Source organism: Crocodylus siamensis, chromosome 7 (assembly GCF_052110815.1).
Source record: "Crocodylus siamensis isolate JL-2025a chromosome 7, ASM5211081v1, whole genome shotgun sequence".
Classification (NCBI taxonomy): domain Eukaryota; kingdom Metazoa; phylum Chordata; order Crocodylia; family Crocodylidae; genus Crocodylus; species Crocodylus siamensis.
In genome coordinates, this window is record NC_143401.1 from 65729007 (window position 1) to 65873185 (window position 144179).

At 44.1% G+C, this 144179-nt stretch overlaps 1 long non-coding RNA gene and 2 pseudogenes across 3 annotated transcripts; all 3 read left to right on the top strand.

Annotated features, from left to right (window-relative positions):
• Positions 1-58481: 58481 nt before the first annotated feature.
• On the top strand, positions 58482-59722 carry LOC149859904 (uncharacterized; annotated as a pseudogene).
• A 987-nt stretch (positions 59723-60709) lies between these two features.
• Positions 60710-77195, top strand: LOC149859905 (uncharacterized). Of its 3 annotated transcripts, XR_016443589.1 has the most exons (5): positions 60710-62389; positions 66475-66590; positions 68591-69122; positions 69305-69385; positions 76425-77195. It is a non-coding gene; the product is annotated as an uncharacterized LOC149859905 (long non-coding RNA). The 3 variants fall into 3 exon arrangements; XR_016443587.1 differs by having other exon boundaries at positions 69305-77195; XR_016443588.1 differs by lacking the exon at positions 69305-69385.
• A 24373-nt stretch (positions 77196-101568) lies between these two features.
• On the top strand, positions 101569-103965 carry LOC149859906 (uncharacterized; annotated as a pseudogene).
• Positions 103966-144179: the final 40214 nt, after the last annotated feature.

A 144179-nucleotide genomic window follows, 5' to 3' on the forward strand; every position in this document is an offset into this window, starting at 1 on the left:
CTGCCCAAAGATGCACGACCTCATGCAATGTGGCACAAGCAGCACTGGGTGCCAGGCAACCTGGGCCATGCCACGCCACCCGCACCGTGTGGGGGCTGTGCCAGAAGGGCCCCAAGTACCCATTGGCTACTGCGGGGGGGTGGGACTGTGGGGGACCTATCACACAGTCCCCCACACCCACACAGCCCCTGCTCCATTCCCCCCCACCATCCCCAGTCCCTACTTATCTGGGGATGGAGCCTGGGTCCAGGTCACTGCAGCCTGCACTGCCTCTTGCTCCACCTGGGGAGGCAGTGCGCTGCAGCACTGGGGCAAGGGCAGCCATAGAGGTACTCTGGCCAGCTGTCAGAGCATCTCTTTGGAGGACCCCAGCCTCTAGTTGCCTCAGAAGCCTCAGAACATGGCCCGCTTTTTTTCTGCAGGATTTTTTTTTTTATACCCATATTTCCAGGTATCAAATTTTGAGTCCACACTGCAAGTATGTAGTGCAGGGAACTAGTTTGAGATGCTGCAAGAGGTATGTATAGGCTCATCTGGATGTACCCAATGTACCCAATGTAAAAAGCCAGTAGAGGTTCTTCATAATTTTGGCAGTAGCAGTGGGAGCAACCACTGTGCCTAGAGAAATCTGGTGTGCTTACACACAGTCCACTTCTACTCTTAAATGCTTCACTGATCTGGAAAACTACTCAATAACACTGCTGAGTACAACAGGACTGGGATTTCAGAAATCCCAGAATGTAAGACATGCTGTGCCTGGATGTGTCAAAACCATGCTCTTGGAAACAGCATTTAAATGCAAAAGTGAGACACAAAAACATATAATTCAATCACTGCCTTTGCATCTGTTCCCCCCCCCCCCACCACCACAAATTTACCCTAGCGCTGTCAGGATTTTGATTTATAAGTTTTTAGAAGTTTCTTTACAGGAAAAAATTAAGAGATCTGGTGTTTATTGACAAAACGTCTACTGAATTCAAAAGATTTTTGCATACCTTGATAAATATTTAATGCATGTTCAATATGATACCATTTCAATTTCAGTCTCAGTAATTTTCTGTGGAAATTAATCTTAATGTACTCTTTGGGTTTTTCTTTGAAAAATATTTGTTGATGGCTTCCTTGAAGTTAGCTGCCTAACAATTTAGCTCTTATGTTATGGTATGGTATTTGATTTATGACAGCATCTCCACAAATCCTTTCTTCCCACCATCCTTTGTTTAACTTGGAGCTGTCCTGCTGCTACCCTGTAGGCTGTATGAAGCCTTGAAGGATTAGCGTGTTGCTTGTGGGCTCCTGCCTGGCCACCACTCCCCCTGCCCACTGTGGCTCCAGCTCTGGCAGCCAGGACTGTACAAGTCCTGGCCAAGGAGCTAGGCTACCCACATTGCAGTGGGGTGATGTGTATAGATGGGAGAGAAAGAGATGGGGTCTGCACATGTGGTAGTTGGAGCTGGGATGCCTGTCCTGCCCATACAGCATGTATGACTGGGATGCCTGCACTCTGTAAGGGCAGGAGAATTGGTCAGGGGTGCCAACCCAAGAGTTGTGGGTTTGTTGTGTTTTTGTTTTGGGGTTTTTTTTACTGACAATGTACCAACTTTTTACTGAGAACCAAACTTTTTTTACTGATGCATGTTTTTACCGACATGTTTTACATAATGTAAATATCATCTTTCTGCTAGGTCCTGGATGGCAGTAATAAGATTTGGGTTCAAATTTAGGGTTTAATCACTAGGGATCCTGGTTTCCTCTGATAAAAAAAATCTCAAATTCTCTGCTAAAAAATTACAAATTCTCTAATAAAAATCCCCCGAACCCTCAAATAAAAATTAAAGGCCACCCCTCCCACTCTACAGGTGCCCCTCACTCCCCACCCACTCCCCACCCACTGCCCCCTGGCCTTGCTCATGCCTCTCACTCCCTTCCCCCATAACCCCAACAGTCCTGCTGGTGCCACTCCCCCTGCCAGAGAGGGCTCTCAGCTGCCAGGGCAACCGACCTGGGTCTGCAGTCGCCTGCACCCCCTCCCCCCAGAGTGGGCTCAGGTGGTGAGAGGTGGCTCCCATCACCATGCACACTCATGGGGGGCTGAGAGGACCCATTCCCCCAGATCTGTACATGGAGAAGATACTCACCACTGCAAGCTCTACACTTCCCTGGCGACACACCTCCTGAGTGTGCTGCTACTTTGAGGAGTGCAGGTCTGCACTGCTGCTCTCAATGCAGTCCTGTGTGCAGGTAGCGTGTTGCACATGAAGCTTCTCTGCCTGGCTCCACTGCTCCATGCCACACCAGGTCATGTCTGCCAGGCTGCAAAAGCCCCAGGGAAGGGAAACAGGGCAGAGCTTGCAGTGGAAAGTAGCTTCTCTGAGTGGGCCTGCTGTTCCTTGCCTCCCTGCTTGCCTCCCCTGGGGCCTCTGCAGCCCAGTGGGTACAACCCAGCATGACAGGGAGCAGAGGAGCCACACAGAGTAGCTGCTCACTGCTGCAAGCTCCAAGCTGCCCTGGCAATGTGCCTCCTGTGTGCAGGGCTGCAGTGAGAGCAGCAGCATGGGGTTGCACCCCTCAAAGCAGCTGCACATGCATCACTAAGGCAGTATGGAGCACATAGTGGTGAGGAGATCCTCACGTCGTCCCACTGCTCCCTGCCAGGCTGCAGAGGCCCCAGGGGAGGGAAGCTGGGCGGGAGCATGAGCCCGCATCCTGTGCCTGCCCCATGTACAGATCTGGGGGGCGCAGCCACGCATTGTGGCCCTGGGCCCCAAGCACCACCTGCCCAGCTGTGCAGCAGCCTTAACCCTGCCCAGCTCCCTCCCTCCAGGGGCCTCAATTCCCCTCTCCCCAGCACTTACCTGGTGGAGCTGCTCTCTGGGCTGCCTGGGGCCATGTGCATGTACATGCTTGTGGTGCCCCATCTCACCACCTTCCTCCCACCCCCTCCCAGCATCCTGCAGGCTAGAACTCTACCAGCCTGCATGGAGCTCATTGCAAAATTGCAAAATCCACATGTTACTCTGATAAAATGTGAAATCCACATTGCATAAAATGAGAAGTCCTGGTAAAAGTTAAAACCTGTGGTTTGCTGCATTTTTCCATGGGAAATAGAAAACCCAGATTCCTGTCCTCACCAGCCACAACTCAAACACCAGGTGACACGGCTGTGCTCTGTCGGTCCATCAATGCTTTGCATCCAGCCTCTTTCTAGTTACAATGGTTCAATCAAGCTGACAATAGCTTAGTTATTTTATGGAAAGCTCCATTTTTATGGACTTTATGGGTAGGCATTTTTAGCCTCTTTTTATAGATTTTCCATTGGCAGCTCCAGGGAAAATGGTCCTGGGTGAGCTTGTATTTTGGCGCACCCTCCCCCCCCCCCGAAGTCAGTGGTGCTGCTGCTGCAGGCAGAGACAGGTGGGCAGGCGTATGGGACATAGTTGGTGAGGAGGCAGAGTGGCATGGTACACCAGGCAGCTGGACAGGTAAGCACTGCTGCTACAGTGCAGGAGCAAGGCGGGCAGACTGAAGCAAGCACCAACCTGCCTGCACATGCCCAGCCTGGCTCCTCCTAAGCAGTGGCTGGAGGTGGGGGTGGGGAGGGGGGCAGGCTGAGCTGAGCACTGCTCCTTCTTCCTGTAGTGGGATTGGCTGTGGTGTGGCAGGTGGAGAGCACTGCTGTTCACATGTGAGTGGTGTGCATATGCATGGCACCCCCTTGACCATGACACCTGGGGTGGTTGCCCACATCACCCACCTATTAGGCCAATCCTGGGCAACCCTGTCTGTGGCCCATGCAGTGTGTGGTCCCCAGATGCCCAGAAGTTGGACAGCCCTGGTTTAACTTTAAATTAAACTTAAGAGTCATTCAGAGTTATGCCCTTTGTCACTAACGGACCAATTTAATATTTTATATGAAATCTTTTGCCAACTGTTCAACAGAATGATCTAAATGAGACAATGGGCAGGACATTAATGACTACCATGTAGCATCCAGGCATACTGAAAACGTATGCATATGAGGGCTTCATTGTTTAATCTGTCTAAACTTTGGTGTTTAATTTTTTCATAAAGCAAGTACGTTCTTTGTAAGAACTGGATGTAAGCTGTATCTTTTTACAAATCAATACTAATTTCCTCTCTTTAGATTATATTCAACAACATGAAGAAAGAAATTGTTGTCAATTAAAAAGTACGCAGTACCTTACACATAAATCAGGTATAGAACTATCTGTAAAAGTTAAAAGGTACAAACCAAGCATTCTGGATAATATGCATTCCTACAAAAACCAAGGGATTTGGTAAAATAAGTGTCATGATTCAGAACTATGCTGTGAAAGTTAAATGTATTAAAGTAAATTTTAATTTATATAAATATTATATAAATGTATTAAATGGAATGTACATAACTAATTATTTTTTAATTAAAGGAAGATAGAAAAGTGGGTCCTAGCAATTACTACTTGGTAAGCCTAGCTTTTAATTTTAGTAAAATAAGTAAACCAATATGGAAAAAAGAGTACTGTTCCATTTCTGCTACACATCAATAAAATGATGCAACTGCAACTGAACTCCAACTAGCTTCAGGCATCAAGGACAACAAAAAGTCCTTTTTCAGATATGTGGGGAGCCGGAGGAAAAGCAAGGGCAATGTTGGACCCCTGCTAAACCAGATGGGGCAACTGACAACTGATGCCCAGGAAAAAGCCAACCTATTAAATAGGTACTTTGCATCAGTCTTTCATCAGTCACACGGGATGCAATGGGACAGGGAAATCTGGGTGAGGGGGATCCCCTACCCTCCATCAATGCTGACCTCGTGAAGGAACACCTTGAGAAGCTGGATACCTTCAAGTCAGCTGGCCCTGGCAATCTGCACCCCAGGGTACTCAAGGAGCTGGTGAGCGTCATAGCCTGGCACGGATCTTTGAAAACTCCTGGCGCTCTGGTGCAGTGCCCGAAGACTGGAAGAAGGCCAATGTGGTGCCGATCTTCAAGAAAGGGAGGAGAGTGGACCCGGCTAACTACAGGCCCATTAGCCTGACTTCTATCCTGGGGAAGATCTTAGAAAAGTTTATTAAGGAGGCCATCCTTGAGGGACTGGCCCAGGCTAACTTTCTAAGGGACAGCCAGCATGGGTTTGTTGCGGATAGGTCTTGTTTGACCAATCTCATTTCCTTCTATGACCAGGTGACCTATCACTTGGGCAAGGGAGAAGAGATTGATGTCATATATCTTGACTTCAAAAAAGCCTTTGATCTGGTATCCCATGATCACCTCTTGGCCAAGCTGCCCAGTTGTGGCCTTGGCTCCACCACGATCCACTGGCTGGGAAATTGGCTTCGTGGTCGGACCCAGAGGGTTGTGATTGATGGCAGTCACTCATCATGGTGCCCTGTGACCAGTGGGGTCCCTCAAGGCTCTGTCCTGGGACCCATACTGTTCAACATCTTCATTAACTATGTAGACATTGGAGTCAGGAGTGGACTTGCCAAGTTCGCCGATGACACCAAACTTTGGGGCAAAGCATCCACGCCAGAAGATAGGCGGGTGATCCAGGCTGACCTGGACAAGCTCAGCAAATGGGCAGACGAGAACCTCATGGTGTTTAACACCGAAAAATGCAAGGTTCTCCACCTTGGGAGGAAAAACCTGCAGCACCCTTATAGGCTCGGCAGTGCTACGTTGGTTAGCACTACAGAAGAAAGAGACTTGGGGGTCATCATTGACCACAAGATGAACATGAGCCTGCAATGCGATGCTGCGGCTAGTAAAGCGACCAAAACGCTGGCTTGCATCCATAGATGCTTCTCAAGCAAAACCCGGGACGTCATTCTCCCCTTGTACTCGGCCTTGGTGAGGCCGCAGCTGGAGTACTGCGTCCAGTTTTGGGTTCCACAATTCAAAAAGGATGTGGAGAAGCTTGAGAGAGTCCAGAGGAGAGCCACGCGCATGATCAGAGGTCAGGAAAACAGATCTTACGATGACAAGCTGAGAGCCACGGGACTCTTTAGCCTGGAAAAGCGCAGGCTCAGGGGTGATCTGATGGCCACCTATAAGTTTATCAGGGGTGACCACCAGGATCTGGGGGAACGTCTGTTCACCAGAGCGCCCCAAAGGATGACGAGGTCGAACGGTCACAAACTCCTGCAAGACCGTTTCAGGCTGGATATAAGGAAGAATTTCTTTACTGTCCGAGCCCCCAAGGTCTGGAACAGTCTGCCAGCGGAGGTGGTTCAAGCACCTACATTGAACATCTTCAAGAGTAAATTGGATGCTTATCTTGCTGGGATCCTATGACCCCAGCTGACTTCCTGCCCTTTGGGCAGGGGGCTGGACTCGATGATCTCCCGCGGTCCCTTCCAGCCCTAATGTCTATGAAATCTATGAAATATATGATGAGAAATATGAAACATGAGTTTAGAAACATTAGTTGTTATTACTTTGTAAAGATTGGTCCATAAAACACTCACGCTTAACTAATGGTCAAACTTTGAACCCAAAATTTAGATCCAAATTTTGAAAATACCTCTTAAGTAGCCCCACTGCAAGCAGACCAAAAACTTTATTGGCACAGGGAAAATTGTATCTGTCTTGATCTGTGCCATACAGAAAATCTGGATTAACAGACTGGAAGACAGACAGTATTTTATCTACTGATCTAGGTTTCTTTATGGCCTCCACTTAGACCCTTTTACAGTACTAGGTGTGGCTCAAAACCTCAGCAAGGTATAGAATGCAGTTAGTTCAGTATGTAATGGTAGCATTACTGACATACAGAACAGGCAGGCAAAACTACTATTGCCACATTAGAGGCATTTGAGTCTTCACTGCAGGTCATCTCCAGTAAATAAGAGAGACTTGTTTCTGCATACCATGATGTATACTTACTATTTGCATTGCTCTCATCCTGGTATTTATCCCAGCTCTGAGCAGTTCTAGTGAGTCATGTCTGAGAGCTCTCCTATGTATACGTGGGAGGGGAGCTGTTAGCAGTGTCTAGAAAATACTTTGAAATATAGGATTACTGGATCAAAATAGCAGTTCTCATACTTATTAAGAGCAACAGGTAGAAATGATTTACTTTATGCAGGAATAGTTTGAATTATTTGTGAGAACCTACAAAAAATAACCCAATTTAATTATGCACCTTTGCTTTCAGCAACGCTAAATTGTCCTCAAAAGTGTTTTTTGGGGTTTTGGTCTTTTTATGAAACAGGTGATGTATTGTTACATTCAGTGCAGCTGCGTTTCTATTTCATTGCCATGACAGTAACTATGGTAACATTTGAAATGATGGTCACATAAACCAGATGCTACATAATTACATTTCCATATGAACTGAAATAAAGATTTGTGCCAAGCCCTTTCACTATGCACTTGTTACACACCCAAGGAGTCGCTTGTATAGGCTCTTTTAATGTTATTACTAGAAAAAATTCCAGAGAGAGACAAACCAATAGGTAGATTAGTTTATTAATCTCCTTATTTATTCATGTAGTTCAAGAGACAGGGCCATAGGACTTGCAGGTTCTTATGAAATCTCATTAGATTCTAAAATGTTAAAATACTGTGTGAGCTGGTCCAAACCAAACACAGTTAAGACCTGTACACCTCCTTCATGATTGTTTTTGTTCCACTCTTTCCGCCATCATGGGCACATACAGCTTTGACAGTACATTAAGCATTAATGGTGGAAAGTAAGTGGTGCTTTCTTACCTTGATTGTTAATGAGAATATTAATAGAATGATATAAGAGCCCTTTCCCATATAACTTTAGAATCCTACTAAAGAGAGTGAGAAATCATTGGAATGCCACATGGATTGGAGGTTCTGTTAGTGGATTCCATTAGTGCATGTGAGGCTTTACAATAAAGCTCAACTTTCCTTTTTCTTTTTTTTTCTTTTTTTTTAGCCCAGTTTCATGGTAAGTAAATACAGCTGGATATGCCATAAATAATGTATTAAAATAGCAATATGAAATTATACTCTCCAAAATAAAATTAACTTTAATCTTTTTTCTCATACCATTTTTATGACATGAATGGAAGCATGATGCCTCATTTCCTTTTACTGTTCTCACTTTAGTTCTGGCAATGAAACATCAGAATGAATAATGCAGTTAATATACATTAGTATGCATTCATATATATCTTATTTCAAATTAGGTAATCCCTATATATTTCTAGAGATTATGTATCCCAGCATCTAGTATTTTATATTCACAGAAGCATTTTCAAAAATTAGGTTACAGCAGCCGCATCTACACAAGATGTTGACTGCGCAGTTGTTTAGTACCTTCATAACCAAATACCAAATAACTGTACATTCCTGCATGACTTCTTGGTGATGCTGACTGTGCAGTAGTTGCAAAGCTGTGCAGTAATAATGAACTAGTGCACAGTAAGCATCCTGTGTAGATGCAGCCAGCTGTGCGTAAATATGGGGTGTGGGGGTCGGGGAATGGAGTTAAATCAGCTATCATGCTGAGTTTCTAAATTGTAGTGGAAGAACTTGTATATATCTGCGTCCTGAAGGAATGACAGCTTTGGCTCTAAATTAAAATGTCTTTTAATTGAATTTATAAATCAACATAAATTGGAAAACTAAATTCAGAATTGAGCTGATCAGGTGCAACTCAGAGAATAATAAGCTGAACAGATGCATGTTTGGATGCTGATATTTTAGGCAGAAAGTTTGTGCCTATTGCTGTACCTCTAGGATATTTTAATTGCTCAAGGCCCTTTGCCACACTTTTCATGAGATATTAAGGTGCCAGTTAAAGAAACTTATGCTTTAAGGACATGGAAATGATCATTCTTATCTCAGTTAACCAGGATAAGTTCAAGGACAGCTGCTTTGCACACAACATGGGAGAGACATTGGTAGGAAAAGAATTGTTTGCCAACTTCCCCAACATCCTGGAAAATCAGATGAAAGTGTTTTCCCTGCTTCCAGCCTAGAGTAGTAAAAACTGAAAAACCCAGCCCAAGCAGGAACACCTGGAGAAATAGGGTTGTTTTCTTATAAAGATTTATATATGTGAGAGGTTTTCCTGTTAGTCTGCATGCAGCTTGGTAGGGATGAAAAGGCACCTGGGAGAAGTTTTCTCAACATCACAGTCTGCTTTTATAGCATAGGATTTTTCTTAAATGTATAAACTAGTTTAATCGCTTTCAGATAAGTGGGTTGACACACAAGCACTTTCTCTAAAACCATTTATGTGACTTATGTACAAAAGGAGCATATTTATAGTAATTTTTTTGGTGCTGCTTTTCTATGGAGGTGACAAATTACTACCTTTATATCAATGAAGTTGCAGAGAGAGTTTCAGTCAGAATAGATTTGTAATTTAAATGTAATTTAGGAGCATTAGGGTACAAATACCTCAGGCTTCTGTCTAGCTTCAAAATTATCGCAAAAGCATTTTAGCTTCTCCATGAGGGCTTTTTCTTTGGATTGAAAAAAATCTCAGCATGTGTATATTTTAGATACCAAGTTTTCATTTTCCTCCCCACAAGCATTGATACTGAGAAGTTTTTCAGGAAACTTGAAGGTAAACTTTTCACACGTCCATAGCTAAAATTATAAGGATTCAGCATACGCTAGAAAAAATGTCCTTATCATATGTCTGAAATAATTGCAGTCTCTGTTGTCTACCATACCTGCTGCTGTAGCTGTTGGCATGCCTGTATTTCTGCTGTAGTTGGGAAAGGGAAGAGTTTGTTTCAGTCTATATAGATCAAAATGCCTTTTCCTTTTCTCTAGGAGTCATAGGCAGCACCCCTACCTTTGACTACTTGGAAACAGTTGCAGCCCATGGCAATAATGAACAAATTTTAAAGGTTTTCCAATTCCAAACACCCATTTCTATTTCTTTTTAAATCACAAAGCCCAAAACCTGTATATGACTGCAAGAACTTTCTTTGTGCATTAAGCCATTAAGTAAACATAATATAAATACTGGATATTCTGGGTTACTTGTGCAACAATCATATCCTTTACAATCTTACCATTATTATTTTGTATTCTGTTAGCATCTACAGACACTAGAAAAGTGCCTTGTATACTGTGGAGACACATTCTATATCCAAGGAAATCGTAGTCAAGACCTTGATGTGTGTGGTTAAAGGGTGGAAAATGACTAAAATACATGATTATAACGTGAATAGCTGTAACATGTACCTTGAACACTTTAAACAATTCTTCAAAACACTTTCACCATTAGTAGTGGTGTATTTTTTCGTAATTTGTGAAGAAGTTTAGTGTTTTAACACATGAATTTAAGGCAAGCATTCTATGTTTATAAGACATCATGGAAGAAAAGGTAAGGGCATCTGTTGGCTGTGGGAAATCCCTTTTGCCTAACAGAGTCATACTCCACTTCCTTTTAAATTTGCTAGTTTATCTCTCTGGTCATATTTATTATAGTAACCACCAGCTATTCCTTAATATGAAAGAAAATAATGTGTTATTTCTAAGAAAATATCATGAGTAATATCATATAATGACAGATACAGGAAAAGAATAGCTAGTGGGTGAGGGGCTAGAGAGAGAATTAAAGAGCAAAACAGCTTGAATGGTTCTCCCTACCCTCCTCTTATCTCCATTACTGTTATGATCACAGGGAATTTTCCATATTTATGATGAAAGATATGCTAATGGATGTAAGTTAAAATTGACCTCAAAATTGATAACATACTTTTCAGCCTCTCAGAGTCAGACAATCAAATTGTTTGGCCACATGAGTTTTTAATCTCCTTCCTAGATAAAAGATGTGAGAGTCAAAAGCAAAAATTGAATGTTTATAGGGATGTTGTATGTAACACTCTGTGTAGGATGTGAAGAAAAAGAGTAGAGTATACTAAAAAAGTAGCTTCTCATCTAGAGGTATAATAATGATAACTTTCTTCATGTCATTGAACTATTTTCAAATAGACTGTCAGCATTACAAATATATATAACATGAAGAGATGTATAAGTTGTTTAGAACCTGATGTCTCAGCAAAATGCTACTTACTCTCCTTATAACGTTAATTTCAGTTTTTGTGTTCATACCCTTCAGATATTCTTTACTATGTGCCTGGCAGAAAAACTTCTGAAATCACAGTCTGAATGGCACAACCAGATGAATGCATATCATAAAACAAGAGAGATGTACTTTAAATGGCTACAAGGTAGGGGGCATATTCTGCGACTAGCATGTACAGATATTAATAGGCTTGGGGCTGCAATACATTAAAAGTTAAACTGTGTTTTTCAAAATTCCATACTTGGAAAGCAAGGGTGAAAAAGTTCTTTGTACAAAGCACAAGAAAATCACTGAAGAAAACAAGTTTTCCTGTGGCTGTAGTTGGATCTAAAGGTCAGCTGAAATATACAAATGGAGAACATGGATTTGCAGAGTGAAAACGGCTTATATTCTGGACATGTTTTATTATACAGTGTGGCTCTGATTTCTGGAGTGCCACCAGGGTAAGCTGCCCAAGTATCCTACACCCTGCCCTGCTCTCTCCTGTCCCTAGCTTTTTTTTTTTTTAATTTAGAAGACAACAACGGAATCTTCCATTTTATATAGATGATACAAGATAAGCATTTTGCTTTAAAAAGCCACAAAAATTTCTAGTCATGATAAAAGATATGCAAGACGCATAACAGAGCTCTTTGAACGTAAGGATTACTTACTAGTTAAAGCATACTGGTCCTGAAAGTTCAATATTTATATTTTCATCTTTACAAAACGTCTTAAAATAAGTCTCTGGCTCAATTAAGTTGGTTATTTGATTAGTAAGTGTGTGTGAGGGCTAAGCCAGCCTTTTCTAGCTTAACACTGCAGTGCACCTATTACAACAAAATTTAGGTGAAAGAGGCAGCCAAGATCAGTCTCTCAAGTTTACGACGCTGGTGGGCCAATAGATCTGTAGTGTTCTTGAGCTTTGGGGTCACTTTTACAACACAGCTAAAGCCATGCCTCTTCAAGAAAGAGTGAGTAGACTGTTGAAGAAGTTGCACTCCATGATGGAGAGTTGCAAAACCCAGTGAAAAGCTCAGAATAATTTAAAGAGACATATTAAATAAGAGTTGTTTGCTCTTCCAACCTTGATTCCTACAGCACTGTCTTCACTATGATCATCTTTTTATTTATTGTTTTAGTTCTGCATACCTGTCCAGATTGTTCTGTTCCCCTTGGCCTTCCTACATGCTCCTTTTAAGCTTTACATCTGTAGTGGACATTTTCTGAAGCATCTAGAGTTCAAGAACATGACTTGGACAAATACATTATTTGGTTGTGCAAGGATTTCACGTGGCTGGACTGGATTGTGGAATAGGGTTTGTTTTTCTTTTTCTTAATTACAGTTTTACTTTCTGAAGATCTTTTTCTGGCAAAACTGTAGCTTTGTTCAGTTTGTATTCATTTACTTTATAAGCCGATTAACTTAAACCACAAAAATGAAGACTGTGAGTGAAATGAGTGTATCCACATGGGTGAATTAGTAAAGAAAGCTGTTCCAGTTTAAATTCTCACTGGCTTTCTTATGCTAACTTCTCCATTAATTTTTCTGTTACATGGTGGTTAGCTTGCAGTTTGAAGTCTGCTTGAGAACTGTGTGTTGTGATGGGGAGAGAGGTCTTTCAGCCAGGAGTGCAAGGGGGACTTCTGGCATTTGATCACTGTCAACACACAGTTTATTGTTGAGGGAACAAGGCAGGCACAGGCATAAAATAGAAAAGTCTAGTGGTCAGCACCCAGAGAGCAGGAAACTGGGAATTTAGGGGGTATTTAAGAGTAGTTTGGGGAATTTTCTCTTTTTATTTTTCCTTTTGTTTTCTTTAAAGATGGAAAGAAAGAAAATATGGGAGGAGCAGGATTACTTCAGAGGCTTCACAGACAAGTGAAAATGTACAGAGGCTTTTTGAACAAGAAGGATGAGGAAGGTAACCCAGAGAAGAATGCAACTTAGAAATGTTGTAAGTGCAAAACGTTGTAACTCGAAACATTGTAAGTTGAGGACTGCCTGTACAGCCTGTCCTACAAGAAGAAAAGAGGAAACAATGGAGGTAACAAGGGCCAGGAAAATGAGTATGATACACAGGACATGGATAGGCATAGAACAGAAGAAAAGGTGATACACAGATGCAAGAACAGAAGGCAGAGGACCAGAGATTCCCAGTGGGAATGTTTCTACATGCACTTGAATGCGCAGTAGACTATTTTACTGAACATCAGAGCTTCATGGCAAGACCTGTTCTAATACACTAATGCGCAGTCAAATTAAGCTACTGCGCATTAAGGATCACTTTAAAAGTGTGTACTTCCACTACTGCACATTAGGAAAGCCTAATGTGCATTTAGTTAGTACTGTTAGAGGTACTAAAACATAATGCACAGTAACAAAAACGCATTCATGAATGTGTAGACACACCCAGTGACATCCAGAAGAGGTAGATTTAGGTGACTGATTATTATGAATAGTAATCAAGAGTACCAGAATGGCACCAGACACAAAGTTAAGGATATGGTATATGGACTGGAGACTGAAATATTATCCTGATGGGAGCACAGAAAAAAACACTGTGATTACCCATTGTGTTAGGTCAAATCATACCGCCAAAATCCCCATAGTAATGAACAGGGATCCTGGTGTTCTCTGTTTAAAAATCACACGTTCTTTGGAAAAAAACCAAAAAAACCCAACAAATATTCTGATTTTTAAAACCCCAAATCCAAGTTTTTCCATGATTAAAATGAAACGCCACTATATGTATGTGGAGAGAGAGATGTATGTATGTATGTATCAATTGAACACAATGCTTTATTGATATATTTACAATTTTAAACCAATTTGGAAGTCCACCAGTGCCTCAATCATGATAATAAAATGAATTCTAAAAAATTATATTTTGGCATCTGAGGCTTTTTTTGGGTTTTTTGTAATCACAAAAAGTCAGAGCTTTTGGGTCTGCTGCTTTGTGGCACTGAGCAGCCCTGATATACCAGTGTTCTACCCATGCTGTTGACACAGCCCCATCCAGCCCTGCTGGTGCCCCTCACTCCTGACCTAGTCACACACACCCCCAGGCCATGCTGGTGCCCTACAGTCCCCACCTGCAGCTCCCTTCCCACCTTCCCCAGCCTGTTAGAGGGCACCCACCCCCCACCTGGTCTGTCCACCCAGGCCAGAGCACAGAGGTTGTGGCAGCTCTGACATATCTGGGTGGTGGCAGAGCAAGTCTGGGCCTGGCATGGGCTGGAGGGAGGAAGCGGGAAGGCCTGTTGCACCCTCCACCCTAGTCTGGGGCTTCCACACTGTGCCAGGCAGCCTGGCTACCCCCTCCCCCGCCGGCAGTGTGTCCTGGCCACTCTGCTCCTGCAGTGAGAGGTACCAGCTCTGGTTCTTCTGGCCCAGCTATGCAGCTACCCACTGCCCCAAGGGCACCCTCTCTCAGTCCCCCGCTGAACAGGCAGGTACCTCCTCCCCTGTCTCCATGTTCTGCCACAGACTCATACCCAGACACCTTCCCCCAGCACCGGCAAGTGCACACACAGCCTTTCAGACAGTCACCGAGACCCTGGCCCTCCAATCCCCATCCCCCACAGACTTACCTGTATCCAGCTGCCAAGGCTTCTCGTATCACCCTGCCTGGCTATATGCCAGCTACATGCATTCACACGTTCATGTGGCAACCCCTGCTTCCAATCACCCTCCCCGCAGTCCCCACAGCCCCAAGCAGCTCCTTGCAGTCTGGAAGGCTGCCAGCCTGCAAGGGGAAACCTGGTTTCTCATTGTTTTCTCCATTAAAAAGGAAAATCCACAATTTCTTCTTTTTCTTCAAAGGAGAAAAATCCATGTTTTTTGCAGCAAATGGAAAACCCAGCTCCCCGGTAATAAATAAAGGACAGTAGGCTATTCCCAAAGAATGTGTGGTTCATGTGATCTTCAGTGGTGTTTTGGGTGCCTGTAAAAATAAAATAAAAAAGAGTGGGGTGGAGGCATAAGGAAATGATAATAAGAAAGATGGCTTGAGGATTAGGAAACTATGAGGAAGGGTTGGGATTTGGGATAATTGAGAACTATTCATGGAAAGAGGACTCCTTGACAAACAGACTCCATCAGACTACCTGGAGATCAATAAGAAGAGCTTTAAACTACAAATGTGGGACAGACTTGTGTAATTTACTTTTCTGGTTTTAATATGCAGCAGGTGAAGAATCAGGTAAATAAAGACACAACAATGTATAAAGGAACCTCAGAAGTTAGGATGATGGACAGTAAAAAAAGGAAACAAGTTTTAGTATTGATGAGAGCAGTAGTTAAACAGGCAATACAGTTAGTGAAAGGACTGTAAGTATTCCAGTTTGGAACTGGAAAAAAATTAAGTTAGAGAGAAACAGCTAAGATGCATACAAATGCAAGGAGCCTAGATAACAAGATGGAGAGATGGTGGAAGACATGAAACTGGACATTAAAGAAGTAGAAACTTGTTAGCATCACAATCATAACTGGCACACAGATACTGAGAGGTAATTGCTGTTCAGGAAACAAATTTTATTAAAGATAGAATACTGTACATCTATATAAATGATATTGTACATCAATTATTGATATAGTCATAAGCAGGGATGCTGATTTCCTCTGTTAAAAATAAAAAATTCTCTAGTAAAAAAAAATCCAAGATTCTCTGATTTAAAATCCCCAAATCCATGATTAAACACTACTATATATATAGTCTATATATAGGTATCAGTTGAACACAATGTTTTATTGATATACTTACAATTTTAAAGCAATTTGGAAGCCTACCAGTGCCTCTATTAAAATACAATAAATTCTAAATACCTATATATTCTGGCATTTGATTTTTTTTTCCATCATGGAAAATCAAAGCTTCCTCTGCCCCCTTTGCTCACCAGGACATGGGTCCACCTGCGGCTGTCCCCCACTGCTGCTTTGTGGCATTGAGCACCTCTGACATATCAGTGCCCTGTCCCTGTCTATACCATTGTCCCTCACTCCCAAGCCACAGCCTCACCAGCCCTGCCAGTGCCCCTCGCTCCCAACCCTAGGGGGTGGCTGCGTGGGAAAAAGTGGTGGGGCAGGGGCAGTGTGGAGCTTTATGGAACTTGGTCCCTACCCCAATGGTTCAGGTCTCGTCCTTACCAGAGCTTGGCCCCTGATGGCCCAGACTGGCTCCAAACCATTGCCCCCCCACCCCAGTGGTGTAGGGCCAGTTCAGGCTTGCCACAGCTTGGCCCCCAGCCCCAATGGTGCAGGCACAGTTCTCAAGGCCTGGCCTTCCAATGCTCCCCTCCATCACTCCCAAAGATTTACCTGAATGGAGCTGCTATCACCACCTGACCTGGCTTTATTGCCAACCCTACACAGCCATGTGTGTGCACACATAGCCCTGCCTCACCGCCCTGGATTTTTTTTCCCTTTACCTCCCTGCTCCCTTCCTCTCTTTCTATAAATAAAATTGATGAATGCTAAATCTAGGGCGGTAAGTGCCCCCACAGCTCCCCAACATGTTTCCAATGCCCAGTAGGATGCACAGTGACAACAGCAGCAGCTCCCACAGGGAGTGCAGCCTGCCATGTCCCATGCCCGCCAGTCTCCACTGCAGCCTCTTTGCTCCCAGGCATCCATGCTGCTGCTACCCTGAGCCCCTGTGCCCATCCCAGAGGAGGAACCCGGATCTGCCTCTGATCACCTTGCCTCTGCTCCCCTCAGGCCCAAGCAGCTCATTGCAGGCTGGAACTCTGCCAATCTGCCAGGGGAAACACATAGTTTCTCATTTCAAAGGGGAAAATCCTTATTTTTTCCACACAAAGTGAAACCCCCCTGGTCATAAGGCAGGTGGGATTACCCCTTATAGACTAACGCACGCAGCGAATCATGAGCTTTCATAAGCTACAGCCTACTTCCTCAGATGCTATGACACAGTGGCATGAGCTATCATATGAGACAGGCTATGAGAGGCATGAGCTTTCATAGGCTACAGCCTACTTTCTCGGATGCTATGTTGTTGTCTGTGTCTGAGGTGTGGTTGCCCCTCTGTACCCTGTATCTACCCATGACTATAAGGAATCATGTCAGTATAGGAGACTTTAATTTTGCAGACAGCAAAACAAATGCTAATCATAATGACAGAACAAAATGTTCTTGATGTGGCTGGTGACAAATTTCTTCATCAGATAATCATGGAACCTAGAAAAGGTCATTGTGTTGTAGATTTGGTTTTGGTGAGTAGTAAGAACATTGCAGAAGAGCTGGTCCCAGTAAAATACTGTGGACTGAATGATCTTGAGTCAGACAAAAATGGGGAAAATTTTAAACACTTTTTAGAAGTGCTATAATGTTTCATTGAGCCCTTTTCTGAACAAAATGTTTTGACTTTTAATTTCAAGATAAAAATTTCTCATTTGACATTTACCTAAATTATAAAAAAAGAAAAATGTTTTTGAGCTAAACAAGACGAACGTCTTTCATTTTTTCATTTCCTCAGAACAATTTATGAACCAAACCTATCTTTCTTTCCGAGAAGAATGGCTGCTGGATTGAAACGTCATTATTTGCCCAGCTGTAGTTGGAAATAACAGAGGAGGAGAAAGACCTAGGTTTATTATTTTACCATCGAGACCTATGAGTCTCCAGTGTGATACCAGTATGAAAAAAGGGAATGCAATCATACGAGTTATTAAATGAGGTATTTCCAAAAGACATAAGTAGTATTACTTCTATAGTGTAAAGTGGTTTGTGACTGTTTTGGCCATCCATTTTTAAGAAGTATTAATTCAAGCAGTAATAAATATAAAGGAGGGCAGCAACAATGATCAAGAGAATGAACCAACCTGATATATAAGAAGATTTTAGAGGAGGTTGGCTTATTTAGTCTAGCAAAACACAGACTGAGAAGGCTTCTGTTTACTCTCCTTAAATACATCCAGTAGCAGGGATTGGAATAAACACCAGAAAGAGAGAAAAGCTATTTGAAGTAGACAATGCTGAAAGAAAAAAAATAGGCTTAAACCAGTCATGAATAAATTTACTCTGGAATTTAAAATGTTTCCAACCATCAGCAGAAAGAAATTCATGAGTCTTCAATAGCAATAAAAAATTCAAGAAGATTAACCAATTTTGAGATGGAAATTGGTTGCCTGTAGTGGCAAGGGAATAGACTTAGTGATCTAAGAAGCCCCTTCCAGGCATCTCTTTCTAATTTTTCTGTGGAAAGATTATACATGATCTTTATGATGGGACAATTAATCTGGGGTACCTCAATTTTTGTGTGCCTGATTTGGAAACAGCTTAAAAGCCTTAATTAAAGAATGTTATCTAACCACATACTATCATTAAGTCAGGACCCTCTAAGGTGTGTCAAACTGGATAAATCATTAGTCATTTTTTTAAAAATGTAGACCAATCCATGTAAGCTTTAATATTGCACCTGTCATGGGTTTCTAGAGATTGTCTATTGCTATAGGCACCATTAAGTACATCAACACGTGCATATGGGTTTGAATAGTGCTCTCTTCTTTTCCTTCCTTGAGTTTTGGATTTCCATATTCCAGGTGAGTTTTTTAGCCAACATGTAGTTATCTATTCTTGGAGGGTTGTCTCTCTCTAAGTATGCCTGCACAAGCAAGTTACTGAGGTAAGATAGATGTGGGCGCAGTACAGGGTAGGGCTGAGGGGCCCATCGGCCCTGTGCCCAACCAGACTGGGCTGTGGGGGAGCAAGTGCAGTTGATCTAGTCATGCTATAGAGTTGCCAAATTCTCACCTGCCATGACTTGATGTTGGATGGTACTTTACATGGGAGGTGTTCCATTTCACTACAGCTTGTCTTTCATGTGCTAGGATTGGGCCTTCTTCTTGGGCTCCTATCTCTCCTATACCCCAGCCATGAGCCACCCTGATGTTACAGCATCAATCTCGTCCTTGGGTCTTACCAGGTGACTTCTGTTCTTTTCTTCAGATTTCTAGGCTCATGGTCTACTTGAGCCAGTCTTCCCCGTATAACAGCCACCTGTGCCCAAACAGCCCTCTGTTGGAGCATTGTGAAAGTAAAGGAAATTAAAGCAGAACACAGGACAATTAACTTGAACTAAGGTAAGTTTCCCCAGTGTTTGGGCTCAGCAGCTTACAGACAGAGTCCCTCTGCTGCCATCCAGTGAGGCTCAGAGGGTGCTCGAGGCTCTCCCCTCCTCACTGGGCTGGTCTACTCTGGATGACAGGGAAAACAAAAGAAAAACTCCTGGCTGGGCTTGTCTCCCTTTGATATGGAAGCCCCAGCCTTAGGTGCTTCTGTGCTGGCCTGGCATCTCCCAGTCTTGTCCAAGTGCCCCAAGATGGGGGCCTTCCCTTGGCCCTAACTGTTGATGGGCCTGGGGATGAGAACATGGCATTTTGCCTGCATCTATCCCCCTGCCTTTGGCCCATCTCCAGTTCTTCCCTCCTTGATCCCAGAGTCAGGGTCCAGCCTAGCTGGTGGCCCTCTGACAAACCCTGGCATCCTCAAAGGAAAACCAAACACACAAGAGAAAAAAAAGTAACAGGACCTTCCTGGACTCTGCTACCTCTCCCGTATCCACCTTATCCCCCAGCAAGGCTTCCCGCCAGCTTCTGCCGCTTTCCTTGTGGCAGGCTCAAAACTGGCATCTCTGAGCAAGGCTTCCTGCTGGCTCCCAGGGCTTTTCTTATGGTGGACTCAAAGCTGGCATCTCCTGGCATCCTAGAACTGGCCAGCAGCCAAGCTCCTACACTGGCCAGCAGCCAGCTACTCATCCTCTTCTCCAGCTCCTGTGATCTCCTGCATCTGGGATCTTTTCTCCAGCCTATCCCCTCTCTCTCCCAGTCCCCGTGGTAAGCCAAAAATATCTGCACAGCTGCAGGGATGTCTGATCTAACCAAACAGCTGCTGATAAAACATGGTTCCCGCGGTGTCCTTTTGTTCTCGTTGCTGGTTCCAGCATGGCAGATGGGACTCCGGCTGTTGCACGTAGGAAAAGGTTCTTTCTCTCTCCTTTACAATAGGATATCAATTTACAACATAGTTGGTAATACAACCAATCTTCATGTGTGTCTGCAGTAAGTGCAAGGTAGTGTGCTCCTCAACGGAAGTGTGTACATGTGAGAGGGCATCCATATGAGCACTTACTCTGGAGTGGCTAAGACAATGTAAAGTTAATGCTCCTTGCTTTCCTGTCAGTAACTTGCTCATATAGTCATTCTCCTCTTTCTCTTGATATTTCCCTTTTTGATCAGAAATTCTATCTTGGACCTGAGAGAATTTTTCCTGTCAAAACTGGTATTTCCATTGTCACAGTTTTTTGTTTTTTGACTAATTAGTATTTTTTTCAACCAGTGCTTTGTAACTGTTTCTATTTGTGAATGCAAAGGCTGCTGTCTTTGAATCTGCCAATCACCTCCTAATCCAGAAGTGGGCAAAATATGGCCCACAGGCCTCATCCAGCCTGCCAAGGGATTTTGTCTGGTCCGTGGCAGATCCCTTGGTCCCGTCTAACCCAGGCACAGGGGACAGGCTGGACTGCAAGTGGCTGGTTCTGCCACCCCTGGGTATGCAGCAGGGCTGGGGTGGTGCAGCGGCTGGATCTGTTTCCTGGCATCCTCAGTGGTGGTGACTCCTTCTGCCACTTCTGGACTTACCCTTCTGCCCAGGTTCCTTAGTAAGTCTGGCAGAGGCAGGACCTGCATGGACAGAGCGCATGGTTAGACAGATGGGATGGGGCTGTGGGTGTGTGGGGAGTAGGATGGACAGGCAGGCTGGGGCTGGGGTTTTGGGGTAGTGATAGTGTGGGGCCAGAGCTCCACAATCCTAGGTCTGGCTCCACTCATCCCACTCCCAGTTGCCATTCCCTACCCACCTACAGCCCCATCCCAACCAAGCCCAGAGAAGAACAGTGATCCACTGCTCACACGCACCTATGACGGGTGCCAGTTCTGCAGGCAGGGGTATGTGGGAAGCAAGTTGTGGCTCTTCTCTGAGCCCTGGCACCATGCTGTCACTGCCCTGTGATCTTGGGGTCTCCATGGAGACCAACTGGGATCTGCGCAGACAGGGCACACGGCCAGGTGGATAGGATGGGGCCACTTAGGGAGTTCCAGTGAGCTGTTGTGGGGGAAGGACAGGGTGCTGAACTGACCCAGCCTGCAACAGCTCAGCAAAACTCCCTGTGACCCGCAGGCCCAAATAATTGCTCACCCCGTCCTAATCTCTCTAATCTCCCCCTACTGGAAAGGATGCTTCTCAAATTAGCAAAAATATTTCAGTTATTTTATTTTCTGACAATAATAAAAGTGGCCAGTGAAAAATCATGCCAGAAAAAGAAAATGACTCATTAAAAAGTGACTCATTCTAAAATAAAAGTTCTTTCCATTTCCTGGTAACTAAGCATATACAGTCCCTTACTTTCTAGTCACAAGCGTAACAGCTGACTATCACTTTCATATATCACAGTAGGTTTCAAGTTGTCCTAAAAACTTGCTTTTTATTGGCTTCACACTGGCTCATAACGGAGTCCCAAGGAGACTCACAATTGAATGACTCATACCTGACTGCTGTCTGGAAACTACCAACCAGGAAAATCAACCAGAAATCTCTCTCTAAGAAGCTGCACCATAATTATAGACAGGCATGAAAATGAGATAGAAGCCACCTTTCTCTCTTGGGAAAGCTACACAAAGGCCATCTCCAACTCTGCTATCCTGCAAGTGTTCCTTAAAGATAATAAATGCAGGCATTCAAAAGTGGCACTCTCATTTTGGTAGCCAAAAGTCAGAAATATGTTTCTAAATTATAGCATCAAGTTCCCCGTCATTAAGGACAGCATGATCTTAATGATAGCAAGTACATTTCTCTTTTAGAAAAGTCATGGTATTCATAACATTCTAAAAGAAATCATATTTTTATAACAATTTGGATTTGGATTCCCCTTTGATTTCTCTTTGTTTACAAGGTAATCTTCGCTGTTTCTCCTCATTGTTATTCTAAATCATTATGATATAGCTTGCACTTATCGTAGCTTGGATTTTTTTTCTAAAAAGTTAATTTGCTACTGCATAATCTACTGATCTGTGAATATTCTTGAACTATTCTTGCATATTTCTAGAGATGTAGAATTTACAGCTATCTTTAAATTCACTCTAACTGATCCATTTTATGTTGATTGAGCTTGTTTATTACTTCAAACTCCTAAAGCAATGTTGATACTGATAAATAAATCCCATTGATATCTCTGAGCTAAACATCATGTTGTTTACTTTGAGACCTAATGGTAATACTTGGCAATCTTTTAAAATGTCGGCTTTTCTGAAGTTTGCTAGAATGATGTGACACATAAATCTTATCTAGCTTTACAGATAGAGACAGATTCACTTTTCCAACCCATGTTCTTCTATTTTCCCATTAAGATGGAAGATTTGTGTTGAGAAGGGATTAATAAAGTTATTAATTCAACTTTTACATAGATTCATAGTTTCATAGTTGGTAGGGTCAGAAGGAACCTAAGCAGATCATCTAGTCCAACTCTCTGCCATGGGCAGGAAAGCATGCTGGGGTCAAATGACCCCAGCTAGGTGACTGTCTAGCCTCCTTTTGAAGACCCTCAGGGTAGGGGCAAGTACCACTTCCCTTGGAAGTTGGTTCCAGCTCCTAGCCACCCTGACAGTGAAGTAGTGCCTCCTGATATCTAGCCTGAATCTACTCTCAGTCAACTTATGGCTGTTGTTCCTTGTTGCCCCTGGTAGTGCTCAGGGGGACAGGGACCCTCCCATTGCCTGCTGGTCCCCCTTGGCAAGTTTATAGGTAGCCACCAGATCCCCTCTCAGCCTTCTTTTGTGGAGGCTGAACAGGTTCAGGTCCTGTAGCCTGCCCTGCTGCCCCCTAATCATGATAGTGGCCCTTCTCTGAACCCTCTCGATGCTGTTCACATTCCTCCTGAAGTGCGGCGCCCAGAACTGGATGCAGTACTCCAACTGCGGCCTGACCAATGTCATGTAGAGGGGGAGGATCACCTCCTTGGAACTGCTCGTGATGTATGTATGGATGCATGACAAGGTGTGGTTAACCTTCCTAACCATATCCCCACATTGGCGTCCATGTTCATCTTGGAATCAATAGTGATTCCAAGATCCTTCTCTGCCTCTATGCTGATGAAAAGGGAGTTCCCAGCCTGTAGGTATGCTGCTGGTTCTTCCTGCCCAGGTGTAACACCTTGCACTTGTCCATATTGAAACCTGTCCTATTTTCATCTGCCCACCTCTGTAACCTGTCGAGATCTCTACATGAACCAGTCATCTCATGTATATTAAAATTAAGTTGGTACCTTTAATTTTACACCTCTAAACAAGATTCTTCAGTCTATCTTTGGCTACAACCATCTATAATTCCTAAGTTAGGACCAGCTGTTGCATTTGTCCCTGGATAAATTGTGTTTTGCCTGTTTTCTGTCCTGAAATAAAATACCCTGGGATTAGTGTGTATCCCTGGGATACACATTACCATTATAATCAGGGTTTAGTGAGTGGCTGAATGCACTGTCACTGTTCTGCCATTGATTCAATGATGCCATCTCAGGATAACATTACAGGTTTGCTTTATAATATCCTGTGAAAAAATGTTACTACCTCTTATCTGGGAAACTGTTTTAGCATTTATCCTGGGACAATGGACATGTATATCTATACTCTTGCACTTTGTCCTGGGATAAAATGGTTTATCCTAGGATAAACATGTCATCTGTTTTTAGCCTTAGGTGTATTGCCATCACTGGGCACATCTATACGTGCTATTAAGTCAAAGTAATGCACTCCAGCATGATAGGCCAAGCCCTACGAGGAGAGACTAGGGCACCTGGACCTCTTCAGCCTCTGCAAGAGAAGGTTGAGAGGTGACCTTGTGGCTGCCTATAAATTCATCATGGGGGTGCAGAAGGGAATTGGTGAGGCTCTACTCACCAAGGCGCCCCTGGGGTCACAAGAAATAATGGCCATAAGCTAGCAGAGAGCATTTAGACTGGACATTAGGAGGACCTTCTTTACAGTTAGAGTGGCCAAAATCTGGAATGGGCTCCCAAGGGAGGTGGTGCGCTCCCCTACTCTGGGAGTCTTCAAGAGGAGGTTGGATGGGTATCTGGCTGGGGTCATCTGAACCCAGCATTCTTTCCTGCCTATGCAGGGAGTCAGACTCGATGATCTATTGAGGTCCCTTCTGACCCTAACATCTATTCATCTATGAATCTATGAGTTTATTGCTTCCCAGGGGGCTGCTTCTACATGTGTGCCTTGGAGTACAGCATGTTGAGCCAGGTCAGAACAGCCCCAGTTGGTGGGTAGCCTGGGGGGTCAGCCTGCCAGCCTCGGGCTGCTCTGACCCAAGTCAACGTGCTATAGAGGAGCTGGCTGGGGCTTGAGGGTGTTCCAGTGTGGGTCTAGCCAGCAGGCAGCCCTCATGCCCCAGCCAACCCCTCCAGCATCTACACTAGTGTTGCTGCAGAGTAAGTTTAGTATTTACAATTCCTATCCTGTTATAGAGTTAATTAGTTTACACCTGCCTAATAGTGCATGTGGAGACAAGAAAAGTTTAATGCAGAGCTAATTAGTCAACTCCTCAGTAAATGTCTTCTGTAGACATGCCCACTGTGGAGCTTTTAAAGGAAATAATTGCTGAATGTACTAAGAGACTAACTAATGCTATTAAGTTATGCTAATATACTAATAGGGCTCCGATACACATGTACAGAGCCTGACTTGATGTGCTGAAAATTCAGCATGTCAGAGCAGACTCAATTAATCGAGTCTGGTGGAGCATGGAAGTTGACACACTCCAGCAGCCATCCACGCACATCTCCATCCTGAAGAAAAGGTGGTGGGGTGTAATGGCCAGAACCAAAGAAATTAATAAGCAATAAATATGTGCTTCTTACAAGCATTTGGAACTTTTGTCTAATATAAAGCTTGTATTTTTGTAACCCGCAAATGTAACTTGTAACTGTTCGTGAAACTGACTAGGCCTCAAAGACAAAGCTATAGCTGTGAAATTAGCTGACCTAATAGTTCTTTCTTGCTCAGAATTTAGTGTTGATGATGATAAAAACTGGATTCAACTGCCTAGCTTATCCAGTACATTTCAAGAAAGGACATCTCAAAAAAGCATAGTCAGAGAGTTCTGAAGGGGCTGGATTTAGGCAGGGTAATGTTAATTTCAAACCTGAAGATGCTGTGTGCCTCGGATAATATTTTATTATCTGCTTATTGCATTTATCTTTCTGTTAACAGTTGTGTGTGTGTAAGCTATAATAAATTTGCCATTGTTTACTCCCAACTCTGCCTCCTCGATCCTGAACCAAACAGCCGAGTGGCTAAATTGATATACTCACAGTGCCCAGCTGGCCTGTGACAGTGGGGTGTTTGAAATACAACAAGTTCAATGAACTTTAATTCAGTGCACCCCATTGCCATTTTTCAGTGTGGGGACACTGATACACGTGACGCAAGGGCACTTTTAATTAGGGCAGCTCACTAATTAAAGTGCCTGGCACTGCATCCCACAACACATGTAAAAATGTCCAGTGACCAACTAATGACACTGAGGAGTATTCAGGATCCCCCCCCCCCTCAATATTGTTGTTTATACATTATCATCATTAGGAACATACATCATTTTGGGAGAAAATTTGTGGTGCCCATGTCTGGGATAACCTAGGGCAGGACAATTTCTTTTTAAATGAAAGGGAAAGGATATTACTTACAGACAACTAACTTGGAAAAGAAATCAAATTGGCCCTTGCCCTTACCTGACTTAATATTCAGCATATTTGACTATCATTAGCAGCATTTCATTTGAGTTGGAGTATTATGATAAAGGCCCACTGAAGTTAATGGGATACTAAGCAAATAGTTGTGCTTTAGACTGTCAGAAAATGTTTCAGTTATCTGTTTTCAGGAATATCTGCTACTGCTACAAGAGCCACCTGAAGATAAATGTTAAGCATCTGGATTACAAACAGGGTCTTATGCAGGCAAGCAGTGAAAGTAAACTCAGCTGGACACACTTAGGACCCAGCTGGTGAATAGCATATTGCCTCTTCTATCTCCACCTTTAAATCAGAAAAATGATGCAAACTGGTCCTAATATCTTTCTTTACACTGATACTTCATGCCTGGTCTAAAGGACAAGGACATAATAGCTTTTTCAGAATAGGACTTTCCTTAGCACACTGACAAGGAATTTGTAATGTTCCTGTACAAATTACTTGTTATGTTAGATAATGGCCATAATTTTAAAATGCCAGCTATGGCTATACACTAAAATAGTATCTAGTAATGTATTATTGTACATACCATATGTAATATGACTGAGCAGCCTAATGAGAACCTGAAACATGATTTCAAGAAATGGATCGTGAGTCAGTGACACTACAGTAGTTATGGTGTATTTGTATTAATGAGAGAGAGGCCTTGGAAGTTATAATTAGCTTCCTAGGTAGGAGGCTTATATCTTAAACATCTGCAATAGCCTCTTCTGTGTTTTCAGTTCTTTAGAACAAGCCACATTAGGCAGAGGGGACTTCAGCATCTCATTAGATAAAACTGTCAAAAGTAGCTAGGAGACCATTATCAGAGTTCAGGAAGGTAAAAGACTAATAGCAGGGTACTTTGAGTTTCCCAGTTCCTGGCTGATGTAATCAGGGACAAACCCTGGGGGGCTGCAGTAGTGTAGTCACAACCCCTCTTTGATTCCTGCTCCACCCAAACTTTGAAACCTATGGGAGAAGCAGTGGAATTTCTAATGAGGCAGCACCAAGAGAGTTGATTGACTTCATGGCTCATTATCATCACCCTAATTCCTGCTACTCTCTCTCCACTCTACAGGTGTTAAAGACCCTCTCTTCTTTGTTATGGTCTTGTTGTTCCATTTATCAAACTATCCTTTCTTCTACAATTTGCTGTCTGTTAGCCATCCTGGTAATGTCTCTCTCTTATTTCACAGCCCCTAAAGACTTTTTCACTCTGGTTTATATATTTATTATAATGATTATGAAACTAATGACACAGTATCTTTTGACTATTTTGACTCTTTTTTGCCTAGTTTGTTGTTTTTTTAAAATTTATATATAAGCTAGCAAATTAGTGCATGTTCCAATAGTTGTATTTGTTTTTGCTTTGATCTTAAACTGAATAATATAATACTAGCCCTGTAGTAATAAAGCTTCTACATCTGCCTATTGTGTAGTATCTATTAATGACCTGGAAATGTGGGGGAGGGGGGAGTTGTTAGGCAGGAAACCTTACAGGTCAAGAAATAGATCTAGTAAAGACTTTAGATGCCCAGTCCCTTGACTGGCATACAGAACTTGATTTAGGTGTCTAGGCTCCCTAGCCTGTGAGTGGGTATGGACAAACAGACTTAACAGCAGCTTCAAAATGTGCAGAACTGTGCAGCAGCTGTTCAACCCAGCTTTATCCTGGGCCAAAGATTTAGCTAGTGTACATGTAACAGTTACAGTGTGCCAGTTCCTGTGCCCTCCTGAGCAACAGCTCCCCATCGCCTTCTGAAGTAAATGTATGTTTCTCCAAATCCTCCCAACAGGATCCAAAACAGTCAGCAGGTTGAGGAGTTGCTGATCGAGCCAGTAGGATAGATTGAGCATTGTAGCACATGTCTGACATCATGCTCTTCTCTGGGCCATGCTTGCCTCACTCAGGGCTGGTGAGTCCATGAGCTTGGGATCCTTAGCCTGGAATCTTCTCCTGAGGGCGGCTGCCTTCAACTGTTCTTTCAAGGAACAAGTAGGACTCTCTTTTCCTTGAAAATACTGGTGGTACCTCCTTTCTGTATGTGAGTCTGGCCCTATGCATGGCCTATAATTCTGTATCTACTATCCTTGGATTTTCAATCCATATTTATAATTAACAGTTGTAAACATTTCTAATCAAATCCACCTGGCTATTTATGCACGCGTGTACTAGTTTCGGCACAGAGTGCTTTAGTTTTGCAAATCCTAAACAGAAGCATCTTGAAGAAAGAAGGAAGTTAAGAGGCCTCTGCGAGTTGGCAGCGATCCAATCCGGCTTTGGATCTGGCCTCTTTGGATGGCCACGATCCGATCTGGAGCTCCAGACTGGGTTCCCACCTCAATCTGGCCAAAGCGGCTCTGCAGCTTTGGAGCAGCCTCAGAGATCCGGCCATAGGGTATAATGGGAAATCAATGAAATAGCTATAACTTTGTTGGGTTTTTTTCTGATTTGGATGAAACATGCAGGGATGGTAGCCTCTGCTGAGAGCATGAAACCTGCCAAGTTTCGAAAATATCGGTGCAGAGGTTTGGGGGGAACTGTACCCCAAATTCTTGAAAGCAAAACTCATGTCCCATGTATGTGTTACAACACAGGGGGTCAAAACTGCAGGGGTGGTAGCTCTTACTGATGCCACAAAGCCTGCCAAGTTTCAAGGAGATAGGTGCAGGGGTTTGGGGGGAACTGCACCTCAAGCTACAGACAAGCAAAACTCATGCCATGTGTGCTTGTGGGACTGACTGTCTCTGTTTTCGGGCTATGAGACACTACTGCAGGCCTGGCTGCTGAGCTACTCTGTTACCAGTCAATCATTGTTCACTCAGGGACCAGGTCAAAAAGGTGTACTAAACAATGCATTGATTGTTGAAATGATTATGAACAGTAGGCCATGGGTGTGTGGTGGTTTTTTACATGGCAAGCTGGTCATACCAGAAACTTATTTTTTCTCCTTGCAGTTAAGCATTCTTGAACAGCCAGGAGATTGGGGTTTCTTAAGAAGAGTGTAGTAATGATAGTTCAGTTGTGATTTGTTTTGTCATTATTATATTAAATCCCAAATTAAATGTGAGCTCAGGATTAATTTTTGTAGGAAGCATTGCAGGGAGGTATTTGGACAATACAATTTATTTTATTTGAGAAAGAAATCTTTCTGATGGTGGGGTTATCTGCAAGATTATTTCAATACAAAGGGCTCAGATAGACAAGTGGAGAGATTTTTCTAGTAGTTGACAAACATTTTCTTTGAGGTAGCATAAGTATATTGAGAAGCCCTGATTCTGAAAACATACATGTGCTTCACTTTCATCTCTGAGATCACTTAAATAATTAGTGTAAAGCAACTGTGGGCAAAAATGTTTCCAGGATAGGTGTCATATTAAGTGTGTCAATAAGATTTATTAATTTTTTGGAAAGCCTTTTAGTAGACATCTCCTTGAACTGCACAGGATTCCTTTATTTTGTCATTTTATTATTTTTTTAACTAGTATAAAAATGTCCGTCTTTTAAATGACCTCCAAACTCCTCAGTTGAAGAGAAAAATACTCTTAGCAGTCATAGTGTAAGCTGTCAAAGACATTTTAGTATAGAAAGCCTCAATTCTAATTTTAAAAGTTGACAAATCCAGCTGACACTGTTATGAAGGCACTATTGTGTTTTGCATACATGGACCATGACGTTATCCTACACTACAGAAAAGCATAGGAGACATTGCAGTTTTAATAATAGATACTCTGCAATTTAAAAATAATGACTGAAGTAATGGGTCCATATTTTATTAACAGCAACAAAGCAGAACACATGTTAGTCTGTTCATACATTTTTGTTGCCTGTTCTGCTGTATGTCACATCCTTCGGGCACTGAAACCCCCACAGAGGAGAACTCAGATTTTCTTAGTGTGCTGACAGTTGGTCAGTGTGGTAAAAGCAACTGCTCAAGAAGTTGATGTACAGATGCAAAAATTACAAGATAGAAATGATACAGAAGTACAAGAAGTTCAAGATACAAATGATACAGAAGTTGCTGTACAGATGCAAGCTGCATTACTTTAGGCCAATTAAGGTGACTATCCTAACTCTTTACAAAGAGTGGTGAAAGGTGTAGCGCTCAGTGACTGGGGACATAGAATCTAGGAGACATTTAAAACTGTAGATGCCTTGTAGTCAACAGCAGGGAGCCTGGGAAGACTGTTGGCCTCTTCTGCCCCTGCACATGCCACAGGCTATCTGTGCCAGCCTGCCTGCACTCCAGTGTGACTACCTGGCACCACAGTACCACATGGCTGCCAGGCCTGCACAATACAGCCCTGCAGGGTGCTCCAGGCTCCTGCCAGGCCTGCTAGAACCCAGGTCCCGCTGTAGCTAGCTCCTGGCCACTGGGGCCAGCACCAGCTGCCCGCAGCCAGCCCCCAACAGTCTGCCTGGACCCTGCAGGTGCTGCGGGACACCTACCTACCTGCGGGACACCTGCACCCACTGTGCAGCTCCTAGTCCCATGCAGCGCCTCTATGTTGGTGCTGCAGGTACCTACCTAGAATTGGCAGCACAGGGACAGCTGAACAGAGGCCCAGAGAGATGGTGTGAGAGCCCCAGTGGCCTTATTGCCAATACCACATGCCACCATCCAGGGCCCCTACTGGTCCACAGAGCAGACTGGTGACCTTTTGGTACTGTAGGGATAGGTGGAGGTGCAGCAGCAGTATAAGTGGGGCAAGTGCTGCAACACCCCTCTATAAGGGGCTGTAAGCCTGGATGTGGGAGTGTGGGCATGACTGGCCAGTGTGACAAGTGCTCCATAAAAGTCAAGGCCTTATGGGCATAGTGGATCAACATCATCGACCACAGTCATCCACCGGAGAGTTGCCCGTAAGTCCATGACCTTTATGTGGGAACTAGATACCATCCTTGTGCCCTGGAACCCAGACCACAGCCATGCTGTGTACAGCAGCACGGGTGGGCTGCTCAAGCCCCCACTCCAGCCTAGCACCCACAGTGATGTGCCACTGGGGGAAGGCCCCTTGGGGTGGCATCAGCATGTCCCACCAAGCTCCCAGCCCCTAGCCCCCACCAGCAATTCAGGGAGCTCAGGCCAGTGCTTGCCCTGACAGCTCCACAGAGCCATGAGGCACAGCCAGTCATGTCACCGCAAGCTGCCAACAGTGCCAGCTCCTCTCGGGGGTGGGGCCTGGCCAGGCACTCAGACTCCATGCCCCACCACCTAATAAACCCACCAGGAGCTGCATGCCATTGCCACCAGCTGGGACTGACTGGAGCTGCCGTGCACACCAGCCACATGTGTGCTGGTGGGGGGGCCCTCCCTGGGCCCTGTGGGGAGGACCCAAACCCCCACAGCACACAGGGAGGCAGAAAACAGTGAAAAACTTTGAGCAGCCTGTTCCTCCACAGCTAGATAGGCATGGGTCTCACATGCCAAAGAATGCATTGATATCAGCAGTGATCTCCTCCTCAGCTGCGGGGGCAGGGTCATGTAGTGCAGCCACAGGTAGCCCTCCAGGCAGTGGCAGAGGTTGTGGGACAGCCAGGACTTGCCCCCTCCACCATTGAAGCTTAGGGTCCCATGCCAGGTGTGCACTTTCACTCAGGACACCATGGGAATCATCATCAGCAGGGTGTAGTGGGTCGGGCACCCCTCAGTTTGTATCAACAGCTCCTTGTGCAGTGCCCAGGACACATGCAGCAGAGACGTGCTCGGAGTGCAGCGCCAGCATGAGAAGGAGTTGGCTCTGGGTTGCCTCCCTGGAGAAGCCCCCTGTGGGGAGGGCAAGGGCACAGGCAGCTTCTTGTCCCAGGCATCCAGGAGCCCCATGCCCCCTGAGCCCAGGCACTGTGGGCTTGGTCACAGTACAGGAGACTGCCTGGCCTCCAGGAGGAGAAGGGGGGCAGCAGGGCCTGGAGCTGTGGTAGGCCTGCTCTGGGAATGGGGTGGGGGATGCAGGCTGCCCTTGGCCATGCAGTAAACTTCACTACCTCCCCTGGGGACTGAGCAGGGATGGGGGTAAGCTTGACCAGTTACCATGGTCCCTGGGCACCCGTGCATGTCTGACCCCCAATCTGAGGCCAGTCTTAGCTAGTCCTCAGACAGCTAGTCCTGGATGTGGAACAATTACTCATTACCTTTTATAGGACAAATTATTTAAATGACAACTGTGTGGCTGCAATGAACTCACTGAAATGAAAACAAATTTGTTGATATCCATGTTTGACCCAAAGTAAATTTCCTAGAAGCAGACACCAAACAGCAGATACTTGACACATATTTATTAACATCTACTAATGGAACAAAACTGTTTCTAAAATAACATGACTCTTTTGAAAACAATGCAGTCTAAAACAGCAATATCATTTGTCAATTGGACTGTTCCACTCCCATTTTATTCAAAAGATTCATTTAGAAAAAATACCATATTGTCTGATTCTTGTGACATGACTAATTTGTGTAGAGTAGAAAAAGCCAATTTAAAAATCATCATCTGCTTTCCATGACTTGTCTAAGAGAAGTTCTGTTTTTCATACTTTTGTCAGCTGTAGTGACACTAATGAAGGTGTACATTTGCAATATCAATGGGTGGCCTTTGTGTAATGCTTTTAAGGTTTTTATCTTGTAAGCTGATTCTTTTTTTTAAACAAGAATGGCAGCATAATGGAAAGTGCTTTTTCTCTGAAATGACACCTCTATGGACTCAGTCAAAAAGTTAGATATTTGAGAAGACTGAGATGGGTCAGGATTGTAATACCAGACAGCATAAATCTTGAGTGGAAGATTATGAAGGCAGGCAAAGAATTTCCGTTAAAGGTGAGTGAGGGTATAGGGACATTTCCTTTCCTTGGACACACAATCCTCTCTAGTAACTAAGTCTTGTTGTCATTTATAGTGTACGCAATGTATTCTGTATGAAGGGGATGCCCCCATTCAGCTGTAGTTAAAGCTATATGAATAATTTATTTTTTGATTTAGTTCTGACCCAAAAATTGTTTTTTGCTTATCCCCTGATTATTTTATGTTTGATTTTCATTTTATACATTTTTAATAAAAGCAAAGCAAAGGTTTAGATTTGACTGGGGGAGCAAAGGACTACTCGCAAACCTAGTAGGGAGACTCTGTCTCCCCTGTTGAAGCTTTCCCACTTTGTATTAAAATAACTTAATATTCATTGAAACAGGGAATGGAAGTCAGGGTGTCCTGTCTTCCAGCTACTCAGAGCCCAATATTTATGATGCCTGGGATGTGGGAGCCCTTAGTACAAATACATACTTTGATTTGAAATTTCCAAAGTTTTTTCTTTCCTTTTCTCTTTTAGCCATGTCTTTATGAGGCCCTAGATATAGTCCCATAGGAAAAAACTAAGAGTTAATGTAGCTAGCCTGTATACGTCTTCCAACTGGCCAGATAACTTAACTCCAATTTCTGCTAACCTGGAATTCTAATAGAGAGTATAATAGATAGAGTGGGCATGAGAGACCATAGATAAACTCCTGTTTCCCTGCTTTACCACTTCATACCTATCCCTGGCCTTCATAGTTACTTCCTCCACAGTTGCCAACTGGGTAGGAAAGCTATGAGGAAGATGATCTTTAAGTGTGATAGGGTGCACTGAGACTTCTCTGTCCCTTCAGAGGGCAGACTTGACACACTTAAAAAATCAGTAACTGTCATTATAAATAAATTACATTTCTCCAGTTTTGTATATGTTTTTGTTTATGCATTGGCATTGCACAAACATATGTTTTAGCTCAATACAGAATTACACCCATATTTTCTTCCCATAAATTCAAAATGAGTGCAGGATATTTCATATATATTGGGGCTCTGTGTCCACCATTTTTTGGCAACCCCAAATGCTTATGCATTTTAGCTTCAATGGGTGCATCTACATGTGTGATTAATATGCACAAATAAACTCCGGAACTTATTGCTGTGGAGTTTTTCGCTCCTGGATGTGCCATTTGAACACATGCCCAGGAGCAAAATACTTCAGAGTATATTGCTCCAGAGTTTATTCATGAAGCAGCATGTGGAGCCCAGTTGGAGCAGACCCAGGCTGTTGCTCTGAGGGTGATAGATTCATAGTTTGTTAGGGCTGGAAGGGACCTCACAAGATCATCAGGTCCCTGTCCCCCTGCACAAGGTAGGAAAGAAACTGGGGTCAGGTGACCCCAGCAAGGTGACCATTCAGTCTCCTCTTGAAGATTTCCAAGGTAGGTGATTGAACTACCTGTGGAGGGAGCTTATTCCACAGTCTGGACACCCTGATTGTAAAGTTTTTCCTACAGTTCAGCCTGAAGTGGTCTTTCAGGAGTTTGTGGCAATTACTCCTGGTTTTCCTCAAGGATGCCCTGGTGAACAGTTGTTCAATGAGTTCTTGATGTATTCCCCTAATGTAGCAGTAAGCTGCTACCAAGTCCCCTCCTGGTCTTCTCTTTTTTAGGCTGAAGAAGCCCAAGTCCTTCAGCTTCTCCTTGTAAGGTTTGCCATGCAAGTCTCTGATCATATGGGTAGCTCTTCTCTGGACTCTCAAGTTTTTCCATGTCCTTGTTGAAGTGAGGTGTCCAGAACTGGACACAGTACTCCAGCTGTGGTTTCACCAGTTCTGAGTACAATGGAAGAATCATTTCCTTGGTTTTACATAAGATGCATCAGTTGATGCATGCCAGAGTACTGTTTGCCCTGCAACAGCATCTCACTGATGGCTCATGTTCATGCAATGGTCAATTATTACCCCTAGGTCCCTATCGGTTGTGGTGCTAGTCAACGTGGCACCACCTAGCCTGTAGGTATGTTATGGATTGTTTGCCCCCCGATGAAGCACTTTACGTTTCTCAGTGTTGGACTTCATCTGGTTCAATTGGCCCAACTCTTCAGCCTGTCCTGGTCTTTCTGAATCTGCAGCCTATCTTCAGGCTTGATTACATTCCCCTATAACTTGGTATTGTCTTCAGACTTGGCCAGTGAGCTCTTCATCCTCACATCTAAATCATTGATAACGATGTTGAAAAGCACTGGTCCAAGCACAGACCCCTGAGGGACATCACTGGCCATTTCTTGCCAGGACAACACAGATCTATTCATAAGAACTCTAGGGTCCTACCTCACAGCCAGTTTCCTACCCACTTAACCATGAAGCAATTAAGCCCACAATCTTCCAATTTTTCCAAGAGAATAACATGGGATACTAGATCAAAGATGGAAGTTCTAAGTTGTTTAATTCTGAGTACTTGGTACATGGCTTTCATTACCCCCGACATGAAATCACCAACACACAGGCTATCACCAACACACTTACAGGCTGGGGGATGACCCTGTCACCAGCACTGTAGCAGAAAGGGATCGTGGAGTCATAGTTGGCTGAGAGATGAACATGAGTTGTCAATGTGATGAAGTTATCAGTAAAGCCAACCGCACTTTATCATGCATTACCAGGTGCCTCACAAACAGGTCCAGGGAGGTGATACATCCCCTCTATGTGGCACTGGTGAGGCTGCAGCTGGAATACTGTGTGCAGTTTTGGGTGCCGTACTTCAAGAGAGATGTGGATAACCCTGAGAGGGTCCAGGGGAGAGCACTCATATGGTTAGGGGCCTGCAGGTAAGGCCCTACAAAGAGAGATTGTGAGACATAAATCTCTTTAGCCTCCGCAAGAGAAGGCTGAGAGGTGATCTTGTGGCCATCTACAAATTCATCGGGGGGGAGAGGAAGGATGGGACAGCAAGGGATAAGAGATGCTGTGTTTACCAGGGCACCCCTTGGAGTAACTAGAAATAATGGCCATAAACTGACAGAAAGCAGATTCAGATTAGACATCAGGAAGAACTTTACAGTAAGGGTTGCCAGAATCTGGAGCGGGCTTCCAAGGGAGACGGTGCTCTCACCTACCTTGGGGGCCTTTAAGAGGAGACTGGACAGACACCTAGCTGCTCATCTGACCCCAGTGCTCTTTCCTGCCCAGGGTAGGTGGTCAGACTCGATCTGCTGAGGTCCCTTCTGACCCTAATATCTGTGAATCAATGAAATTGGTACCTTGATCTGTGGGGATCTCCCAGGGGATCCCTACCGAAGATACCCACTTGACCAACTCCTCAGCAGTACATGTCACTGTGGCTGATCTCAAGGGAATGGCTTTAGAATATCTAGTGGCATAATCCACCATCACTAATATAAACTGATAGCCAGCAATGCTCTTTGGTAGATGATCCGCTATATCTAAGGCTACCCAATCAAAAGGGATATCTATAATTGGCATAACTTGTAGGGGAACCCAAGGTGGGTGTTTCTCATTAATCCACTGACACTCTCCTCAGGTTGAACAACAGGGTGCTACTTCTTCCTTCAAGCCAGGCCAGAAGAACCACCTACTTATTTTGACTGTAGTCTTGCCTCAACCTAAGTGTCCTCTGGTAGGTGTAGCATGGGCTAATTCCCACACTGCTTGTCTAAAAGGCCTGGTTACTAACAGTTGCTCTATTACTACCCCTTCTTAATTGTATACCGTAAACCCCAATTTATCTCATAACAAGATTCACTTGTGCTTAACTCAGGATGTACTTCATGCCCTTCTATTCATGATGCCTCCTGGTCCCGTATCTGTGCAAATTCATCCCCCTCCTCCTGTGTCATCTTAAACTGGGGCCCACTGGTAATACCTTCTAGGTTTACAGGCTCTTCTTTATCCAAGGAGGAGACAATATCTTCCTCACCTATCCAGCCCTCCATGCTAGGCCACCATTTCCATTCCATTACAGCCCTACGTACTTCCTCCAACATGTCATATAAAGGAGGCCAATCTATAACAATTATCATCTTGTAATTGAGGTCAGGAGCTATTCGTGCCCATATACGCCCCTGTTGATTCTCTACTTTCAACTGGAGGAACCCTGACTTATATTTGTCTACTCCCCCAAGGATAAACCTCTTCTGTACAAGCTTGCTCCACTGTATCTTTTCTTGGAGCACTGGGTCAGCCCTGATGAGGGTCTGAGCACAACCTGTGTCAAGTGTGTCCTGTATTGCATGTCACAGGCTGGCTAGGCTCTGTGAGCTTATCAGGTGTGAGGCTGCTGGGTTCAGGATCGAGGAGGGGAGTCAAGAGTGAAGTAAAGGCAAATTTACTTATAGCTTAGTCCCTCTATGCCAGGTGTATGCCAAGTTGCTGCAGCAAAGTCAGGCATCCTGGTCAACACTGTTCGAGAGGTCACTGGGAAGGTCCCTTGATCAGAATCCAGACCTCACTCACACTGGGAGTCCGGGGTCCAGGCTTGGTACAGCGATGGTCCTTCTTTCCCATCCTTCATGCTGGTCACCTGACATACATGATTCTTTATACCTTATCTTATGCTAATCTGTTGGCTTTAGAGCCACTCACAATCTCGCCCTATAGTTGTTACCCTATGGGATCAAAAGGTGTTAGAAATTATCATGAAAGATTACTGCCTGAACTCGGGTTCATCCAATAAGCAAATTACACCACATTACTTTGAGGTTTGAAATTAGCATTACCTGCCTAAGCTCAACTCCTTAGTTTTTTATTCCTGGATTCCTTGGAATGTGCTGATTATATCAGGTGGTCAGATCTGGTTATGTCTTGACCTTTAAAAAACCTGTTAGATCAGCTAATCTTGTAACTCTGCTTATTTTTGGGGCTCAGGGGTCCCATGATCAGTGCAAACAGTTAGATTCAACACTTGAGTTAAATAGTGACAGACAAATTCCACTTGCAGGTTGCAAACTTACAAGCTTTGCATTAGCTAATCTTAACGGCTTAAGACAATTACCAGATGCTTCCAAGAGCATATATTTTTTGATTTAACCCCTCTGGTTCTGGCTACCACAATGGCATAACTTCCAGGGAAGCCCGAGGTGGGTGTTTCTTATTAACCTGCTGGCACTCTCTGCAGGTTGAACAGCAGTGCGCTACCTCTTTTTTCAGGCCAGGCCAGAAGAACCACCAACTTATTTGGCCATAGTCTTGTCTTGACTTAAGTGTCCTCTGGTAGGTGTAGCATGGGCTTTCCAGCAACCCGTGCAGTTACTACCAGTCAATCCCACACTGTAACCTCATCTCTGCAGCCAAAGTTGCAAGCCATAGCTTCAGCTGCCTCCGTCTCAGGCAGTCTCTCCCTAAGGACATGCTGACCACCCTCATGCTTCCAATGCTCATGTGCATTTTGGGGGCATTCCTGAGAGAGGAGTCTATTACACCTATCACAGAGGCACCCCTCCCCCCAGATTTATTAACTTCCCTTGATTGATCCTCATCTCAAGGCACATTAATTGTGGTGCTCCTATAATCCTTTTCCCCACTATAATCTGCTTCTGAAGCTGCAAATGTTTCTGCTTACCTCAGAGCCTCCTCTGGCTCCAATATCTTGGTTACCGCCTGTAGGGTCTGAACCAATATATGTACCTGGGACATTATATTTACAACTACATCTGATTCTTCCTCCATGGCTGGGTCTGTAATTTCATTCCTAGCCAGTGCACCAACCTATAAATATCCATGAGTTGTTCTAGCCAGATGTTGACATCTAGAGGTGGAGTCTTCTGTACTCATGCCCTTGGGACTGGACAGTTTGACACGAGTGGAAAATGTACTACAGTGCAAATACTCTTTTTGACCCACCACACTTGATATTGAAGAGGAGGAGAGCTCTTAATTCCCATGCACCAGGATTTTGCTCAGTTGCATGATGTACCATGGGGCTCCGCCTCCCCTACACCCTGTCCTAGTGCCAACCCGATATCATCAGTCACCATCAGATAAGTAGAGCCACATGTGTGTCCACACAATCTTTCGATACTTGGTGCAAGATGCATCTAAGCTAGTAGCCTCAATTCATCAAAGTCAATAGGCTATATGACTGCAAAGTCTCTAGTTCCTCTGATAGGGCTTTCCCCATGGACCCTTAAATACTTTGAATTGCTTAATTTCCTACACTCTCTAAAGATGCAGGTGGTGGGGGAGGGGGGAGGAGAGATCTTTCTCTACTTCCCTGTCTCCACTCACAGTTAGATATCTTCTTTGTTCCTTTTTCAGGACAACAAAAGACTCTCTAGCAGCTCTTTGGGTCCATCCACTGCCCCAGTCCTTCTGATAACCGCTTTACAGGTGAGTTTGAAAGCTCCTCTGAGCCTTCCTACAAAACCTCCACAAATTTCCACTGCTTGCCCCCTGCCCCTCTGGAAGCCATATCTCTCCCCTGAGCTTCCGCTTCCCTCTGGCACTTCCAGGGTCAGGCACATCTTTATGATGGAAGCTGGTCCTTGCCCAGCCAGCCAAAGCCAGCACGCACCAATAAAAGCATGCCAGGACTGGAGCCGGGGTTTTTCCCTGCTGTCTGGATGCTGCACGAGTCACTAAGCTGCCGGGCTGGGGTTCTCTCAGCACTTCTGGCTTAGGTTGGGGCAGCTCCCATCTGGCTGCCACAAACTGGTTTCATGTTTTTTGTTTTTCTTTTTTTGCAGAAAACATTGCCATTTTGTAAAATGAAGACAGCCATACTTGGCCTAAAATGGATTAATTTCAAGATGGCATGATGCCGTACCTCACTGGCAGACTATGCACCCTTTGTTCATAATGCACTTTACTTTCAATAGCCCTGATTTGAATCATGGTGGTAATAACTGATATTAAACAATGAGTTTCTTGATGATTATGATGCTACAAGAGAACATCTCCTGGTAACAGGGAACAAAGTTATATTCAGATTGTTTTCTCTTACTTCTCTTACCATTAGTCTTCCATTGTAAAACCAGTACCAGGTATGCACAGTACATTTTAGATTTTATTGGATATATAGTTGTTAAATTAATCAAGTTTGTCCTCTGGCTCCAAACATACTATACCTATGTTATACATTCTTCCATATTAGCTGACTTGGGACAAAATATTCAGTCAAATTAAAATATATTTGCTAAATTGTGGGTATTGTGTCCATTCTAATTCCTTGTTATCATTATTTTTTTTCTGTAAGGGGCTGATTTTTAAAGCATGTAGGAAAAATTGTAATTTATCTTATGTATAAGGGCATTATCCTAAGTGGAGAAGTTTTATAATGCCAAAATATTAGAGACCTAGTTTAAATAAATAAAAGTAATTGGAAGGTTTTCTGCTCTAATGTAGGTCAAGGTTTTGGCAGTGGGTGGAATTTGAAGTTGATTTCCCAGAAGTATCTAGCTCATCAAGATTCATATGTGTGAAAAATGTATTGTACAGGACAGGTTTCTTAAATAACATATATCTGAGAAAATTCTGGGATATCTCTAAAACTGTTCAGTTCTCTTTATGGAGGCAGGTTTTCCATTAATTTTAATGGAAGGTATTCCTGGGTCAGAAACAGAGTGCTAATAAAACATACTTGCAAGAGAAATGCTGTGATTGCAGGACAGGATGTAAGCATAGAGTGCCCAGTAGGATGAGAGGTAACTGAGGAACAGAGGGCCCCAGTACAGAAGAAAATATTGTTCATTCATCTTTAATTTGTAGGAACAGTACATGGGTGCAATCCCCTCACTGAGCTAAATTTTGCAACCCTCACTTGGATACAATTCTCCATTGGATTCAATGAGATTTCTTTCTGAATAGAAACTGTAAAAATTAAGTGCGAGCTCTAGGATTCGATTAATTGTTGTCACTCTGACAGCAATCTCGACTGATTTTTCAATTATTATGTGACGATAAAAAACAGAAGTGAAAATGATAAGGAATATGACATGTGTTGTTCTTCCGTGAAAAAGGAGGAAAGAGATAATTAAAGGAAATTTTCAATCAAAAACATTAATTAGTCATATAGTTAGGTATTGATTAGTACTTAAATAAATGCTTAAGTACTTTGGTGACTGGGAGCCAGAGGACTGTGCTTTTTATTGCTAAAACATTAATCATCAAGAGGTGTAGTAAGCCTTCAGCACACTAAAACTATCTTTTTCCCCTATCCAATGACTGTTTAGTCATTTATGAATGTATGGGATGAGCTTTTGCTAACCTGTAAGTTATCTCCTACTCCAGGGGCAGGTTGTTTTGCTCGTGTAGATGTTATTTTATAAATGTAATTTTGAATACTGTGCATACACATAGTCAGCATTAATATAGTCTCTATGGTCTTATTATTTAACAACTAATAAATAGTAATTTACATTCTACTCAGATATTGATTTTAAATTCAGGGGTAGTGTTTGTTATTTCATAATTCTTGGAGGGGCCATCAAAAACTGTTAATTTGGAAAAGCCGTGTTTGTTAAAAAGACAAGGACATAAAGTTTATACTATTTGGGCATTTTAACATGGAGATTGTAACATTGAAACATGTAACATATTTTTCTGAAAAATATGTAGAATATGAGTGAATGCCCAGTTCCAAATTACAATATTGTGAGAAATAACCAGCTGTTCTTTGCAGCTTTGACAGAAGTGGCTTTAACATACAGCTATAAACAAGAAATTACAGTTAGTAAAGGAAAAGCAGTAGACAGCAATCAAAAGGAGTGTACTGTCCTTTCTCACATAACTAAAAATGTTACTTACTGTTCTCTAGAACATAGAGCAAAGGGCAATGAAATACCTTAAGACTCCAACTAAACAAAGTACTTGAGCATATGCATAACTTTAACCATATGAATAGACTCTGAATTTAACAGGACTATTCAAATATTTAATTAATCACATTCTTATGTACTTTACTGAATCCAGGTGTAAAGTTTTGTGCAGTGGTGCTTCATTTCAATGCTTTCCACATATCCACAACTTCATGGAGATTTTGTACCCAGATGAAGGTCTATATAGCTCTAGGAATTGCAGCCCGAGAAGAGAAGCAGCATAGGGATAGTTTTAGTGTAATTCATATTTTTATCATGATTGGACAAAACAAAATTTTCTTCCTCATCTCTTCCGGAAAAATATGGAATGATATGATAGTATTAGTAGACAAAAATATTCTTCAGAGTAGACTGTGATAATAAAAATATAGCAGACTTGTGCTAGAGGAGACATGACAAATAGTTCATTAAATGTTAATGTCCCAAATGAGAAACTATAAAGCTGTTGTTTGAGAATTTAAAAAAAAAATCTTCATAGAAAAGGCATCTCTTATTTTTTCTGTGTAATGATGATTTTAATTAAATCCAGAAATTTGAAGTAGGAAACAAATGTTGATTAATAGGGTATTGTTAACATAAAACGGACCTACATTCAGTTAGTATACAGACACCCAGAAATATCGAATTTTTCAAGAGATGACAACAGACATAGAAGAGAATTTCTTAATTCCTCAAATTTGAAAGGTAGAAGAGAGACTAATGCAAAAATTATGATCTGAGTTAGCTCATCATAATTTTGTAGTACTCCATCTGACCACCTGACTAAGAAACAATTAGGATGAGACAGCCTACAAGCCTAACCTGTTGTTTGAAAAGTCGTGTGAATAAATACACTGATGTTAGAAAGCCAGTGGAAAGAATTTTAGTGCAATGTAAACATACACTGTATAACACACAGTCAGTGTGTGAAGAATTGAACAGACAGATTAATGAGAAAGTTAGAATAGGAATGGCGTTAAAAAGAAAAGAGGAAATGCTTCTTACAGATGTATTAACACACAGCATTTGCCCATATTTCCTAGGAATATTTCTGGGCAGAGATCATCTCATCCTTAGTTTATGAAAATAGCATCCACATCGCTTTTGATAAATAGCAGTGAGAGACTTGAATGAAGCTCACAAGTCTACACTGCAGCAGCATCATGTCTTGGCATTGATACCCCTTTGCCCTCATTGTGCTTGAGAACAGTATTGCCCTCAAAATGTAGTACTATGGTTTTAAAATACAAAAAGGTCCACAAGAGTATCACTTGACTAAAAATTAAGTTGCTTTGCAAACTGGTGAGGAAAGGAATTGGGAATATAGAAATGCATATTTGGGGCTAACCAGAAAGTATTTTTTATAGCCCTACTTGAACAAATCACGTAGTGGTACTTTTGGTATTATGTGAGACAAATGAAACAGGAGAGAAACGGGGGACTGAAATCAATGTGAGAATATTATGCAAGCTTAGAGAAAAAAGTTGATCCTATGGATAAAAAAGCTATTATTGAAGTACTTAGCAACAGGTTTTCAAAGGTCATTGCATTCCTTCCGATGCAAACAGACATCTAGTAGGATTTTCCAGAACCCATGTCTATACCATCAGAAGGTGACTCTAGAAAGCATCACAATGAAGCAAGGTGTGCCCATGTACAATTTATCCCAACACAGATGTAGTGCAACTGCCTTTAGAGAAGAACTGGATACTTACTGGTAGCACACCCAAGCAGATATAACTGAGAGTGCATTGGCATGTGTGGAGTGTGCTCAAGGGCAATTACGCTGCACACACTTTGCAAAGTGTGCAAGCACAGGGCAGACATGGTACACTTTACTGTGATACTCTTTAGCACATTATCTCGATAATGTAGACAAGCCCCTGTGGCAGTAATTCTCAAAGGATGTGCCACAGCAGATTAGTGTGCCACAAGAGTGACAGAAGTGTGCCATGAGATCCCACGTGTGAGGAGGTAAATGCTCTCCTCTCCCATCTGGCACCTGGAGCCTGCCCCAGCTATTCCAGCAGCACCTGGGGCTGCTTCTCTGGGGACTGCCACCATTGCTGCTGCCTTCCCCTGCCCTTCTTCACCCCCAGACAGCCCCTGTGCTGTCTTCCCCTTCCCCCACTTCTCCCCAGTACTCCCAGAAGCGTGCTTTGTTGCAAGTGGGCAGGCAGGCGGATGCACAGACAGAGCCATGCTTTGCAGCCTGGCTCATGCCTCTACTCCTCCCATGCTCCAGGGGTTGACAGGAGGGGCCGTGGAGGTGGTTGCCATGTGTAAGATCCTGCAGGAACAACCTCAGCAGTGGAGGCTACCCTTGCCCCCTGAGGTAAAGACCAGAGCTCAAGAGGAGGAAAACACTGAAAAGAGCATGGCACAGCAGGGTGAAGTCCTGCCCCCACTGGCCTTGAGTGGCACCAGTTACATTAGTGATTCTCAGCTTTGGTGAGAAGCACATATTTTCTTATTTTAGATCTGTCTCAGTGATTTTCAATGGGGGTGCTACAAAATTTAAAGAAACTATGGAATAATTTTTTTAACAGTACATCTCAGCACTGCTATGATTTTCTTTGACAGAGGGATGGAATATGCTACATATTTTGGGAAAACGCACATACGTATACACATACACATATACTATACATACACATATATGTGTGTGTCACATACACACACCTTTTTGGGTGTAAGAGTGAGGTGTATCAGCAAATTTAATCCAGAAAAAGTGTTCCCCAGTTATCTAATTTGGGTAAATACTGTCCTAAGTGCTATGGAAAATATGGGCTGTAGAAGTCCACTGTGATGTAGTGAGAGTCAGCTTGTGCAAAATGACTGGGCACGGCCCTATCACAAATAATGCGGGTGCACGGTGGCTCACACATGCCCCTGATGAAGGTCATGCTTTACAGACAGGGTGTTTTCATAAAATAGAAAATAAGGAACATTGTACTTTGTTTTGGTAATAAATAGGATTTATGTCATGAACAGTCTGACCATATTATCTGCCTTGTATATGATTCTTCAAAAATGTGGAAGCAGAAGAAAACAAACTGAATCGTACATCTATAAATCATGCTATCACAGAAACTTGAGGCAGCTGCTTTTGTAGGGCTCTTTACATCAATCTTACACTTCAATCTCCATAACAGTTTTCAAATTTTTCTCAGATGAGGTAATTTCTTTTGCATCCAGTTTGCTCTCTACTCCGAGAGATTAACTTAATGCTTTTAGAGTACTTCTTGTCTATGCACTTGAATGGATTACCTGCTTTTGATTCATCCTTCTCATGCTTCCACTATTATAATTAGTATTTTCAAAACCTATGTAAGTCTTGTGTACATCCTAGAATAGCAAAAAAAAATATTTTCCTCCGAATAATAGCTTCTCAGAATCCACATGGAAAAAGTTTGTTTCTAGAGGAACAGGCATTTTCAAATGTAGTGCCCCTACAACTTAAATCAGGAGATGTTCCACTAGTTCTCAATAGCTATGGCCCCTAATATGTATATTTATCTGGCCTCTGACCAATCAAGGCCATGATAACTTTTGACCTTCAGCACAATGTTCTGGTGCTATGGAGCTTTTTGCCAGCAGGTACATACTAGCCTGAATCAGATGCATCAATAAAGTGTTTGAAGAGAAAGGAAAAATGATTGTGCTCTGAAATGAATGACAGCAAAATGACTGTATACCAGGGGGCGGGCACTTTCAGAGAGAGGGCTGCTTAATGAGTTTGGCTGAGATTTTCAGGGCTGCAAGTGTCTTGCCCCCTGCTCGCCATGTTGGGACCAGAAGTCCTGCCTCCTAACCCCTGAACTTTGCCACCAGAAGTCCCTCCCTTTGCTCCTAGAAATACTCCTTTGTTGTGGGGGAAGGAGTTGCCATCTTGGAACTAGAAAAAAACCCCAAATTATATACTAAAAATCAAACATTCATAGTAACATATTTTAATTTTATTTTAAGAAAATATTTTGTCCTGAATTGTGTTTGCACTGTGTTTATAGAGGTGATTGCATAATAGCTCAAAGTGAAGTGGTGGAGGGTGTGGCTGTGGGGTTTGCAAGGGAGGGTTTACAGGTATGGTAGGACCTCCCCATGTATGCCCCCGTGAGCCAGTCAGCACCTGCCCCTGCCCTGCAACAGCCTGGAGCCCAAGCTCCACACAGTACCTCCCTGTCGCTGCCAGCAGCGGCCAGTCCCAGTGTGCCCCGCACTGCCTGGCTGTGACACGTCCTACTGCTCCTGGGCACACAGTGGGGCTGGGGCAGCTCTGCAGCTGGATAGCCTTTCTAGGCAGCCCAGGTGGGGGTGGCTCCTGGCTGCTACCACCTCTGCCCTCAGCCCCGCAGTACTGGCAGGCACCTACACCACATAGCCCTGACCTGGTGTGCCCCTCACCTGCTCCAGGCTCACCCATCAGGGCTTAGCAGCAGCAGCAGCAATGGCGCCAGACAGAAACTGTTGCTCGGTATGGGGGGAAAAGTGGCCCCTCCTCTTTGCTGCTTATGGGCAGTACTCGCTGGAGCCACCTAGAGCCCACACCATGCCGGGCTGCCTTGCATCTCTGTTGCCACCGATGCAGCACCACCTCTGGGCTTCCCAGCGTGGCAGCAGTGAGAGCACAGAGCAGCTGCAGGGAAGCCCAACACTAAACAACAGTTTCTGCCTAATGCCGTCACTGCTGCTGCTGCTACTCAGCCCCCATGGGTGAGCCTGGAGCAGGTGTGGGGTGCATCAGGTCTGTCCATTGGTACTGTGGGGCTGGGGGCAGTGGCAACAGCAGCTGGAAGGAGACATCTGTGGATGCCTAAAAGGCAGTCCAGCTGTAGAGCTCCTTCAGCCCCACTGCTTGCCCAGGGGGAGACAAGACACACCATGGCCAGGCAGGACCAAGGGACCTGGTGCGAGTTGGACAAAGCCCCTCCACAGGCTGGATGTGGCCTGTGGGCTGTATTTTGCCCACCCCTGCTATATACTGTTTATCTGGGGTTTTGATTGGAGTCCAAGGGAGTGAGACACCATCTCCCATTAACTACCATGGACTCTTTTGAAAATACCGCCCTTTTATCCATGTCTTTGACCCCGCAAGATTAGGGAAAGCTTATGCTAATACAAAATGTTGGCACCCACTTCTTGAGAGGAGCAAGTATGTAACATCAACCATTCAGCCACTGTACTTGTGTCCAAGTTGTTGGTGATATCCAACCTGGTTTGGGACACAGTTACCTAAGGGCCTAAATCTCTTCCTGGGCCATGCAGTCACACTTGTAGTCAGTGGATGTTCACAGGCTGATTATAAACCAAAGTATGCAGGTGGCACAAGTTTTTGCTGTGAGAGCTGGCCAATATACCTTGGTGTTTTGTTCACTAGATCTGGATTTATTAACCTGTAGGAAATCTGAAGGTCCAAACTTTATCTCCAGCATTTGGAGATGTTTAGTGTTTATGTAGAAGTAAAAGTGTAGAAATTAATGGAGGTGAGACCTGGTCATGTTTGGTATTCACTGTTATAGTTCATGATGTGGTAGATGGAGCACTTAGGCTTTTCTCGAATTGGGGGTGGGTGAGGTTTTGTATTTTTACCAGATTGTGTGTTAAGTAGAGACTTTTAAAATGGAAATAAGTAAACAAAATGTTATGATCAAAATATTATACCAGTAAGTCTTACATTTTCCTTTTTTTTTTAACTTTTAGGAAGTGCCTTAATTCATAGGAGAGCACTAAGAAAATAAAATGTGGTAGTAGCCAATAAATATTAATTCTACCAGCATTCTTCCAAACATCTATGGTAATACCTAGTCTTGTACTCATATTTGTTTTTTCAGTCTAGTTTTCAAAATACTGTACCCATTCTTAGATTATTTAGCTACCCTAAACGTTCCACAAACACTGTCAATAGCATCAGATATATAGCTTATACATTTGTATGCTGTCCATATGCTCCCTCCTTCTCAATAGGTGCTATCCACAGCTACCTGAGTATTCTTGCTTAATTTTCAGTGTTAAGATTTCTTAAATGGTAATATTCACTCTAGTGAGAACCATGCTTCTAGATGAACAGTGTCCAACATTTAATTCTTTACATCTTGTAATAATTCTATTATTCAATTCAATGGAAGTTTTAGATTGGCATTAGGCCAACAAAATATCTAAAGACCAAGTATGTTAAAAACAAAAGAAACTACATTAAAGCTAATTGACTGAAAATGAACAAAAAATAAAAGTTATGAGACAAATGTAGTATGAAATGGTGCAGGGACTAGATAAATTGTTAGAGTACTGGAGTGGGTCATGTTAAATGTCACCATTGATATGTCTAGGAAACTGACTCTTATTTAGAGCTCCATACTTCTCTGTTACTTTAAGATGAGGACATCAGATCATGTTTCCCAAATACTTTGTTTCCAAAGTTGGATTTATACATGCAGATCCTCTTAGAGGAAGTTATTGCTGTTGATTAAATTGAAATGTTAAATAAAGCTCCCAAGTAGATGTCTTCACCTTTGAATTCATAACCCTGTAAAGGACTGAGCATGCCATGTGTTGGGGTAATCATGGAACAAGTTTTAGAACTAAGCACAAGAGATGGAAAAGGAGCTATGTGATGAAGAGGCTCCTTAGCCAAGTATGTGAAAACTTTTAGATGGGCTTGGGGTTTAACGCCTGAACTGAAAGCAGTTCAAATACATAGCATAGCTGGTGGGGCAGTCAAAAAGGTTATTTTTTTAGGAAGCACCTCACTCACTCCTCTTTTTACTCTTCATAAACATATTAGCCATTTTTTTTAACCCCCTGCACTAATACCTCCCTCCATCTCCTTTCTATTGCTTCCTCACTCTTTCCCATAAAACACTTGGAAGAACAGGATTATTCCAGCTCAGGCACCCTCCTTACCCATTGTTCTAATGAAGCAGAGTCAGGACAGTGTTAATGCTACATATGCATGATTTATATAGCTGCTTCTCCTTGTGTAATATAAGACAGGGGCTTTGCCAGCCCATGGTTGATTTGCTGCATGTCGAAAGCTTGACTTATATATAAAGTACAATATATCAAACAGAAGTCATACTTTGTACTTTGATAGGTCCCCCAAAACCATTGAATCCAGTTCTAATTAGTAACAGGTATACGTAGAAGCAGCATGAAAGGTAGTTCCAAAAAAACCCAAAAACAAAACACCTGGATATTGTGTCCTGTGGTGTGAACAGCAATTACAGTAGAAGCAGGAAGCAGAATTGCCCCCAAGTCAACAAAGTTAAATAAAGTGAAGTGCTTTAAAAATATGTATAGCCATTACAGATAGCAGGAGTTCTCTGTGGCTATGCTCTCATTCTTCATAGTTTCATAGTTTCTAGGGTCGGAAGGGACCTGAGTAGATCATCTAGTCCGACCCCCTGCCATGGCAGGAAAGAGTACAGGGGTCAGACGACCCCAGCAAGATGTTCATCTAACCCCTCTTAAACACCCCCAGGGTAGGAGCCTGCACCACTTCTCTTGGAAGTTGGTTTCAGACCCTAGCCGCCCTGACTGTGAATTAGCGCCTCCTGATATCTAACCTAAACCTACCCTCTGCCTGCTTGTGACCATTATTCCTGGTCACTCCTGGTGGTGCTAGGGGAAACAGTGACTTCCCCAATGCCTGCTGGTCCCCCCTGACTAGTTTATAACAGGCCACTAGATCCCCCTTCAGCCTTCTCTTTTGGAGGCTGAACAGGTTCAGGTCCCGTAGCCTCTCCTCATAGGGCCTGCCCTGTTGTCCCCTGATCATACGAGTGGCCCTCCTCTGGACCCTCTCCATGCTGTCGACATCCCTCCTGAAGTGTGGCGCCCAGAACTGGATGCAGTACTCCAGCTGCGGCCTGACCAGTGCCGCATAGAGGGGGAGGATCACCTCCTTGGACCTGCTTGAGATGCACCTGTGGATGCATGACAAGGTGCGGTTGGCCTTCCTAACTGCCTCTCCACACTGCCGGCCCATGTTCATCTTGGAGTCAGTGATGACCCCCAAGATCCTTTTCCACCTCTGTGCTGACAAGAGGGGTTCCCTAACCTGTAGGTATGGTGCCGGTTGTTCCTCCCGAGGTGCATGACCTTGCACTTGTCTGTGTTGAAACCCATCCTATTCTCGTCCGCCTTGTAACCTGTCGAGGTCTGATTGTAGCCTGTTGCATCCTTCCAGTGTGCCCACGTCCCCCCACATCTTAGTGTCATCAGCAAATTTGAACAGGGTGCTTTTTACCCCCTCGTCCAAATCGCTGATGAAGATGTTGAACAGTGCGGGCCCGAGGACCGAGCCCTGGGGGACCCCACTGCCTACGTCCTTCCAGGTTGAGAAGGACCCATCCACTACCACCCTCTGGGTGCGGCCCTCCAGCCAGTTGGCGACCCATTTGACTGTGTGGTGGTCTACACCACAGCCCCCCAGTTTCTTAATGAGAACAGGGTGAGAGACAGTGTCAAAAGCCTTCCAGAAGTTCAGGAAGACTATGTCCACTGCTACCCCTGCATCTAATGATCTGGTGATCTGATCGTAAAAGGCCACCAGGTTGGTCTGACAGGACCTGCCACTGATGAACCCGTGTCAGTTGCCCCTAAGCATGCAGTCCCCTGCTGGCCCCTCCTGGATGTGTGCCACCATAATTTTCTCAAACAGCTTGCCTAGGATCGAGGTAAGACTAACTGGCCTACAGTTTCCCGGGTCCTCCTTTCTGCCTTTTTTGAAGATGGGAACCACGTTGGCCCTCTTCCAGTCCTCCGGTACCTCACCACAAGTGCTTGTAAAGCCGTGCCAGGGGACTTGCAATGACCTTGGCCAGTTCCTTTATAACTCTAAGGTGGAGATCATCCGGACCGGCTGACTTGAATACATCCAACCCCTCCAGAAGCTCCCTAACTAAATCCTCGCTAACCCGTGGCCCAGGTGTGCCTCCCCCGGGGCCCGAGGGGGACCCAGCAGGGAGGTGGCTGTTCTGGTCCCTACTTAGGAAGACGGAGGCAAAGAAATCGTTAAACATGTTAGCTTTGGCATCTGGTGTGATGACCAAATTTCCCAACGTGTCCTGCAAGGGCCCCACATTACCCGGGACCTTCTTTTTACCCCTATGTATTTAAAAAAGGACTTCTTATTGTCCCTAATCTGGGAAGCTAGCCCCAGTTCCATCTCTGCCTTGGCCTTCCTAACTACCCCCCTACATCCCCGAGCAACTACAGAATAGTCCTCCCTGGTGATGACCCCTTCTTTCCATTGGGTGTAAGCCTCCTTTTTAGCAAGGAGACATTCCCGGATGATTTTGGTGAGCCACAGAGGCTTGTGTGCTCTTCTGCTCCCTTTGATCCTGATTGGGATTACCTTCCTTTGGGCTTGGAGGATCGTCTCCTTAAGGAGCGACCACTGTCCTTGGACATCTGGCTCCCCTCCCCTCCTGGACCTCAGTGCTTCTCCAACTATCCTCCTTAGCTCATTGAAGTTTGCCCTCCTAAAATCTAGGGATGCTGCCTTACTGCATGCCTTTGCCACTTTGCGCTGGATGGTGAATTCCAGCAGGTGATGATCGCTGTCACCCAGGTGGTCGAGCACCCGCAGGCCCCTCACCAAGTCATCACCCGTGGCCAGCACTAGGTCCACAAGGCATCTCCCCTGGTGGGGCTGTGCACCTCCTGGGTTAGATGGAGGTCCTGCACTCTGGCTAAGAACCTACGTGAACGTTCAGACCTGGCTGACTGCTCTTCCCAGCAGATGTCCGGGAAGTTCAGGTCCCCCATGACTACCACATCCTTAGCCTTTACTACCTCTGTGAGCTGACCCAAGAATTTCTGGTCAAGCTCTTCTCCCTGGTTGGGAGGTCTGTAGTAGACTCCCACCGTTAAGTCTCTTTCCCCTTGACTGCCTTGTACTCTAACCCAAAGCACTTCAGAGTGCCCCTCCCCTGACTCCTTGCTAATTGACGAGGATGTGTATTTCTCCTTAATATAGAGTGCCACGCCCCCACCTCTCTTTCCTATCCTGTCCCTCCTGTACAGCCTATAGCCCTTGACATTCACCGCCCAATCATGCGTTGTGTCCCACCACGACATCCCACCACTTGTGTCACACTGCAGAATTTCAGAGAACTACGGAGAACAGAATTCAACACAATTCTCTCATGCCCAGGGCTGCCTGCTTCCCCATCTCCACATGCTGCGGAGCCCCTGCACTGAGACACCCTGAGCCCCTGCTCTCTGGCTGACTGGGGTACAGGGTGCCTCAATACAGGGGAGCTGACAGTGCCACTTTTTTCTGGCTTGTGCCACTTTTTTCTGGGATTTTGTTTGTTTGTTTGTTTTGAGGGGTGGGGGTTGCTAGTGGGAAATCCTGGTAGCAAATATTGCTCCAGCACTGCTAATTAGCAGCGCTGCACACTGATTAATTTGCAACTCATGAGGTTTGCGGAACTGCAAATAGGTTTGCAACACCACAAACCACACATGCCTACATATCTGTATTCAGCCAGAGGGTGCACACTATTACTGCAGAGCAGACTAATTAGGTCCACAGTAAATATCTTGGGCACGTCCACACACAGAAGCATGTGCACTTGCAGCAGCTCAAATAGAAACAGTGCAAATTTGAGCTGGGGCTTTTTGCCTCAGCACACGTGCTTGGACATGGACCAAATTGTGCCACTGGGGCAAAATAACCCTGCCTGGCTCCTCCTGGATCTGTAGCCAGGGGGAGCTAGAGCCTGGGGCCAGTACCTGTGCTATCCCCAGCAATATAAAAAGCTGCCCTGTCCTGGCCCCAACAGTACAAAAAGCTGTCCTGACATGTAGCTTCAGGGCTACTTGCTCACAGGAGCTTCTGGGGCTCAGCCAAATAGTACCTGGGGACACTACCCCTCATGCCAGCTGGACTGCTGAAGCATCCCTGAGAGATCCTTGCACCCTCTACCCACTGCAGCAGTCTGGCAGTGGGGGCTGCTGCCTGGCTGTGACCTGCTGCACACCTACCAGATGCGGATGAGGCATCTGCCCCTCAGGGCCAGCTGCCAGTGGGCTGTGCTGCAGAGTTGGTCTTTATGAAGCACTTCTTCCATGTGTGCCCCCTGCCCAGCCATCTGGGCAGCTATAGCCCAGAAGATGTTCTGGGTGTGGTGGCCTGCTTTGAATTGTCAAAGCATGTCCTCCTGGCCCCAATCAGCCAGGAGGCAAACCACAGCCAGCTGGGTCCAAGGTGCCAGCTCTGAGCAGGCAGGGTCCTGACACTGGCCTCCCGAGCAGGAATTCTGGTGTCCCCTATTGGAAAACTGAAAAATCTGTCATAAAAAAATCCCAAAGTCACTCTGTAATATATCCCAAAATCCATGTTCCTCCACAACTAAAACAAAAGCCCACTGTAAAAGAGAGAGAGTGAGACAGAGAAACAGTGATCAGTTGGGCAATGTTTTATTGATATATCTACAGTGTTAAAGTAATTTGGAAGGCTACCAGTGTCTGTATCATAATAATAAAGTCAGCTCTATATACATGTTTAATGAATTCATGAATACATGAATATATATTTTGCTACCCCCAACAGGGAATTCAGCCCCCACCCAGGGGTTACAGCCCCCCCCCCCCACAGGGGCTACCTCCACCTGCACGAACCATATGCCCTGTCCTACCCCTGCATGCTTCCCCAGTCCCCTAGATTGGTGTCCTGCCTGGCCCCATCCCCTGCCAGCTCCTGCAGCCCCTCTCCCAATGGCTACCCCACCTAGCCCCCCCACTTCTCCAGACCCCTCAATGGCTGCCTGTTCAGCCCCATCCCCCACTTTCACCCCCAGCCCCCCATGGCTGCCCCCCACAACCCCAGCCTCTGGCACTTAAAAAAAAAGAAAAAAGAAGATAAAAAGCCTCTACTTACCTAGTGGGGGGGGTGCTCCAGGGCCTCCTGGCATAGCCCCACTGGGCATCAGGGGGGCAGCAGAGCCTGGGCTGGGGCACGGGGGCTGTTGCCCTGTCCTGCCCTGCACTGTGTGGGTGGCGCCCCAGTGACCTTGATGGCAGCTTGAGCTGCCAGTAAGTGCCAAGGGTTTTTTTGGCGGGGGATTTCCCCAATGCTGGGCAGGGGTCAAGGATCGGGGTGGCTCAGGGGGATGGGATGGATGGGGCTGGGAGGAAGGGATCGGGGAGCTTAGGAAGCTAGCGGGGCTAGGGCTGGGTGGGGAAGGGATTGGCGGGGCTTGGGAGGGATGGGGCCAGGTGGAAAAGGGATTGAGGGCCTTGGAGGGATGGGTGGGGAAGGGATATGGGGGGCTCAGGGGGGCAGGTAGGGTGTGGGGCCAGGTGAGGAAGGGATCAGGGGGTAGGCAGGAAAGGGATATGAGGGTTTGGGGGGCCAGGCGGGGGCTGGGACCAGGTAGGAAACGGATCAGGAGGGTTGGGGGGCAGGCAGGGGGTGGAACCAGGCTGGCCAGGGCTGTGGGAGGCAGGGGGAGTGGGTGGGGCCAGCTGGGGTCCCCACCATAGTCCTTTTCCCCCTCATCCAGCCCCCCGACCTCTTACTTACTGGCACTGGAGCCCTTCAGTACCAGGGTGAGGGCCAACTACAGAGCTGCTCTGGCAGCGAGAGCGTCTGTGTGGAGGACCCAGCCTCTGGTTGCTTCAGTCCTAGACTGTGCCCCGTTCCGCTTTTCTTAACTCCATTTTTTTTTGACCCCTGAATATCCAGGGGTCTAATTTTGCCCCCATGCTGCAAACTTGCAGTAGGGGGAACCTTTCACAAACGGGTTTGAGATACTGCAAGAGGCATGTGTAGGTTCGTCTGGACGTGCCCATGAAGTCCATTCCAGCCCTACTTTTCTATCATCCTTCCTATATTTCTATGACTTTTATCAATTAAATGTGTTGGTCGTGTTAGCTAATTTTATATATAGTGAAATTACTTTGTCTAGTTCTGATTATTTGTATATATTGATGCTTATCTGCTTACATGCTTTTATCATTAGTTATTTTTTTCAGTCTAACTTTTTAACTTCTTGTTTTTCTTCTTTTTAATAAAGAAATCTTAGAAGGAGTTGAGCAGTAATTTTAGAGTACTCTTTAATCTTATCATCCTACTCCTTTATTTAATAAGCTACTTTTTTTATCTCTGACTGCTTTCCCATGACATTTTTGTAAAATCTTGTTTTATACCACTTAATACCTTTGGCTGGCTTTAAGTCATTTTAGATTTCTGGGACTTCTTTGTTGCTGCTACTGTTTTCCCCTTCTTTTCTTTTACATCTTCAAACCCTAATTTCTTTTATATGTTCTTATTTAATTGATTCTGTTTCCTACATGTTATCCTAGGAGTTCCTTTCCTCCAGGCATTTCAGCTAACTGTAGATCTAGCTAATGGGGTGTTATGGAAGTTAAAAGGAGGACCTGCAGAATTCTCTGCTGTGCATTGTTGTGCTGCCATAAAAGCACCTACTGCCACCCTAACCTCCATTAGTGATTCATGGGTACAGGAATTTCCCAGGTTGTGGACCAAACTTAAGGCTGAGTGTGGAAAAATAAATGCTGAAGTTTTGATTGAAGGAAAAGATCCCCCTCCTCAAAGGCAGTATAAATACCCAGCTGCAGCAGAGGAAGGCATTAAGGATACCATAGACTGTCTCTTAGAACAAGGAGTGCTTGTGCCTATGCAAAGTATTTGCAATTCTCCAGTATGGCCAGTCCTTAAAGCAGATGGGGTCACTTATAGGATGACAATAAATTTCCATGCTTTAAATACAGCCACCCCTGCCGCTGCTCCTGTAGTAGCTAAATACAATGAAATCTTGGCAGCAGTAGCAGCTGGCTCCAAATGGTTCTCTGTAATCGATTTGGCTAATGCTTTCATGGCTATCCCCCTCCATCCTTCATGTTGGTATAAGTTTGCTTTTGCCTATAGAGGACAACAATACGCCTTCAGCCGAACTCCCCAAGGTTTCCATTCTTCCCCTAGTATTTGTCATGCCCATGTCACTAAAATGTGGAACCGTTTGAGCCCTAAACACCACTCACACGTGATTTCATATGTGGATGACATTTTGATACACACCCCCACTTCAGAAATGAACAGAGAAATCACTAAGGAGGTGCTGACTATAGTACCAGGAAACTGAATTTAAAGTGAATAGAGAAAAGGCTCAGTTAGTGCAGCAACAAGTAAAATACCTAGGTGTATGTCTTGGAGAGGATGGCAGGTCTCCAGATCAGCAAAGGGTAGAGACAATAGGAAAGCTGCCTGCTCCCACAGACACACACTCTTTGCGAGCTCTTTTAGGAACTTTTAACTTCTCCAGAGAGTTCATTGAAATGTTCTCTGACAAAGCTAAGCCTCTGTACAAATTATTAAAGAAAAACAGGATTTGGGAATGGGGAGCAGACCAACAAACTGCCCTGTCTACCTTAAAACAAGATTTAGCTTGTGCTCCAGCACTGGCATATCCAGACTCTGGCCTTCCTTTTGTGATTAGTTGGCCTCTTCAGAAACAAGCATTGGAGCCACTCTTAGTCAAAAGCAATATGATAAGCTCCGAGTCATTGCATATGCCTCCAGGCTCTTAAATCAAACAGAGCAAGGCTTTACCCCCTGTGAAAAGGAGTGTCTTGCCCTGGTCTGGAGCCTTGCGCATTGGGAATTTATTATTGGAGGGTCAAAAGTCATTGTTCAGACTGTGCATTCCCCACTTAAGTACATCATATCAGGGAAAATACAAGATGGCCAGGTCTCTAACCCACGCATTGCTCGGTGGACTCTCGCCCTAGTAAACCGAGGAGTAGAGTTTAAAAAAGAGCAAGTTGTTTCACCAGCCCCATATGGATTAATCATAGAAGGAGAGGAGCATACCTGCCCCCTCCCTCTTCTAAAACACCTTGAATGGCCTGTCAAGGGAGGTAAAAGGCTTGCAGATGCACAACAGAAGGGGTTTGTAATTTGGTTTACAGATGGATCAAGCTTCTACCATAAGGGGCATCCCCAAACAGGGTACGGAGCCATCCGCATAAATGACAGAGAGGTGCTCCAAGGACCAGCTTGCCCCCATTCTGCCCAAGCAGCTGAAGTAGAGGCAGTCAAAGCCGTCCTAGCTTATGAATCTCGGGACACTTCTGTTGCTATTTATACTGACTCTGAATGGACAGCCAGAGCCATCACTGTGTGGCTCCCACTTTGGTTAGATAGAGAAATGGTAGCTGCAGATGGACGCCCCATTTCTCATTCAGACAAACGGAGACAAATTGCTGACCTGATCAGAGAAAGAACTGGGGATACCTGGGTAACACACCAAGGGGCATCAGAAAAATCACTCAGAAGAAGCATACTGAAACAATAAAACTAATACTTTAGCCAAAGCTGCTGCTACTAGTAACCACACTAAAGACACAAACGAGGTAAAGAAAATAGAAGCAGTAACTACCCGGAAACAAACTTTAGGGAAAGGAATAGATACCTTAGACTTAAGTATCCTTCAGGATGGGGATACAGAAATCCAGTCCCTAGCCAAAGCAGGAAAAGATCTCACTGGCAAATACAAGATTGAGCAGTTTAATAATGTCTGGTGGGCAGTGAATACAGATGGTCAAAGACACTGGGTAATCCCCAGCCAGGTACGGGGGGACCTGATTCAGTTTGTGCATGAGCAAGGGCATAAAGCGAAACAGGATACCTTGAATAGGATTAAAGATACAGGCTGGTGGCCAGGCATGAAAGCAGATGTAGATCAATGGTGTGATAATTGCTTACAATGTGCCATGGTTAATGCTGATCGCCAAGTTCAAAAAAATGCATTGGGGCATCAAAGAATAGAGGGTCCTTGGTCCCGAATTCAAATAAATTATATAGGTCCTTTGCCCACCACGAGTAGAGGGAATAAATACTGCCTGGTAATAGTAGACCCCTTTTCTAAATGGGTGGAAGCCATCCCTACTAAAATCAACACTGCCTCTGTCACTGCTAAACAGCTTTTCAACATAGTCTTCTCAAGAATGGAAATTCCCCAAGTGATTGATTCAGATTTAGGATCTCATTTTGTGGGAGATGTTATGCAAGAGCTATATAAGGCTCTAGGCATTAAGCAACGTTTCCACATAGCCGGACACCCTGAGTCCTCTGGACAAGTAGAACGAACCAATTGTACTCTGAAGGAAGCTTTGAAAAAACAGGTAAAAAGCTCAGGAAAAGATTGGGATAAAAAGTTACCAATCATCTTGATGGCTCTAAGAGGCTCTAAGGCAATACATGGATACACTCCCTTTGAGGTCATGACTGGACGGCACATGCGCATGCCTGAAAGCTGGTGGTTGGGAGTAGAACTGCCTAGTGCCTGGGAAGGGAAAGTGGTAACAAATGAATGGGTACAGACCCTTGTAGAAACAATAGCTGCGCTACACAAGCAAGTGGCAACACAGCTAGGCATAATACAGCAAAACACAGACAAGAAGCTAGGATGGGAAAAACCTCCTTTAATATGGGAAATAGGCCAACCAGTAATGTATAGGAGGTTTTCAGCAAAGGAGCACTCTCTGATTCACACCTGGGACGGTCTGTGCTTTATTGTAAATAGAGCCAGCCCCAATGTTTATCAGGTCGAAATCCTGAATGGAAAAGGTAGAAAACCTTGGAGAAAATGGTTTCATTCTTCACAGCTCAAAGAATGGAAGGGTAAACCACCGGACTGTCAAGGAATATGGTAAACAGTCTTCTCTATCCTGCCGGCCACCCTTCTTGGCTAGCAGGAAGGAACGGCTTTGAGCCGTTGGAAAATACGCATCGGATAGGCTTGTGAGTGCCTACCCTGATGTTGAGGCAGGAAAAGGCCAGAGAAGTGCTCAACTTGTTATGGCCACCCTCTCGTAGATCAATGCTCCACTTTTACCCTGCAATGTGATCCCAGCTTCTCCCAGTATATACGGGGGGAGTGTGGGAGTTTTGTTTTTCTTTTCTCTGTCCCCTCACAGGTCTCCAGACATAAACTCTGATGTCGCATAGCTGCACCAAAACCCTGCTGTATCTGGAGTCGGATGTCCAGACTCTATTTTGCAAATATAGAAGTTTTTGCTAATAAACTGTCATATGCCACTGAAAGTATAGGGAAAATGGGAACTCCATTAACCGCATCTTTAAAAATGTTAAGTGAGGAACAACAGCTAATAAGTAAGGTATTTCCTGGGTGGGAAGAAGTCATAGAAGGGGATGAAAAGTTATTGATGTCTGGTGTACAGTCTCTCCAAAATAATGTCTCATTGGCTTTAGCAAGTAAGCAAGCTCAGGCTCTCACCCAAAATGTCATCATGGGAATGATTCGGCAAGCCATGATGGGACAAATTCCCATGGAAGCAATCAACCTGATTCGGCCCCATGCAACAGAGGAAGAATTAGTCCTCCAGCCCTGGTGGAGATTAGTTAACACTTCATACAATCACAACCAGCAAAGCTTGCAGTTATTCCCTATAACTGTGGCAGGCAAGAAAGTTAGAACAATCCACCCAGTAGTCCCATTAGGATTGCAAATTGATGATAGCTCTGTGATGTACTCCAGGCATCATAACGCTTGGGCCTGGCAGAAAGATAATATATGGAAAACAGTAAATGTAAAAGGGAGTAGTAGAAAAAAGGGTTTGGGTTATATCTGTGAAGACCAAGCATTAGACGAGCATAATGAATGTTTTTTTCCACAACCTGGGAACAAGTCTCACTGTTCCTTCGATGTTATTCAAGAAAGGGAATCCGCTATTGTTTATGTAGGTAAAGCATGTGTGTGCATAAGAACAAGATGTGATATTGTATTAATTAATGATATTGGATTCAACCTATGGTGCCTTATATTAATCGCTGTTTCTGTAATGTAACCACTACTGTTACTTGTGATCTTAAGTTTACTGTACCTATATGGACCATACAACATTTAAATGCCTACCCTGAGCTCTACAAAGAAGTGTCCCCCATTGTACTAGGAATGGGTCTTATCGCCATTAAGAACCTATTAACTCATCCCTCTTTACAAGCGGAACTGCAAAGACTCAAAACTTCGGGAGAGAATGGCAAACTCGAGATTCAACAGTCCACAAAATAAAATGAACCACAATCAGGAGATCTCTAAGCTAGCAGCCACAGTTAAAAATGCAGGCCATCACTCCTGGTGGGAGATTTTGTTTGGATGGAGTCCCAATGCAACAGGACTTTTAAATGTCATGCTTCACCCCATTGTAATAATTATTAGTTTTCAAATTATACTAATAATTGGTCTAATGCTGCTAGTTTGTTGGATCCAGAGACTGATGCGACGATTGCAATGGATAGAAGATCAGACCAGTACCATGGAGCAAAAATGTGATGGGGATACTTGCTCAATGCAAGCACCCCATCAACGGGGGGAATTGTTACCTGTCAGCTCCATGTTCTTGGGGGAACCCTGATACAGGACACAGACTGTCTGACTCACAAAGACTCGCCCCCCCCCCCAACCTAAACAGAAAACTTGAAGCAGAGACTGCAGTAAATTCTGAGATCAACGAAGCAGGGGAGCACTGCATGATGGGGAAGCTGTGCTCCAAATGCTAATCGACCCTCACACCCAGCTCAGCATTTATCAGACCAGTTCTAATCTGGATTTACAAAGAACTTCCCCACCCCCACCACACACATACACACCTCTAAGCAAAAGTAAGTTTAATAAGCATCTCAGGCCGTACATTCCCCGGTCCCACTATGGGAGGCCTATGTAAACTTAATTGGCTAAAACTCGGTTGCCGGGTTAGGGAATGCTGAGGCAACAGACCGAGTCAGAGGGGGCATGGGCAACATTTGAACAATGGCACAGGGTTCATCACAGCGTCCAGCCCGTTGGAGCCCTGACCACAAGTGTTGTCATACTTTTCCCGAGACGACTGGTGGAAGTCCTCTCCACAACAGGTTATGAACACTCCAATAATTGCCTTAAGTCTGTTAAAAGACTATAGTAAGATCTAAAAAGTCATGCTAAGCTGAGACTTGTTCACAGCAAGCAAAAATACAAAAACCCCTGGTCAATTAAAAGGGTGTTTCTAAAAACGCCAAGAGAGATATCTGCTATCCATAAAAATGTCAAGCTGGCTCCAAGTAGGTGTTTTACTGAGTATCAATCAAGTTCCTGGGATGTTCCACTCAGATAACCCCTTGTCAATGGAGAGGTTGTTTCTGAAAACACCAAGAAAGATATCTGCTATCCATAAAAATGTCAAAACAATTTGATTTACAATATTGACAATGCTTAAAAGAAACTAAACTGAGGGTATAAAATCTGTAAAAGAAGCAGCAGTGAGTGTGCTAACACCACTCACTTTCTTCTGGAGAGGCTGCAGGAGGAAGATCATCTCCCTTCAAGGATCGTGCTGAAAACTTTAACCTGTCAGCTTTGCAACCCGAGTGCCTTGGACTGGTGAGATCCCAGCTCTCTCACTCTTTTCTCTCCCTCTAAGCATAGATTTCTGAACTTGAACTGTATTAGTTAAGCTTGAGCTAAGTTTCCCCAAATACTTAGTGAAACCAGGGTATACTGTGACTGTTTGTGTTTGTTTTTCCTTTGCATGTATATCACTACTAGTGTCAATATATATATTTCATCTACTTAGCAATAAATAACTTCTATAGTCAAACTGGTGGTAACTAGGTATATTTCACCTTCTTTACTTCTCTTTCCCCATTTGCTCTGTAGCAACGCCCCTCTTACCTAAGCTAAAGATCCCTGTGAAGCCCAGAAATACTGTGGGGTCTGCTCATCAAGAGACTAAAAGATTGGGACGTGCTGAGTTCGAAACGCATAAGGGGATCAGCTTGTACAGGCTGATTGACCCAGTTTGGCTCAGACGTGCCCTAATAAACTGAATGCTGGCCCATGAGGGTGTCATCTGGACACCTGGCCGGATTCAGAGGTATTCTGTTTAACTGTGTGCTTGTGTCTGACTGTAGTTTATTGTTGCTCTGATGAACTGATTTTTGGCATATGAGGGTGTCAGCCTGTCCATGCTGATCAACCCAGCCAGGTCGGGCATGTCACATTAATCTGTGTGTGTTTGTGTGTATAACTGATTTGGGGACTGAAGGAACCCAGCCCCACTGAACTGAGTCCTGCAAGATAGCTCCATCGGGGGTGAGGGCTTGCAGAAGGGAGAGATACAGCTCCGTATAGAAACACAAGTAACACGAGCAGCACATTGATAGAATTACTAAGACCCTAGCCCTAATAAATGACCACACCCCAAAGTAGCGGGCAAATCTGGTAACACTAAGATCTCTGTATAGTCCTTGTGAAGCCATAGGTACTGTTTAATAATGTTGTTTTCTTCTTTTTAAGGAGGTATATGCAAGATTTTTGTGTATCTTATGGTTTCTTTTATGTTGTAGAATTTTATTCCTTCCATGATATCTTGCTTACTTGGTTGCTTCCTTCCCAAAAAGGTGCTTTTACTAATCTAATTACTTCAATCTGTATTTAATGAGAAAATTTGTTAATTAACTTCTAGAAGATTTACATAACTAATAATTAGGAGTCTGGCACTGAAGATGACTCAATACAAGAAACAAGTCTGTAGATCATGCACGTGCCTCCTAGCTTCTATTAAGAAAAAGATATACTGCACATCCAAGACAGAGACTGCTTTGCTTCCTTATGTGTCTGTCCTATGAACCAGATTTTTCTTAAAGATATTTAGTCATCAAAAGACTCAAAAAGGCATTGTATGGGCTTTTCAAAAGCATCTAAGCATGTTTAGCCTCACCTTACCTCAGATTCAGAGAAGGACTTAGACACCTGGCCCCCACAACAGAATCCAGAATACTAACCTAAGCATCTCTAGTCTCCCTGTTCAACACCTGAGGGGAAATAAATTCCTCAGATGCACAGCAGCCAGCACGCCGAGCAGGGCACTGCCTGCACTGGCCAAAAGGGAACCCAGCACAGAAGAATGCCTCTCTTGGAGCTGTCAAGAGCCACTTGGAATCATACTGGAACCATTCTCTGAAGGTAGGCATTCAAGCTCTTTAAAAATCAATTGGAGTAATTCCTTTCTTTTAAAAATGCGGCTGTGCCACATTGGACAAAAACACGAAGGATTCACTAGGCAAGACAGAAGCTGAGCATGATGCTGTACAAAATGTTAGGGCTCCTACTGAGCAGTGGATCCAGCTGATGCCTTGAGCATTATTTCAGTATTTTATCTGCTGGCTATTAATGTAAAATATAAACAATTTTTGAGCAGGGGCTAAACCGAGGTCAATGGCGTAACTGGCAGGTACAGGGCCCTTGATGGCAGCTCATGTGGCAAGGGTTAGAGGTTTGTTGCTGTCACCACCTTTTTGCCACCAACCTACTACTGGGTTTTGGTGAAAAGGAGATGACATCTTACCTGCAGCAGCACACCACTAGCTAGTGGTGCCACTTCTCTGCCCTTCTCCACCCTTCCTGCTGCCACTCAGTCACTGAAAGAAAGGTCCCTTGTTCAGGGTTGTGGGGGAAAGGAGGAATGGACAAGGAATGGATGGGTGAGGCACCTCCATTCCCATGGCTCCCTCCACACCACTTGTGCCCCACTTGTTCATCCATTATTGCATGAGATCAAGCTCACCTGTTTTCTCAGGTGAGCATCCCAACCAAAGTGATTAATTACTGAGATGGTATGAATATTTTTATGGTATGGAGCAGCCCACACCTGAAGATAGAATTTTATGGTCAGTCCCGTGGGATACCTTCCCAAGAAGTACTATTTCCTTCTATTTTGTGATGCATTCTCTCTCACTATATTCATCATATTAGGATTGGTTTTATTTTTGCTGCCATACTGTGTTGGCAAATGTAGATTTAACACACATGCCCATTATCACTTCCTAGCCCCTTCAGCACTACCGCTTTACAGGCTGCTCACCACTCTTTCCAAGTTCTATTTCACTTTTTCTGCCCATATTTCCAGTCTTTCTAAGTCATGGTATCATGTCTCCCTCCTCACTAATATCCTTAACATCACCCAATATTGTACTGCTGTAAATCTTACCAACTTCCTGTCTCTCTTCACATATCACATGGTTAATGAACATCTTGATCAAAGCACTAATTCCTGCAGCTCCACTAGGGATCTTCCCCCAACTAAGTATATTGAAGTTTTAAATTTTTTTAGCAGTTTTTAAATCCACATACTAGCATTTATATTTTAGTCAAACAGTTACTTTTAAGAGAGATTTCACATCATGCTAGGCCTGTTCTGACAGAGCTCAAAACAGAAGGAATTGACACAAGTGGCTCCATACCATAAACCAATTAGATTACCAAGATGCTCCATTGTTAAGAATGCTTCTACCTCAAAAATGGAAAGGGGCTAATGTTTAGGGCACTTTCCTGGGAGGTGGTTTGTAATTTCCTCAGGCAAAGAAGGAATTATGTGCAGAACTTCTACATCATGATGGAGGGCTCTAAGCACCGGATCATTGTCTAAACATTCTACCTCCTCATTGTCCTTTTCCTGCCACCGTCTTCAAATAAAACATCTGCCTCTTCATTAAATGCAGGGATTTTTGAGGATCCCATTAATGGATTTTGGTGCCTAAATCCTGCTTAAGCCCCATTTTAAGTATAAATCCTCTCGTGTATGTGTGCTCTAACTCCTACTGAAATCAATATGAGTAAGGCACCAAGCCTGCTTAGGCATTTTTGTATATACATCTAGAGACATTCTTAGGCTTCTAAATACCTTGGAATTTTGCCCTGTCATCTTGGATATGAATTACATGTCCAAACTGATTATTTTACTTCCAGATTACCTCTGCAGTTTGTCAAACCAAAGAGAGAAAAATGAAAGAAGCTAGTCATCATGACAACATTGAATTCTGCTTCCTCATTGACAGGAGTCTAAATTCTTTTCTCCAGTGTTGTGTTTTTACTACCACTTGTGCTGCTTACTGTCTTGTTTTGTTCACTTAGGAATATATGTTAAAGGTGTTTGAGTGTTTAAACCTTATTTCAGTTAGAGTAAGGCACACAGGTGCCTTTCTCCATCTTTAAATGTCTACAAATCTGGCTTTTACTCCCTAACTCCCACAGGTCATTTTTAATTTCTGTATTATGGTGTTGTTGGCTTCTTGCATAACTGGCATCTCAGGACATAAGTTTTATGGGACACTTGGAGAAGTATGCTATAATATGATTTTGGACTTGTAAGACTGGATTTTCTTGGTTAACTGTCTACCTTTTTCTTAGCTATGCAACCAAACCATGCCTTTGTAATTCAGATCACTCAGAAATTGTACACCAAACTAGCAAATTTTAATATAATCCATTGAGTGTTCAAAGGAACAGAGATGGTTCCAAAATATATTTCTTTTAGGAATATAATGCCATCATATGAAAGTGATGCAATATTATTTGCGAAAAAAATTACTTAAGTTATCTAATCTAGTTTCTCTTCCTGCCATTCTGGATTGTTTCCTTCAGGATATTTATTAGAATATTATTCATTCTGGTTTCAAGTGTTCCCAACAATTAAGCTTCAGCCGTTGATACTGGAAGACCATTCCACAACCATAATTTGCTGTCAGGGATTCTTTTGATATTCAGTTAAAACTGTCCTGGTCTTAATTTCATCCTTCCATGGAGAATACATTTCAAATTTTATCTGATACCTACTTCTAATAATAGCCTATCTAATCCAGTACATATATTAATATTCTACTACAATATTAGTTTTTAGAGATAGTACCTACCATTTTATTATAACAAGTAAAGTAAAATAATGACATATTTTAAAAGCTTCACCATTTTCCCTCTTTCTCCCTGCAAGCAAAATTCCATGTTATGAATGTGCAAAGGATCTTAAAATAAAAAACAAAGTTTTCTTTTTTCATGGGTTTCCTGATAAAATTGGCAAGATCATTAAAAAAGACAGAAAATATCAGCCGATAGAACAATAAATGCACTTTTCATAACAAACCTAGTAGATTGCTCTGAAGAGCTATTAAACTTGAATTTCAAAACACAACCATAAAATAGCATGCATTTAACAAGATTAGCCTAACAGGAAATTACCCTTTGATGATACAGAAATCATGAAAGAGGAAGGTAAAATACATAAATAATGTACATAAATGGTTTTATACAGTGGAGACATCAGCTGAGCAATTCCATCTGTGAAAATAACGATTTCCAAAAGTATGTCAGACTGACAAATAAGGAAGAGATTTCTAGCTATAATAATGGCTGATGTTAACATTGTAATGCAGTTTATATAAAGAACTCTGACTCCTCTGATTCTTTTATAAAGTTTAACAAAATATCTATGGCCAAGCCCTTTTCTCCATTGAACGCAATAAAAAGTTCCTATTAATTTCAAAGGGAGAAATATTGTCAAGAAGTGAATGTTTGCAATAGATATTCAACCAGGTGAATCATTTGTTGGTTTGTTTAAGGACGGTATTGTCCAAGAATACTTTGCTACAAGAACTGGGTGTTCTTAGTATTGTAATTGCCAGGGATGTCCAGGAACATACTTTGGGCTGAGGTTTTCGGAAAATTGGCAAGCCATCCCTCAGAGAGCTAGTGGAAGTAGAAATGACATGTGGTTCTTGTGAACACCAGACTCTTCATACTCAGATTGATATTACATCCTCCCCATGTATGCACTCCTTGGGTTAATTGGTACCCCCCCTCCCACATGCCCGCATCTTGAGGCTTGATTTGTGTCACAACATCTACATAAAGAAATTGACTGGTATCATGTCCCCGTTGCAGCTTGCTTTGTTTATAAAACATTGAAATGCAACATCTATTTCTGTGGCTGCCACCAACAAGTTGCAGCATTAACTGTTGTGAAGGCAGAGTGAATCTGCCAGCTGGGCTGCATTAGGCCTACAGGGTGGGATTTTAACATTCATGAACTAAAATCTGTAAACTGTATGTAAACAACTGTATATTTGAAAAGGTTTGGGAATTCCACTGTAAGGATCAAAGCAATTTTTCAATGCCTTTGATTATTTTCTGAAGTTCAACAAAGATTCATTGACTACTGCTTGATCTTCAATAAGCTTGCTCAAAAAATTCTGATTAAACATTTTTCTCTTTTTTAGAATTTTCAGTCTCACCAAATGGAATAATTTGGGACAGACACTTCAATTTCCAAGCAGTTCTAATGGAGTGAGAGCACCAGGGTCAACCAGAGTGTATACTTCTAGGACATCATACTGTGGGTGTTACCACCATGTTTACATCAGTCCTCCCCCTCTCAAATTAGCACTGAGCATTTCAAAATTGTTCTTTTTTCTGAACTAGGATGGAACCACATTTTAAAATATAAAAATCCCTCTCAAAATGGAATTATCTTGCTCCATGCCATCCATCAGAATAAATTAAGATATTAAGAACTCCAGAAGTTGGAAGAATAGACAGTAACTAGCAATCTATATATTTCAGTAATTTACCAGTATTAATTACCTTTGCTTTTTAAAACTTCAGGGGTGGATCTACATGTGACGGGCTGGCTGGCAGTGTCTTAGCCCAGGGGTTTTGAAAGGGCAAAAGATGATAGGAGGACTTGGGATTCCCTTTTCTCACCAATATGGTAATGATTTGGCCCAGGGGTTTTGAAGGGGTAAAAGATGATTGGAGGACTTGGGATTCCCTTTCCTCACCAATCAGGCCCCAGAGACTCACCCTCCATGTCCCCTGATTGGCCCCTTGAGTCACTTGGAGGGGGATAAAAGGGGCAGTGTGGCTAACTCAAGGGAGACCAGTGAGGAACCACAAGGAAGTTCAAGTCCCAGCTGAGGTGGCTTGAGGTGAATGCGCTAGCTTTCTTCTCTTCTGCTCTATAGGGGGAGGAGAGTTCCTATACCTCCCACAGCGCTTGTGCACCTGCTTTGATCCCTTCGGTTGGAGAGGGGGTACACAAGATGCTTTACTGTGCAGTAGCTTAGCTTACAGTACAATAAGCATGTACATCTTCATATGCACATGCTTACTGCATAGTATACCTAACTGCACTCCTTGGTTGGGGGGTCTGTAGTAGACCTCCACCGTTAGGGGAGCGGGAGCAGGGTGCATGTGTGCCACATGTGTACCCACCTTACCTTGGCAGCGAAGTCAGCAGCTGCAGAGGAGACAGTGGCAGGGGCAGCAAGAGCTGATTTCCCCCTAAGGTGAGTGGGGCATAGGGTACAGCACAGCTGAGGCAGATCCGGAGGGGAAGCCCTCTGGAGCCCTCTTAACTCACCCGACAGGGAGCCACGCTCCCGAGCCGCAAGCAGGCAGGCAGACCGCAGGGAGGAGGGGATCTAGAAGGACCTTTCCCCCAAGTGGGGGAGCAGCTCCAGGGGCCTTTCCCCCAAGTGGGGGGGAGGGGGCAGCTCCAACTAGCCCTTTGGGATGGTAATCCCTGCCACCCCAGGCTCCCAGTGGGAGGGTCGGTAGGGGGTGGGGCCACCAGCAAGCACTTCCAGCTTAGCCGGAAGGCCTGATTGGCTGAGGGTAGAACCATGGGGATTTCAAACCATGGGCTTTAAAAAGCTGCGGTTTGAAATTCCCCCAGCAGTTGGGGAGCACGAGCAGGAGCAGAGGGAGCAGGGTGCACGTGTGCCACACGTGTACTCACCTTACCTCAGCAGCGAAGGCAGTAGCTGCAGAGGATACAGCCGCGGGGGCAGCAACAGCTGATTTCCCCCTAACGTAAGTGGGACAGAGGGTACAGTGCAGTTGAGGTGGATCTGGAAGGGAAGCCCTCCAGAGCCCTCTTAGCTTGCCCGACAGGGAGCCACGCTTCCAAGCCGTGCGTGAACAGTACGTGAAAACAGGCATGCTCTGTAAGTTCACGTAAGGCGGGCATGAGGCTGCCTAGAGCGGCACCTCCAGTGAGCAAAAGCAGCAGGCACAGCTCTGTAGACATGGTACAGACACAGAGTGCAGCTGCCAGGGGCCCCGCCTGGGCGCAACCACCTGCCATGGGCTCTTCTGAGGCCTCCACCCAGATGGAGCTCATGGCGGGGTCAGTGGCCCCTTGCCCCCCTGTCTGTGGGGGGTGCTCAGTGGGGTCCTGTGGGGGGGGGGCATGATGGCCCCCTTGCCTGTCCCTCCTGTGCATGACTTAGGGCCTTAGAGGAACAAGTGAGGGAGCTCCAGGCTGAGGTGAGCAGGCTGAGGGAGATCAAGGACACAGAGGATGAAATTGATGCCTATTTCTGTTCTCTGCAGGCCCGGTCGCCCACTGTACAGCCCCCACAGGAGATGCATCCAATGCAGGAGTGGCAGAAGGTGTCCAAATCCAGAGCTGCTAGGCCTACAGTGGTGGAAGCTCCCCAGGTTCACCTGGGGAACCGGTTCGATGCCCTGGCAGCTGTGACAGAGAAAGACAGAGAAATTGCACCTGGCAGGGATGATGCCACTCCTCACATGATTAAGAATGGGCAGAGAGCAAACACCAGCAGGAAGAAATGCCAGGTCCTCGTCATTGGAGACTCCATCCTACGAGGCCTAGAAAGTCCCATCTGTCTGCTTGACCCCATGATGTGAGAGGTCTGCTTCATACCTGTGGCTCAGGTTGAGACATCATGGAGGGATCCTGGCCTACATCCGACCTGAAGACCAGTACCCCATGGTTGTCATCCACGTGGGAACGAATGACGCAACCAGGGGCAACCCTGACCACATTATGAAGGACTTCAAGGCTCCGGGGGACATGCTTAAGGAGATGGGGGCACAGGTGGTATTCTCCTCTCTTCTTTGGGTGAGTAGGCGGGGACGGCGACACAAGGCCTGCATTGGTGAGGTCAACCAGCACTTACGCAGTTGGTGCCACTAGGCAGGCCTTGGGTTCCTACATAATGACCCGTGCTTTTGGGTGGGGGACTTGCTGGGGTGGGATGGGCTTCACCTCTCTCCTAAAGGCAAGCGTGTCTTCTCTTCCAGGTTCACTGATCTTGTACGGTGAGCTTTAAACTAGCCTCACTGGGGGAGGGGGCCACAGGAAGATGAGGAGACACCACCCGAGTAAGACAGGTGACAAATGCAAGGAGTGCCCAGATATGAAACAGGGGTCCAGACAGTCTCCCAAATCAGGGGGGTGGCACACACAGCTAGGCAAGGTCTTAAATGCCAATATGCTCATAGTATAGGGAATAAACAGGAGGAACTCACCCCCAGAATATCCAGTTCAGACCCAGACATAGTAGGGCTTACAGAACCGTGGTGGGATACAACTGGGCAGTTAGCATTAGGGGCTATAGGCTTTACAGGTGGGATAGAGAAGGAGGGAAAGGTGGGGGTGTTGCACTCTATGTCAAAGAGGAATACACATCCTCTTCCAGCAAAATGGGGTCAGAGGGGCAAGCTGAAGTGCTCTGGGTCAAGATACAAGGGGGCCATGGGGAGAGGGAACTAACGGTGGGGGGCCATAACCCCTGTTGGGGTGCTGTGGCCCATGTTGGGGGCTATAACCCCTGTTGGGAGTCTGGCAGGTGCACAGCAGCAGCCCCCAGTGGGAAGGGTGCAGGGAACTCTCAGGGCTGCTTCAACAATCCAACTGGCACAAGGGGTAGTGTCCCCAGGTACCAATTGGCTGGGCCCTAGAAGCTCCAGAAAATGAGTAGCCCTGAGGTACTTGCCAGGTACCTTTTTATACTGCTGGGGGCAGCACAGATGTTGGCCCTGGGCTCCATCTCCCACTGGCTGCAGATCTGGGAGGAGCCAGGCAGGGTTATTTTGTCCCAAGTGACACAATTTGCTCCTCCACAAAGTGCACATCCAAGCACGTGTGCTGAGGTAAAAAGCCCCGGCTCAAATTTGCACCGCTTCTATTTGAGCTTCTGCAAGCACACATGCTTGCATGTGTGGGCATGCCCATTAGCAATAAATCTGCTTCCGCTTTTCTGCATATGTAAATACCTGCCTCTGGGAGTGTTTACTTGTGAGTAAACTGCTCCCACATCAAAAGAATGTATAAACACACCCTAACAATTTCAGAATTGATGCCAGTTGCAAAAGAACCTAACAAATCTCAGATCCTGTAGCTCTATGCTGTGAATGCATCTACATGTGTGCCTGACTGTGCAGTAGTTACTGCGCAGTCATTTAGTACTTGCTAAATGATGTAGCATCTCATGTTGATGTGCCCTGTATATCTTTCCCCATATAGCACTGCAGTTTCAAAGATCTGAAAAACAGATCCTAGACTAGATCCTATTATCCATATATTATAGAGAGACAAAGTATACTAATAGAATTATTAACAGGGAAGCAACTCCGACAGCTTTTAATTTTAGAACAGAGAAAGAGTGTATTATTTTTCCCTATACTTCAGCAAGATGCTTATCTGCCATAGCTAAGCCCTTCTTCCACTAATTTCATAGCAAACCCATCTTAGGACATGCTGTAAAAAAATGGAGTTCATATTTTCTTATTACAAAGTAACATTTATTTAATCCTTGTTAAAATACATCTTGCCTGCGATTAACAGGCATAACCAAAACAGATTTCTCTGAGAGCTATAGAGCTGGGATAGTGAGCAGGAGGGATGTGATAGAGAAAGAGGATGTGCTTGCCACGCACTTTAGCTGTGGTCATTTGAATCCATGGGGAACAAAATACAATGAACAAAGCACAACACAGTTCTTTTGAAAATATGATATATTGTATTAGACCAACTAAAACAGGTGGAAAAATTCTTTGCAAGCTTTCAAGTACAAGCACCCTTCTTTAGGCAGAGGGAGCATCTGATTTACCCAAAGAACCTTGCCTGCCTGTGTCCTTAGACCTACATGGCTACAATCAACACCAAAGTACAAAGCACAGCTTTTGAGCTGCTCTTGCATACCCTAGAGATAACAGAAATCCCCAGGCAGCCTCTGGATTTAGAGCCTCACCTAGACTTGAGAATCTGGCTGTTTAGCTATTAGTATGCCTAGTAGTCCAAAGTCTCTCTCTGTATCAAGAATACAGTTGATACCTTTTAACATAGTTAGGATTACATCCAAAATATACAAGGAACAAACAAACAGTTTTGCTTTGTTAAGTTGGTACAGTTTGCTGAGTTTTTTTTAGTTTAGGAAATGTCTTGTTTTCAATACTTAAAAGATGACACTCTAGGAGGTATAAACACAGGAGACAAATTACTTGAACCTCTTTACAACTGAAGTGGAAACAAATGTTTTTGAAAATATTAATATTCCAGCACTTGATATGCCATGATCTATTAGTAACAACACTATAGAGACCCTCCATGTAGCACCACTTGGCAAGTGAGCAGCTGTATTCTGCCCTGGGTTTAGTTCCTGGATATTAATATCAATAGTAATACTTTAAATAGTAATTGTAAGCCACTAATGGGTTTTTTCAGTTTGTATTGTCTGTTCATGTAGGTCTGGTCAATAGTGTAACTTCTGGAATTTGCAGAGTTCTAGTTTAATACTTTAGAAAACCTTTTTTAAAATGTTCTGTTGTATATGCACTGTTTTCATGCCGAGCTCACCAATCCATTGGGGCTATTTAATTTAAGAACTGACTATGTTTTTAGCTCAAATGATGTGAGCCAAATCCAAGGAGGGATTTAAATACCTCAGTCCAAAATGATGAGCTTCAAAATGCCTCCTTATCTGCCATCAAGCCTTGCAGATACCTACAGTTTGTGGCACTTCCATTTTAAATATTAGAAGTCCCCAAAACCTAGGGTCTTCCTTCTGCTTATATCTGCAAGCACTTCAATCTTAACAGGTTCAGTACTGACAAGTGCAAGGTACTGCACCTAGGGAGAAAGAATCAGCAGCATACCTACAGGCTGGAGGACTCCACTCTCCTCATCACGGAGGTGGAAAAGGATCTTGGAGTCATTATAGACTCCAAGATGAACATGGGCCACCAATGTGGGGATGCAGTCAAGAAGGCTAATCGCACCTTGTCATGCATCCACAGATGTATCTCGAGCAGGTCCAAAGCGGTGATCCTCCCCCTCTATGCGGCACCGGTCAGCCACAGTTGGAGTACTGCGTCCAGTTCTGGGTGCCGCACTTCAAGAGGGATGTGGACAGCATTGAGAGGAGGGCACTCACATGATCAGGGGGCAGCAGGGCAGGCCCTACAAGGAGAGGCTACGGGACCTGAACCTGTTCAGCCTGCACAAGAGAAGGCTGAGGGGGGATCTGGTGGCTGTCTATAAACTGGCCAAGGAGGACAAGTAGGCAATGGGAGAGTCCCTGTTCCCCTGAGCACTACTGAGAATAACAAGGAACAACGGCCATAAGTTGACAGAGTAGATTCAGGCTAGACATCAGGAGGCACTGGATCACTGTCAGGGCGGCTAGGATCTGGAATCAACTTCCAAGGGAAGTGGTGCTCGCTCCTACCTAGGGGCTCTTCAGGAGGAGGCTAGATAGACACCTTGCCGGGATCCTTTTCTACCATGGCAGGGGGTCAGACTTGATGATCTGACCAGGTCCCTTCTGACCCTAGAAACTATGAACTATGAAACTGTAATGATTATTTTATGTTTATGACACTAAATACACTTAATTGATTTCTAATTTATATTCTATGAAGGTCATTGTGCCATCATGTTTCTTAGTGTTGCAGACAAAACTGAAAGAGTGGAAAGCATAATCATGCTCCATTTGTGACTTTCTTCGTGTTCCTTTAGGCATGACACAGCCTTATAAATGTGAACACTTTGTTGTACTGGCTCCCAACAACAAAAGAGGCATTATTCATCAAAATAATGGCATGAGAAAACAACCTCACTGTGTTATCCTATTAATGGGCAGATATTACCTCAGGATAATACAGCATATGATGTGAATTACAATTATACTAAAAAAGGACAAGATTCAAATAAAAGTTGAGGTATATGAAGATAGCCAGTACACTGCTGGCATGACAGATTTTTGAGGCACTTGAAAACTGATTTCTTGATGCCACTAGTACTCCCACAGCTATAAATCATTCTGTCTTCAGCTTAGCTAATTAATTAGTGGGTTACTGTCTGAAGTGGTATGACAGTGGAAAACCCTACATATGAGCTGTATAACATCTTACACTGTATAGGGTAGTACACAGTTATTACAGTCTAATTGGTTAGGTACAGTATTTGTATTCAAGCAGAAGTTAATATACAACTTTTCAGAAGACCCTTCTAAGTTCAAACACCCGTCTTTGAGTGCCCAACATATGAGTGTGACCAAAACTTCCTAATTTTAGTACCAAATTTAAGTTGCCCTATTTCCCAATATGCTGATTTACCTCAGCTTCAGATAAGATGGTCATGTCCCTAATTATTTTATATAGATTATGAGACATCAGCATTATCTTTTGCCTTCATGAGATTCCACCTGGCATGTGACTTTTGCATTAGTTTCAGCTTCTAGATATTAGTAATATTATCAACGTCATGGTTCAGAATATTCTCCTAACTAAACTTGTAGATACACTTTTTAAAGATGTCCACCCTTTAGAAAAACAGTAAAAGTGTCATTAAGGCAGCAATATTATTATTTTCCTGGGAGACCTGTGTTAAAACTGAGTTGTTTATATTACATTAGATGCTTTTGAACAAAGTGTACAGCAACTCAATTAAGTGAAATACTGATTTCTAATTAGGATTTAATTAGAAATTGAGTTCAGATTGAGAACAGAACAACTCCCTCCTGCGAATTATACCACATTGGCTGCTTGTATTTATCATGATGGTCTATAGTCTCTTTGCCTATAAAAATATTGAAAATAAAATATGCTGCATAACATATAGCATGCTTACTTTTTATAACCCAGATTTTGTCTACAGGGCTAGGGACAGATATTACACATAAACTGGTTTAAGTGATAGGAAACTGGTTTAAACCTGTAACCAAACATAAGTTCAGTGCACATAAACCCATTTCAAAATGGCCAAATTTGGTTTGAGATAAACCTAGTTGAATGTAATATATCAGACTTAACTGACTGAGCTCAAACCAGTTTATGCAAACTCTCTCCCAGACCCCTTTCTGGTTTAATTTAAACCGGAGTCCTCCAGCACCCCAGTATGCTCACAGGGCTGTGCTCTTTGCTCCAGCAGAGCAGGGCCTGCCCCTTTGCTTCCTAACCAGAGCAGGGACAGGCCAGATCCTGGCCCCTGAAGAAAGCAGGGAAGAGGTTCATTCCTCACTTCCTGCCCCTGTCCAACCAGCATGTGCCTGCATTTCTTCACTGGCTGCTCCAGAAGCGGGGGCATGGCCAGTAGGGCTGTGTGAAATTTTGGCAGCCATTTTGTTTAGTTTCAGATTTGGACATTTTGACGGTCAAAACACTGAATCCAAAATGAAATACAGGGCTCCAAAACATCTCTGAAATGAAACGGGCCATCCAAAATGTTTCAGAGGTGGGCTTTCAGGGAAAGAGGAAGGGGGAGGAGTGGGGGAAGGACTGCTCCAATATTGACATCTGTAGCTGGCCAGTGACAATGATCTGTCCCTGAGGTCCCTTCCAACCCCAGTGCTGGGAAATCTAACTAGGGGCTGGGAAGCTGGGGAATCAAACTGGGGACTGGGGAATCCAATAAGGAGCTGAGAACTGAGCTGGGGGCTGGGAAATTCAGCCAGGGGCTGGGGAAATGTTCATGATGGTGCAGTTGCCACGTGAGTGACAGGTGGGGTGGGGGGTGATCCCTGCTGCCCCCGCTGTCCCACACTATGCAGGGGGGGCTCTGCCATGAGCCCTCAGAGGCCCCAGTTGCCAGCTTTTTTTTTTTTTTTTAAAAGCTCTGTAGTCACTGGCTGTGGAGTATGCGGATGACAGTGAAGTATGGGGCTAGTGCCAGCAGGGCCTGTCCCCACCAGGAGGGCTGTGCGAGACTGCTCCTGGGGGGAGTGGGCCCCCAAATCTGCATGCAGGATGACAGCATGCTGCTGCTGCCAGCAAGTGATACTAGTTTTGCTTTGAACTGTTTGAGGTGCAGTTTCAGAAAAACCCCTGCACCTATCTCCTTGAAACTTGGCAGGCTTCATGCCCTCAGAAGGGGCTACCTCCCTACAAGTTTCATTCAAATCAGGCAAGAAATGACAAAGTTAAAGGCAGTCTTGTGATTCTCCATTATAGCCTGTGGCCAAAACACCACCAAAACTCTGAAACAGCTCTGAAACTGTTTTGGCCAAAATGAAATGGGACAGTGATTCAGAACACCAAAACAAAGCACTTTCCCACCGAAATGCTGAATCCGAAACAAAAATGGAACAGCTTTTTGGACAACCCTATGAAACACTGAAGTAAAACACTGGCCCTCCAAAATGCTGAATCCAAAACTGAAACAAAATATGGGCATTTCACACAGCCCTAATGGCCAGCCCTAGCAGCAGCCTGGAGTGAGCTGGCCAGGGAGGGGGTTAAATTCTTCCCTCCTTGTCCCATGGACCCAAGCCCACTCCTTGCTCACTGACACAGTGGTGGGGACACAGTGAGATGCCAGCTGGTGAGGCTTCCCTAGATGGGGCGAGTCAGGGGGTGGGGTTATTCCCACAGGGGACCATAGTGGAGTCTGCCACCCCAACCACCACTGCCGCTTACTCCCTGCACAGTGCAAATCACAAGCCCCCTCCTGCCCCCTCTGCCAGAAGCTGGAGGGAGAGGGGAATAACCCCCCTCTTCTTGCCCCACTGCCTAAGCTGGACTCTGGTCATGCTCCCGCCCTGCTGCTGGAGCAGCAAAGGGGCAGGGCCCTTAATGGAGGTAGCAGCCCCTGCTATGATGTCTGGGGAGAGCGAGCCTCTTCCTGGCAGGGAAGCCATGAGCCAGGAGTCAGAGATGCCATGGACTGTGTGGGGCGAGCAGCAGCACTGTACGTGTATTCAGTTTATTGTCCACTGGACCCCCAGGTTCTTTTCTGCACAGATGCTGCCCAGCCAGTCAGCCCCCAGCCTATACAGTGCGTGGGACTGTTCCATCCTAAGTGCAGGACTTTACAGTTCTCCTTACTGAACCTCATGAGATATCTTTTGGTTCAGTCCTCCTTTTTGTCAAGGTCTCTCTGAATTCTAACCCTACCCTATAGCATATCTTCTATTCCCCACAGGTTTCTGTCATCTGCAAACTTGCTGAAGGCAAACTCCATCCCATCATCCAGGTCATTCATAAAGATATTGAACAAAACTGGCCCCAGGACCAATGCCTGGGATCCACTTGATACCAGCTACCAACTAGACATTGAGCCATTGATTACTACCCTTTGAGCCCAATGATCCAGCCTGTTTTCTGTACAATTTACAGTCCATTCATTCAACCCGTACTTACATAGCTTGCTTGCAAGAGTGTTATGGGAGACCATATCAAAAGCCTGGCTAAAGTCAAGGTATATACATCCACTGCTCTCCCGGCATCCACAGAGCCAGTCATCTCATCATAGAAGGCAATCAGGTTGGTCAGGCATGACTTGCCCCTGGTGAATCTATGCTGACCATTCCTAATCACCTTCTCCTCCTGCATGTACTTAGAAATGGATTCCTTGAGGACCTGCTCCATGATTTTTCCAGGGACTAAAGTAAGGCCTTTCTTAAAGATGGGCACTAGACTTGTCCTTTTTCATTCATTTGGGACCTCTCCTGAACACCAGGGATTTTCAAAGATGACTAACAGCTCTGCAATCACACCAGCCTATTCCCTCAGCCCCCTTGGATATGTGGCATCTGGCCCCATGGACTTGTATATGTCCACGTTTTCTAGTCTCCATATTGCAAAACCAGGACCTGGGCGGAAGTCTTGACAGTGAGTGGTCCTGCCTGGACACATGAATGACTGGTGCCTCCCAAGTCTGGGGGGGGGCACAATTTGTGGGCAGCAGCATCAGAAGCAGGGGGGCAAGAGGTGACCACCTGCAAAAGCCAGCATTGGTGCGGGGGGGGGGGGGGAGGGAGGTTGTGAGCGGCAATCACCTGCAAAAGCTGGCAGCGGCAGCAGCAGCGGTGAGTGTCAATCACCCTCAGAAACCAGCAGCAGTGAGTGGCAACTGCCCACATAAGCTGGCAGCCGAGGGGGGCAGTGGCGAGCGGCAACTGCCCACAGAAGCTGGCAGTGGTGACCAATCTCAGGGGGGCACATGCCCTCCTTTGTCCCCCATACAAGTCACCTATGCCTGGACAGATACCTCACAGGCACAAGTAGAGGAAGAGCTGGCAGTGGCAGTTGTTCTGGCATTGTGACATTCTCCAGCCATTTCTCTGGGTCTCTTAATCCACTGCCTCTCTCTTTCTGTCCCTCTTTCCAAGCAAACCTTCCCTAGTGAACTCCCCCGTTAGCTGGCCCAAAAGCTTTCCGTTTTCCCTTCTTCTACTCATATAGCTTCCAGGGAAGAAAGGTGAGAGAGTTTTCAGGCAAACTCCCTACTAAACTCCCCCTCACTTGGGACTCAAATTAAGCAAGGGGGTTAAGTATTGGTCTAACTCTTGAGTTTTAGCTACTTGCACTAAATAAGTAGGTTAGTTGCTCTTAATTAAAGAAAGAGCTTACCTTAAAGGCTCCCCTTCAAAGAGATGGACATCAAATGTACCTGTGAACTGATTTGCGAATTGCTTGGAAAAGCAGTTATCACTGTGTCCATGATAAATTATGGAGAGCTAATACTTTTTAGTTTATTAATAAAATACTTTTTTAGAAAAGATCATCCATTGCTGCTGTTTTATATTTGGCTGTGATTATTTTTCATTGTGAATGCAAACTTGTAACATGTGGATGCTCTTGTCATGAGAAAACAGTATTAACCCTTAAACCAGTGTAATAAAAATGCTTGACATTTGACTAATTCCTTTTATTTGATTTAATTGTAGATCATATGGTCTTTTGCAAATTAAAATAATTGCCACGTTGCATGCCTTGGCCCTACACTGTGCTCCCAGAGCCAAAGACAGCTCTGCTGAAGTTACTAGGTCTCAGTATATACAAAATATAATCACATAGGTTCATGGCAACATTAGAGTCCCCTAAGCATCTCTAGGGGCCACTACTCGCATTTACCTCACAGAAAAGATCCCGCTGAGATTTTCCCCTGCAGTGAATATTGACTGCAAGTGGTATTTCATCAGATTGCAAATACCAATCTTAAACTTACTTCTTTTAAAATGAATCATGTTTTTACCAAATGCGGAATTGGAGTGAATCAAATTTAAATTCCTCTTACTGCTTCTAATGTCTAGTGCTTGTAATCTGGAGGTTAATTTGTAGCTGTAATAGAGTTAAAATTAAATTGTCTAGCTCATCATTTTTACTGTTAAGAACAGGTAAAAAGAAGGTGTATATAATGGTAAGGGTATATGTTAAAAAGCAGGTAATTCAGGGATATTAACCTACCCTGGTCAGTTTCCATTAAAGGAATGGTTGTGCCTCAATGGTTTGGGATCAGCTACTGTTATGAACACTCTCTTTAACAATCTGTTCTTATACTTTATCCACATAGTTTTAAAACTTTCTAACAGAACAAATGGATATCATAATTATTAGATATAATTCTTAGCTATCTTATCCAGCACAGTATAGTGATAATTCAACTATTTATGCAGCATAGTTTCATAGTTTCTAGGGTTGGAAGGGACCTGAGCAGATCATTGAGTCCAACCCCCTGCCATGGGCAGGAAAGAGTACTGGGGTCAAACAACCCCAGCAAGGTATACATCTAGCCTCCTCTTAAAGACCCCCAGGGTAGGAGCCAGCACCTCTTCGCTTGGAAGTTGGTTCCAGATCCTAGCCACCCTGACAGTGAAGTAGCGCCTCCTGATATCTAGCCTAAATCTACTCTTTGCCAGCTTGTGTCCATTATTTCCAATCACTCCTGGCAGAGCACGAGGGTGTCACAGGGCGGGGACCTAGGGGCAGCTGTGATGTCTCTTAGTCTCTTAGTGCCCCCTACCATGCCAAGTAGGTATCAATGCACCCTCATTCTCGCCAACCATGTCTTTGATGTCACTAGTGTTATGGGAGGCTGCCTTTTCAACCCCTTTGGACACGGTACCCCTGACGTACTCCAATCTGTGCCCCGTCTATGGTGACTCTGTGCGCTCCCGCCGAGGGCTACGCATGGCTCCTACCACCCCTAATACCACACCCCAAGCCTCTCAGATGTAGCGGACATTGTCAAGTCAATTACTGTTGCCCGTGCCCTCACAGACGCCCTCCGGGCTTGTCTTCTACTCGTCGCCCGCACTGGGACCTATCTCTGTGCCCTCACCCGCACTGGGGCCTACTTTGTCCATGCGCCCTTTCTGGGCTTCCAGTCTGTGTGCCCTCCCTGGGGCATCTCTCCACCCTTGGGACTTCTCATCTATGCGCTTGGGGCTCAGGTGGCTGTAGCCATGCCTGGGCTCCTTAATCCCCTCCTCAGGTCTGCACCTCCTATGGGGCTCAGGCAGCCTCAACCCTACCTGACCCCCAATGCACTGTGCCCTTTCTCAGGGCTGGGGTCAGTGCATCCCTAGATGCAGTACCCTGTCTGGCACCAGGGTCCCCACACCGCTGTGGAGCCCCCAATGAGGCCTTCTCCAACCCCTATTAGCTTCCCCCAGTCCTCCAGAGTAATTACAAACAACAAACGCAACAACATGAGCCAACCGGCTCTAACTCAGAACTAAGCCACCTGGCTAAATGTAAACTCTAAGCCCTCTGACTACTCATCAATCAAATCCCCTACCCAGGCTTTCTCCTCCCAGTACCATTGAGCCAAAGCTGTTCAGGCCATCAAGCTGCTCTAGGCTGCACCCTCCAGCAGAGCTCCTTCTCCCTTGAATGCAAGCAGGGAACTGCCTCCTTGGCCTCAGCCTAGGCTGTTTATGTAGGCCAGGCCCTGCCCCCTTCTGGTCAGCTGACCAAACTGCAGTTGCCCTGGCAACCAGCACCTGTACCTTTTCCTAGGAGCAGGTCACTGAAGTGCCCTGCGACACACCTCCCCCCTTAAGTTTCTAACTCACTGGGAGCAGGGCACGGGAGTGTCCTGCGACAGGGGGAACAGGGACTCCCTCAATGCCTGCTGGTCCCCTCTGACTAGTTTGTAACAGGCCACTAGATCTCCCCTCAGCCTTCTCTTGTGGAGGCTGAACAGGTCCAGGTCCTGTAGCCTCTTCTCACAGGGGCTCCTCTTCCCCGGTTATTCTTGTTGGGCAATTTGCTAGTGGTCAATAAGAATGGCTAAGTCAGCTTCAAACACTTGACAACAAAATGCAAAAGTATCAATTAAGCAAGCAATTATAATGTAAGCAAGTCCTTTAATATCTTTAGTAATTGAAAGGATAAATGTTGATGTTTAAACATCTAAGACAGCAGTTCCCAATCTGTGGTACACATACCACCAGTAGTATGCAGACAACCTGTCAGTGGTATGTATTAACAGATGTATTATAATTACTTTATAGGACAACAATTTGCTGGTGCTTAAAATTGAACTGAAAAATTTGCTGTGGTACTTAAGGTTGTATTGCTTTAAATGGGTGGTGCACAATCTGTCAGAATTTGGGAACTGCTGATCTAAGCCCTTGAAATGGAATGAGACATAGGCCAAAATAAAAAACTAAGACAATTCTGGAAGAGGGTTTACTTGGCAAATTAATTAAACTAAGTGAGAGTCACCAAAGATTATGGATATTAGGATCGTGTGAAGCTTTGGTAGCCGATTCAGTTCAGAGGAGATTCAGCCTGTTTCAGTGACCAAATCTCTGAATCTGAATCAAATTGGGAGACCAATTAAAAGCTCTGAATTGATTCTAAGCAATTTGGAAAAAGATTCAGAAAACATTTGGCAATTTGGCCATAGATTAAACAGGCAGCACAGCAGCACTTGGAGCAAGAGCTATGCCCTGCTGCCATTTGCCTAGCCAGAGTGGGGGGGATGTGGGTGTGGATCACTCCAGGCAGAAGGGGGCAAGTGGCAGCAAAGTATAGCCCCTGCTTTCAGCGCTGCTGCGCCTGCATCCCATGCTCACCAGTGTCAGCTAGCAACCAGTGGCAGGGCAGAGCCCCTGCTCCCAGGACTGATGTGGGCCTGTCTACAGCTTGGCCCCTTCTGCCTGGAGCGAGTTACATCTCTCCACACCCCCCACCCCGGCTGGGCAAGTGGCTGCAGGGCAGAGCCCCTTCTCCGAGCAAAGCCGAGCCCACATCCTGCGCCCTCACCTCCCCAAATAACGTGCCCCCCCCACCCCAGCTGGGGAGCTTGTCTCCACCCCCAATCCCTCCCTCCCCCCTCCCCAACCTCAGCAGACTTACCAGCTGGAGGCAGCTGTGTCAGCTGCCTGTTTAGTCTATGGCCAAATCTCTGAAGCAGTACTGAATCTTTCAGATCTGATTCGGCCGAATCAAATCAAGACAGCGATTTGAATCACTGTCTTCCAAATTAGCCAAATCCAAATCCAAAGCAAATCCTCACCATTTCACACAGGCCTAATGGATACTTCTACATTGCAATAACAGCAGTGACATCCTAACCCAGCATTATACTAGGTATCAAAAGTAGTCTATCTGAAGTCTTGTGTCTGCTAATTTTCCTTATTTGCAATAGAGTAAATTAGCCCATGTGGTGCTCCATGCTACTGTGGCTAGACTGCTTCCAGTACCTGGGCTAGGTAGTATAAAGCTAGCTCAGCAGCAGGAACAGCATAGCCACAGTGAAGGCCAATGTACCCTGCCAAGAAGCAGTAAAGAATTAGCTTACCATGGCTAGAAAAGGCCTGAAAGTATGATTCTTACCTGTTTCTTTGAAGCTGCTAACTCTTCTTCTTCATTCTGATCTAACAGCCCATTCTGTGCTTTACCAGAAGCACCTGCTGGGTGAAATGCAGGAACAGTCTTGGGGGGCAGGGATGGGCCCCTTCTGGCATGGAGATGCATGCTTAAACCAGCAGGATCTTATATAAAAGAGGGTCAGTGTGCCCACTTTCTCTGGCTGGGGTGTAGAAGAAAGAAAAGACTTCCCCAGTTTTTATAGGAGCAATCTGAGGGTGCCTGTAGATGTGCTGAGAGGCTGCTCTGATGCGCTGTAATTACAGTGCATCAGAGCAGACTCAATTAGCAGGGCCACTTCAAATAAAGCCTGTCAAATGAGCTTTAGTTCAAGCGCCCCCGCCACCATTTTGAAGTACAGGGATGCTGATACATGAGATGCTGCTGCACTTTACTTAAAGCAGCTCTTGGAGCCACTCTAGTTAAAGTGCCCCCTCCCCATGCTGGAGCACATGTAAAAATGCCATAAGTGCCCAAGCAGATTTATATGCTTAAGCCCCAGACAGTTTATTCAGTGTTCTTGCTGGCTTCCTTATGTAGTTCCATGCTGAGCAGTCTGCCTGCTGTTAATCTAGTTCCTACACAGTGCTTTGTAGGGATCTTTGGCTCCCAACTCAGGGCCTGTTCATATTGCTTCAGGGGTTAAGTGCCTAAAAGTATGAGACTACAACATGAACCCTGATGAAACTACAGATGAAAGGGACTTGGGGGTCATGGTTGACCACAAGATGAACATGAGCCTTCAGTTTGATGCTGCAGCTAGTAAAGCGAGGAAAACACTGGCCTGCATGCATAGATGCTTCTCAAGCAGATCGCGGTATGTCTTTCTCCTGCTGTACTCTGCCTTGGTGAGGCCACAGCTGGAGTACTGCATCCAATTTTGGGCTCCACAATTCAAAAAGGATGTGGAGAAGCTTGAGAAGGTGCAGAGGAGAGCCACATGCATGATCAGAGGTCAGGAAAACAGACCTTATGATGACAGGCTGAGAGCTATGGGGCTCTTTAGCCTGGAAAAGCGCAGGCTCGGGGGATCTATAAGTTTATAAGGGGTGCTCATCAGGATCTAGGGGAACGTCTGTTCACCAGAATGCCCCAAGGGATAACAAGATCAAACGGTCACAAACTCCACTGTGACCAATTAGGGCTGGACATAAGAAAGAACTTCTTTACTGTCCGAGCCCCCAAGGTTTGGAATCGACTGCCACCGGAGGCGGTTCAAGCACCCACTTTGAATGCCTTCAAGACACATTTGGATGCTTATCTTGCTGGGATCCTATGATCCCTGCTGACTTCCTGCCCCTGGGGCAGGGGGCTGGACTCGATGAACTTCCGGGGTCCCTTCCAGCCCAAATGTCTATAAAATCTATGAAACCCTTTGTGGATCTAGTTCTCAGTGACATGAATGAAAGCTGAATTCTTGAAATGCCTGGGAGTATAGACCAAGCATTTTTAGACTTGAAACATCCCTGAATAGATTCAAGGCATCCCTCAAAATATGCCAGCTCTTAGTTTTCACTTTTTTTTTACTACAAAAATGCTAGGGCAATTCTTCAGTTGCAAAGAACTTGGAGAAATCACAACAGGGCAAAATGTTGTTAACTCTATGGATTCCTGTTTGGAATTTCTGGGTTTATCACATGAATCAAGTTTGCACATCTAACAGTGCTAACATTGTGTGGTGCCCTTGAAAGGATCTCAGGTCACCACAAGTTGCTGTGACATGCTGGTTGAGAATCACCGGTATAGATAATTGTAACAATTGTCGATATCAAAGAATACCAGTACAAGCTGGTAAGATGCAACTGTTAGGTGTACATGATTCTGTAGTGTCACAGGTGTTGCAGGCTTCCATACTGCTTCATCCAGGGTCAAAGTTAGGGTGATTTAGCTAACATGTATTGCTACAAGATCATGCAGATGTGACAGCTGTTGCCTACCAAACAATAGCGGCAGGTCCCCTTCCTCCCCTTTTTAAAGCAGATAGAAATGTACATGTGTCCATACCCTAAAGTGAATTGTGAAAGCCAAGTTTAGTTTCCTAAGTCAAATAAGTACTTTAGAAAGATATTGCCCTGTATGTTACGTTTATCAGTCAGTCTCGGTGGGCGCATCTACGTGATACACTGCATTGTGTCCACTGACGTAGCATCAGTGGACACAAACTATGATGCTATGTTGCTGTAGCATAGTGTCTAAAAATAACGGTGTGTTTCCAGGACTGTGTGTAGTGCTAAAGCAAGTACTAAATGACTGTGGAGTACCAAATGCACAGTCCCCAGCATGTATAGACATGCCCTGTATCAGTGACAACACAGTGTTAATTTTAAATGTGCTTCTTCTAAAAATACTCATTTCAAATAACTTTTCATTGGAAAGGTTTTTATGGGCCACTCAGACTCCCATGCTCTAGCCTGGTGGTTGCAGTTGTAGCCTGGGATGTTGGGGGCCCATGTCAAGTTTCTCTTCTGCTTGCTTCACAAGACAGTTTAAGTGCAAAGCACTCTGAATCAGGCAGAGGAGAAGCTTGAAACAGAGTCTCTCCCACACAGATTCTGTAACGACTATGCTGTAGAGCAAATGTTCTCAACCTTTTTAGATTCAAAGCGCCCCTCAGAAAATGTTGGCTAATGGGTTTTATTTTGTTTTTTCACTGCTGAAAAATAATAGAGCAAATCTCTTTTCACAAAGATCTTTAAAAAAATCACAAAAGGTCAGAATGTTTTTGACATTATGAATTTATATTTGAAATCTTTGGGTGCATCTAGATGTGCAAGCATGTGCAGATTGTGGTGCCACAAACTGCATGCATTGCACATTAAACTGTGCACAGTACTGCTAAACTGTGCATGGGGCTCCACAGTGTGCAGAAAAGGGTAGCAAATAGTCCCGGGCTGCCTGCTCCCCTCCCCTGCACCCCTGGATAGGGTGCAGAGTACCTCCTAGCTAGCCCTGTCTCCCAGCCCCCCGCAGCATGTGAAGTAGAGCCAGGAAGAGCTGGGCACAGCTTATAACAAAGAGCACATGCATGGGCATGTGCTGCAGCACAAAGTAACAGCACAAATTTTGGCCACTACTATTTTTGTCACTGACTGCAAGCACACACCCCTGCTCATCTGGAAATGGCCTCTGGGTGTATCTTGTGAATAGTGTAGGTGTTTGCAAGCCTAACAGTGCTATTATTGTATGGTGTCCCTGCAGTACCCTTAAAAGGATCTCACAGCACTCCAGGATGCCGCAATGCCATGGTTGAGAATCACTGCTGTGGTGTGTAATTGTGTCTTTCTCTGACCCTCATGCCCTTAGTAGAAATTATAAATATGGAAGTTTTAATATAATTTATTTTGCAAACCCCTTTTATAATTCAATGTAGAATAAAAAGAGAATTCCAACTCTGAGGGTTGCTGTGAAATAGAATGATCATTCTCCATACAGGTCAAGTAGACCTACACTAGTGGACTTATTTCTTTGGAGCATTGGGCAGTAGACACAATTTTTCCTTTTTTAAGGGAAAAAAAGGGGGAGAGAGTGAATTAGAGCCTTTGGGCGGGGTGGGGAGTGAAGTAGAGCCTCCCTACCTTGGCAGGGGGAGGGCTCCAGTACACCTGCCCTGCCCTCCAGCAGGGGCTGAAAAACCCCAGACCAAACTCCCTCCATTCCCTTTCCTTCTCCTGTTCTGAAAACATCTCAAGGTTAGGAGGCAGTGTAGACAGAAGTTATAGAAGATGCTGTGTTTTGAAACGTCTTCATCTGAGGGGTCAGATTTTCACCTGATTGGCCATTTTTGAAGCTATCCGCAGCCATGCACTTGTTTGGTCATGGCTATAAACTGCTTTCTGTGACCAGATTGGATGAAAATTGTCACTTCTGTCTGCACCCAGTATGTAAAACTATTTTATGCAGAGAATATTTTGAAAGCTGGCTGTTCTGTTGAGATGCCATCTTATTCTGTTGATGTTTAAACAACTCATATGTATATGGATGAGTAAGTTTTTGTATTTTATCTTTCACTGACTTTTAAAATAGCACTGCCAGAGATGTCAAAGTGGCAATGTGATAACTTTTCCAAAAAAAATTTACTTTAGTCTTGTACATAAAAAGATTCAGGATGCAAATGTTACGCTCAAAATCCACCACACACCCTGGGCTTTTTTAAGGTCCAAATCCTGCAAACACTTATGCATATTAGTAATCCAACTGAGGGCATTAGCATCATCCATGAATTGCAAGTTATTCACATGGGAATCTAATACCATCAGAATCAACAGGATTCCATATCTGCATGAAGTTATTGCATACATATGCATTTTCAGGCTATGGCCCTTCAGGAGGTCTCCATAAGGCATAATTTGGTTTAAAGATTGTACTCAGAAAGAAACACTTTTGTCCTGAAAGCTGATCCATATGCACTTTCCCTATGTCCTTGCAGAGCCCATGGGAAGCTTAAAGCATTCTACATCCACACAGGGGTCCAGACATGCAGAACAATTTCCAGCATCAGAACCTAGATCCATATTGGCTTAATAGTCAGGCTCCTTCCTTATTTCCCCTGGCTTATCCAACCTTCCCACACACATAAACAAGTGCTGTCTAGATGTGTTTTTAAAAAAGACATAGGGGGAAGAGTGAAGGATTTTATACTTCTAGTTAAATTATTCGTTTTGAAAGGGACATGAGGATGCCTGCTGAGGACACGAAGTCTGCCAAGTTTCAAGGAGATAGGTGCAGGGATTTCTGGGAAACTGCACCTCAAACTGCTGACAAGCAAAACTCATGTCACGTGTGTGTTAAGCCACAGTGGGTTGAAAACTGCAGGGATGGTAACCCCTGCTGAGGCCACAAAGCCTGCCAGCTTTCAAGGAGATAGGTGCAGGGGGCTTCTGGGGTCCTGCACCTCTGGCTGCTGACATGCAAAACTCATGACATGGGTACAGGAACTCATGGACTCCAATAATTCCACTGTCTAATCTATATTGAGTCCATAACTTTCTGTACCTAGAAGGCTGATAAAATGAAGTTCATAGGCCCAGCTGTGAAAAGTGGTTTGTAAATTGTTCCCTCTCAAGATCAGGCCTGAGAGGGTGGAGACAATAAGATTTTTTGTGAGGAATGTTCTCCCACAGGTAGTTTGGTAGAGTACTGGGCTCAAACGACCCCAGCAAGGTGATTGTCAAGCCTTGTCTTAAAGACCCCCAGGGTAGGAGCCAGCACCACTTCACTTGGAAGTTGGTTCCAGATCCTAGCCACCCTGACCGTGAAGTAGCGCCTCCTGATGTCTAATCTGAATTTTCCCTCTGCCCTGTGACCATTATTTCTAGTCACTCCTGGTAGTGCTCGGGGAAACAGGGTCTCCCCCAGTGCTTGCTGGTCCCCTCTGACTAGTTTGTAACAGGCCACCAGATCCCCCTCAGCCTTCTCTTACGGAGGCTGAACAGGTTCAGGTCCCGTAGCCTCTCCTCGTAGGGCCTGCCCTACTGCCCCCTGATCATGCGAGTGGCCCTCCTCTGGCCCCTCTCCATGTTGTCCACATCCCTCTTGAAGTGCGGTGCCCAGAACTGGATGCAGTACTCCAGCTGCGGCTTGACCAGTGCTGCATAGAGGGGGAGGATCACCTCCCTGGACCTGCCTGAGATGCATCTGTGGATGCATGACAAGGTGCGCCTGGCCTTCCTAACTGCATCCCCACACTGCCTGCCCATATTCATCTTGGCATCAGTGATGACTCCAAGATCCTTTTCTGCCTCTGCACTGATGAGAAGGGAGTTCCCCAGCCTGTAGGTATGCTGCTGGTTCTTCCTCCCCAGGTGCAGCACCTTGCACTTGTCAGTGTTGAATCCCATCTGTCGCTGGGCACTTGTGTGCCCCACTCCTAATGAAGGTTAAGAACTTAAAGGGGGAAGGAGTGTAGCAGAGCACTAGGGTGCTCGCTACTAGTGATGGCGATGCGGGCTTAGCTGCCAATCAATAGGGCAGCACAGCCGGGGGTTGCCTAAGCAACAGATTGACCAGGAGGGGGCAGGGCTTGGCTTTTATAACCAGACAGGCCAAGACCAGACTTAGATCCCCTCTGGCAGCCCAAGGAGCTGCTGCTGCCACCCTGACCAGAGTTAAGCAGAGCAGCCAGAGCGCTCCAGCGTTCGTATAATGATGAGAGGGGGTGAAGAGAACCCTGGCAGAGAGGTGAGGGAGCGCCTAGGTGGTGCACAGTTTAGGTTATAGCCGGGCGGCTTCTTTTGGGTTGTAGCCAGTTGGCTCAGGGCTTTATGTTGCTAGTTTGTTATCATTACACCAGAGAACCGGGTGAGGCTATAAGGGGAAGGAGAAGGCTTCATTAGGAGCTCCCCAGTAAGGCGGGGGTGCTCCCAGTGCAGTAGAGAGCTCTGTGTTTGGGGGTGTCCTGACCCCAACCCCAGTGAGGGTGGCTATTGGGATAATTTCAGGGGAGCTACCCAATAGTGTGGGGGTTCCTGGTGATCCCGGCCCTGCGGGGTGGTATTTTATGAGGCCCCAGTGTGGGCGACAGAGCGCATGAAGTGCAAGTGAGGGGAACTTACTGCAGGAGGCAGGTGACGAAACCCCAGCAGGGTAGCACCCCGTGGGGAAGCGCGCGGTGACCGTGGAGAAGCCCAGTCGGGGCAAAAACACGGGGAGCGCAGAGACAAACCCTACGGGGGGGGGACCCATGGTGATCTTGGTGAGACAGACCCTAGTGGGGAACTATCTATCTGGGAGAAGCCCCAGCAGGGACAAACTTATTGGGAAGCCCAGCAGGGGCAAACTTACATCTTGGTGTCATCAGCAAATTTGAACAGAGTGCTTTTTACCCTCTTGTCCAAGTCACTGATGAAGATGTTGAACAGTGCGGGCCCAAGGACCAAGCCCTGCGGAACCCCACTGCCCACGTCCTTCCTGGTTGAAAATGACCCATCCACCACCACTCTCGGTGGGGCCGTCCAGCCAGTTGGCAACCCATTTGATTGTGTGGGTGTTGACACCACAGTCCTCCAGTTTCTTAATGAGAACGAGGTGAGAGACAGTGTCAAAGGCCTTCTGAAAGTCCAGGAAGACTATGTCCACTGCTACCTCTGCATCTAAGGATTTGGTGACCTGGTTTTAGAAGACTACCAGGTTGGTCTGACAGAACCTGCCTCTAATGAACCCATGTTGGTTGCCCCTAAGCATAATCTCCCCTGCTGGCCCCTCATGGCATGTGCCAGAATAATTCTCTCAAAAAGCTTACCCAGGATCGAGGTTAGACTAACTGGCCTATAGTTCCCTGGGTCCTCCTTCCTCCCTTTTTTGAAGATGGGAACCACATTGGGCCTCTTCCAGTCCTCTGGCATCACACCACAGCATGACGAGTGCTCGTACAGCCATGCCAGGGGTCCCACAATGATCTCAGCTAATGCCCTCAGCACTCTGGAGTGGAAATTGTACAGACCAGCTGATTTAAATACATCCAGTCCCTCCAGAAGTTCCATGACTAGATCCTCCCTGACCCTTGGCCTAGGTGTGCCTCCTCTGGGGCCTGAATGGTGAACATGAACCTGCAAGTGAGCTTGCTTTGCCCAGTGAGCCACCCTTGCACCAAGCGCTTCGTGGCCCCATGATCTCTGTTGCTGTGTGGGACTCATCCATCACATCAGCTTGAAGGAGAGCCCACCGATGGCCTGACTGGTCACACCAGTGCCCTGTGAGGGAAAGGTAGGCATGATCACCACACTGGCTCCCCCAGATGTCCAAGGTGAAGTATAAGACCACGTGTGGACCTGCCCTGTACAGCTTCATGCCTCATACAGGGAAGGTACCACTGTCCTGCTGAAGGTGGTGCATGTGGGCACTTGGTATGATGGGCCTATGAGTGCCATGGGCCTCCTGAACCCTGGCCGCTCAACTAATGAGAATGGCTGGCCATCAACAGCAAGCATCTCCCCAGTGCTCTGAGTGAACTTGCTCACCCTTGCAATGTGCCCTGCTTTCTGTCTGGCTTTTCCCTACTGTTCCAGGGTGGTCTCCCTCTGCTTCAGGGGTACAGGGGCTTTGGATCGAGAGGGGAACTTCCCCTTGGGCATGCTCCCATTGGTGCCAGGCTAAGGAGGAGCAAGGGCAAGGGGGTGGTGCCTGCAGAGATGCATTAGCATCCCTGTGGTGCTCAAGTGTTTTGTTCTCTTGCCCTGGCTGGTTTTGGCTCAGCAATGCAGGCAAATAGCATATGTGGGATCATCTGCCAGCTCAAAATGATCCCAGACCACACTACCTGCTTGCTTCTGGGGTGTGGGTGCGTGTGTGGATGCTGCTGCACTTTCCCCCTCCTCAGCAGGCAGAGGCACAGCAAGAGGAGAAGTGGACTCAGCTAAGCCACTCACTTCCACTTCTACATCAACATCCTCTGAAGTGCCTTCTGGGGAAGGAGACATGACTGTAAGGGAAACTTGAGTGGTGTCAAGCACAAACTCAGCCGATTTCCCCCTACTTCCCCAGAATTCCCATTGCTAGGGCACTGAGATCCAGATCCAGCATACTGGAAGGCTCAGCATGGTAAGTGAAATGGGGGTGGAGTAGGCTGCCACGCTGGTGCTGGTGCTGCTGCTTGTTGTTGTTGTCATGGTGGTGGTGGTGAGGGGTTATGACTGGTACTCGTGGAGGGGATCCAGTCTCAGGCACAGGCAGTGGCATTGGCACTGCTCCCCTCTCCTTGCTGCTTGTATCAACCTTGTCCCTTCTAGCTGGAGGAAAGAGACTGTGTCTCAGCTTGGTTGGGGCGGACAATTTACAGCTCTCCCTCTACCCCCATCTTCTGCCCCTCCCTGAAGGCTGGCCACCCACCTTTCCACCACGCTTCATGATGTGTTTCATGTCTTCCTTTTCTACAAATATATAAATGTATTTGTGTTCCTATATAAATTAAAAACTGGAGGTGTGTGGTGCAAAGAAGAAATGTATACAAACAAATAGAAATATGTCTTTCTCCCTATATAACTTCAAAACTGTAGGTGTGTTGCAGTGAAGAAATGTATGAAACCAACAGAAATAGATCTTTCTCTCTATAAAATTTAAAAATGTAGGTGTGGTGCAAAGAATAAATATATAAAAACAAATATAAATATATTTCTTGCTATATAAATTATATTATGCATGTATGTATGCATGTATCTATGCTGCAAAGCTTTAAATGTATAGAAATTAACTATAAATGTATTTTCCTTCCTATATAAATTAAATGCTATAGTAAACCTATCCAATATAAGTATAAAATTCCAAAGAACAAATGAATTAATATAATAATAAAATAAAGGCACCTAAAAGAAAAAGGTATTTTGAAATCCCTCTTGCTAGAATAGCCTAGCCTAGCAAGTAGGGAATCCTTTAGAAGGTCAGTGTTAGCCATAGTTGTCTGACGTTGAGCTACTGGAACACATAGATTAGCAAGTAACACCCAGGCAGAAAGCAGGGCAGTTCAAACAATGCTTCCCTTTATGCTGTTTTTCTATCCCTACCCCAGGGCACTGAGACTCGAAGGGTCCTCAGGGAAGGATGACAGTCACTGGCCAGCTACATAGTCAATAACAAGAGCAATTCTTCCCCACCTCTTCCCCCTCCCTGGGCACCATTAAGGTACCACTAAGAACCTTCCCCCTGCCTGCCCTCCCCCTCCACTTCCCCCTCCCTCTCCTTGCTTTCTGTTTCCCTTCAGAAAAGCTCAGCTTCAGCTTCGAAACGTGAAACATTTCAAAACTTTCAAAACATTTCGACTGGCCTCATTTCATTTCAAGGCTGTTTTGAAGCCCTCTGTTTAATTTCAATTTTGCTGTTTCAAGCTCAAAACAAGTCTAAACAACATTGAAATGAAACAGCTGGTGAAATTTCACACAGCCCTATTAAGTATTACATGTTCAGATATTGTCAGACTGCTCCATAGAGATAATATGAGCAATTTGCAGTCCTGCAGCATCCCACAATACACAATTCAGGAGTGCTCTATAGCCACCCACCAGAACTCTGCTGCTTTTGAAGATGGTACCAGCCGCGATGGGAGCAGTTCTGGCCACAAGGCAAAACCCCCAACTCCCTCCCATGGGTGTGACCTGGGTCCAAATGGCATTACCTTGAGCACCTATTAGCACCCTCAAGGTTCACCAAGGTCCACCACTTCTGCTTTGAGCACTCTGGTGTGAACAACAATCACCTAGCTTTGTGAATCAAAACAGACCATGGAATACCCTCCTAAACCCCAGGAGGCAGGCCTGGAACTGGAGTTGTGGCAAGGTGCACTCTGGAGTGAGGAGAGAACTATTGCCACCACCACCAGAAGCACAAAAAGCAGACATCAACACCCGGTATTTTATTGCCTAGACAATGGCTTCTAGGCACCAGCAGAACTGGCTGCACCAAAATTGAGTGCCTGAAGTCATGATATTTTCTGGGACATCAGCAAGGTCTTGGGTACTGTGAGGACCATGGCCCCGATGTAAAGCAGGACCATGCCATTGCTCCCTGCCAAACCATGCACTGCACACTTGTGGGACCAGTACAGCACAATGATGACAGCAACAACAGAGTCACCTCTCCACTGCTTGCTTCCAAAATGGCCATAGAGGAGCATAAAGATGCCTGTTCCATAGACTTGTTCTCCAGCCAGGCCCTGACAACCCTAACCCTGACCCGATCCTGGACTCAGGCTCAGGCTCAAATCCAGGACACATGAGATGGGGATGGCTCAGACAAGACCCTCATCAAGCAGGTGCAAGTGGACAACACTAGGCAAGCAGGTGGAAGTGGGCAAGCTAGTGTGGTGTTCAGAGGTCTGGAGTCATGAGGTGTCCTGTGGCTTGGGGATGCTTCTGGACTGTGAGTCGGTGCATGGCTTGAGAGACTGACTGGGCAATGAGCATAGATTGTCTCTCCCTCACCACAGCATTTTCCCATAGGGAAACTTAACTTTTTCTATGGACTTTTCATGTGTTTTTGTTCTATGTTGATATTAGTATCTGAACATTGTTTCTTAAAGCAGTTTAGGTAGCATTTAGATGTATTTCATTACTGACAGTTAATAGTTTAGTAAAGTGTTTCTAATTTGCTACTTAGATTTATGTGACTGATACAGCAACATTTTTATATATGCAGACTTGCATTTGCATTTGGCCAGGGTGAAGCTATAATCCATGATCTTTTCTGGAGGGATTTTTTAATGATGTTTTTTAATGACACTGCAGCCAGGATAATATGAAGCATGTTACAATGGTTGTGTGAAGAAAAGCATAAAGAAAAAGGGAGAAAATGCGTCTATTCATATGTACAGCATAACATTTATTATATCCTCATCAATATGCTAAATGATTTGATAAGGTCATTCTTGTTACTTACTGACCTGAAGCTGATGTTGTTATTGGATTTCTGATTAGGAGGTTTGTTTTCTTGTTATTCTTTTTTTTTTTCCTTTGGCAGTTTCAAATTATCCATGATTATCATACAGGAGAGATTAAAAGATTTTTTTTACATCTCTTATGTAAGTATGAAGCTAATGCTGCTGTGCAGCTACTTTATATCATAGTGGGCTCATCTACACATACAGCGGACTGCACAGTGTTACTGCACGGTCATTTAGTAATTGAGCAAGTACTAAATGACCACTCAGTAATCAGTGTTACAGTGCAGTCCCAATGCCACAGAACAATTTTTAGCAGCAATTTTTAGCAGCAATGAGCTACTGGGTGCATCTGCATGTACCCACCATAGCACATTTGTTACTGTGCCATCATTTAGTACTTACTTTAGGAAGTACTAAATGATGGCATACTAACAGCCATGACTGTGCTGTCCTGTTAGCGCATGGTTATTTTTAGCAGCTACGTCACCATAGCAATGCGCTATAGCAAGGTAGCTCATCACTACGGCAACATCAAGTTGGTATCGTGGTTTTTGCCTGCCAAGGCTATATCACTGTAGCATCATATGTAGACATGCTCACTGTGTAGTAGCTCATTAGTACTACACAGCATCACAGTTCATGCCTGGCAATGCTACATTGTTGTAGCAAGGAGCTACAGTGATGTAGCTTGTTGCTATGGTGATGTAGCATCTCATGTAGAGTCATCCACTGGTGGTATAATCTGGGCATTAATCTGATTTCACTGACCCACTAAAACTATTGTTAAGAATTATTGAAACTATTGCAAACCCTTTAGATATGAAAACATTTAGCTCAAATGATGCACAGACAAGCATTTTACAAATCCCTTTTATTTTAAAATAGAAATAGAAACAAATAAGATTTTTCTAACAGGAAAAATCTTTTTTTGTTTAAACCTATTTTTTGGTTTTGAGTTGGTTTTGTCTTGAACTCATGTTTGAATTCATGGTGTTAAAAGCATTCTTCCACGTTGTGAGCTTTCTGGATTCTTTGCAACAGAAAGCCTGCTCTATTATTTTTCCACTAGCAAACTGTCCATCATGAATGTCGGTGGGGAGAAGAGGAGGGGGAGGGCAGGCAGGGATGGAGTGACCCCACCCCGAACCCCATAGTGCTGCCGCTCCACCTCTAGCCCCATGCACCCCCCCACTGGAGCACATCTGGCCCCATGCCCTCCAAACACTCCCTGCATCCTCCCCCACTCGGGCCCATGTCTCCCCCCATGTCTGGCCCCATGGGCCTCCCCAACCCCATCACTCCTGTGCAGCCCCATGCACCCCCCACCCCCTGCCGCTCCACCCTGCACTACCGCTGGCTCCCTCCTGGCCTGCCACTTCATGCTTTCTGCTGGCTGTCGGGGCCAGGCAGTGGCAGCGGCAGTGGCAGCGGGGGGGCAGAGGGGGCATGGCAGTGGAGGGGGGGGCTTCCACTGGAAACTCCCCCTTCCCCTTCCCACTCCCCTCCCACTCTCCCTTCCTCCCCTCTTCCCTGCCACCTCCCACTCCCTGCTAGCTGTTGCTGGGGGCATGGGGGGGAATAGTATGGCAGCTCCCTCACTCCCTCAAGTCTTCTGTCCATAATGCTCCAGGCCCTCTCAGCCAATTGGCATGCACCCTCTTGGTGGCACATGCATAGTTGGCCCGGAACATTACAGACAGACGGACAGACAGACTAAGGCTTTTATTATATTAAGATAGTTAAAAAAATAAGAGAAAACTAAGAATGAGTATTTTCCAAGCGTTTCCTTGAGTCTTCTGATTTAGACAGAGATTTGCCACTGAAACAATATTAGCAGCTTGATTAAAGTTTGAGATAAAACCTTGGTCCTACTTTAGTTAACGGGAGTGTATCTGTGCCAGAGAAGTAAAAAGGAATATTGTGATATTAGGGATGGTCCAGTGTACACTGATAGAGTCAACAGAATCAATTTAAGAATGAAACAGATTGTCCAAGGAAATGGTAAGCGTGTACAGCAATTTATATTTCTTTCTGGAGACGTGCCAGAGTACAGAAACTAGTAGCCACTCATGAAGGAATGCATAAAGAACAGGTCAACAAAACTTCCTTGTCTTGGACCTGAGCCTGAATAGCTATTCAAGACAGTGTGATTTACTTCCAATAATGAAGTCACCATTGGATCAAATTTGCCTCCAGTGACCGCAGACCTTTTTCATTATTTTTGAAGTGTTATAGTTCATCTTTTTTAATACTATGATGAACTGTAATGCATAGTCTATATAGCACAGTTGGAGACAGATTTATAGGTCTTATTAATATTTGGGATAGGATTGGCAATTTTGGGATATAATTCTTTCAATGGTCTACAAAATCTTTATGTTCTGGTTGTTCCAGAATAAAGGAGATTATTTAAAACTAGTCTATTGGCCTTTTAAGTGTCTTCAGAGATCCCACATAATTACACAGATGCCAAGGTCTACCCACAAGCAATCTGTAAGAGTTCCCTCTGTTCATAAATTACCTGAATCTAGACAAAAAAAAAAATTTAATTTATTATCCATTATATTTGTTTTATTAGAAAATGGCCTAGTCTCATGATAAATGAATACCATTTTATATTATATAGCATATTAAATCTGTAAGATCTTAGATTAAGAACTTTTTACCCATTAGCTTAATCTATTGAATAAAATAATACTGGACACTATAAGACTGCAGTATTATATACCACAACTGTAGTACCACAGTAAAGTATACAAATCAAAGGCAACTCTATTGGACAGATGGGTTTTTCTGTTATGGCCATGTCAAAAAGACCACTCTGCAGCCTTACACTAAATACATCGGATCTAAATTTTCTGTTTCACATCCAGTACAATTCCAATTGCAACTGCAAGTTACTTTTGAAGTTGTAGGTAATTTTTTTGTTATTTAGATGTGTGGTTTCTTTTTTTCCATCCTGCAGAGCCTAATGAAATACAGAGGTCCTATTCCACCTTTAAGCATTTAAGTCAGTGATTCTCGACCAGGGCATAGGCAATGTGTGTGTGGGGGGGGCAGGCATGTGCGCCCCCCCCCCACCGGCAGATAGCACTGGTGCCCCTCCTGACAGTGAGTGCTTTGACTGGTAGGGGAGAACGGAGAGCACTCTTGCCCCCCTCCCCAAATTTGGCTCCACTGGTGGCACATCAGCAACAGAAGTGCTGGCACTTCTGCCCATGCTGTGCCACATGTGGAAGTACCAACCCCGTCTGCCACCATGCCACTGGAGCACTTGGCAACCAGCTGTTGGGGGACTGCCCCGCCCCACCCCGCCTCCCCAGTCACCCCCAGACTTGGGAGGCCACAGTCAACCATGAAACAGGATGTCATGAGAACCTTTTAAGGGCATCTCAGAGAGCTACTCAATATTAGCATTATTAGGTGCACAAACACCTATGCATGACTCACAAGATAAACCCAGAGATTTCAAATATAAATCCATAGTGTCACAAATCATTGGAGCCTCTAGGCTAATGAACGAGAAGTGAGAAGCACCCTCTCTCTTCCTCCCTGTCTTACCACTTGGTAGTTATTCTGCAACTGAAGTTTTGAGCATTACACATATGCCTAGGCAGTTCCAGTATGCCTTAGAGCCTATGGGTCATAGTGTGGGCTTCTAAGCAGGCTCAGTAGGGAAGCTCAGGATAAGTGAAGCTACCCAAGCACAAATAGAATCCAAGCTGTGGCTAAGTAACAAATATTGAAGTTGTAGTGGCTACATAAGCCACTTAAACACGTAGTAGTGAAGGAGGATTTAGCTCAACTATCTACAAACATGAGATGTGAAGGGATGGGAATGCTATACCACAACAAGTTGTACTGCTTGATGGTTAAGAGCAGCACTGACATTTTTTGGATGAGGATGCATGGAATAAAAAGGAACATTACAGAGTGTCGCACTAGGTTGAAAATGCCAAGTTGTGGCTAGGTCGGTGGGCTGGACACCAATGAGGATGCAGTTTATGATTAATATACAATATTTATTTGGCTTTAACCTATAAAATATTGACAACTCAAGCAAATGATTTCCTATATAATACTAATCTATGACAACATGCAATAATCAAACAATCAAAGCTGAGGAGTGATGTCCGTTGGGTCACGAGGTTCGGGTCAAGGCCCTTTGATTTCAAAACCATGAGTGATTTTGGTGTGACTGGCCAGGACCCTAGTCTCGGACCTGGTCAATGGCTCATATTTCTTAAAAGGTCATTTAACAATCAAAACATAATCAATCAAAACAACTACAAACAGCTAAATGGGAAATTACGTCCGTTGAGACACGGGGTTCAGGTCAAGGCCCCTTGCTTTCAAGATCGCGGACGACCTTGGTGAGGCTAGCCAAGACCCTAGACCCAGACTTGGTCAACAGCTCATGTCTTTTACAGGAAAGACAGACAAATACAAACATAAATAGCTACGGTCTTACATGCATGCTTACCACTACAGCAAACAAAAGGAGCGGCTTCATGGCTGGGAACGTTAGTCTCTTCGCGGAGGCCTCAAGAATGACCTGAGGCAGTGCTCACGGGGGGGGTGACTCTGCGGGTGATCAGTCCGCGGGCCCTTTGACACCTGAAGTTACAGTTTGAACTTCCCCCATCAGGGCCTCGTGGCATTACTCTTTTATACCCTTACTCTTTTTCACTTATTTTTATTAGCCAATTGTGTTACCTTCCTGCCAGCACTCTGTCTTTACTTGTCAGCAGTTCCTTCCTTACACAGTCCCCTCATTGTCTTCTGCTTAGCCAGTTATGTTGCAATTTCCTTCCTGCTTTGATGGTAGTTCGATGCGATTGACTTCTCTGCCTTGTGAGCGTGACAGGGGTCACCCATCCAGAGGGCTGTGTTATGGCCTAGCATTCTGCCATTTCACTGCGGCCTGGCCATTCATCTGGGGAGATGCCCATGACACAGAGATTATTGGTTGCTATTTTCTAGAAATGCCTAAACTACTCCTTCTGTAACATAAATATGTGCAGTAAGTGTGTATATAAATCCAACCAAAACAAAATACTGCATGCTTTTTCCCTGGGGAGATTTTGGGAGAACAAATAGCTAGTGATGGGAGTTTATGATGTCCCTTAATGCACTACTGGAAAACACCCAGGGGCCGCAGTAATGAGTATGATGTTAGAAATCTTTATAGAATAGAATAGAATAGATGTGAGAAAGTCAGTGAAATCAGAGATGGTTCCAATGCAAAAACCCTTTCTGAATACTTCAAACTTTAGGGTAGTTCTGGTTTGGACCTATAAATAATATAATATGTGATTTGTAAATAGACAGACATCTTTTAATAAAAATTATCACCACCTGTACAGTGATGTGCTTTGTTGTGTAGTCCATAACTTTGCTCATAATGCACACTGTAAAATGAGGACTCCTAAAAGGGAGAGAGAAGTTTGTTCCAGAAATTTTCATAAAATAACCCTGCTTTAGCCAGCATCACCTCCACATATGGGAGGTTGTATCAGGGCACTAAGGTGCCTGCTACTCTTGGGAGCAATGGGGAAGGAGCCCAGGTGCGGGTAGCTAGGGCAACCGGAGGGAGCCAGTGACTCATACCGGTCACCGGTTAGCTGACCGGAAGGGGCAGGGCCTGGCTCCCATTTAAACCCCAGGGCTGAGTCCAGGGAGACAGTTCCCCATGGGCAGCCAGAGGGGAAGGAGCTCTGCCAGACAGAGCTAAGAGGAGAGGCCAGACTGCAGGTACAGTCCGAGATTGGGGAAAGATAGAGCAACCCTGGTGTGGCAGGAAGAATGATGTTATTGCCCATTGGCAGAGATTTACGTTATAGCCTAGGGGCGTGAGTTTTCTGTTTGCTGTTTACAACTGGAGGCTTGGGTGAGGCTATTAGGGGACAGAGGGGGCCTCATTTTGGGGTGGGGCACAGACCCCAGTGCCAGTGAGGGCAAAGACTTTAGGGGATGCAGACCCCAGTGGCAGTGAGGCTATTAGGGGACAGAGGAGGCCTCATTCTGGGGGGGGCTGCAGACCCCGGCACCAGTGAGGGTGCAGCCTTTTGGGATGAGACTAATTCTGGCACAGGAACGACAAGCTTAAAAAGGCCAGGGATGCCTGGTGTGGGGGTAAAAGGCTATATATAGGGGGGGTGTGTTGTTGTTGGGACTAGCAGGATGCCCCTGGGTTTGAACCAGTAGCCTCTTTGACCATGGGGCTGGCACCTGCGCCCCTGGGCCAGGGGGGCCTTACTCCAGAAAGGAGCAGAAAAGAGGGTCACAAGCCTTCAGGCACTTGAAGGAAAAGCTAGAGCCTCTGGGCCAAACCCTGTGTGTTGGATTTGGTCAAGGAGGCCTAGCTACAATAAAAAGGGGTCAGGCCATTCTAGAAGAGACTCCAACATACCCAACAAAATAGGCAATCTCCTGCTTTCATAACAAATTCCAACAAGACGTGGCAGGAGAGATTAGAGCGGGACAGAAGGATTCCAAGGGCACCCCACATAAGGTGTGGATGACTAAGAAGATGGCACTGGGGAGGGAGACCTGTTACAGAGGTACAAGCCCATTCTTGAGAGGTTCTCAAATTCAGAACAACAGAGTAAGTTATGCAGGCTGCACTGTGTCCAACATATTTCTAAAGTATGGCCAACTGCAAAAAATAATTAATGCCAAAGCCAAAGTCCACTATAAGCTAAATGTGGTGACAGACATGTATTTTTATAAATTAAAACAGCTATTTAAGGCATCCTTTCCTGAGTAAGAGCTCCTATACATATGCAGGGACCCTGCTCTGATGCACTGGAAATCCAGAGCATCAGAGCAGACTCAATTAATTCAGTCTGCTGGAGTACGGAAATTGATGTGCTCTGGAAGACTTCCATGTCACATGTATCAGTGTCCCCATGCTGAAAAAATGGTGGCGGGTTCCTTGAAATAAAACATGTTCTATTGAGCTTTAGTTCAAAGTGCCCCACCACCATTTTTTCAGCGTGGTGACGCTGATACACATGACACACAAGTGCTTTTAATTAGCATTGCTTGCTAATTAAAGCACCTGGTGCTACACCCCAAAGCATGTGTAAAAATGCTTTTAGTTATTAGCTGAACACCCATCACAACTGTCTTTCCAAAGATGCCTTTTGTAAGGGTACTTTTACTGCTAAAAATGTAGAATACAGCCTCTACTTCATGAACGTATCATGAGCTGTGCTGCAGTGAATATCCTTGAAGGCTTACAGATCTAAATGCAGTGAACCAAGGTGAGAAGCATATCTCTGAGTTAAATAATCTTTATGCATACTCTGTCTCTCATGTTGAAGAAAATTGTCCAAACTTGCGGAAGCACCTCTACTAATTGCAGCTCTCAAGCTTTCAAGTGATAAATTATAGCTCCCCTAGTCTTATCCCAAATTATTAAGGGCTTTTAAATGTCAAAACTGCATATTTTTAATTTCAGGTGTACTCCAAGGCAATGGCTGTGGCTTCCACAGTGCTAGCAATGATATGTGCAGTTAATACTAGTTCTGAATTAGCAAGTGAGCTACTACTGTTTCAGTTTCCAAGTAGTCTTGTCATGTAGGCCTGAACAGTCAAATACAGCCTACTCTTGAGGTGGCTCACGGTTGCCTAAATGAAGCAAACTCCCTAACAAGCAATATGATCTTAATATATATTGACAGGTAGGAATAATCAGACAGGCTTTTCAGCCTCTTGGTTAAAGCACTGAACTGGGAATCAGAAGCCGTGCTGCCCTGTTCCCATATTTTCTACTGGCCTGTTAAGAGAACATCTATCATCTTGTCTTCCTTCCTAGAGATCTACTGATGGAAAAAGTACTGTATAAGACCACCCTCTCATAGATCAATGCTCCACTTTTACCCTGCAATGTGATCCTAGCTTCTGCCAGTATATACGGGGGGAGTGTGGGAGTTTGTTTTTCTTTTCTCTGTTCCCTCACAGATCTTCAAACATGAACCCTGATGTCGCATAGCTGCATCAAAACACTGCTGTATCTGGAGTAGGGTGTCCAGACTCTATTTTGCATGTATAGAAGTTCTTGCTAATAAACTGTCATAATGCCACTGAAAATATGGGGAAAATGGGAACTCCATTAACCGCATCTTTAAAAACGTTAAGTGAGGAACAGCAGCTAATAAGTAAGGTATTTCCTGGGTGGGAAGGAGCCATAGAAGGGGATGAAAAGTTAATGATGTCTGGTGTACAGTCTCTCCAAAATAATGTCTCATTGGCTTTAGCATGTGAGCAAGCTCAGGCTCTCACCCAAAATGTTATCATGGGAATGATTCGGCAAGCCATGATGGGACAAATTCCCATGGAAGCAATCAACCTGATTCGGCCCAATGCAAAGGAGGAAGAATTAGCCCTCCAGCCCTGGTGGAGATTAGTAAATGCTTCGTATAATCACCACCAGCAAAGCTTGCAGTTATTCCTTATAACTGTGGCAGGCAAATAATTAGAACAATCCACCCAGTAGTCCCATTAGGATTGCAAATTGATGATAGCTCAGTGATGTACTCCAGGGATCATAACACTTGAGCCTGACAGAAAGATAATGCATGGAAAACAGTAAATGTAAAAAGGTGTAGGAGAAAAGAAGGTTTGGGTTACATCTGTGAAGACCAAGCATTGGAGGAGCATGATGAATGTTTTTTCCCACAACCTGGGAACGAGTCTCACTGTTCCTTCGATGTTATCCAAGAAAGGGAATCTGCTATTGTTTAAGTGGGTAAAGCATGTGCATGCATGAGAACAAGATGTGATATTGTATTAATTAATGGATATTGGATTCAACCTATGGTGCCTTATATTAATCGCTGTTTCTGTAATGTAACCATCATTGTTACTTGTGATCTTAAGTTTACTGTACCTGTATGGACCATACAACATTTGAATGCCTACCCTGAGCTCTACAAAGAGGTGTCCCCCGTTTTTACTAGGAATGGGTCTCATTACCATTAAGAACCTATTAACTCATCCCTCTTTACAAGCTGAACTGCAAAGACTCAAAACTTTGGGAAAGAATGGCAAACTTCCCAATGCAACAGGACTTTTAAATGTCATGCTTCACCCCATTGTAGTAATTATTAGTTTTCAAATTATACTAGTGATTGGTCTAATGCTACTAGTTTGCTGGATCCAGAGACTGATGCGATGATTGCAATGGATAGAAGATCAGACCAGTACCATGGAGCAAAGATGTGATGGGGATACTCGCTCAACGCAAGCACCCCATCAACAGGGGGGAATTGTTACCTGTCAGCTCCATGGTCTTGGGGAACCCTGACACAGGATGCAGACTGTCTGACTCACAAAGAATCACCCCCCCCACCACCTAAACAGAAACTGATTAAGATGCAGTGAGAGACATACCTAAAACCCTCCAGATAAGGGTGACAAAAGTGCAACAACTGCCCTAGGTCTCATTTGCATCTGAGATGGGAACAGATGACCATTCATTTACATGAGAGATGGAGAACAGAAAGCCTGAAGCAGAGACTGCAGTGAATTCTGGGGTCAGCGAAGCAGGGGAGCAGTGCATGATGGGGAATCTGTGCTCCAAATGCTAATCAACCCTCACACCCAGCTCAGCACTTATCAGACAAAGTCTAATCTGGATTTACAAAGGCCTTCCCCCCCAGCCACACACACACACACCTCTAAGCAAAAGTAAGTTTACTAGGCATCTCAGGCCGTACATTCCCCGGTCCCACTATGAGAGGCCTATGTAAACTTAATTGGCTAAAACTCAGTTGCCGAGTTAGGGAATGCTGAGGCAATAGACTGAGTCAGAGGGGGTATGGATAACATTTGAACAACGGTACAGGGTTCATCACAGCGTCCAGCCCATTGGAGCCCTGACCACAAGTGTTGTCATACTTTTCCCGAGACGACTGGTGGAAGTCCTCTCCACAACAGGTTATAAACACTCCAATAATTGCCTTAAGTCTGTTAAAAGACTATAGTAAGATCTGGAAAAGTCATGCTAAGCTGAGGCTTGTTCACAGCAAGTAAAAATCCAAAACCCTGATGTTGCAATCTATTGTTTCTGAAGACACCAGGAGATATCCCATCAAGTATATCTGCTATCCATAGGAATGCCAAGCTGGCTCCTAAGTAGGTATTTCCTGAGTATCAATCAAGTTCCTGAGATGTTCCAATCAGATAACCCCTTGTCAATAGAAAAGACAATTTGATTTACACTATTGAGAATGCTTGAAAGTATTCTGGGGGTATAAAAATCTGTAAAAGAAGCAGCAGTGTGTGCTGACACCACCCACTTTCTTCTGGAGAGGCTGAAGGAGGCAGATCATCTCCCTTCAAAGATCATGCTGAGAACTTTGACCTGTCAGCTTTGCAACCCGAGTGCCTTGGACTGGTGAGATCCCAGCTCTCTCGCTCTTTTATCTTCTGTCTCTCCAAGCATAGATTTCTGAACTTGAACTGTATTAGTTAAGCTTGAGCTAGGTTTCCCCAAATACTTAGTGAAACCAGGGTATACTATAACTGTTTGTGTTTGTTTTTCCTTTGCATGTCTATTACTACTATTGTCATTATATATTTCATCTACTTAGCAATAAATAACTTTTATAGTCAAACTGGTGGTAATTGGGTATATTTTTCCTTCTTTACTTCTCTTTCCCCCACTTGCTCTGAAGCAACACTCCTTTTACCTAAGCTAAAGATCCCTGTGTAGCCCAAAAGTACTGTGGGGTCTGCTCATCAAGAGGCTAAAAGATTGGGACGTGCTGAGTTTGAAACACATAAAGGGATCAGCTTGTACAGGCTGATTGACCCAGTTTGGCTCAGACGTGCCCTAATAAACTGAATGCTGGCCCATGAGGGTGTCATCTAGACACCCACCTGGATTCAGAGGTATTCTGTTTAATTGTGTGCTTGTGTCTGACTGTGGTTATTGTTGCTCTGATGAACTGATTCTTGGCATATGAGGGTGTCAGCCTGTCCATGCTGATCAACCCGGCCAGGTCAGGCATGTCACGTTAATCTGTGTGTGTTTGTGTGTATGACTGATTTGGGGACTGGAGGAACCCAGCCCCACTGAACTGAGTCCTGCAAGATAGCTCCATTGTGGGGTGAGGGCTTGCAGAAAGGAGAGATACAGCTCTGTATAGAAACACAAGTAACACAAGCAGCACATTGATAGAATTACCAAGACCCTAGCCCTAATTAATGAGCACACCCCAAAGTAGTGGGCAAATCTGGTAACAGTGCAGATGGATGAATTGCAGTTTGGGTCACTATTACTACCCAATGAATAGTTTCAAGTTCAAGCATGTACTAAACTGCCATTCAGGTTGGGTACATTACACATAAACCAGTATAAGTGATTGGAAAACAAACTATACCCGTAACTGAACAGAAGTTCTGTGCACACAGACTAGTGTAAAAAAGGTTGAATCCAGGCTGCTTGTATATGCTATGGTGGTTTACTTCAGTTTAAGTCTCCCTAAATTGAAGTGGTGGGTTTTTAAAAATACCACTTCAATTTAGGGTGAAGTAAACCCCTGTGGTGTGTACACAAGGGTTGGGCCCGATCCTTACCTGCCTCTCCGGTGGCTGGGGAGAAGGGCAAGCTGCCATCAGGCCAAGCGGTCACTGAGCTGCGGGGGGAGCGGGGGGCCAGTACGTCCCTCCACAGCAGCTTTGGTGCCCCCCCAGGCAGCACCCACGCACAAGCACCTGGCAGTCCTGGGAGGCATTGCAGCCATAGAAGGAAGCACCTAGCCCCCACGCAGCCCAGGCAGGTAGGCAGGATCCGGGAAGAGACAAAAAAAAAAAAAAGATCAAGCTTGCTGCTTTTTTTTCCCCCTTCAGTGGAGCCTGCCTGCATGGGCTGCCACTGAGCTGCCTGCACAGGCTGCCTTCACAGCCCCTGAGCTGCATGGGGCTCAGTGCTTCCCTCTGCAGCTAGAAGGTAGCAAACTAAAACATCTCAGACATGTTTTATTTTGCTGTGTCTCAAAGTCATTTGATGTGCAATATGCCTCCAACAGTGTAAACAGCTGCACCATTAAAGCGCATTACGCCACTGACAGTGTAAATAGTCACACCATTAAAGTGGTGCAAAAGGATGTTTAAGCCACTTTAAAGGCCCATTTTGTGGTGTGTACAAAGGCCCATATAGACCTGGATTGATGTGGTCTCAAACATAATTAGGTTAGACTAGTATATCAAACTTCAGTACCAAATCTCCTACCAACTCAAGTTAGATCACTGTTCATTGGCATCTCAGGCTGCTTAGCAGCCCCCTGCTAACCTCCCCTCACAGGGAAGCAGACCAGTAACCAGCTCATACTCAGCTGCTTAGGCCATGCACCTAAGCAGCCCTGCCCTGAGACTCTCACATTGCCAAGTCAGCACAGCCCCTCTGCTCAGCCCTGCCCAGCACTGACTCTCTCTGACCACAGACCAATGCCTAGCCCAGATTCCTGCCTCTGGCCAGCTGTCAGCTATGGCAGGAGTCAGGGGGGAGGGAAGAGAAAGGAGTGTCTATAGCTCAATATTTTTCTATCTTTATACAATGTCCCAAGGCAGGGGGGAGAGGCACTTCACAGATGGAAGGCTCAGCCCCCACAGAGCTCCAGCAAATGGCATACAGGAGTGCCCCAAACTGATGTCTTCAGCCAGTGCAAGCGGCCCACATACCCCACCTCCACCCCACACCAAACAGTGAACATCTGTTCTGTCACTCCTAATCTAACCTGCACTGCTTACAGAAACCTACATAGGTTAGATTAATTCCACCGCAGGGTTTTCAAACATCTGTACTTAGTTGTAGAGCCTCTCTCCCTCATTTTCTGCTAATTCTTCCAGCTGCTTTCTCAAACCACCAATATTAGCTCAGTTTCATTTGAACTGAGCCTCAAAAGCATGTTCTTATCCAGTCTCTGTTTGTCAGTAAGCACTCAGTCTTCCCTTCCACAGTAGCAATTGAGTTTTCCTGTCAGGTAGCCTCATGTCTGAACGAGGTGCTGAAAGTAATACTGCCTCTAGCCATCTAATTCAACTGAAGGAAACTGCAGCATTAAGTCAAGGGAAAGGTGGTCTGAGAGAAACTGTATGAAGGGTATTATGGAAAACAAATACCCTAAATACCAGAAAACCTGATGTGCCCAATCAAGCATTTGCTTCCAAAACTACAAATGCCTCTTACTGTACCTAGGGCTAAGTAGATGATGACTGTCAATAAATGATATCTACATGAGAGAGGATTGAGATCTAGAGCAAGCACTGTCCTTGTGAATTTATGTTGGTTTGCCCTACTTATTTATTTTTATTTACGTATGAATTTCAGTTTAAATACAGAGTGTCTTCAAAATAATAAAAATAACTCCCACTATCCATGACAAAGATGAATTGCCAGCATCTCTGCAGCCACCATCTTTTCATAAAAATGAAACTGATACCCACAAACAGTCTAAATAGAAACCTCCCACAGGAAATACTAGATAAGTCTTATTGCCAGTGACATGCAGGCAGTCTATTGTTGTAATGCCCTCAGGAAGAATGTCAGTAGCTAGGCTTATGGTGCGGAAATATCACTGGGTACAACTACATGTTCAATTAATGTCTTTAGGTAATGTGCATTAGATATAGTATCTCCATTGTGAGGTACTAGAAAAATACATATTTTGTAATGCTTTAATGAACATTAAAATGGGCTAATGGGCATTAAAACACATGTACAAATGCATGCACTCTCTATCAAACTAACCAATATTATTTCCTTGTACTTCCTTATCTGCATGTAAGCAATGGAAAAATGGTTCAGCAGCCAGAGTGGAGTACACTTATATAGCCAGGGTCTGCAGGTATGAGACACGGAAAGCCAAAGCAGGCATGGAGATCAAGTTAGCAACCAAAATTAAGGACAACAAAAAGTCATTCTGTAGGTACATAGGGAGCAAGAAAAAAATCAAGCTCCACTGTGGGACCCCAAATGAATATGGAGGGACAGTCCACAGTTGATCCCCGTGAAAAGGCAGAGCTCCTAAGTACTTATTTCACATCAATATTCCTAAAATCAGATGGGAGCTGTTCACCTATCCAGAGGCCCAGAGAATATGGGGAAGACAACAGATCACATGAAAGCAATCCCAAACAGGTGAGGGTACTCTTAGAACATTTAGATGTTTTCAAGTCTCCTGGGCCAGATGACCTGCATACAAGAGTTCTGAAAGAACTGGCTGAGCTCATAGCAGGCCTCTGACAAAGCTGTTTGAAGAGTTGTGGAATTTGGGAGTAGTTCTGAATAACCAGAAGAGGGCCATTATGGTACCTATCATTAAGAAAGAGAAGGATGACTCTGCAAGCTATAGAACAGTCAGTCTGACTTTGGTTCTGGGAATTTCTTTTTTTATTGTTAAGGAAGCAATCAATTACAAGCCCATAACTGGTGTGGTATTAAGAAGCAACCAGCATGGCTTTGGCAAAGGGAGGACATGCCTAACAAACCTGGCATCCTTTTATGACCTGGTAATTAACCAGCTGGACAAGGGATATGAGGTTGACATCATTTACTTAGACTTCAGTAAAGCCTTTGATTCGGTTCCCCATGAGGGGCCAGCACCACTCCAAGAGGAGTGGTGCTGGCCCCTACCCTGGGGGTTTTTAAGATGAGGTTAGATGAACACCTTGCTGGGGTCATTTGACCCCAGTACTCTTTCCTGCCATGGCAGGCGGTCGGACTAGATGATCTACTCAGGTCCCTTGCGACCCTAGAAACTATGAAACAATGAAACTAAGATTCTCTCATTAAAATGGAGGGTACTGGCCTAGACCAGTCTACAATGAGGTGGGTAGACAACTGGCTTAGAGGCCAATCCCAGGGAGTTGTAATTAATGGGGTGGCCTCTTCCTGGAGAGCCAGCTTTAGTGGTGTCCCCCAGGGTTTTGTGCTTGGACCTGTACTCTTTAACATCTTTATCAATGACTTGGATGAAGAGGTGGAAAGCGCAATGATTAAGTTTGTGCATGACACCAAGCTCTGGGGAAATGTGGTCACATTACAGGAAAGTGTAAGTTTCCAGGATGACCTTGACAGACTGGTCATATGGGCTGAATGCAATCAGATGAGGTTCAACAGGGAAAAGGGCCGGGTTCTTAAGCTGGGTAGAAAGAATCTTCATCATAACTACACAGTGGGTAGTAGTCCACTGTCTGGCACAGCATCTGAATGGGACCCAGAGGTCACAATCAACCAGAAGATGAACATGAGCCAACAGTGCAATGAAGTCACCAGCAGGGCAAATAGAACTCTGGTGTGCATCAGCTGATGTGTTGCCAATAGATCCAGGGAGGTGCTTCTCCTTCTTTCTTTGGGGTTGGTGAGGCCACAGTTGGAGTATTGTGTCCAGTTCTGGGCACCACGCTTCAGGAAGGATGTGTATAGGCTCAAGAGGGGACAGAGAAGGGCTATCCATGTGATTAGGGGCCTAGAGGATAGACCCTATGAGGAGAGACTCTGGGAACTGGGTCTGTTCAGTCTGAGTAAGTACATCGGGGTGAGCACCAAGATCTAGGGGAGCAATTCTTCAGAAAGGCACTCCTTGGGAAGACAAAGGCCAATGGGCACAAGCTAACTGAGGAAAAATTTAGGCTGGTATAGATGCCCATGTGTCTCTTTGATCAGGCGTCTACTCTTCTCGGCATGGTCCCTTACTCCCTCTGCCCTATGGGCCAATAGCTTGGCCTGCTGGCTAGAATCTTACAATGCCTGATGTTCTCAACTACCATGTCTTTGATATTTCCAATTATTGGGGGAAAGGTCTTATATCTCCACACATTGACACTTAGCCAAAGCAGGCACTGTTTCTTCAGGCTCCACCTCCCCTACATCCTGCCTGGGGCTAACGTGATGTTACTCCCCCAGTCAGATAACTAAAGTTCCATGGACTTTGTGGTATCCTCCAGGAAACAGTCCCAGGCTATCAGTTTATTCTGGGTGCCATAAATAAAAGGGTACAGTTCTTAAAGGAAAAAAAACAAACCAATATTCCGAAATCAAACCAGGCACAAGCCTTCTCAGTGGCAGGGGTGTGGTGAGAGGGAGCTAGCCCCTCAACACCACCTTCACTAATGATTTAACACTCTCTCTCTCTCTCTGTCTGCAGGGTCACCGCTGCCAGGAGCCCAGTCATCACTCTGGACCTTCCAGGGACCTGCTGCAGGTAAGTAATAGGCTCCTCAAGCCTCTAAGCATGGGACATAAGCTTGGTTCCCACCATTCACCCCTCCTGGGGCATTTTGTGCATGTACGCGAATTAACACCATTCTGGTCCCTCACTTCCAATCCACCCTCATCAGCATCCTGGGCAGCTGTTAGCTTGCTGTCTCAGTTTTTCCCCACCAATTGGAGTTGATATGCACTAACAAGGTGAGTCGACACTGGAACCAGGGTTTCTCTTTTTGGCACTGATGTTGCACACACAGACTCATCTCTCCACTGGGGCTTTCCCAATACTTCCGGTAAGTTGACCCTAGGGGCAGCTGGCTTCACACTGACACGGCTAGACATAAGGGACAACTTATTTTCCATAAGAGTAACTAGAATCTGGAACACGCTCCCAGCAGAGGTGGTGAGGTCACAGTCCTTGCAGGTGCTCAAAAGGAGGCTGGATAAGTATCTTTGAGCTCGTCTGAGCCCAATAACCTCCTGCCTGTGGCAGGGGACCAGGCGTGATGATCTTGCAGGTCCCTTCCAGTCCTTTGATTCTATGATTCAATACCTGTGTGTATGTATTAGTAGTCTCTTCCTTAGGTGAATGTTTCTGCTGAAATGATCAAAAGATAAATAGTTAACAGTGTTGATTTCTTTAAATTGGAGCTGCTGGGTTTCAGTGTTAGCACTCACTGACATGAAAGAAGGAAGGTCATCTCTCTCAAAACCATCACTGATTTTTTGGAGACATCATTCACTTCAGCTTCTTTCCAACTGTATGGTGGAAAAAACATACATGTCCACTTAAGTTCTGACTGAATTTTCAGCAAATTTCTCAGCTGCGGGATTGCAGAACACACAGGATCCTGTTCAAATAATGAAAAGTACACTAAAATGTAGCACCTTTTGAAAAGGCAGGCGAGGTTCTTTGGTTGGATGTGCTATCTTTTATTAGACCAACTAAATAGTTGGAGGAAAAGTGCTTTTCAAGCTTTCGGACATAAGCACCCTTCTTCAGCCAATGGGAGACTATGCTGATGAAGTTATGAAAAAGAAAAAGATTTGAAAAAGATTTCACTACAGTATAGTTCAAAGACTTGTCATATATTCAGTTTTATCACAGAGAAACTTGCAGAACCTGACTATATACAGAACTGTCAGCACAAAAAGAAAGAAGGAAAATAACGGTAAAATAAATTGTTTTCAACAAGTACACACACTGATAGCTCTTGATTAGGTATATTTAAAATCAGTTAATAATACTGGGTTTTCTAAGGCATGTATATGACACTTTTTAATTAGGTGAATATCTTCTAAGCATTTTTGGTAACTAAGCTGTTTACCTTTCCCAACTAGCTCCTCAATAAAACAAATTATCATAGAATTCCATAAATAGTCTATAAAAATGAGCCCTTACACCAACAGTTAACATATGGCATAGTGGATACAAAGTTCATTTCAAAGCAATGAGAAATAATATTAGGGAAGTATTGCAAGTCTCAGCTTAATTTCTAAAAACTTTTTAAAAGAAATCCAATGCTATTTATACCATGCTAGTTAGCCTCGCCTTCACTACACGAATCATAAATCACCAGTGAGCAAAGAAGAAAACACATCTCAACTTATATATATCAAAATGTTTACGCCCCTGCATATACAAACAATTATTTAATTCATTGGCTACCTATCATCTAAAAGCTACTGGTGAAGCTGGAAGGTTGGAGTCATCAAAGATCATGACAGCATAGTTTTCCATATTTGGATGTTAAAGTTCGGACAGTGATCTTGTCTCAGGTAAGCCTGTATATATTTAAAATAGCATCAGGATAAATCACAAAGGAGATAGTTAATTATGAATTGTTAAATAATCACATCAGTTGACAGTAGAGCAAGGCTTGTTGCATTTTCAGTAGATTTTTATGGTTCTGCTTCCCAGTGATATATTCCTTAAAATGTCCGTTTTATAAAATGGGAGCAATTGCAAAAGCTACGAAAATGACCATTGGCAGAAATGTGTGTTACTGAAGATTAGTTGTGTAGGGAACCCCATTCCCAGCCACTAGCTTGGATCTGTCTGAGGTATGTGATTAAATTAATTTTGTTTGGTAAACTAACTTAAAGCAATCTAGCTATTTGTGTTACACTCATTGCCATAGCAACCAAGTATATAAGCCTGGTTTTAGCTCAGAAGCCAGGTGATTCCCCATGATCAGCTGGAGGTTATTAATATTTATTTTGCCTTCTTGTTAAAGAGTCCATAGCTTTGTTGGACTAGGAAGAAAATAGTTAAGGCTCCCTTTTTCTGAGACTGCATTAAATCATACGGTGAATTCAGTGCACAGGAATTTGTGCTGCTGCTACTAGTACACAGTACTGGTAGAGAACGGCAATCTTTTGGTATCACTCACAAGCACCAAACATATTTCTACATATTAAAAAGAAAAATATGGCCCATGCAATAGTTAATCCCCCGGAAAGTAGTGGACATGAATTTTGAATATGCTAATTTTACTTTAAAAAGCTAAAACAATGCTATTTCCTCAAAATGGCAAGGGCAAAGATAGTTACATCCAAGGTCAATAGCACCTTAATTCAAAGGCTGAACTGAAATGTCTTATATATGGGAATTACAAAAAAAAGGACATTTTCTACTCTTGGCTTTAGACACATAAGCCAGGGAATGTGCTGGAAAAGAGACTAAATGTATTGCGAGGGCTACAAGTTTTTACAGGATAGAAGGATGTTAAATCACAACCAAGATAACAGAACCCCTCCCTCTGTTCTGCATGCACTTAAAAATCCTCCCACACTGTACAAGCAATATTTGACATGTTCACTTATATCTACCTGCTGGGTGTTTTTATAATGGGATTAAAACTATCTTATTTCTAACAAACTGAAAAAGTTCAACCTGCATAGAAAGGCATAAAATTGTGCAATCAGAAGGTCACTCTCACAACAATATGGTTTACACGAGAACGGTTTCTGACCCTGTCTAAGACCTGGATGTTTTTCTTCTCCACAGTTGATAGAACCGGGAGGTTTACAGATTGCCTAAGATAAATGTGTAGTTCTGTTAAGAGTTACCCAATTACTCCGTCATGATTGTTGTGAAGATCCAAAGGCTTGTGTCAACTTGGAAGTAAAAACTAAATAGTCATCTACCTCCCGACCCCAGCATCCCCACAATAAAACAAACAAACAAACCCAGCACTTACTGGCAGCTCTAGCTGCTGTCTGGGTTACTGGGGCCCCACCTGCATAACACAAGGCTGTGAGACTGCATAACGCAAGGCAGTAGCCTCAGTGGCCCCAGCTCAGGCCCTGCTGCCCCCCGTTGTCCTGTGCTGCCTGGGGAGTTGTGCCAAGAGGCCCCAGAGGCCCCAGAGGCCCCACAGCCCCTGCTTCTAGGGTCAGTAGAGGCTTTCTTTCTTTTTTTTAAGTGATGGTGCCTGGGGTTGGGGGAGAAGCCCATGGGAGCCTGGGGGTGCAAGTTGGGGATGCGGCCAGATGGAGTAGCAATTGAGGGGTCTGAGGGAGTGGGGAGTGGGGCTAGGTTGGGCAGCCATTGGGGAGGGCTGTAGCAGCCAGCAGGGGATGGGGCCAGGTGGGGCAGCAATCAGGAAGCTGGGGTGGGGCTCTGGGGGGACCCTGTAGCAGTGGGTGGTAGTCCTTGTGGGAGCTATTTGGCCCCTGTTGGGGGAGGGCTGTTACCCCTGTGGGAGGGCCGTAGCCCCTGTCAGGGGGCAGCAAGATATATATTTGTGTATTCATGAATTCATTGAACATGTATTTAGAGTTCACTTTATTATGATACAGACACCGGTAGTCTTCCAAATTGCTTTAACACTGCAGATATATCAATAAAACATTGCCCAAGTGATCAATGTCTCTCTGTCTCAGTCCTTCTCTCTCTTTATGGTGGTCTTGTGTTTTAATTGTGGAGGATCATGGATTTGGGGGTATTTTGCAGAGTGACTGGGATTTTTTTATCAGGGATTTTTCAGTTTTCAAATGGGGAACACCAGAATTCCTGCTAGGGAGGTCAGTGGTAGGACCCTGACTGCTCAGACTTGGCACCTTGGACCCATCTGGCTGTGGCTGACCTTCTGGCCAAATGGGGCCAGAAGGACACGCTTTAACAGTTCAAAGCAAGCCACCACACTGGGAACATCTTCCAGGTGATAGCTGCCCAGATGGCCGGGGAAGCTGCACAGAGGCCAACTCTGCCACCACAGATGCCTCTACTGGCTGTGCAGTCCCCATCCAGGTTGGGTAGGTGTGCAGCAAGTCACAGCCAGGCAGCAGCCCCCACTGCCAGACTGCTGCAGTGGATAAAGGGTTCAGGGAACTCTCTAGGCTTCTTCAGCAGTGCAGCTGGCACAAGGGGTAGTGTCCACAGGTACCAATGGATGGGCCCCAGAAGTTCCTGAGAGTGAGTAGCCCTAAGCTACTTGCCAAGGCAGCTTTTTGTACTGATGGGGCCAGGGCAGGACAACTTTTTATACTGCTGGGGACAGCACAGGTGCTGGCCCTGGGCTCTAGCTCCCCCTGGCTGCAGATCTGGGAGGAGCCAGGCAGGGTTATTTTGCCCCAAGTGGCACAATTTGTTCCACAACAAAGTGCATGTCTGAGCATGTGCACTGAGGCAAAAATTCCCATCTCGAATTTGCACTGCTTCTATTTAAGCTGCTGCAAGCACACGTGCTTGCATATGTGGACACGCCCACTGATAGCTGACAACTCATAGTTTTGAAAGTAAACAAAGAACATTTTTATTGCAACAACAGTAATATTTTCATAATGAACAAGAACATAAAGAAGCAAAGCTGCTTTTCTAACTTGCATTTTGTTCCACACACTTAGTAAATTAAGACAGTAATTAAGATCAGTCCTTGTAAAGAAGTAAATTGTATCCCGAATGAAATAGAATTTGACTGCTGTTACTTCTCTTCTCTTCCCACCCAGAACACTTTTATGTTCTTTATGTTGAAATACTGACAGGATCTGGATACTAAGAATTTTGTTAAAGCAAATAAAAGGAAGTGTGTTTTAACTGGTAAAATTATACCGTTACAAAAATTTTATTATAGAAATAAGAATTTATTTGAAAGTCTTCAAAACAGTAACAACTGTTAACAAATAACTCATGCTCCCATCCCTCTCTCTTTATCCATATGTTGTCTCTTGTCCTGTAATTTGAATGTAGGCTGCTTTGGGTAAGGACCATCTTCTTGTTCTGTGTTTGTATAGTGAATATTACAATGCAGTTCTCCCCACCACCCGGCCATGCTACACTACACTACATTACACTACATTAATGCAAATAACTGCTGCTTTTTTCTGTTGAGTTTCATTTGTCAGGACCTGATACAGAAACAGGCCTAGAGGGTATGCCTCCCACATGCATGCACAGTGAGCTCTAAACTCATTGCTTGGTCAGTGAAGGCTTCAGCTGGAGCCCTGTTTGAGCACTGAGCTCACCATCTGATCAAGGCAGGATTTGGATGCAGCCCTTGCATTTGCATGGCTCCAGAGCCCAGGAGGTGAATACTACTACTGCTCACCTTTCCCTTCCTCCATCTCCCTGCTGAATTCAACAGAAAGGAGGAGGAGGGAATGAGTGGTGGGGGAAGTGTTCAACCCCTGGGCTCCGGGGCACCATGAAAGCAGGTGCTGAGTGCTCATATGCAGCACAGCCAAAGGAGAAGCCGGGTGACCATACCACTGTGCCATCTCTGAATCCCATCCACTCCCTGTCAATATTGTAATAACAATCTGATTAAACCTGTTAAACTCCCTTCCATGGGGTGATGGAATATACGCTTGTTAGTCGCTGGAGATGTACTTGTCGTCTTTTTCAAAATTTACATATTACCATTTCCTAGCTCACAGTTCTAGGCAGAATGTCATAGATGTTGGGGTTAAGATTAATCTTATTGTCACTGGTGTGGAGGATAGGTCTCTTAATCTCCCAACATCCTATTTAGAGTTTGGGGAATATGACTTTCCCTGTTGATACAGTATTAAAATATCCTCTGTTGTCAATCACAGTTCAGTACCTTAATGCAAGTAGATTTTCCAACCAATGATTTGTGCCGAACTACCCCCATATAGGAACATTTGAAGATAGCAGGAGGTCTGTTTTACAAGAAGAGGCTGAAGACAGCCCTGTTAGTTTTGGAGGTAGTACAAAGTTTGCTCTAGAAAACACAATTCCTAGCTAAATAGGTTCCTGCCTGAAGGACTGATACAAACAAAACCAGTCAAACCCAGAGGAAGCATAACTTAGAGTTGTTTTAAAAGACTCATGGTGATGGTATAATGTTATGCTGTATCATTTATGGGTCTTTCAAAGAAGTGGATTTGATGGACAGCGCTAGGCTTGCAGTTATCCTCCCCTTGCCTTTGAGCAGCTCTTGAAGTTCAGCTCAGTGACATCTTTTTAGTCATTTCCTAAGTAAATTCATAGATTTCCTTATTTGTTCCTACCCACATAACATCTGATGATTAACAGGCTTCACTGAAATCTCTGTGGCGATAAAAAGGGAAGTAAACTTAACAAGCTACAGTGTTCTGTCTCAACTGATTCACTTGATTACTGTCTTCAACTCCTGATTGCAAATGAACTCATAACAATAACATCACATAAAATACTCCAAAAAAGACATCAGGGCCTGATCCAGTAGTCCCGCTGCAGACTGAAATACTGGGCTTTTGTCATATGTAATCAACAGAGCTGAGGACATAAAAGGGGAAAAAAGCCTCGTCCTGTTTGCTTTGGGCTATACATCACTCCAGTTTATAATTTCAGATTTAGAGGTTTGCGTGCAAAAGCTGCTTGCATTTCAGAAATAGATTTTAACCACATTTATTTGCCTAGTAATATCATTTGAAGAGGAAAATTTTGACTATTCACTTATAATTGATATCCTAGCTGTGATTTAAGTTAAATCAGTTGTGTACAAGAACCTACTACATAGAAAAACTAGTCCTAAATGTCAATAATTCAGTGGTTAGCAGTTCCTGAACTTTTTTCATGAGTGATATTTCTTCTTGAGCACAATATTTTGACTTATCTGCAGTAATTATAACTACATCTCACTTAATATTTACTCTCTTCCTGAATTAAATTTGCTTGAAAGTCATTAGCATTTCTACTTCTTCTGTTTCTAGCCAATGAATGTTGAATTCTTTTCTGCACAGAGCAACAGCTTCAACCAGAAGGAAGTGAGAATACCTTATTATCACCTCCAGTATAGCCCACAATCTTAGTGGTTAAAGTACTCCCCCAGAAAGGAAAATATAGTGGGGGTTGATTACCTGCATGCAAAGGAGGAGGATGGAGGCTATGATACCTCAGATTGCTTGGGAAGTTGAACTATTCTCCTTGGGTACGTTATTTTTAAATATTTTGCAATCACTTCTTCCTGTTCAATCTGAAAACTGTTATCATTACAGTAACTGGTGGAAATAATCTAATGATGTCCTCTATGTTTAGACAAAGTCAGAACCTTCTGGGAAACCTAAAGAAAAGGACTGGTTATAAATAAAATGAATTTGTATTTATTTCTGTTTCCAAGTCACCAAAGATGAACTAACACAAAGAACACTCAGTTTAGCCTCTGCACTTTAAAATCCCTATAGTCTTGCTGATTTCAGTGCAGCTACTGATGAGCAAGGGTTTGCAGGATGGGACCCTTTGATTTTAAGTTCTCACATACACAGAGGCTAGGTACAGACATTCAAAAAAGCCCAAGACAAAATTGATCTAAGTTTTGCAGTTCCTCTCCTGATGAAGGATGAAATTCTTCCTTGGATGAAGAGGGTTTTTTCCCTCTCTCAGATCATTTATCTGAGGCATTAAATGGCAGGGATTCAGCATTATTTTATTAGCAGGGAGGTTATATGGTATTGTTTTACCATAGTTTTAGTTGATTATTAGCTCCTATATCCAGTGACTTTAAAAAGCTGCTAGTAAAGCAAAATAACATTTTAACTCCCATTCTACTAATAGTACAAGCATCTGGAATAAGCAGTAATTCAGCTGGGAGCCCTGATCCTAATTGCTGTTTCTAACATAGTCTGGTAAATTACTGGACAGATAGCTAAAGTGAGGCAACAGGAACCTTTCAAATGTCAGTCTCCTACTATGTAAATCTCAAGCTATTTAAATGTTATAGATTCTTATTTTTTTCTAATTGCACTATTTAACTTTGGAAATACTATCTCCTCTTCCAACTCAAGTATTCTTTTCTGACAGCACTGTCATTGTTCCAACGGGTGGAAGTAGGACTCTGGGTCTTGCAGCTCAGGCATAACTTCTTTAATCTACAAATTCTAGGAGTAGCCAACCTGGAATTTTGTCTCTCTTATACTTCCTCTGGTCTTTATGGACAATTTTGGTCTTTGTGCTCAGTCCACTTCATTTCATTTAGTCATGTCAGTATTACATAATGACCCACTAAAAGTTTATTCGGCTTAGGACTGTTATCCTTTCTTCTCTGAACATTGTGGAACAAGACCACCTTGTCTTTATAAGGTTCCCCTCTGTCAGTTTTTATGAGCTCAGCTGGTTCTCTTTCTGCTAACGTGGCTCCACTTTGCTAATTTCTGTTCATTCAAAACATCTAGTAAGAAAACAGGAAAATATTTTTTTTTCAGTTTTTGTGCAGAGTCTACAAAGATGGGATTCAAGCCCATGTCTAGGCATGATTTAAAATTATTTTAAGGGTAAAAGAATTGTGGCAACTAAACTCAGACTGTGTATTTCATATGGAGTCTCAACCATTCCCAAGTTTTTCAAAGCTACCACAGCACATTGTTTCTGGCATTTATCATAGCTATTTGTCATAATGGGCTCCTCTACATGTTCATTAATTCACTTTTCCTAATATGCATTAAATTTAGTACTTCCAATATGAGGTACTAAATAAATGCTCGTTAGGCTGCCTAATGCACAGTAGCACAAGTGCATGATTTTTAGATGACGCTTAATGTGCAGTAGCCTATTCCACTGAGCATTACCATAATAGCATTTTTTTTGCACAACACTTTAATGAACAATAAATACTTCTGCATTTCACTATCCCCATTATTTAATAGACATGCTTTTAGTACTATGATTTAACTGTAAGTATTGAAAAGAAAATGTGGTACTCCTTCCTGTGCCACTAGTCTCTACCCTTTGAACATGGTGTTCTCTGATATCCTACATTTGGTTAAGACACTTCTTTGTCTTAAGCAGTTTTGATGCTATGCCTAGGCTTGCCTTCATTTTATAATACTCCAGTTTTGTGACCTGTCACAGTATCAGCAATTAATTGAGCATCTTCCTCCTCCTTTTCTGTTATGGAGCAACCTATATAATGGCAACCCTATAATGTCCACACTGGGCATGTCTACACATGCATTTGATCTGGGTTCAGTTTACTCATGAGTAAACAACTTGTGTGTAAACATTCCCGGGCATGCGTCTACACATGCAGGGAAGCAGGAGCAGATTTACTGCTAATGGCAGCAAACTGGTCCCACTTCCTGGGCCCCTGCAATGAGCCCCTGCCACCACCAGGAGGTGGTCTAGGCTTTCCCTAGGTGCTAACCCAGGGGTTGGCAGGGAGCACCAGGCTAGGAGTCAGTTGTCTTCTGGCCAAGGCTGGGACATTACACTCTGCCCCAGGGGTCTGCCTGCTACTAGGGTGGGGACAATGCCTCCTGCCCCAGCAGCAGGGTGCTCTTGGCCCTGCCTCCCCCATCAGGGGCAGGGGACTTGAGAAGAGCTGCAGTCCAGGTCCCAGCACCCTGCCTCAATCCACCGGTGGGGCAGCTAGCATTCAGGGCGGGAGCTGGGAAACAAGTAGTCATGGAACTGGCATGGGTGATAAGGGTCTCCCAGCCCCCTACATCCTGATTGTGATCTTGGAGCAGGGGGCTTGGAGCTCTCTGCTGCTGGGGTAGGGGGACATAGTCCCCACCCAGGACCCAGGGGCAGAGTTTGCCCTGGCAGGAGACAGCTCCCGGGAGTAGGGAGCAATCTCCCAACCCCTGGCGGACAGCTGACTGGAAGCAGATTTGTTCCTGGTCACATGTCTACATGTGTGCTCCTGCGCAGTAAATAATCACAAGTAAATTTGCTACTTACATTTGCAGATAGCAAATTTACTCATGATTAGCAAGGTTTACTGCATAGTAAACATATGCATATGTACATGCTTACTGTGCAGTAAAGTACACTACTTCACAGTTAAGCATCTCGTATAGATGTGCCCACTGTGTAGCCATCTTCTCCTGGGTTTGGCTACACAGCAGGCTACAAAAACCTCCTATAAGAACTGAGGACAATATGAAATAGTTCCACTGGTTAGAGGAGAGTAGATCACATCTGAAAGGAGATATGAAGAAGACATTTCTGCCTTGTAATTCTGTTTAAGTGAATGTGTCAGGTGAAATGAATTCATAAACTATTTTAGGGAATTCATCCAGTAAACTCACCACTGTTCTATATAGCATGTATGCCACCTAACAAGAATGCCACATTGCAGAAGGAATGAAAATAAAGAGCTAAACTTATTTGCAAATACAACATTTCCAGTGATGAATTCCTAAATTACCCATTGGCCAGTTACCATAGCCCAATTATTGCAGATTTCAAGACAACAGACACCAGGCATTTTGAAGTTACATGCATTTTTTTACGCTTTCCTCATATTTTGCCCTTGAAGTGTGTGGCGATTTTGCATTTTGGATTATGTCCATAGAGTTGCCAGAGCTTCTCACCAAACAATTTCACAGTTGTTTTTAATATGGAAAAAGAAGTCTCTAAACTTCACTGTGATAAATGATTGAAACGTTTTTGCTGATATTTTAAAAAAGAAAGGAAGAAAGAATTTCAGCTTGAGGCAAGCAGCTAGCACAGGAAATTTCAGCAAAGTTATAAACAGCTGCATACAGGGTTGTATAATAAGTGTCAGGTGACCTGAACTGCACCTCTTCTAATAGATAAAGAAAAGATTCAGTGTCAAGGTAAGATATCTGTTTGAGAGGGGAAGAAGGCAGTGTCATTACCACAGTTGCAAGAGTAGGAAGAAATTTCTTTAAGTAGATTTTAGCATTTTTCCACATCTATTCAAATGTGTTCACTAAGAGTTAAGTTTCCATATGGTTCCACTAATGCTTTATTCTCATTCTGAGAAACCCATTCCTGGTATTTATTAGAAAATATAAAATGTTTTTCACCCTTAAATGTCTTAAGCATAAAGTTTAAGCACTATCACCTGGCTAAACAGCTACATGTGTAACTAGAAGAGCCTTAAGCAAAAGTCTTTACAAAGCCAGGCTATTTGCAGCATGAAAAAAATAAATGAAGCTTCTCAGTTGTTATTGTGCTTTGAATAATACAAAACAGTTGAATAGGTTATTCTATTAGAATCTTTCTTTTTGCAAAGAAGAAAAAAATAATGGAACAATTCACTGCTTACATCTATCACATTATGGTACAAGTCACTGGGAAGTAAATTGGGAGGCCTTGTTTTGAGACTTTTGTGATTTACAGGAAACTGAAATGCAAGCCTACTGCAAGGACTGTGACTCTATGAGAAAATCAGTCTACTATGTCTGAAGAATGAATTTAAACCAGGCAAGAATCATTGTTGGCATACACAGTAATTGAAGCTTTCACCATAAATTACTTAGATATCATTTGCCAATGGCAGCAAGCACATCACAAAGTGAACAAACCTTGTAAAGGCTATGGTCATAAAGAGAAATTACTTATAAAATATATTTAAATGAAATAAATAATGAACGTTGCTTCTGGGAAAAATTGAAATAAGAAATGCCATGGGATTTTGTTGTATCAGTACTTGAAAGTGCTGCACAAGGCAAAGCTAATTGGCTGAGGTAAGTTTAGAGCCTTTGGCTATCCTCTCTGAGAAGTCATGGAAGTTGGTGAAGTCTCAGATGATTGGAAAAGGGCAAATATAATGCTTATCTTCAGTACTGTAGCAAGTGGGGGGTAGGGCAATCACCCCAGACCCCAAAGCAAAGAGGTGCCAACAGGTGCTACCCAGCCAGGGTAGGGCATGGGACAGAGCTGCAAGAGGCTCATCTGGGGGGTCTTCCACTGCATGCACTCCTGGGCAAACAAGGTGGGGAGGAATGCCCCCAGACCTGTGCGCAGGGTGAGGGTGGGCTGCTGCTGCAGCCTTGCCCCAGGCACCAAATTTCCTTCCTACAGTGCTGCTTATCTTTAAGAAAGGAAAGAAGGTTCTGGGGAATTGCAGACCAATCAGCCTGACCTCAATACCTGGAAAGACCATAGAACAAGTCTTGAAGGAATCCATTGCGAAACACCTAGAAGAGCACAAGGGGCGCTGACAGACATGGGAAAAAAAACAAAAAATGCGCTTTACTGGAAACAGCAGTGCATTAGTTTGACCTGGCTCTGGAGCTTCTGTATAAATCAGTACTACAGCAGGGCTTTTTGGCCCTTTTATCTAAAGCTACTTCAATTATTGTCCAAAAGTCCCCCTAAAGTGCCCAGTCTATACAGGCATTAGAAAAGCTGGGTGCAACTAAGGCACTGCCTCTTCTGGACATGCTGGCTCAGCATAGGGGCACACTGAGCTTAAAGTAAAGAGGTGATCAGGAACAGTGCACAGATTTACCAAGAGTGAAGTTGCCTGAACAATTGGGTTCCCTTCTATGAAAAGGTAACAACGCACACTGTGGATGGTGGGGAGAGCAGTGAAGGTGATATACCTTGACTTTGTCATAGAAGACAGTGTCAAAAGCGTTGCTATTCTCATTAATAAGCTAAGGAAGTACAGACTAGACAAAAGTACTGTAAGATGGCTATATAACTGGTAGGATTATCCTGCTTAATGAGTAGCCTGTAGTAGGTCAATGTCTAGGTGGAAAGATATATCAGGTGGAGTTCTTCAGGGGCTTTTCCTGTATCCAGTATTGTTTAATATCTTATTTAATTATTTGGATGATGGGATCGAGTGCATGCTTAGCAAATTTACAAAAAAATACTATGTAGGGTGGAATTATAGACACTTTGGAGGGAAGGTCTACAATCCAGACTAGCCTGGATAGACTGGAGAAATGATATGCAATCAACCAAATTAAATTCAACAAGGGCAAATATAAAAGTCCTGAGATTGACATGGAATAATTGCACAAATACAGACTGGAGAATGATTGGCTAGGCTGCAGTACTGCAGAGAAGGACTGAGGGTTACAGTAGACCATCAGCTGGATATAAGCCACAAGTATGCTAAAAAAGGTAACAGCCAACTGCACTATCTTAACAGGAGTGTCACTTGCAAATCAAGGAAAGTGATTCTTCCGTTCTATTCAGCACTGATGAGGCCTCAGCTAGAGTACTGTGTCCAGTTTGGGGCCCCACGCTTCAATACCTATCTGAAAGAGCTAGGGTTAAGTAGTCTGTAGAAGAGGTGACTGGGGAATTGAGGGAGTGATTTAATCACAGTCTTCAAATACTTATATGACGATTATGGACAAGATGGAGATAGCCTGTTCTCTGTGGCCCTTAGGGGACAAGACTAGAAGCAATAGCCTCAAGCTGCAGCAGAGGAAATTGGAGATTAGGAGGAACTTTCTTACTATGAGAGTACTCAAGCACTAAAACAAGCTATGTAAACAAGATTTCAAATCTCCATCCCTGGAAACTTTTCAAGAACAGACTGGACAGTAGGCCTGTGTGAAGCAGCTAGTATTCACTTTGGATTCAGCTGATTTGGGGGACAGTAATTCAATTTGGTGATTCGCACTCACTGGCTCCTGCCAGGTGGGGAGTAATCCTGGCTGCCCCCCACGGCTCTGCATTGCATGGGGCCTGCCACAAGCCCCCAGAAGCCCTGATAGCTACAGCAGCATTCAGTGAGTGCAGGGCTTGGTTTTTTGGGGGGTTTTTTTAAAGAACCAGAAGCTGGTGCTGGGCGGGGCAGCTATCAATGAGGCTGGGAGAGCAGGTGGTGGTTGGGGGCTCAGGGCAGAGCTTCCCATGCACAGCAGGGCAGTGGTGGGCAGCGGGGATCACGCCCCCCACTTCCCCCCCAGCCTGGCAAGAGCCAGTGAATATAGAGCATTTTTTTTCTTTTTTAAACAGCTGGGATTCTGGGGCCAGGTGGGGCAGCCATTGACATGGCTGGGAGAATGGATAGGGGAACTCAGGGGAGTTGGGGTAGCAGGCAGGGAATGGGGCCTGGTAAGGGTCCCCTCATGGTCCCCTCCTCCAGCCCCACTCCCCGTCACCTACTTATCGGCATGAAGTCCAGGTCCAGATCTCTGCAGCAGTAAGTGGGTACTGCCTGAATCTCCAAAGCTCTCCTAAATCTTTTCCAAATCAGTTTGAAGAGCTTTGAATCAATTTGGACCCTTTTATTGGTCTCCCAATTCGATTCATATTCAGAGATTCCACTGCCGAATCTCCTCTGAGTCAAAGCACCCAAAGCTTTGCACAGCCCTACTGGACAGACTTGGATGTAAGAGTTTAATCAGGGGTGATCTTGCCTTGAGCAGGGGGCTGGACTAGATGACAATGTGAAGTCCCTTTCAGCCCTACTTTCCTATGATTCCTATGAAAATGGCCTAGATGGAATACATTAGCCAAATCAAATGGCATGGTAGGGACAAGAATATGACTTTATCCATAAATTAATTAAAATATCTCACTGCAGAAAGGCCTGTGTTTTTTCTGGATTATTGCTAAGTCATCATAAAATGCTGAGCTTGGTTTGGTTCGAGCCCATACATACTCTACTGAAAGAGAAATAAGAACATAGCCAAAATCTTGTGCTTAGTTATATCAATGAAGGCATAACCTGAGTTGGGAAATGTCATACATGTATCTGTGAAAGTAAGTGAATGCGAATGAAACCACCATAATTTCTTTCTTTTTTTTATTTCTAAAAAGAACAAAGCCTAGCCCAAAGTAATTTGCTTGGCTACGAAACTAGTGGATATGTTATTTCAGCAGTTTACAGCATCTGTTTTAATCATGATTTTCTGCCAACATCCCTATAAAGATAATTTGTTCAGCATAGGTAGCAGTCAGTGCCAGGCACAATGAGGAGCCAGTCATTTATAAATGGATGAAAATCATGTTCTTCACATAGGACTGCTGTGCTGGGCACCTTCTGGTGATAACAACCTCAGACAAGCTATATAAATAAAATGAGAAATGTGGATGTAGCCTTTTCAAACTTGGTTCCTTTTCCAGAACTGCACCAATTCTATTAAATATATGTTCACAGGAATAGGTGCTATTGATTTCTTAAGGCACTTAATTGAGCTTTGTACACTGAGGAGCCTCCTTCAGTTTATTAAAAAGAGCTTTTTGTAAAAATTGACTGGAACTAGAAACTACTTAATTTCATAAAGTGATCTTAACTGATCAGTGAACTAATACAAAAAATGCTCTCTTGTCCATGAAGCTGCACAATTAGAAAAATAACCCCCCATGTCAAAAGTATAAATTTTCCCCTGCTATCGACAAGACATTTTGTCTGATGTAGAGGGGATGCATAAGTAGTATTTTGACTTTAAAACTGCAATGTCGCTATTCAATTCATAAGACTTAAAAGAGGAGAGGGAAGCTTTAAGTTTTTGATATGGAATGGAGTTTTCCTGAGTGTGGAAAGGACCTATGGAGGCGGCAGCAATGTGAGCATACAGCAAAGCATACAGCAAAAACAAAGAGCTAAAATCAAAAAGTGGAAGAAGGGTCTGCCTTATCACGGGAGTAAGAATGATAGTACTTTAGTATATAGGTGATTTCTGTGAAGCCAATTTGGTCTGAAGGGACAAGAAAAAAGAAAGGCCTCTATATCTCATAATAACTTATGAGATAGTACAAGAAGTGTCACAAAAAATTAGAAAGTGAGAGGGAGATATTTGGAGGGAGAGATACTCTTTTTTCACTTCTTTGTCAAATGGAGGGAACTGGACAGTTACAAAAAGACTGTGCCACTGTAATCATACTACAGCAACTTCCATCTGTTTCAAGGTACCCTGTAAACATTTGATTAAAGCTTTGTATGATTGAAAATTGCCAGTTTTACAGAGTTTAGTGTCCTAAAGGAATAGTGAAACTTCCTGAAGCCTCAGACTAAGTACAGACAGTCAAAAAGCCCGAGGCTGAATCAATTCAATCTTCTCAGGTTAGTGTAAGCAAGCAACCGATAAGCAAGTGAGCAGACATTTGCTTTTGATTCTGGAAATGCAGCCACATGCCTGCAGTGGCCTAGGCCAGAAGCTGGGAGGTGCTAGAGTATGCCTCCCTGCTCAATTGGAGCAGACAGCTTGGGCCAATGCTAGCCCAGCCTCCCTGTGAGAGGGGGTTTGCAGAGAAGGTGCATAGCATCTTGGGATGTTGGGTAACTGTGAGTTGACTTGAATCTGAAGGGAATGCAGGACAGAATTTCAATAAACCAGTAAAACATAAATCAGTTAAGTCTGATACTATATACACTCAGGTTATCTTAAAACAGTTTCAGCCACTTTGGAAGCAGTTTATGTGCATTGAACTTCTGTTGTGTTACAGATTTGAACCAGTTTCTGATCACTTAACCAATATATGTTAATTTATGTCCCTATTCTTTGAAAGGTGAATGTATTAAACCCATTTTCAGACAGACCAATTGTAGTGCAGAGATTGAGGTATGGTTTCAATGGGAATTTTACCTGTGTGGGTGGGGAAGCAATATTAATTGAGGAAGCTGTATAACTTAACTAACTTAAAGTCTGCTGTAGGCTTGGAGTGTTACTGTAGCCATGATGATGCAGGAAATATGAGAGAGGCAAAGCTATTTTGGTAATATCTTTTATTGGACCAATTTGTTTAAGTGAAGATGCATAAAAGAATACAATTAACATGCCAAAAAGGCTGAAGAGAGCATTGTGGAATAAATGTGTCACAAGAAAATGCAATACAAATCACAGATCCTTTCTTTCATCTAAACAAACCTGTTAACAGTTCTGTTTTTTCTACTCCCTCAATGTGTTAATTATTTATTTTGCACCTCTGTTGGACGCAAAATTGGTGAAAAAAAGTGGTCTCTTACCTATTACCAATGCCTTTACAATTTACTCCTCCATTTTTGCTATCACTGTAGCTGGGCAAAGATTGCATTGCACTGCAACCCATAAGTCTTCAACCTAGCACAAGTGAGAATTTAGTTTTAATGTACCATCCGGCATGGTATGATTTTATTCTGGGCAATTTGCTTGCTTGCCCTCACTCTCTTCTTCCCTCTCTTTCTCTTCTGATTTCTGTATTTCAAATCTAAATTCTAATTAAACCTTGAAGAAAGGAACTTAAAGCCCACTTCACAAGATAACTATGCACCAAGCTGAATGACAATGAGAAGAGATAAACAACAAAGTAGTCTTTTTTCCATTGTCAATGTTTTAAATTAATGAATGCAAATGTGTAACTTCAGATGATATTGCAGCACCTATGATTGCATGCATAGGTGCTTTAGGAAAGTTGCATATTAAATGGAAGATATATTCCAAAACAACACAATTTCATAGAGACAGAAAAGAGAAAATGATGGTATGTAACAGGTGTTTGCTGCAAGAGTACAACAAGCAGTGGGCAACCTGGGCACCAGCTCTGGGTGCTCATTTAGAGGGGGCATATAAATAGCAGTCACTGCCACTACCAGCCCAGCTTTCCCCTACTATTCCTGCCATCCCCAGCCCCTGTCATCACCATCACCGCTAAGGGCACAAAACCTTCCTGTTAACTCCTCTGGTTTTCTGTATATAGAATCTCCTCCTTTTGAAGAAAATTAGTAGAATGTCATAAAATAAGACAACTTTTACACAGAGTAAAGCTTGGAACCTATATCTGCACAAGCAAATCCTACAATGTGTGAAACCCCATTACTTTCAACTAGGGTTACATATGGGTGTATGTGAATACAAAGGCATCTAAGAGATGTTAATACAGATGCTGTGCTATATCTCAGCAGTGGGTTAAGCAAGGTGAAGTGTAGTAGCACCTGTTACTTCATGGAATGAAGTTCCTTTCCCCCCTGCAAAAATAAGGGTTTGCTAACTGGAGAGCTTTAAACTAGGTTCGTCAGGGGATAGAGACGAAAGCCCTGAGGTAAGTGGGGAAGCAGGAGACATGGAAGAAGCACAAGCCCAAGGGGGCAACAGTAGAGGTGCTCTTGTATATCCTGAGAAATAAGGGCGATTGACTAGTGACCTCAGATGCCTGTACAGAAATGCATGGGGCCTGGGAAACAGAACTGGAAGTCCTTGCACAGTCATGGCACTATGATGTGGTTGGAATAACAGAGACTTGGTGGGATAGGTCACATGACTGGAGTGCTATCATGGATGGGTATACACTGTTCAGGCAAGAAAGGCAGGAGAGAAGAGGAGGAGGAATTGCACCTCATGTAAGATTGCCATATGATTTCTCACAGCTCCAGTATGAAACTGGAGATAGGCCTGTTGAAAGTCTCTGGGTTAAGGTTAGAGGGGAGAGCAACAATGGTGATGTCATGGTGGGGGTCTGCTATAGACCCCCAGACCAGGAGGAAGTGGTGGATGAGGCGTTCTTCAAACAGCTAGGAGAAGTTTCCTGATCACAAGCCCTGGTTCTCATGGGGGACTTCAATCACCCAGACATCCTCTGGCATATCTGCTACTGAGTATAGGGATAGGATTCAGAGTGACCAAGACAAATTGGAGGACTGGACCAAAAAAAATCTCATAAGGTTCAGCAAGGACAAGTGCAAAGTCCCACACTTAGGATGCAACAATCCCATGCACCAGCACAGGCTGGAGGCTGACTGGCTAGGAAACATTCTGCATAAAAGGACCTGGGGGCTTACAATGGACAATAAGTTGAATATGAGCCAACAGTGTGCCCTTGTTGGCTCATATTCAGAAGGCTAATGGCACACTGGGCTGCATCAGTAGGAGTGTTGCCAGCACGTCAAGGGAAGTACTTATTCCCCTCTATTCAGCACTGGTGGTGAGGCCACATCTGGAGTACTGTGTTCAGTTTTGGGGCCCCCACTACAAAAAGGATCCAGTGGAGAGCAACAAAAATGGTGAGGGGCTGGGCGTCATGACTTGTGAAGAAAGACTGAGGGAACTGGGTTTATTTAGTTGAAAGAAGGGGAGACCGAGAGGGGATTTAGTAGCAGCCTTGAACTACCTGAAGTGGGGTTCAAAAGAGGATGGAACTGGACTGTTCTTAGTGGTGGCAGATGAAGGAGCAACAGTCTTAAGTTGCAGCAAGGGAAGTTTAGGTTAGATATTAGGACAAATTTTCTTACTAGGAGGATAGTAAAACACTGGGACAGGTTACCCAGAAAGGTGGTGGAATCGCCATCCTTGGAGGTTTATAAGACATGGCTAGACAAAGCTTTGGCTGTGGTATCTAGTTGGGGATGGTCCTGCCTTGAGCAGTGGGTTGATCTAGAATACCTCCTAAGGGCCCTTCCAACCCTAATTTTCTGTGATTCTACAAGTATCTGAAGGTTTACAGAGTCACAAACACCAAAGAGTTGCATTAGACCCCAATGATGTACAAGCCAGGGTAGACTTGCACTTTATAGTTTAAATTAGATATACACCTAGCACAAGCTTTCATGGGCTGGTGCTCACTTCATCAGATGCTGTGGTGTTTTAGCTATATGCTGTGGCTTTTAGTTCAGAGGTTGCTGGTTCTCCATTTAGCTATAAGGGACTGCTGCTGAGGTCCAGCTGAGTAAAGATATGGTGCCCTTTCAAGTGAATGCCAAAAGCAAACAGCTGATTGGCTGAATGTGGCAACTTGCTGTGAATTAAGCAGATTGTGAAACACCTAGTTATGATTGATCCAGAATCTACTGTACTAATGGAAGAACTATATTCCCAAGGCTGTGAATATTTGTGTACATATTTAACATTACTCATGAGTAGTCAGAGGTGTAGAAATTTTCTGCTCATGGCAGTGAAGTTAAATAGATCCTAATTATGAATCTCATCCAAGTTTTTCATTGGCTTCTATGGGGCCAGATTTTCACTTTAGGACTTCCATATTTCACTGCAGATGGTTTAGATTTTTCATGTTGCATTCCTTGAGGGGGTTTTCCCTCAATAACTGCTTATCACCAAGTGATGACCTAAGAAGCCTAATTATTAAGTTTACCTACTAAACAAAAATCCAGATCTCTGTCTTTGCCTAAAATAATTTTATTCTGTGAGGCCAGATAACTTAAGTTATACTGAATTGCCTTTTCACATGTTTCCTTCTTAATTAACATGTTTCTGAACAAGGATGGTCAGACTAGTTCAGATAAATTAAGAATTAATCTAAAACTGTACTCATAATTAAACTTAACACAAACTGATTTTTACAAGGAACAAAAATACAGTGGACTTTTAGCATTCATGGCTTGAGGGAGTGTATATCTATATATATATGGTGAACTGCCTAAACACCAGCACTACAAATGTTACTTAACAACAGCTATAGAAGTTGACTTTTTAATCAAAATTAATAATTGATCCACTTTCACAATCACATAAATGTAAAAATAAAATTAAAAAAAAACTTCCTTGAAATTCTGCCAAAAAGCAAAATGTCATGGTTATGATGTAATTTTTACACACACCTGCACGCATGCGCGCACACGCGTGCACGCACACACACATACACACACACATACACACACACCCCTTTTTTGGATGGCCTTGCTTCCTGACTTTAAGAACAGTAGGGTAGTGGAACAAGCTGTCAAGGAAAGCTGTGGCACCTCCTAGCTGTGGAGGTTTTAAAGAACAGGCTGAAGAGGCAACCATCTTGAATGGTTTAGAAATAGCACCTCTGATGTTTGTACAGGAGGCTGAACTAGACGATCCTTGAGATACCTTCCAACATTATGACTCTATGATTCTTTTCACATGGAAATACTCCCTTGAAAAGGGAGCTTTTTATTACTTCAAATGGTGTTAATTTTATGACTGTGTATGTGCATGTGCACACATACACACACCCATATTTACTTAAATATAAAACAAGATATTTCCCCCCAATCAGCATTTGGGGAAAAGCTGTTCATCTTACATTGACAAACAAGGTTCTTTGGGTAAATGTGGTATCTTTTATTAGACCAACTAAATAGCTGGAAAAATTGTTCTTTACAAGCTTTTGGGCACAAACACACATCTTCAGGCATGAGGAGGGTCTGCTACTGTTTGTGTGCTCTCCTGGGTGGAATAGAAGCTAAGCCAATATACAAGATGCAAGTCTGTGAAAATGAAAATCCATGGCAGGGAAGATCAGAAGACATGGGAGTTAATAGGTGCGAGACAGGTAGGGGCAGGGCAAGGAGAAATATTGACCTAGTGATAGAATGTAACTGGTAAAATGTAGAGGGGTACCTGGAATTATCAGATGGTGGTCAGTAGGGGTGTGTGAAACAGGCCCTATTCGATTCAGATTCATCCCAAATCAGGGACGGTGATTCGATTCATTGATTCAGATCACTGTCCCTGATTCAATTTGACAGAATCCAAATCTGAAGAGTCGATGCTGATTCAGAGAATCAGTGATTCAGACATAGGCACAGCTTTAAATGTTTTTTCTACATACCTTAAGGTACTAGGTGCATTCCATGAATGCTGCAATGCTGGGGCAGATGGAGCATCCCACAAAACCGTGGGGGGGCCCCCGCGTGCATGGCGGTGAACTCAGAAGTGGACCAGAAGTATTTCTGGTCCACTTCCAGGTCCACTGGGAGTGTTCTGGAGTTCTCCCCTCCCACCCTTCCATGCTCCCCTGGCTCAGCAATCAGCTGTGGGGGGACCCGGGATGCCCCCCTCAACCCAGGAGGCATCAGTCGCCAAGCCAGTGGGGCATGAGGGGGCCCCCCTGCATACTCCCTGGCAGACCCAGAAATGGACCAGAAGTGCTTCTGGTCCTCTTCTGGGTCTGTTGCCGAATGCACTGGGGAGCCCCCATGCTTCTGTGGAGCACTCCATGTACCCCAGCATCACAGCATTCACGAGCCATCTGCTGCCTTGAGGTATGTAGAAAAAGCATTTAAAGCTGTGTCTGTATCCAAATCATGGAATCTTTCTGAATCTCTCCAAATCAATTTGGAGGGTTCTGATTCAACTCATACAGATTAAAGAATCCTCTGATTTGATTCGGATTCAGAGATTTGCCCACTGAATTGGTCCAAATCTCCGCTGAATCAAATCAGGGACCAAAACTTTATACAGCCCTAGTGGACAGGTTATAATGTGCCATAAATACAATGTCTATACTTCGTTCGTGATTTTTTGTATCCAGTAGATTTATGAAGTGAAAGGTGAATTTGTGAATTCCCTCTGAGATGCACACATTCATAGATTGTAGAGTCAGAAGGGACCCTGAAGGATCATCGTGCCCAACCCCCTGTCCCAGGCAGGAAAAGGACCAAGGTCAGTTGACCCTACTCAGGTGCCTATCTAGCCTCCACTTGAAGACCTCCAAGTTAGGTGATAGTACCACCTCTCTTGGCAGCCCGTTCTAGATTCTGGCCACCCTTACTGTGAAAAAATTCTTCCTAATGTCTAAGTTGAATCTACTGTCCACTAGTTTGTACCTATTATTCCTACTTACTCCTAGGGGTGCCCTGGTAAATAGCGCATCTCCAACTCTCTGTTGTCCTCCCTTGATAAACTTAAAGGCTGCTACAAGGTCTCCCCTCAGACATCTCTCGTGAAAGCTGAAGAAATCCAGATCTCTCAACCTCCCCTCATAGGTTTTTGTACGGAGGCCTCTAATCATATGAGTGGCCCTCCTCTGTACCCTTTCTAGTTTCTCTGCATCCCTCTAGAGGTGCGGCACCCAGAACTGGGCACAGTACTCCAACTGCAGCCTGACTAGTGCCACGTAGAGGCGGAGCATCACCTCCCTCAAACTGTTGGTCATGCACCTGCTAATGCACAATAAGGTGAGATTGGCTTTGTTGATGGCTTCATTACACTGTCGGCTTATGTTCATCTTGTAGTCAACTATGACTCCAAGATCCCTCTCAGCCACTGAGCTGCTGAGGAGGTCATCCTGCAACCTATAGCTGTGCTGGGGATTTCTCCTCCCTAGGTGAGGTAAAATGCACCAATTTTGGATGAACTAGGCATGGGTACATAAGTATATTTATTTCAAAGTCAGTGTTTTCAAATTTGCCCCTCACTTGCATGTGCTTAGGGAGAGTAGGGTCAGAAAGTAAGGGCAGGAGAAGGGTTTCAGCGAAAGAAGTTGTGGGGGCAGAGGGCAAAGAGGCAACATAGCCCTCCAGATTTATTTTCTCTGCTGTAACAGTGGGATGGGACAAACTTAAAGCAAAACTCCAATAATTATATTCTTTACCTGGAAAATTATAATAAATTTATAAATTTTCCATACATAGAATATAATTACTGGGCAACATCTTATATTCAAGGTCGTCTTATATTTGAGTAAATACAGTATACAATAATAGCCCCAACTCAAATCAATGAGAAATGTTTCTTAAAAATCACTGGTAGACAAGGTTCTTTGGGTAAATGTGATATCTTTTATTAGATCAACTGAATATTTGGAAAAATTCTTCTTTACAAGCTTATGGGCACAAGTACACTTCTTCAGGCATAAGGAGAGTCTGCTGGCCTTTGCTAGGGTTAAATAGAACTTAAACCAATATGCACAATGCAGGTCTGTGAAAATGCAAATACATGGCAAAGAAGATCAGAGGGGATAGAAGTTAATGGGTTAACTCCTATCCCCTCTGATCTCTCCCTGAAACTGGACATTTTGGAATTTTGGAAAACAAATCAAAATTCAAATTCTTAGTGGATCCTTTAGCCCTTTCCAGAGCTAAAACAAATAAGAAAATAAAAAAAACAAGAACTTCTATTTTCCACCTTTAAAACAATTAAAATATTCTCTGTCATGGTAGATAGTCATTCAGAGCCCTGACGGTCTGTTAAATTTTAATTCATCAGGAATAAACGTATTCAAATGTGGTCCAATATTTGTAGCTAAAACACTTGGAAGATAAGGTTGGAACAATATATTCCTAGTGAAGTGACCTCTAAAGAACATTATTTAGAATGTGTATCATTAAATTCCCACAAATGAGAGGGTGGGAACAAAATTAAGGAACAAATGGTAAGGAACAACCAATTAAAATTTCCATTTTGATGCTTCAACTAATTGATTAAAGGTCTAAGCACAAGATCCTTTTGCAATATTATGTTTTTCCAAGGCAGATTCATTTGCAAAACCTCTTCCAGAATTATTGAAAAATATGTACAATAAACACAGTGCTACATGAAATGCCGCTATTACAATTATTCCTATTTTAAAGTGAATACATGCAGGTTGCTTTTAAAATAGCAAAATTGTCCTTCATATTATTAAAACTTTATTTCTTGCTTTTTTTCTCACTTATTTTTAAGAGTCTCTGTAACATTTATTCTTCTACTAAGAGTATGGCCAAAAATAAAAAAAGGGAGAAAATCTTTTCTCCCAGTGGTTATTTTGAATCATTTTTAAAGCTGCTTTTACTGACACTCATACTAGCTTTGAAGAGTGAATTTCAGAAATGAAAAAGTCATTTGGATGATTTTCCTTTCATTACACAACATAGCTTCACACAACCAAGAGAGCATACATAGGGAGTCAGAAACTCCTGTACCTGGATCTCTACTGTTCTCATCTTGTCCCAGATCCATCTCTGTCAGTATCTAGGAAATCTGGCCATAGCAGTCAAAAACAGCTACTGCTGGTCATGACCCCTCCTCCCCTCACTCTTGTGAGAAGTGTTAGTGCCCCTTCAAGGCAGCCCAGCCAGAAGTAATTGCCTAGTTGGTCAAACTTGCTTGAGGCTGTAACTAGCAGCCTTACTCTTCCTGATGAAAGAGTGGCCCACTATTACGGCCTCCTGATCAGCTGCTAGGGATAGCAGCCTCTCCCCATTTAAGTCCACCTTTGGCAGCAGTTTACAGGCCATCCCACAGTTCTGTCTGCAGGCCTGCTGTGCTGGTTCTCTCTGAATTACACTCCTGTCTCTTGTTGGCTGACATTGCATGCACATTTGATCTTTGTTTAGAGAGTCTGGGGAGGGATCCTGAGCCGCTACAAGCAAGGGGCAACAAAGGAAGAAATAACAGCAGCATTCTAGTCATTTGGATCTGCGTCCCCTGAGGATGGATGGATATGGAAGAGACCTTAGCCAACAAAGACAAGATACAGTGGTGGATGACTCTTGACCAGATGGTGAATGGTAGACCATGAATCAATGGCAGAAAAAGAAGACAGCAGATGGAGGACAAGGAACAGTGGCAGATCAACATTTGATGGGAATTAGAGAATGGACCACTGCAGGAAGTAAACAATTTATTGTGAAGGGAGGAGAGAACAAGATGGCAGACAGCAATTTTCAGCTTACAGAAGACAGACCATGGCAAGGGGAGAGCAGATAATGGGGAAAAAACAAGGATTTCTGGTATGAGTAATCCTGGGTGATGTAGAAGGGATTGAGGGACCACAGATGACCTGGTATGAGTTTTGCTATAATATCATACTTGTGTCCTGAAAGTGCAGCATGGGGACCAGAACAGTTTGATAACACTTCAAAACAACAGAATGTAGGAGTTGAGTTTTAACAATATCAGGGCATATGAACAATTTTGGGAAAGGTACTGAGATGAGCAGAAGAGATCAGAATTAAAGTGGATAAAGTCTTTGGGTTCAGAGGAGGTGAGAGAATGGGCAGTCACGATCAGAATATTCTCTCACTTAGTACAGCTATAAGACAGGGAAATGTGGTTAGAAATGTATTGTGAGTGGACTTCATAGACAAAATCTACATTTTTGGCATGTGGACAGGAGTGTGAAGGGTGAGATTGTTACTGAACGCGACCTAGCGAACACAGGAGGTATCCAGTATTTGCCCCTGCGGATCACACTAAGCATATATTGCAAGTACATGATTTACTTTGGGGAACCCAAAGTGTACAGCAAATGCAGGGAGGCTAACCTCCTGGTGCTGCACTGCTCCTACACCATCTGTTTTAAGTGTGGGAAGAAGGGGCACATGACAGGGGAGTGTCAAGGCAAAAAGAAATGTAAGTTGTGTGGGAAAGAGAGGCATGTATTTTGGATGTGCCTCAAATCGTTTGTGAATAAGACAACACCCCGACCCCCTGAGGCAGCACAATAAGGGGACCTAAAGAAAGAGATAGAGGAGGAATACCCAGAGGCAGTGGAAAGGCCCCCAAAGGAGAGAGAGAGGGTGACAGCCTTGAGGTTAATATAGAAGAGGTAGTTCAATGGGTAGAAAAGCTGGGGGAGGAGATGGACACAGAAGATACAGGGGAAGTAGAAAACAGAGAGGTGAAACAGAGGAAAGTGAAAGGATGTAGACAAACTGGAGCAAGTCCAGTGGAGGACAACAAAAATGGTGAGGGGGCTGAGGGACATGACTTCTGAGAAGAGGCTGAAGGAACTGAGCTTATTTATTCTGGAGAGGAGAAGACAGATGGGATTTAATAACAGCCTTCAAATACCTGAAGGGGGTGGTTACAAAGAGGATGGAGCTAGACTGTTCTCAGGGGTGACAGTCTCAAGTTGCAGCAAGGGAAGTTTAGGTTAGATATTAGGAAAAAAGTTTCTCACTAGGAGGGTAGTAAAGCACCAGAACAGGTTACTCAGAGAGGTGGTGGAATCTCCAGCTTCAGTGGCTTTTAAGATCTGGCTAGACAAAGCCTTGGGTGGGATTATCTAGTTGACGATGGTCCTTCTTTGAGCAGGAGTTTGGACTAGATGTGACTTCCTGAGGTCCCTTCCAACCCTAATTTTCTATGATACTGTGAAACCAGGAAAGAGCATGGGCAAAAGCAGAAGCAGAAGGTGAAGTAGGAGAGTCAGTGGAGGATGAGGAAGAAAGAATGAAACAGGCAGGAGAGAGGGAAAAAAAGGGAAGAATCCCAAGATAAGTGGAAACAGGGGTGGGAAAAGGGATCTGGAAAGGAGCTGGTTTTCTCCCTGTTATCAGAGATGTCATTGTTTTTTAGCTCCAAATGGGTGGCAGCAATATTGGAGAAGCAGAACAGTAAAGCAGTAGTCACATTTTAAAAAAGGAAGTTTTAAAAGATGTTTGAGAGGGAGAAAAAGTGGAGACAAGAGTGAACCCTGGAGCCCAGCTGCACGCTCACATTGATTTTGTTTGTATCAAAAAGGATATTTAAATAGTCAAGAAGGCGGTTTCACCAGTGGCTTTTATGATTAGAGGTGGGGGCAGAGCAAAGAAGCCTGAGGGAACAGGGCCCATGGAGGTGTATGAGGATTTTAGAAGACTGTATAAGACTGGCAGGTGCTTAAAATCTGATTTAAAACTTGGTGGGAATGGTGGCAAGCAGTTAGACAGAAAGCAAGAGAGTTATTTATGGCAGTGGAGCATGGAAGGACAACGAGAACAAAGGAGAGTTTAGAAAAGCTGCAACATAGATGACAGTATCTTTTAAAACAGGCTTGGACATGAAGGAAAAACTGGATGCCACAAAGAGGGCCTTGGAGGAGTGTTTTTAATAAAGAACAAGAGAAGAATTTTCTAGCACATGCCTTATGTGTGGAGATGGGGGAGGGCTGGTCCCGCTACTTCTCCACCAGGGTGAAGAAGAGCAGGGGGGACCTGACTGCCATGAAGGAGGTGGGGGGAGTATAAATAGAAAGCCATGAGGAGGTGATGGGATCGGCCTGAAAGTTTTATGCTGAATTGTACCAGAGGATGGAAGTGGAAGAAGTACAATTGCAGAGTTTTATGCAGGAGGTAGGGATGAAGGTGAGGGAGGAAAACATGGCAAAGATGGAGGCAGAGATGGTTTTAACGTCTGAAGACTTTTAAGAAGGATTATACCCTTGGGCAGGATGCCCTGCCAACTGCATTTTACCAAAGGTTTTGGGATTTGGTGGGCCCAGCCCTCCCCTGGTGGCCTGCTCACTAAGCCAGACTGCCTAAAATCCCATCTTTACAGTATGTATGCTCTCTGGTTCCATGAACAGCACTCTCTACCCCTGGAGCTCTCATTCACTCTAGCTAGCATTGATGAATATGATAATCTTGTGGAATTCCTGCATTATGTCCAGATGTTTATTTCTGTATAGAAGGATTTAGAAGCTGTTCTAAGCAATGCGATGCACATTGCCAGGGTCTTCTGAAAGGGACGATTACCAAGTATGCCAAATCATAGAATCATAGAATCAGGGTCGGAAGTGACCTTGTAGATCTTCAAATCCAACCCCCTGCCTGGACAAGGGAAAAAACTGGGCTCAAATGATCCCAGCTAGGTAGACATCAGGCCTTAATGACCCCCAGGGTAGGAGCCAGCACCACTTCCCTTGGAAGCTGGTTCCAGATCCTAGCCACCCTGACAGTGAAGTAGTTCTTACAGAGAAGATTTGCTTCTTTTTATCTCACTCACCCCAAGTCATCTCAACTGGAACGTGAATCACATCTCCCACATGGTAGGCAGGAATGCTGCCACACAGCCACCACTGCTCCAATGATGATAAGTGACCCCAGCAGGGTATGAGAAGGCATGATTCTTGGGTTATCCTACCTAGGTTCTCTCTTACTTATCACAATGTGCAAAATGACCTTGGGAATAAACCTGTGCTATTGGACCACTTGTGGCACCCTGAAGTCAAGAAAGTTCTTCCCCCATAATGGCCATCTACAAAGTATTCCATCCATAAGCGGAAGGAGGTCTTGTCCCACTCTTCCTTTCCCTCTCCTGCCTTTAAATATAACACTTTGGCATATTGGGGCATTGTTTGAAAACATCTCAACATGCTGATATAGTAACTACCAAAATACACCTCTATGACTCTTGCCTGTTCTGTCTTCTACCTTTTCACTGGCGCTGTCCTTATCCTAAAAACAACTTAGCAAGTATTTTTTTCTCAGAGAATTAAAATCGCACATGCACAATAGGTTTTAATCAGTTAGGATCAGTGTTCCTTTCATTATCGTTTTTAGGGTGACTAACAACTGGCTGATGCCTGAGCAAATTAAACTGCACCTGCTGGCTTAATTATGTCACAAACACAAAACTATGTCAGCAGCACTTGTTTGACAACAGGGAGCCTCAAAGCAGTTCTGAGGATCCCACCCCTAGCTGTAGTCCCCACTTACTCTTTTGGAATACATAGTGGTATTAACTCTCATGATTTTATCAGGAGTCGCAGCTCCTGGAGATAACTGATTACATGAGTTTCTTGATTTTTTTTTTTATTCATTTTTTTAAAAAGAGTAAGTTTCTAATCTCAAGATTATAGGAAAAAAGCACAGAAACCAGAAGACAAATTTTATGTTTTAGATTGCATGATTTTTACATTAACTCTGTGATTTGAATGAAATCTCAAAATGGTTTGGTGCTCAAATCTCTTTTTTTTTCTTTTTCCTTTTGAACACCTGAGGTTGACAATATTATATTCAATATCCAGAATGCTTAGGGCCTTTTAATCATGTTTAATGACAAAATGCTCTGAACTCCAAAAAATGCAAAGAACCTCAGTTGGGATCACAGAGGATCATCTGCACAACAGCAAGCTTTGTCTCATTGGATACTCAGAAGACACTGTGGTGAGGAAAAGTTAAGTTAAAATGTTACAAATTCAAAAGAACTGAAATGGGACTGGAAACACCCGAATGGAACTCCAAGAGGAGAATGACCATTAAAAAGGGTAGGATGCCCTAGACTGTTTTCTCTGTATGTTGCATATTGTGATTTAGGAGGAATTGAAGTTGATATCTTAAATAATTAAACTCATTCATGCAGAAAATCAAAGTTTCAAATAGACGAAAAGTGAACTAAGGAAGATTAAGGCTTTATTTTCCCCACAATTATTTTTAGAGTATCCTTATAAAATCCCATTTCCACCTCATTATAAAAAGCTCAATAATGCTTCATTAGGAAGCGGTTGCTCAGTGCATAATAAGGGTAAAATTCAGCCACCAAGAGAAAGCCCTTCATACCATTTAATCTCTGCAGAGAAGATATATAGCAGCAGGTGTCTCTTGATAGAAAGCACAGTGCAGCATTACATCAGTTTTTCACAGTCTGATAGAGAAGTCCCCCATATGGTGGTGTAGGGAAGAGCTCCAGTGGTACCTGCTGGGTGGTGTGTGTGTGTAGAAGTATCTTTTAAATTTAAGTTTTACTCAGGCCCCCCAAATAATATTTCCTCCCTCCGCCTATGTTCAGGGGCTCTGCAGTAGTGTAGACATACCACCAAGTGTCATCAATTCTAACTGCTTAGCATTGTGTATCATGAGCACAACACAAAAATCAATTCCAAATGCCTTGGATCAGAGCCTCATTAGAGGAACAGTTCCCAACAAATAACTTACAACATTTCATTGCCCACATCTAATACATGCACTAGTAGTTACCTACTTTTCCTTTTATGCTCATTTTAAGCCTCTTACTCAGGTGTAACCCATTCCATTTAGGCTGACAGTGGAGTTTGACTCCAGAACCCTCAGTACTAAAGAGCATTAAAAGTATATACTGTAAACTAAGGGCCTGAGCGAAAGTAGATTGAACTAATCAGGAACTGAAGATAGATTTGTTTGGCAGAGATACCAGATTCTAAGGGCATGTCAACACATCACCTTACGGTGACATAGCGATGCCCTGTAGTTACATAGTGATCATTTGGGTGTACACACGATCAGCAGCTACATCACCATAGCAGCATGCTCCCCCAGGATAATGCACTACTATGGTGACATAGCAGCAAAATCTAGCAGTGCAATATGCTCGTGGCACAGTAAATGCCCATGCTGCACCATGCTTTAGTACTTTCAAAAGCAAGTACAAAAGCACGGCGCCATAACAATGTCGCCTTATGGCAATGTGTAGACATGCCCTAAAAGTATTAGGACCATCACTGATTTGTTGCAACAGAATGCTAAGAAAAACGACTGTAGATATAAGACAAAATATGTTTAGAATAATATAAGAAGACCTAAAATGTCAAAAATTGATGTTCAGATATTCAGGTATCTATAATGACAGGGAACTGAAGTGCCGATTAATAATGTTATTTCCTGTACATTCAGTAGCTGTCCCAGGAGAGGATGGGAGGAAGGACCCCAAATAAGAAAAGAAAGTTATGGGGAACAGAGTAAATGAGGGGGAGAGGGGACAAATGGAAAAATTAAAATAAGAGAAAACCACTTACCTGCAGCAGGAGCCACGGTGCAGCAGGAACAAGAAGAGAAGCCTGCACAGCTCGTTAGCTGCATCTTTATTCAGCTGAGGCCAGCCGGTGACATCATCAACAATCACCAGCTGGCGAAAATAAAAATGGCGGATGACGGAAGGAAGGAAGAGGGGAGAGCAGACCAGAGGAGTGTGGGGCCTCAGGACCCACTCTGAGAACCCCTCAGGAGGGGAGGAGTGTTGGACGAGGAGTCAGAAGAGTCTCCTGATCCTAGACTCAGCAGCAGCAGGGAACAGGTCACCGGTGCTGGAAGCAAGCCAGAAGCAGCCCCTGCAAACTGCAATGGCAGCAGCAGCAGGAGCAGCAGAGAAGGGTTTGCGGAGACCCACAATACAACAGGTGGGAGTATTGGGAACAGTTGGGAGGAGGAAGAGAAGGCAGCCCCATCGGAAAGGTCCCAGCAAGAGCAACAGGAAGGGCTACGTACAAGCAGGGCTTCTACACCAAATACAAAGAGTAACCAACCATATGTGAAGGCACCGTGAGGCACTTGGATGGGGACTGTCCAGGAGGGAAAGAAGAGGGGTGGCCCAGAGCTGGCAAAAGAAGCTGCGAAGGCGGAGAGGACAGCCCAAGAAGTAGGATATGAGAATACAACTATAGCAGGGGAGGGCACCCTCTAGCTAGACTATAAGGGAACTAGGCTCCTGATACCCTGTTGTAAGGAACCAGGGGAGAGGATTATCCAACCCCCCAGCGAAGTGGCAGACAAGGTGTCTTGTGATTTTCTTTTGTGTTCTTTCTTTTTGTTTCCCTGGGTGAAGGGGTTGAGAGGCAGGACAGGCTTAGGTATATAGGGAGTAAATGGAGCAAAGCTCCCAGGGCATCACATGGTGATTTGATCCTGAGAGTAGGAGGTTGCTCTGGATGGGGGTAGGGTCCATGATCAGGACCTCCGAACATGGAAGACCCACAAAGGGGTAATCGAAGCAGACTCCAGGGTTGATGTGCCAGATGAGAAGAAACCCAAGAGGCACCATAGCTACAGAAGTGAGGGGACGTGGCCAAGAATATGAAGGGATCCATCAAAGTGGCATGAAGTCAGGGTGTAGGGGTGGTGGAGCCCTGTGAGTGACTGTTGGGCAGACTGTGTGCCGCTGAGGGACCCAGGATAGTTGACCCCCACACTGGGAAAATTCAAAGTCTTGGCAGGAGAGATAGGGGAAGACTACTCCTGGAGTGAACAGCTACTCAGCCAATTACGGAAGCTTGTAAGGCAGATGTCACCCATTACTCAGACCAAGGCTGCATGTGACCGGGTGTTTGAAGCTCAGCAGTCACAGTAGCAAATTTCACATAATTATTTTTTTAATGAAAATTACTAGATCATAATGCATCAAAATCCACATTGGATTTAAGGGGAGAAAATGAAAGCACATATTAGCAAATTAGCTGGATATTACAAAAGCCGTCTTTCCTAAATGTTGTTCATTCCCCAAAGAATTAATTAAGAAACTGTTAGAAACATCCCACTGTCTTCAGCATCAGAACTAGCCTAAATTTTTTCTAGTTGATTTGGACAAATACCAGCCAAAGTTAAAATACTTAAAGATAAGATAACTGGTACATCTATAGCCTATTTTCTTTTATTCTAATATTGGAGAAACTCCTGAAGAGCATGCGATTGGCATGGACTTGCTATGGTACTACGTTGTAGTTCACACAATGGGGCAGATTATTCAGGAAGTTGTTTTACATATTAATTTCCAGAGTGTTGCAGATTTAAATACCTATTATGTGAGCAATCTCCATTTTTTTCCTCCTATTATGTTGGTAAGAATTTTCTCTAATTTTCTATTCCATTTCTTCCAGGGATATTTTCTATGGTTTTCTGATTTAGGTTTAACAATTTAATTCTATTTTAAAGACTACTGTTTTCTTGTGTAATATAAAACATGAATCTGACAGATATAGTGTATTTCTGCACTATAGAGATGTAGAACAATGGTGGTTGCATGGAAAAGACCTATGAGATGATTAACTACGTTTTCCTGCCAAGACCAGATGTAGAAAGAATAAATCAATACTATAGTAAAACCTTGTTAGTTTGATATCGGATAGTTCAAAGTGTTGGATACCTCAAAGCTATTGTCACTCCCCAGTCATAAGAACAGGTTTTTGCATGCATTACTATATGGATAATTTGAAATACTTCTGCTTGGAAATTCAAAGCTGATTTCTAGTCACTTGGACAAGGAACACCTAATTAATTTGAAATGCAGGGACCAAATTAAGTAGATTTCATGGCATGTAGCCAGGAGTTCCTCATGTAGACAAGGAGCAATAGTCAGGGGCCCTTTTGCTTCTGCTTAAATCAATCTAAGCGTGAAACATCCCTCCAATCCCACCAACTGCACCCCCTTCCCCAACCCACTGACCAAGCATTCCTGATCCCAAAAAACAGCCCCCAATTCTGACAGCCTCTGATCCTACTCTCGATCAAACATGTAGCTAGAGACTTCCCTGCACCCACCCCTGCAGACTTCTTTGCACCCTGACACTTGCCATCCTGAATCCTGGCCACTATACATGCTCTCACACCAAACAACAGTTTCTCCAGACTGAGGCCAAGCTGTTCCACATGCTACCAGCTCCTCAGGCACTCCTGGGACAACCCCCAGGTACACCAACCCCTGATCACAGCAAACTGCAGTTTTTCCAAGCTGCAGGTAGCATTCAATGGGCCCGGAGGCCTTCCTGCCATGGGAACCCCAGAAGACAAGCCCCTAGATCATTGCTGCTGGTTTACATTAGAAACTCCTGGTGCTACATGCCATGAAATCAACTTAATTAGTCACTGAGATAACTCCTTACTTTGTTCTTAACAGTTAGTAATGTCTGCACATGGGTGAACTAATTCTGTATGTACCTATAGTAATCTGCATATATGCAAATTACTATCAGTATATTTATGTTGAACCCTGTATGTTTTTGGTCCCCATGCATTTTGAACTAATGAGTTTTAACTGTACTACATATTAGACAATGCTAGAAGAAAAAAGAATAAGGTTGGTGAGAGCGCCCACTAGGGGCCAGTTTCTGTTCTATGTATTAGGCGCATAAGTAGACTTAGGTACAATTCTATTCCATCCTGCTTGAGTCCCTGAAAAACTGTTAGTATAAATGTGTATGGAATCTCTTCCCTTTTCATGACTCAGATGATGGTTTGTTATAAAAGTAGATTTTCATGGACTTGAAGACT